Here is a 114,864-nt window from a genome sequence, read left to right as displayed (position 1 = left end):
TTTTGTTGACATATTATAAGAATGTCTAATCTGTAATTTGATGCCTTTTGGAGATTTTTCCATCTTTCCTTGGCTTCTTTATGCACATTAATACAAATTTTTAGCTGGGGTGCCCAAACTTTCGATCCCCACTGTATATGATCCCTTTCTGTCACTAGCCACCAGTGACTTTTAATTAAACCTGGATGCAAGTCTTTTATGTTGGTGGAACCACTAGCCACCAGGGAACCTATGAATGACACCTGGATGTACCTTTCTATGCTGATGTGAGTTCCTTGTTTGTTTTTTTTACTATGAATAAACATACTTCACCATTGATACCTTCTTGCCTCCTGGCTCGTTTATAATGAGCTTTGTAAGGTGGTGAACTGGAACAAGGAGCCACTGGATGCCTGGACAACGTTGGACCCACTGGCCTTGATGTCCTAACATGACCAGATGCTGCTCATGCCGCTGACCAGACCATGATGTCCTGTTGCTGATTTACATACAATGCTTGTATTGTATGTATCTGTGGTAAGCGCATAACCGCACTATATACATTTTCCGTTCTGTCAAGTTGGATTGGGGACACCATAGGATCTTATCCATCTGCCCTCCGGATATACTTTATGAACAATATATGCTTGATATTTCTGTGACTATATATGATGACACTCTGTTTGTTTGGCATTTATTTTTAGCGCTACATACCCCATTATATATTTTACGTTTTAGGTACTGAGGATTACCCTGTATGTTAGCTGCTTGCCCTGTCTGTTTGCGCTCACTTACCTTACCCTATATATATAAGTAGAAAAATAGAGTACAGGTGTACCACGGTTTACCAATTTAATGCGTTTTCCGGGATGTTTCGTATTGCAAAACATTTGTAAACCGAACGTGGTTTCCCATAGGAATGCACTGAAAACCAATTAATCCATTTCAGAAGTCAGAAAAAAGTAAAAAAAAAAAGTCGCTGTCACTGTCAGTGCCGGTTTTTAAATGTAATGACCGGCTTTTTTTTTTCTTCACTATAGCTCAGAGAATCAGCTGTCACTTTCCCCCCAGCTAAAAGAAAGAAAGTTTCCTTTTAGTTTATTTCCCTGAGTTAAAAGAAACAAAGTATCCTTTAGCTGGGGGGAAAGTGACAGCTCATTCTGTGAGCTATAGTGAAGAAAAAAAAAAAGCCAGCAATTGCATTTACCTTACACATTAGCCGTGCGTGGGGAGCTGTGTCAAACCCTTTTGCAAAATCCAAGTATACCACGTCATCACCAACCCTCTGTCCAAGTATACCACGTCCACCGCCACCCCTCTGTCCAAGTATACCACGTCCACCGCCACCCCTCTGTCCAAGTATACCACGTCCACCACCACTCCTCTGTCCAAGTATACCACGTCCACAGCCACCCCTCTGTCCAAGTATACCACATCCACAGCCACCCCTCTGTCCAAGTATACCACGTCCACAGCCACCCCTCTGTCCAAGTATACCACGTCCACAGCCACCCCTCTATCCAAGTATACCACACCCACCGCCACCCCTCTGTCCAAGTATACCACGTCCACCGCCACCTCTCTGTCCAAGTATACCACATCCACCCTTCTGTCCAAGTATACCACATCCACTGTCAACCCTCTGTCCAAGTATACCACACCCACCGCCACCCCTCTGTCCAAGTATACCACGTCCACTGTCAACCCTCTGTCAAAGTATACCACCCCTCTGTCCAAGTATACCACACCCACCGCCACCCCCCTGTCCAAGTATACCACGTCCACCGCCACCTCTCTGTCCAAGTATACCACATCCACTGCCACCCTTCTGTCCAAGTATACCACATCCACTGTCAACCCTCTGTCCAAGTATACCACATCCACCGCCACCACTCTGTCCAAGTATACCACGTCTACTGCCACCCCTCTGTCCAAGTATACCACGTCCACAGCCACCCCTCTGTCCAAGTATACCACGTCCACCGCCACCTCTCTGTCCAAGTATACCACATCCACTGCCACCCTTCTGTCCAAGTATACCACATCCACTGTCAACCCTCTGTCCAAGTATACCACACCCACCGCCACCCCTCTGTCCAAGTATACCACACCTACCGCCACCCCTCTGTCCAAGTATACCACATCCACTGTCAATCCTCTGTCCAAGTATACCACAACCACCGCCACCCCTCTGTCCAAGTATACCACATCCACCGCCACCCCTCTGTCCAAGTATACCACACCCACCGCCACCCCTCTGTCCAAGTATACCACATCCACCGCCACCACTCTGTCCAAGTATACCACGTCTACTGCCACCCCTCTGTCCAAGTATACCACGTCCACCGCCACCCCTCTGTCCAAGTATACCACGTCCACCGCCACCCCTCTGTCCAAGTATACCACGTCCACCGCCACCCCTCTGTCCAAGTATACCACGTCCACCGCCACCCCTCTGTCCAAGTATACCACGTCCACCGCCACCCCTCTGTCCAAGTATACCACGCCCACTGTCAACCCTCTGTCAAAGTATACCACCCCTCTGTCCAAGTATACCACACCCACCGCCACCCTTCTGTCCAAGTATACCACACCCACCGCCACCCCTCTGTCCAAGTATACCACGTCCACCACCACCCCTCTGTCCAAGTATACCACGTTCACAGCCACCCCTCTGTCCAAGTATACCATGTCCACCGCCACCCCTCTGTCCAAGTATACCACGTCCACAGCCACCCCTCTGTCCAAGTATACCACGTCCACCGCCACCCCTCTGTCCAAGTATACCACGTCCACCGCCACCCCTCTGTCCAAGTATACCATGTCCACCGCCACCCCTCTGTCCAAGTATACCACGTCCACAGCCACCCCTCTGTCCAAGTATATCACGTCCACCGCCACACCTCTGTCCAAGTATACTACATCCACCGCCACCCCTCTGTCCAAGTATACCACGTCCACAGCCACCCCTCTGTCCAATTATACCATGTCCACCGCCACCCCTCTGTCCAAGTATACCACGTCCACCGCCACCCCTCTGTCCAAGTATACCACGTCCACCACCACCCCTCTGTCCAAGTATACCACGTTCACAGCCACCCCTCTGTCCAAGTATACCATGTCCACCGCCACCCTTCTGTCCAAGTATACCACGTCCACCGCCACCCTTCTGTCCAAGTATACCACATCCACTGTCAACCCTCTGTCCAAGTATACCACACCCACCGCCACCCCTCTGTCCAAGTATACCACGTCCACAGCCACCGCTCTGTCCAAGTATACCACGTCCACAGCCACCCCTCTGTCCAAGTATACCACGTCCACAGCAACCCCTCTGTCCAAGTATACCACATCCACGGTCACCCCTCTGTCCAAGTATACCACGTCCACAGCCACCCCTCTGTCCAAGTATACCACGTCCACAGCCACCCCTCTGTCCAAGTATACCACGTCCACAGCAACCCCTCTGTCCAAGTATACCACATCCACTGTCAACCCTCTGTCCAAGTATACCACACCCATCGCCACCCCTCTGTCCAAGTATACCACGTCCACCGCCACCCCTCTGTCCAAGTATACTACACCCACCGCCACCCCTCTGTCCAAGTATATCACGTCCACCGCCACACCTCTGTCCAAGTATACTACATCCACCACCACCCCTCTGTCCAAGTATACCTTGTCCACCGCCACCCCTCTGTCCAAGTATACCTTTTCCACCGCCACCCCTCTGTCCAAGTATCTGTCCAAGTATACCACGTCCACCACCACCCCTCTGTCCAAGTATACCACGTTCACAGCCACCCCTCTGTCCAAGTATACCACGTCCACCGCCACCCTTCTGTCCAAGTATACCACATCCACTGTCAACCCTCTGTCCAAGTATACCACACCCACCGCCACCCCTCTGTCCAAGTATACCACGTCCACCGCCACCCCTCTGTCCAATTATACCACGTCCACCACCACCCCTCTGTCCAAGCATACCACATCCACTGCCACCCCTCTGTCCAAGTATACCATGTCCATCGCCATCCCTCTGTCCAAGTATACCACGTTCACAGCCACCCCTCTGTCCAAGTATACCACGTCTACTGTCAACCCTCTTTCAAAGTATACCACGTCCACCGCCACCCCTCTGTCCAAGTATACCACGTCCACCACCACCCCTCTGTCCAAGTATACCACGTCCACTGCCACCCTTCTGTCTAAGGTTTTGCTCACCTCCTCATAACAAGAAATCAGATTTGTTTGACAACTTCTGTCTTTCATGAATCCATGCTGTCTGTTGCTTAAAATATTTTTTTCCAGCAAGAACTCATCTAGGTGGTCTTTTATTAAACTCTCTAGTATCTTCCCATCTATACAGTGTCAGTGCTTTTTATTAGCACTGATCACTGTATTGGTGTCACTGGGGATGTCAGTGACACCAAGTCATTCCCCCCCCAGTGTCAGAATGCCCGCAGCAGTCCCGCAATCAGTCGCTGATCGCCGCCATTACTAGTAAAAAAAAAAGAAAGCTCTATTCGTGGGGAAAAAAAGGACGGAAATTTAATTTGGGTGCAGCATTACATGACTGCGCAATTGTCAGTTAAAGTAACGCAGATCCGTATCACAAAAGATGTCCTGGTAAGGAAGGGGGGTAAATCCTCTGGAGCAGTGGTCTCCAAACTGCGGCCCAGGGGCCAGATGTGGCCATTTGCTTGTCCTTATCTGGCCCTTGGGGCGCATTCCACCAACTGACACCAATGATGGGGCACCATTCCCCCTAATGGCACAATCAATGGGGTACTATTCTTTTCTTCAAAATCAACAATGGGGTACTATTCCTCCCATTAATATCAATGATGGTGCACTGATACCAGAAAGTTTTGGAGACCCCCCGCTCCGGAGGGCAAGCTTGTATATGCTTTAAAATAAATAAATAAAACAGAACCGTAATGGCCTTTTGCAGTTTGCTTTTACCCCAGTAGATGGCAGCAGCATCGTGCATCAAACCTGACTGCTGGCTTCAGTGAGTTCAGTAGGCCGCATATGCTATCCGCACACAGCTCAGACCTGAGGTCAGTCCACCGCGCCGGACCATTTCATTGAGCCCGGGTTCACACTGATGCGGTGCGGAATTGGCAGCGTTTTCTGTGCGAATTCCGCACCGCATCAGAATTGCACCCTGTTGATGCAAAGCTCTGCGGGTGTGTATGTTAACAACACCCCAAAATCGGTCCGCAGTGCGATGAGCAGAATTGGATCGCATAGGTGTGAATACTCATGCGATCCGATTCTAGTGCGGATCAAAAAAAAGGGTCCTGCATCTTTTTTGGTGCGGGTGCGATTAGAGCCAGACAAAATGTACAGCTCCAATCGCACCGCACACAAATCACATGTGAATTGCACAGGAATGCGGTGAGGTTCCTGTACGAATCACATGCGATATACCGCACCGCATGCATGTGAACAGGCTGAAGAGTGTATTTAATCTCAGGATGTGGCTCTCGTTACAGCTTGTCATTCACACATTAATCTTTGCATGAAATAGTTATGAAATCCTCCATTTTTGTTTTGCATTCATTGTATCATGTACCTTATCTCCTGCCACAAATATCTACAGTCGGTGCGGCAAAGTCCTCTGATCCAACCTACGACCGACATCTTCAGGGAATTACAAAGGGGAGTTGGGTAGTAGAAAGTAACAAAACATACAATGTGAAGTAAATGATGTAGCGCTACCTAAATGAATATAAATGAACAATAAACACAAATACCTGAACAAGATCAAAACAATGCAAACATTAGTGTTGAACACACAAATAAATAATTCAAGTGACACCAAATCAAGTGTGTAAAGTGAACCGATCCACTAGGGATCCAATGTGAGCAAAGTGAACCGATCCACTACGGGATCCAATGTGAGCAAAGTGAACCGATCCACTACGGGATCCAAGGTGAGCAAAGTGAACCGATCCACTACGGGATCCAATGTGAGCAAAGTGAACTGATCCACTACGGGATCCAATGTGAGCAAAGTGAACCGATCCACTACGGGATCCAATGTGAACAAAGTGAACTGATCCACTACGGGATCCAATGTGAACAAAGTGAACTGATCCACTACGGGATCCAATGTGAACAAAGTGAACCGATTCACTACGGGATCCAATGTGAGCAAAGTGAACCGATCCACTACGGGATCCAATGTGAGCAAAGTGAACCGATCCACTACGGGATCCAATGTGAGCAAAGTGAACCGATCCACTACGGGATCCAATGTGAGCAAAGTGAACCGATCCACTACGGGATCCAATGTGAGCAAAGTGAACCGATCCACTACGGGATCCAATGTGAACAAAGTGAACTGATCCACTACGGGATCCAATGTGAACAAAGTGAACCGATCCACTACGGGATCCAATGTGATCACAATAACTTGTTGTGTACAAACAAAAAAATCAATAAACAATTAAAAAGACAGTGTAAACGTGAACTGATCCACTCAGGGATCCAGTGTGATAACCAGAAAGTGACAATTTCAACCAATACTGTGTTGAAATTATTAATAGCCAAAATGGGACAGTGTTCATCTTTTATGCAGGCCATAGACGGGTCAAAAATCGGTCGATTTTTGCACCATTAGTGGGTTAATTGGTCAGCTGTTTTTAGGGGTTTTGGCACATTTTTTTATCAGTCAAGTTGGAAAATTTGTGGCCGATTTTCCCGGCAATGATGGGCAAATCGGCCGATCGTTTTACCGATAAAAAATCTGCACATGAGCCGTGACCTGCAAGAAGAAGAGAAAAAGAAGAAAAGAATAGGAAAAAGAAGAAGAAAAAGAAGAAGAAGAAGAAAAAGAAGAATAATAAAAAGAAGCAGAAAAAGAAGAAAAAGAAGAAGAAAAGAAGAAGAGAAAAAGAAGAAAAAGAAGAAGAAGAAAAGAAGAAGAGAAAAAGAAGAAAAAAAAGAGAAAGAAAAAGAAGAAGAAGAGGAAAAAGAAGAAGAAAAAAAAAAGAATTCCAGTCCGCTATTATATTTTATATGAAAAATCTTGCGATTGCCACAATGTATCTATTTGTATCCGAAGAAAAACATCTGTATCCGAAATAGATACATTGTTGCAACCGCAATACTTTTTCATGTCAAATATAATAGCGGAGCTCTCTGCAGGGACATTAAATGCCGGCCTTAGACGGAACGCAAATCGTACAATTTTTTTTACCGTTGATGGTAACATCGGCCGATTGAACGACCGATTTTTCTTTTTTTTATAAAAAAATGACCAGTTTTCGACCCATCTATGGCCTACATTAGTCTAATTTGGACTAATAATAATTTCAACACAGTATTGGTTGAAATTGTCACTTTCTGGTTATCACATTGGATCCCTGAGTGGATCAGTTCACGTTTTCACTGTCTTTTTAATTGTTTATTGATTCTTTTGTTTGTACACAAGTTATTGTTATCAGATTGGATCCCTAGTGGATCGGTTCACTTTGTTCACATTGGATTCCTAGTGGATCGGTTCGCTTTGTTAACATTGGATCCCGTAGTGGATCGGTTCACATTGGATCCCTAGTGGAACGGTTCGCTTTGTTAACATTGGATCCCGTAGTGGATCGGTTCGCTTTGTTCACATTGGATCCCGTAGTGGATCGGTTCACTTTGTTCACATTGGATCCCGTAGTGGATCGGTTCGCTTTGTTCACATTGGATCCCGTAGTGGATCGGTTCACTTTGTTCACATTGGATCCCGTAGTGGATCGGTTCACTTTGTTCACATTGGATCCCGTAGTGGATCGGTTCGCTTTGTTCACATTGGATCGGTTCACTTTGTTCACATTGGATCCCGTAGTGGATCGGTTCACTTTGTTCACATTGGATCCCGTAGTGGATCGGTTCACTTTGTTCACATTGGATCCCGTAGTGGATCGGTTCGCTTTGTTCACATTGGATCGCTAGTGGATCGGTTCGCTTTGTTAACATTGGATCCTGTAGTGGATCGGTTCGCTTTGTTCACATTGGATCCCGTAGTGGATCGGTTCACTTTGTTCACATTGGATCCTGTAGTGGATCGGTTCACTTTGTTCACATTGGATCCCGTAGTGGATCGGTTCGCTTTGTTAACATTGGATCCCTAGTGGATCGGTTCACTTTGTTCACATTGGATCCCGTAGTGGATCGGTTCACTTTGTTCACATTGGATCCCGTAGTGGATCGGTTCACTTTGTTCACATTGGATCCCTAGTGGATCGGTTCACTTTGTTCACATTGGATCCCTAGTGGATCGGTTCACTTTATACACTTGATTTAGTTTCACTTGAATTATATGTGTGTTCAACACTTATGTTTGCATTGTTTTGATCTTGTTCACATATTTGTATTTATTGTTCATTTATAATAATTTAGGTAGCGCTACATCATTTACTTCGGGTTATTTATCTGTCATACGGTATATGATTGGATGTTAGCAGCTTCCTTTAGTTAGGAGTTTTATTCACTATTGAATTTATTTATTAGTATTTACACATAACTGAGTTAGGAGCGCAGGAGGTTCACACCATTATTAACAAAACATACAAACCTCCTCTGCTTTATATGGGTGTCGGTAGTTCAGGGCAGAGAGCTGCACGCAATGCCAATTCTCCTGCGCTCGAGCGTGGGTCCAGAGAAGACACATCCTTGCTGGCTTGGATGGCTCCCTCCTTGCTGCCCTCATATGACTGGGAAGGCCTAGGAACGCTGCAACCAGAACACAAAAGAAAGGGTGCACCGGCCTAGTGCACGGCTCTGAGGAAGAGGCTAGTCCTCGAAACGCATTTGCCCTGTTGGGTGATGCAATGAATTGTGGATTGGACTGTTCTGTTTCTGTATGATGAGCTTGAGAAATTTGCTGTTTTGTGTGTATAATTTATTTATTTATTTCAGGTACTTATATAGCGCCGACAATTTACGCAGCACTTTCCATATATATTGTACATTCACATCAGTCCCTAACCCTCAAGGGGCGTACAATCTAAGGTCCCTAACCCTCAAGGGGCGTACAATCTAAGGTCCCTAACCCTCAAGGGGCGTACAATCTAAGGTCCCTAACCCTCAAGGGGCGTACAATCTAAGGTCCCTAACCCTCAAGGGGCGTACAATCTAAGGTCCCCAACCCTCAAGGGGCGTACAATCTAAGGTCCCTAACCCTCAAGGGGCGTACAATCTAAGGTCCCTAACCCTCAAGGGGTGTACAATCTAAGGTCCCTAACCCTCAAGGGGCGTACAATCTAAGGTCCCTAACCCTCAAGGGGCGTACAATCTAAGGTCCCCAACCCTCAAGGGGCGTGCAATCTAAGGTCCCTAACCCTCAAGGGACGTACAATCTAAGGTCCCTAACCCTCAAGGGGCGTACAATCTAAGGTCCCTAACCCTCAAGGGGCGTACAATCTAAGGTCCCTAACCCTCAAGGGGCGTACAATCTAAGGTCCCTAACCCTCAAGGGGCGTACAATCTAAGGTCCCTAACCCTCAAGGGGCGTACAATCTAAGGTCCCTAACCCTCAAGGGGCGTACAATCTAAGGTCCCTAACCCTCAAGGGGCGTACAATCTAAGGTCCCTAACCCTCAAGGGGCGTACAATCTAAGGTCCCTAACCCTCAAGGGGCGTACAATCTAAGGTCCCTAACCCTCAAGGGGCGTACAATCTAAGGTCCCTAACCCTCAAGGGGTGTACAATCTAAGGTCCCTAACCCTCAAGGGGTGTACAATCTAAGGTCCCTAACTCACATTCATACATACACATACTAGGGCCAATGTAGACAGGAGACAATTCACCTACCAGCATGTCTTTGGAGTGTGGGAGGAACCGGAGTATCTGGAGGAAACCCACACAGGCACAGGGAGAACATGCAAACTCCAGGCAGTTGGTGCCGTGGTTGGGATTCAAACCAATGACCCCAGTACTGTCAGGCGGAAGAGCTACCCACTTAGCCACTGTGCTGCCACTATCACACTTTTGATATAATTTCTTGTCAAAATTGCAAAGCAGTAGAATGGTGGTTTAAAGTGATATTAAAGGCAATTAAAAAAATAACTAAATATTATACTTACCCAGGGGCGGACTGACCATTTGGAAACTCGGGCACTGCCCAAGGGCCTGGGGTCAGTAGAGGGTGCAATGAGATGCCCTTGGTACCTTTTTCATAGGCTTTTTTGAGTTTGGGCAAGGACACAGGGGCCCCATGATCCCCTATTGCCCGGGGGCCCCATGAGTTGTCAGTCCACCCCTGCACTTACCTGCTCTGTGTAATGGTTTTGCACAGAGCAGCCCCAATCCTCCTCTTCTCGGGTCCCCAGCCAGCGTTCCTGGCCCCTTCCTCCTGCCATAGCTTGCTATGGGGGCACCCAAACAGGCTCACTCCCGAGCCAATTATCTGTGTTCACACACAGAGCCATGTCTTTGGAGTATGGGAGGAAACCAGAGTACCTGGAGGAAACCCATGCAGTTACAGGGAGAACATGCAAACTCCAGGCAGGTGGTGCTGTGGTTGGGATTTGAACCAACGACCCTAGTACTGCCAGGTGGAAGTGCTAACCATTCAGCCACTATGCTGCCCACTTACTACTTTTCAACAATACATGTTTTAACTGCTTCTCAGTCGCTCTGTAGCGGAATTACTGCTACAGGCCTGCGTAAAATCACATATATATACGTGATTCTGGATTGCTGGGTAGGGGGCGCACATGCGTTGCTCTACCCACGCCACCATTGGTGGCTACAGCTGTTGATCACCGGGTCCTGGATGGAGATTCCCCACTGGCACCCGGCAATCGATGAGGAACAGTAACAGGGGAGAGGTCTGTGAATAGACAACACTGATCTCTCCCCTGTCGCCAGGAACAGGATGCTTTGTATTGCTCTGCACAGCATGTCTCCCTAGTAGAACAGCACACAGTTAACCCTTTGATCGCCCCAGATGTTAACCCCCTCCTGCCCAGTGCCATTAGTACAGTGTCAGTGCTTTTTATTAGCACTGGTCACTGTATTGGTGTCACTGGGGATGCCAGTGGCAGTTAGTCAGTCCCCCCCCCTCCAGTGGCAGAATACCCACAGCAGTCCCCCTATAAGTCGCTGATCGCCGCCATTAATAGTGACATTTTTTTTTAAAATCCAGTATATATCCCGCCATTTGTCAACGCTATAACTTTCACTTAAACCAATGAATTTACACGTACTGGGATTTTTTTTTAGCAAAGACATGGAGTAGAATACATTTTGGCCTAAATTTATGATGAAATTTTATTTTTTACATTTTTTTTACTGGACATGTTTTATAGCAAAAAGTCAAAAATATTGTTTTTTTTTCAAAAATATCAGTCTCCCCATTAACGTAGCGTATGTACTCTCCAGCGCCTCAGGATATGCACAGCCAAAAGGGAAGCCAAGGGTACCAGGACAGCGACAACCAAAAGGAAATGTTCCAGGGGTGCAGCCCTCCTCAGACGGGGAAATCAGCCACTGGATAGAGAGAGAAAACAGGTGGCGCACACACCTAGTGCATTATCCAAGGTTTATTGTAGGAATTAAATCATAAAAACATACTCACAGACAAAGCATGTATCTAAAAAGCATAGAAAAATGACAATGGCCACAACGGCGGGCAAGGTGTTCTCACAGTCAGTGCGGTCAAATTGCTGACGCGTTTCGGGGACGAATCCCTTTCCTCAGAGCTGATGACCAACCATATTGGAAGCAGCCTCTGAGACACCACTTGATAGGGGAAGTTACCTCTATCAAGTGGTGTCTCAGAGGCTGCTTCCAATATGGTTGGTCATCAGCTCTGAGGAAAGGGATTCGTCCCCGAAACGCGTCAGCCATTTGACCGCACTGACTGTGAGAACACCTTGCCCGCCGTTGTGGCCATTGTCATTTTTCTATGCTTTTTAGATACATGCTTCGTCTGTGAGTATGTTTTTATGATTTAATTCCTACAATAAACCTTGGATAATGCACTAGGTGTGTGCACCACCTGTGTTTTCTCTCTCCCCATTAACGTAGACTAACACAAAGGGATCCTAGTTTGCTGGATCTAGATTAGAAGGATCAAGATTAGATGGATCTAGATTTGCTGGGTCTAGAGTAGATGGATCTAGATTTGCTGGGTCTAGAGTAGATGGATCAAGATTAGATGGATATAGATTTGCTGGGTCTAGAGTAGATGGATCTATATTTGCTGAGTCTAGATGAGATGGATCAAGATTAGATAGATCTAGATTTGCTGGGTCTAGATTAGATAGGTCAAGATTTGCTGGGTTTAGATGAGATGTATCTAGGTTAGATGGATCTAGATTTGTTGGATCTAAATTATATGTATATAGATTAGATGGATCTAGAATAACATGATCTAGATTAGATGTAGCTAGAATAAACTGATCTAGATTATATTAATCTAGATTCGATGGACCTAGATTAGATAGGTCTAAATTTGCTGAATCTAGATATGATGGATGTAGATTATATGGGTCTAGACTTGTTGGATCCAAATTCGATGTATATAGATTAGATGGATCTAGAATAAACCAAACCAGATTAGATGGATCTAGAATAACATGATCTAGATACAATGGATCTAGATTTGATGGATCTAGAATAAACTGATCTAGGTTAGATTAATTAGATAGATCTAGATTTGCTGGATCTTGATATGATGGATGTAGATTATATGGGTCTAGATTAGCTTGATCTAGAATAAACTGACCTAGATTAGATGGATAAAGAATAAACCGAACTAGATTAGATGGATCCAGAATAAATTGATCTTAATTAGATGGATCTAGAATAACATGATCTAGATTACATGCATCTAGATATGATGGATCTAGAATAAACTGAACTAGATTAGATGAGTCTAGGTCTGATGGATCCAGATATGACAGATCTAGATTTGCTGTATATAGATTTGAGGGATCTAAATATAATGGATGTAGATGGATCTAGATTAGATGGATCTAGAATAAACCAAGCTAGGCTAGATGGATCAAGAATAAACCAATTATAAAACAAAACAAACCCACCAACGGCTCCGTTCCCGATGTTTAGTAATGACACTCTACGGATATTTCTAGAGAATCGCTACCTCTTTTGTTTTTGGATCTCTTATTTTTCTTTTCCTCCCATTTTTATTTTTCTTCTCATTTTGACTCAGGGCAGATGAATTTATCTCCTTTTCCTTTCCAGACCTTTGCCTGGAACTCCAGGTCTTCCTCCTGGAAGATGTGACAGGGATTTCCCAGGATGCATCTGTGAGGCCCTGGTTGCATCACCAGCGCTCCACTCCACCAGGAAGTAAAAAAACAATCATTTGTAAGAAAAAGCAAAAAAAAAAATGTTTACTTAAGGCGGCCTTCACAGGGGTGAACAGGGGCGGTAAAAACTGGCAGTTGAGCTGCGTTTTCACTGCCCTCCTCCCTCAATCACCTACCTAAGCTAACTATATGGACAGAGGGCGCTGATCACATGCCTCCAATGCTGGCAGATTCATCCCGGCATGTCCAGAGTGAGGGTGGCACACATTCACTTCAATGAGGCTCCGCTGTAACTGCAAGGTTTTGTAAACTTTTTTTTTAAACAAAATTGAAGTCTGCGGTCCTGAGAACTGACCACATGTCACACCGTGTGTATGTACTAACATTTCCAGGGGTGAGAGAGGAGAGGAGATAGAAGAGACTCTGCAGCAGCTGTGGTCTATGGATGGAAGATGTTCTGCAGCAGCTGTGGTCTATGGATGGAAGTTCTGCAGCAGCTGTGGTCTATGGATGGAAGAGGTTCCGCAGAAGCTGTGGTCTATGGATGGAAGAGGTTCCGCAGCAGCTGTGGTCTATGGATGGAAGAGGCTCTGCAGCAGCTGTGGTCTATGGATGGAAGATGTTCTGCAGCAGCTGTGGTCTATGGATGGAAGTTCTGCAGCAGCTGTGGTCTATGGATGGAGGAGGTTCCGCAGCAGCTGTGGTCTATGGATGGAGGAGGTTCCGCAGCAGCTGTGGTCTATGGATGGAAGATGTTCTGCAGCAGCTGTGGTCTATGGATGGAGGAGGTTCCGCAGCAGCTGTGGTCTATGGATGGAGGAGGTTCCGCAGCAGCTGTGGTCTATGGATGGAAGAGGTTCCGCAGCAGCTGTGGTCTGAGGATGGAAGAGGCTCTGCAGCAGCTGTGGTCTTTGGATGGAAGGGGTTCCGCAGCAGCTGTGGTCTGAGGATGGAAGATGTTCTGCAGCAGCTGTGGTCTATGGATGGAAGTTCTGCAGCAGCTGTGGTCTATGGATGGAAGAGGTTCCGCAGCAGCTGTGGTCTATGGATGGAAGAGGTTCCGCAGCAGCTGTGGTCTATGGATGGAAGAGGTTCCGCAGCAGCTGTGGTCTATGGACGGAAGAGGTTCCGCAGCAGCTGTGGTCTGAGGATGGAAGAGGCTCTGCAGCAGCTGTGGTCTGAGGATGGAAGATGTTCTGCAGCAGCTGTGGTCTATGGATGGAAGTTCTGCAGCAGCTGTGGTCTATGGATGGAAGTTCTGCAGCAGCTGTGGTCTATGGATGGAAGAGGTTCCGCAGCAGCTGTGGTCTGAGGATGGAAGAGGCTCCGCAGCAGCTGTGGTCTTTGGATGGAAGAGGTTCCGCAGCAGCTGTGGTCTATGGATGGAAGAGGTTCCGCAGCAGCTGTGGTCTATGGATGGAAGATGTTCCGCAGCAGCTGTGGTCTATGGATGGAAGATGTTCTGCAGCAGCTGTGGTCTATGGATGGAAGATGTTCTGCAGCAGCTGTGGTCTATGGATGGAAGTTCTGCAGCAGCTGTGGTCTATGGATGGAAGTTCTGCAGCAGCTGTGGTCTATGGATGGAAGTTCTGCAGCAGCTGTGGTCTATGGATGGAAGAGGCTCCGCAGCAGCTGTGGTCTTTGGATGGAAGAGGTTCCGCAGCAGCTGTGGTCTATGGATGGAAGAGGTTCCGCAGCAGCTGTGGTCTATGGATGGAAGATGTTCTGCAGCAGCTGTGGAAGCTATGATTGACAGCTGAGGTATAGGCGGGCCTGCAGCAGCCGTTGCCACTCCCCCAACATGTGACTGACAGGAGGTTCTGCAGCAGCTGAAGCGGGAAGGGGCGGAGAGCGCATCCGGAACAGGGACGCAGGGGGCGCGGCGCTATGGGGGACGGGGCACAGAGACGTCACAGTCACTACTGGGCGGTGGTGTAATAGGGCGGAGCCTGTTGACCTCACCCTCCTTCCTCCATTCAGGGAACAGCAGATGGGCAGGGGGCGGGGTCAGGTTGTCTCAGGGCCGTTGAGGGCGGAGTCGGAACCCGTATGACGTCACGGCCGGGGCCGGTGGGAGGACAGGCAGAGCGGAGGGAGGCGGGGCCCGGGACGTCACGGCCGGGGATCGTGGGAGGGGCGGCACAGTGGGGGTTGCTGCATTGCAGCCTTCATCTGAAATCTCATATATAACAATGGCGACTTCCAACCCCGGACACAGCGGAGGCGGAGCGGGGCCCGGGGCCCCTGGGCAGCACAGCGCCATCAGCAGCATGCAGGGTGAGACTCCCATCCCTCTCTGTATACAAATTCTCCATATACACCCCTCTGTATACTTCTCTGTATACAGATCCTCCATATACACCCCCCTCTGTATACAGATCCTCCTCTGTATATACCCTCCATATACCCCACCTCTATATACTCCCCTGTATACAGATCCTCCATATACACCCCTCTGTATACTTCTCTGTATATACACCCCCCTCTGTATACAGATCCTCCATATACACCCCCTCTGTATATATACACACACCCTCTGTATACAGATCCTCCTCTGTATATACCTTCCATATACCCCACCTCTATATACTCCCCTGTATACAGATCTTATATACTCCTCTGTATTTACCCCACCTCTGTATACTTCTCTGTATACAGATCCTCCATATACACCCCCCTCTGTATATACACCCCCCTCTGTATACAGATCCTCCATATACACCCCCCTCTGTATACAGATCCTCCTCTGTATATACCCTTCATATACCCCACCTCTATATACTCCCCTGTATACAGATCCTCCATATACACCCCTCTGTATACTTCTCTGTATATACACACCCTCTGTATACAGATCCTCCTCTGTATATACCTTCCATATACCCCACCTCTATATACTCCCCTGTATACAGATCTTATATACTCCTCTGTATTTACCCCACCTCTGTATACTTCTCTGTATACAGGTCCTCCATATACACTCCCCTCTTTATATACACCCCCCTCTGTATACGTCTCTGTATGTGTGTGTGTGTATATATATACACACACGCACCCTCTGTATACAGATCCCCAATATACTACTCTGTATATATCCTCCATATACCCCACCTCTATATACTCCCCTGTATACAGATCTTACATATACTCCTGTATATACACCATCTCTGTATACAGCTCCTCCATATACCCCTCTGTATATACCCTCTTCCCCTGTATACAGATCCTCCATATATACCCCCCTCTGTATACAGATCCTCCATATATACCCCCCTCTGTATATACCCCCTGTATACTCTATATTCCTAGCTGGTATGGAAGGTCACACACTGATTGGTCTCCTTGTATACTCTCCTTTTATACTTCTACTATATACCTTTCTAAATATAGCCTCTATATACCCTGCACTACTCTTTACCCCCCCCCCCCCCCCGTGTTACTGTATCCCTGTCTATATCCCCTCATTACTATATACCGTACTGTGCCCCCCCCTTCTCACTGTCCCTGTGTACTGTGCCCCCCCTTCTCACTGTCCCTGTGTACTGTGCCCCCCCCTTCTCACTGTCCCTGTGTACTGTGCCCCCCTTCCCCCTCCTCCTCACTGTCCCTGTGTACTGTGCCCCCCTCCCCCCTCCTCCTCACTGTCCCTGTGTACTGTGCCCTCCATCCCTGTGTACTGTGCCCCGTCTATGACCCCCCTTCCTCATTCCTGTGCTTTGTTCCCATCCATCCCCCCCATGTACCTCTCTATTGCTCCTCTCTGTGTAGTGACCCCTGTGTATTCTTTCTATCCTGTGTCCCCAGCACTGCAGAGTCACAGAGCTGATATCTCTATATTTCATTCGGCTCATTTTATGGTCCAGATCCTCCGGATTCAGCAGTGACCCCGAATTCCTGCATGGCTCCCCCACTCTGCCTACTCATCCTTGACTCTCCCCAATCTCCTGTACCCCTGACTGCCTGATCCTGGCTCTGTTCTGATACCCCATTACTTCTGTCCTCCTAGATCCCTGTGTGTCCCCCATTTATTGTCCCCTCAATATTCTGTATGTGCACCCCATTACTTCTGTTCCCTCTATGTCCATATATGTACTCCCAATCTTTTTTGTACCCTATATGTTCCTGTGTGTACCCCATTATGCCTGTTCTCTGTTAACCCCCTATGTGCAACCCTGTTACCTTCTATATCACCCATGTGTACCCCATTACTTCTGTTCCCTGTTAACCCCCTATGTGTACCCCAATTATGTCTGTCCCTCTATACTCTCCATGGGTACCCCATTTTCTTCCCTTTGTGTACCCCATGACGCCGGTCCCCTTTATGTCCCCATGTGTACCCCATGATGCCTGTCCCCCTGTGTACCCCATTACCTTTGTCCCCTCTATGTCCTTGTGTGTACCTCATTACGTCTGTCCCTTCAACAGCCCAGTGTGCACCACCTGACTTTTTGTCCCCTTTATATCCCTATCTGTACCCCATTACTTCTATCCCTGTGTGTACCCCTATTAACTCTGTCCCTCTGTACCCCCCTTACCCCTATGAGATTCCCCCCCCCCCATCCCTTACCCCCAGTTTCCTGTATCTTTCTATGACTCCTCATTGATCGTCTGCTTGCTCTGTGCCCCGATGATATCTGTTGTCAGGTGTTCGGTAGGTGATATGTGCCCCACTTATGTCCCTGACACCATGCACCACATGGTGTCATTCCACACATTATACTCCCCTCTCCTCTACACAGAATTCTCCTCTATTTCCTCCATATTTGCTTCTTCTGCTCACCTGTAGGGGTCCCCCATAACTTGCCCCCTCCCCCCCCCCCTCCCTTTTTACCGCATCTGATCAGCAGTCCTGTAACCCATTGCAGCCAATCGGATTCCACCTTCCATCGATCCCTATGAAAGGTGCCCTCTGATTGGTTCTTATCATATATGTCTCTCTATGTTGCTGCATATGTTTTTGTTGAAAAACAAATGATGAGTTGAACATGTCCCCTACCTGTCATACTGCAGACCCCCCCATCCCCCCATCCTTGTCTGTCATGGTCTATGCAGTGTGCATGTGATACTCCGGGAGGATGGGAGTGCGGTCTGTCACCACCATGCAGCGGGCAGAGACGCAGCGCAGCCACAGCCGCAGCTTGCAGCACTCAACCCCCCCCCTCCCCCTGATGAATGCAGACAGGCTTCCAGGACAGATCAGGCCTTGTCACCGGCATCAGCAGCCACTGTCTCCCCTCCCCTGGATCAATGTCAGCGCCTGTTAAAGACCCCCTGCCATCAGCTGCCAGGTTACTTCACCCCCCCAAATCCCATCCCCTCCAACTGCATTATGTGTGTCAGAGGTCAGCTGGGACCATGCCGGGATCTCAGCAGTCTGTGAATCGGGGAGGGGGGCCCGTGTCCAATCGCTGGCTGGGATCTAATCCTTTATTATTCTTCCCCAATATTGACGACCTCCCCTGTGGAGCAAAACTGCAGTCAGGTTTTATTTTTAAGTTTCTAGTGGGAATGGGTTACAACCTCTGTTGGGTTATCAGTCCTATCTGTGTCCCCACTGGGGGGAATCCCCCTACACCCACCCCAAAATGAAGAAATAACATTTGTCTGTGGATGTCCTGCGACCGATCGATGTTCTAAATCCTCCCTAAATATCCCTCCCTTCTCTTGATTTGAGATATGGTTGCTGTGTGGGGGCACACTGGTTGCCGTGGGCTGCAGCTGGTGGCACCCTGGTTGCCAGCGGCCGCCACCAATTTTTATCCCTTCTCCTGACCTGAGATATGGTTGCCGGTGGATGCTGCCAAAATGTATTTCTCCATTCTCTTACTTTGAGATATGGCTGCCGTGCAGGGCACCCTGGTTGCCATTGTCTGCCACCAATATTTCTCCCTTCTCTTGATTTGAGATATGGTTGCTGTGTGGGGGCACTCTGGTTGCCATGGGCTTCCTAGTTGCCATGGGCTTCCTAGTTGCCATGGGCTTCCTAGTTGCCATGGGCACCCTGGTTGCCAGGGGATGCCGCCAATATATTTCCCTTCTCATGACTTGGGATATGGCTGCTGTGCAGGGCACCCTGGTTGCCGGGAGCCACCAATTTTTATCCCTTCTCTTGACTTGAGATATGGTTACTGGGAACCACAGCCGGGGGCACCCTGGTTGCCAGGGGCTGCTGCCAAAATGTATTTCTCCAGTCTCTTTACCTTGAGATATGTGACTGCTGTGCAGGGCACCCTGGTTGCCGTGGGCCACCGCTGGGGACACCCTGGTTGCCATTGTCTGCCATTAATATTTCTCCCTTCTCTTGATTTGAGATATGGTTGCTGTGTGGGGGCACTCTGGTTGCCATGGGCTGCAGCTGGTGGCTTCCTGGTTGCCATGGGCACCCTGGTTGCCAGGGGCTGCCGCCAATATATTTCCCTTCTCATGACTTGAAATATGGTTGCTGTGCAGGGCACCCTGGTTGCCGGGGGCCACCACCAATATTTCTCCCTGCTCTTGGGATATGGCTGCTGTGCAGGGCACCCTGGTTGCCAGGGGCCACCACCAATATTTTTCCCTTCTCTTGACTTGGGATATGGCTGCTGTGCAGGGCACCCTGGTTGCCAGGGGCCGCCACCAATTTTTATCCCTTCTCTTGACTTGAGATATGGTTACTGGGAACCACAGCCGGGGGCACCCTGGTTGCCAGGGGCTGCTGCCAAAATGTATTTCTCCAGTCTCTTTACCTTGAGATATGTGACTGCTGTGCAGGGCACCCTGGTTGCCGTGGGCCACCGCTGGGGGCACCCTGGTTGCCATTGTCTGCCACCAATATTTCTCCCTTCTCTTGATTTGAGATATGGTTGCTGTGTGGGGGCACTCTGGTTGCCGTGGGCTGCAGCTGGTGGCGTTCTGGTTGCTAGGAGCATCCTAGTGGCCATGGGCTGGTCTGCCACCAATATATTTTTCCAGCTCATGATTTGCAATATGGTTGGTTTGCAGGGTACCCTGGTTGCCAGGGGCCGCCTCCAATATTTCTCCCTTCTCTTGACTTGTGATATGGTTGCGGGGGTCCGCAGCTGGGTGCACCCTGATTTCTGGGGTCCGCTACCAAAATTTCTCCATTCTCTTGACTTGAGATATGGCTGCTGTGTAGGGCACCCTGGTTGCCATGGGCCACTGCTGCAGGCACCTGGTTGCCATTGTCTGCCACCAATATTTCTCCCTTCTCTTGATTTGAGATATGGTTGCTGTGGGCTGCAGCTGGTGGCATCCTGGTTGCCAGGGGCTGCCGCTGATATATTTCCCTTTTCATGCCTTGAAATATGGTTGATTTGCAGGGTACCCTGGTTGCCAGGGGCCACCTACAATATTTCTCCCTTCTCTTGACTTTGGATATGGCTGCTGTGCAGGGCACCCTGGTTGCTGTGGGCCACTGCTGTGGGCACCCTGATTTCCATTGTCTGCCGCCAATATTTCTCCCTTCTCTTGACTTGAGATATGGTTGCAGGGACTGCAGTCGGGGGCACCTTGGTTGCCAGGGGCCGCCACCAATATTTCTCCCTTCTCTTAACATGAGATATGGCTGCTGTGCAGGGCACCCTGGTTGCCATGGGCCACCGCTGGGGGCACCCTGCTTTCCTTTGTTTGCCGCCAATATTTCTCCCTTCTCTTGACTTGAGATATGGTTGCTGTGTGGGGGCATTCTGGTTGCTGTGGGCTAAAGCTGGTGGCATCCTGGTTGCCAGTGGCATCCTAGTTTCCATGGGTACCCTGGTTGCCAGGGGCTGCTACCAATATTTCTCCATTCTCTTGACTTGAGATATGGTTGCCTAGGGCTACAGCTGGGGGCACCCTGGTTGCTGTGGGCCGCTGCTAAAATTTCTCCCTTCTGTTGACTTGAGATATGGCTGCTGTGCAGGGCACCCTGGTTGCCGTGGGCCACCGCTGGGAGCACCCTGGTTGCCATTGTCTGATGCCAATATTTCTCCCTTCTTGAGATAGGGTTGCCGTGGGCTTCTGCCCTCATTAAACAACCCTCCGTGTGTAGGGGCCCCAAAGTTGCACTAGTTAGGAGCTGATCTATAAATGAAGGATTGTTTGGATCTTTGTGTTGCACTCTGATAGGTGAAGAGGAAAAGCCGGACGCCATACTTAGTTTTTCCTTCTGGACACTCTTGGCTTTAGTGCCTGACGTGATATCTGCGCCAAAAGGGATTGTACGCTGCGGTCTTCAGGGTGACCTTTTGACCTTTGACTCAAAATCGCATCAGGAAGCGTTGCCATTGGCCGGCAGCCCTGTCATAAGGCTCCGTATTAACCGTTTTTTAGTAGCGTCATGGCAGACTAGTTGTCCTTAACAGTTTTTGTCCCGCAGAGACCACCTGTGTCCGCAGTATGGCGGCAGCATACAGACCTGTCCACCCGCCTCCCATCCATTCTGTTTAGGTGTGAAGAAACATGCTGGAATAGGAACGGGCTGCTGTCACCCATAGCAACCACTGCCTACTCCTTGACAGGTGGTTGCCATGGCAACAATTGGCTCTGTGTGTGTGTGTGTGTGTGTGTGTGTGTGTGTGTGTGTGTGTGTCGGTAATATAAACAAAAAAAAATTATATATACAGTCATGGCCGAAATTGTTGGCACCCTTGATATTTCTCCAGGAAATCATGTATTTCTCACGAAACGTATTGCATTAACACATGTTTTGCTATACACATGTTTATTCCCTTTGTGTGTATTGGGATAAAACAAAAAAAGGGAGGAAAGAAAGCAAATTCGACATAATGTCACACAAACCTCCAAAAATGGGCTGGACAAAAGTATTGGCACCCTTTCACAACTGCGGATAAATAAGAATGTTACAAGCATGTGATGCTCCTGTAAACTCACCTGGGGCAAGTAACAGGTGTGGGCAATATAGAAATCACACCTGAAAGCAGATAAAAAGGAGAGACGTTCACTTAACCTTTGCATTGTGTGTCTGTCTGTGCCACACTAAGCATGGACAACAGAAAGAGGAGACGAGAACTGTCTGAGGACCTGAGAACCAAAATTGTGGCAAAATATCAACAATCTCAAGGTTACAAGTCCATCTCCAGAGAACTAGATTTGCCTTTGTCCACAGTGCGCAACATTATCAAGAAGTTTGCAACCCATGGCACTGTAGCTAATCTCCCTGGTCGTGGACGGATGAGGAAAATTGATGAAAGATTGCAACGCAGAATAGTCCGGATGGTGGATAAGCAGCCCCAAACATGTTCCAAAGACATTCAAGCTGTCCTGCAGGCTCAGGGAGCATCAGTGTCAGCGCGAACTATCCGTCGACATTTAAATGAAATGAAACGCTATGGCAGGAGACCCAGGAGGACCCCACTGCTGACACAGAGACATAAAAAAGCAAGACTACAGTTTGCCAAAATGTACTTGAGTAAGCCAAAAGCCTTCTGGGAAAACGTCTTGTGGACAGATGAGACCAAGATAGAGCTTTTCGGTAAAGCACATCATTCTACTGTTTACCGAAAACGGAATGAGGCCTACAAAGAACAAAACACAGTACCTACGGTAAAATATGGTGGAGGTTCAATGATGTTTTGGGGTTGTTTTGCTGCCTCTGGCACTGGGTGCCTTGACTGTGTGCAAGGCATCATGAAATCTGAGGATTACCAAAGGATTTTGGGTCGCACTGTAGGGCCCAGTGTCAGAAAGCTGGGTTTGCGTCCAAGATCCTGGGTCTTCCAGCAGGACAATGACCCCAAACATACGTCAAAAAGCACTCAGAAATGGATGGCAAAGAAGCGCTGGAGAGTTCTGAAGTGGCCAGCAATGAGCCCAGATCTAAATCCCATTGAACACCTGTGGAGAGATCTTAAAATTGCTGTTGGGAAAAGGTGTCCTTCCAATAAGAGAGACCTGGAGCTGTTTGCAAAGGAAGAGTGGTCCAAAATTCTGGGTGAGAGGTGTCAGAAGCTTATTGATGGTTATAGGAAGCGACTGATTTCAGTTATGTTTTCCAAAGGGTGTGCAACCAAATATTAAGTTAAGGGTGCCAATACTTTTGTCCAGCCCATTTTTGGGGTTTTGTGTGACATTATGTCATATTTGCTTTTCTGCCTCTGTTTTATATTTGTTCCAATACATACAAAGGGAATAAACATGTGTATAGCAAAACATGTGTTAATGCAATACCTTTTTTGTGTGAAATACTTGATTTTCAGGAAAAATATCAAGGGTGCCAACAATTTCGGCCATGACTGTATATATTTTTTTTATCATTTTCCCGGCAGCAAGTGACCTGTAACCTCTCCATAACTCCCACCACTGTGTCCCTTTCCTTTCCTGGGGCCCTGATGAGCACACAGAGCCCCCTCCTCTCCTGTGATGTGTAGGGGCCCCAGTCCGGTGACACCTGACACTCTGCACACCTAAGCATGAATGCCGCTGTTTGGGTTTCAGAGGGTTAATTGACTTCTGTTACAGGAACCGCACACGTGAATGACTTTAATTCACTTATTTAACCCTTCAAACACTGGCATTGCATTGGCATAATCCGAGCACAAAACAGGAAAACAAAAAAAAAAAAAGGGAAAATAAAAATAGTCCCATATATGAGACGTAGTATTTGGATCCAGGTCAACTTTAGTATTTACTGGGATTAAATGGTTTCAAAGAGCACCTGTCACGAGAGAGAGGAATGATTTATTATTATTATTATTATTATTATTATTATTGTTAATAATAAAAATGTAAATGATAGAATAAAAAAAAAAAAAAATATATATATATATATATATATATATATATATATACACACTTTTTGTTTTTTTTTATATACTGTATTCTTGATTTAAGAGCTTTACGTCTAGTTGATGGCCAACCATCTCCATCTGTGCAAGCCAGTCCACACTCCGTTTGCTGATTGGCTGCGAGATTGTATCGGATCTGTAGGGATAATTAGTTGTGCACCGGCTAGCAGACTGGCGATAGTCAGTGATGGGTCGCAGTATTGCTTTTTTGGATTAATTCAGTAAATGGCGCTATCGGCAAAGCGCTAAATGCAACAGCAGCCAATCAGAATTCACTTTACTGCAGTCCAAATGCTGAAAAGTGAATTTAGTGTTGAACAGGCTTGTTTATGTTGGGCAGTAAAAGTCACTCCATTGCATTCCATTTTATCTCATTTCCTGTTCTGATGACTACACAGGAAGTGAGAGGTGTCTTTCCTATCAGGGACACCATCAATAAAAACTTTTCTGTTTCATCTGTAAACACTGAAAGTAAAGTCAGCTCCTTACTATGTAGTTTGACAAGCAAACCACTTGACCTATAGGATTTTAAAGGATTTGTAATTCTGTTCAGCCATCCTTGTGATTTGTCCATCTTTAGAAAGGTGACACCACTATTTCCTGGTTCAGCTGTACAGTTTCTGGTGTCACCTCTCCTCTTCTAGACTGTTCATTGGAGAAACACTTGTGTGCAGTGATCAGCCAGGTGACTGAAGAGGTTGTACAGCTGAATCGGGAAATAAAAACTGGGTGAGATCATTCACTGTGGATCACAAAGCTGGCTGACCAGAACTGAAAATCCTCTGGACTACTCTTAAAGGGGAACTTCATCCTACGTCGTCATGTTTTGCCCTGCCTCTTCCCCTCCCGCCAATTAATTTATTTAAAAAAAAAATAAAATAATAATTTCACCTTTCTCACCTAGGTAAGAAGTTTTTCCTGTGCATGCGCAAATGTTCAGCAGGGCTCAGGTCTTGGGAGAGCCCTGCAGCCCCTCTATGCATTTGCTGGTTTCACCAGGCAACTGCACATGTGCTTTCCCACGCACACGCTAAGACTGCTCGTAGGGAGGTCCAAAAATGTTCCGGTCTCCACGCAGAGCCTAAGGGCACATCTGCGCAAGAACCGTAATGGTGGTGCCCGTAGAGGTGAGGCAAACTGTTAAAGTTTTGCTTTAACTCCAGGCAAACAGCTGAAGTACAAATATGGAGGTTTTTGGGTGGTTTTTTAATTTTTTTTTTACTTTTTTGTTTGTTACACAGTTAGTCTGGCTGAGAAAAGACAAAAGTTCATCCAGTTCAACCATTTAAAAAAAAAAAAAAAGTTATAATCCTGTACACACAGTTGATCCAGAGGAAGGCAAAAAACCCAGCAAAGCATGAAGCAATTTGCTCCTGAAGGGGGAAAAAACTCCTTCCTGATCCCCAAGAGGCAATCGGATATTCCCTGGATCAACTTTACCTATAAATGTTATATTCTGTGTATCCAAGAAAGAATCCAGGACTTTTTATTTGTGTCCATTCAGTGATATATATATATATATATATAATATATTTTTTTAACACAGCATTGTCAGACCGTACAGCCAGGCATGTGACCCAAGCAAAAAAATCTAGGTCACCTCCCCGCCCCCATTCTGTAACAGGACGGTGAATCGGCAGCACTTCACCCATCAATTCACTCCACTATCTCCTCCTTTCGTCATGCCCTTGTCTCACCACACTTGGATGCGACAAACCTGACCGGCTCCCAGTCTGAGCTCTCCTGTACAGAGAATTGGAGGCTGAATACCTAGGCATACCTGTCTCTTTGTGTGCAGACACTTATTAATGTGTCAGTTGGCAACCTTGGGAGGAACTTGGATTTACTTACTAAAGAAACTTCCATACCTGCTCAGTTAATTGAGTCACTTTCTTGTTGTGCAATTCAGATTATCCAAAATATTATTATTATTATTATACAGTATTTATAAAGCGCCAATGGTTCACTCAGCGCTGTACATTACAAAGGGGGACAGAACATGCGACAGAACAATACCAATACAATGCAAAACATGAGGGGATTGAGGGCCCTGCTCTTTCGAGTTTACAATCTAGGAAATATGCACATAATTTAGACAGATTTATTGGTATCGCAGAGAATCCCCTTAATTCTACTCTGGCCATTAGTCTGTTCCCAAGTGTCCAATCATAAATTCAAGACCATATCCCCAACTCAGTTCGTGAAAATGGCTGAAGAGTAAGTGGGTACTGGAGCAACCACCAGCCGGAGACCGGAAGGCCTTCAAGACAAGAAATAGGTCACCAGCACTCCAAGGAACTCCATAGAAATGTCCAACGCTTTGATCACAGCAGAAGATAGTGATGTTCTGGATCCATGCAGGACCCCTTCAGCAGCATGTGTCCTTTGCCTGATGAAGGCATCCTATTGAGGCACTGAAATGTCAATATCTTGCGATGTGATCAACCAATAAAGTGGTGGACCATTCTATGAGTTCCTTGGTGCGCTGGTGACCTATTTCTTGTCTTGAAGGCCTTCTGGTCTCCAGCTGGTGGTTGCTCCAGTACCTACTCACTCTCCAGTCATTTTCAGGAAAATCCGTGTTGGGGATATTGTCTTGAAATTATGATTGGACACCTGGGAACAAATTCATGGTTTTCTTTTAATTCCCACTATATGTTCATATTTGCATCTTCCAGAGGTGGAAGACCAGTTCTTCATCTCTACAACCACCAGATTTCGGGCAGAACGGATCACATGACAATTGTGATTGGCTGCCATGGTGGTCACATGATCGGGAACCAACGGGGCATGCTCCTGATCATTACTAGAGACCAGAAGCTCTCTGTGATTGGTCAGTGAGTAGGCATGGTGGTGTCACACATTTCACAGGGCTTTCCTTCTGAATTAGAGGTACTGAGAGAAGGTGGAGTCGGTGCAGGAATCACTGCCCTCAGACAGCAAGGTACCATGGGAAATGTAGTCCTTAGAAATTTAAAGTAAATAAAAGGAATGAGCAGAAAATAAACCCCAAATGCATGCAGTTTATTACCTGCTTAACTGGGTCCTTCACATTCCAATGCACCAGGGGTCTCCATACTCTCTAAACAAAGGGCCAGTTTACTTTAGAAGGGGTGCCACACTGTGGCCAGTGTAAGTAGGAAACGCCCCAGAGTCAGTGGGATTAAAAAATGCTCCATTTGGGTTTTAGTGGGAGGAATAGTGCCCCATAGATGGCATCAGTGGGAGGTATGGAGACCATTCATTGGTGGCGGTGGGAGGAATGGAGCCCTGTCGTCGGCAGTGGGAGCAATGAAGCCTCAAGGGCTGAATAATAGCAAGCAAAGGGCCACATCTGGCTTGCAGGCCTTAGTTTGGAGACCACTGCCATAGCCCAGGGGTCTCTAAACATTCTTGGCAAAGGGCAAGTTTACTGTCCTCCAAGCTTTAAGGGAGGCCAGATTTTGACCAGCGGGAGTAGAAGATTCCTTGGCATCACATCTTTGCTTTTAACAGGAGGAATAGTGTCCCATTGATGGAGTCAGTTGGTGGAATAGTGTCTCATCAAATCAGTGTCAGCAAATGGCCAGTTTGGAGATCACTGCTATAGATCATAGGTGTGATAGGATACACTTTACACTGAGATAGATGGATATATGGCACTGATCTCAGACTTGGTCACAAATGTATCCTTCATAAATGTACAGCTAAACTACATCATAATTTCTCCCAAAGGGCCTATCCCTCCAAAAAGGATCGGTTCTTGGTCAGGAATCAGGCCTCTCCTGATTGCCCCAGAGTAAAGGGGATCACCAGCAGGTTGGATAAATAGTAACATGGCTGCTTGTCCTTTGCCATGACATGTAGTTGCCTTTTAGTAAATAATGGAGTCACTCTGGCATCTGGGTGGGATGTCAAAATCAACGTATGTTGGCAAATGGGTAAATTGTATGTATTTTTAATGGTGTATTTAGCTGTTTGCCTGGAGTTCTGTGGCTCATGGTTGTCGCTGAAATGCTTAGATGGAACATGTATGATAGCGGCCAGCACACGGTCAAGGACTGTGCAAAATAACGCGTTTCAGCTGTAAAGGGCCTTTGTCATAATATGTTGCTATGATTAAGGCCTCGTGCAGTTGAAACGCAAAGCGCTGTTATTAAATATAGAATTTTTTTTTTTTTCCCCTATCTTCAGTAAAGGTTTTTTTTTTTGTACAGTCCCTGACCGAGTTCCAGCTGCTATCCTACACCGATTAGATTTGGCTTCCAGGAGTCTAATCAATTGGGGTGAACGCGGTGAGTCTTCTTTTTCTTTTTTTTTTTTTGTTGTTGAAGGAACATGTACTGTTCAACACAAACTTACACACCTGTTCAGTTACAAATGCTGGAGAGCCAGAACTAAGGAAATGGATATAAAGGGTGCCCACTTATCAAACTTGTGCAAACAAGCGGCATATCTCCCAATTCCTTTGCTAATGCGTTGGCGTTGCATTCTGAGTTTGTTTAATGTAACATTGACCTACCTTTTTATTACTGTTAAAGCCTGTGTACTGTACATGCCCAGACCCCATACTTTGCTCTGGCAGAAGATGACTACGATGTCCATCTTACCATTGTGTCCTCTTGTCCCTTCAACGTCTGGCGGCTTGTACCTGGCCTGGTGTGGTTCATTGTGGGAAGCACAGCTCGATTTGTCATCTACTACATGGAAGCTGTATGTTCGTATAATCTGTATTTCCTAGAAAAGCGTTGCATAAAGCCATGTTGTCTCCAGTGGTGTACATTGGTCATATTGCATTCACACAACCGATGCCTCTTTATCTGGGTGAATTTTGGTTTTGATGTTCTAAAAATTCTGTTATGTGGGTGAAAAATGCATATTTCCTTTGGGGGGGGTTGTTAATGGCAAAAGTTTGCTAACTTTTTTTTTTTTTTTTTTGTTAATGTCAGTATTGTTTTATATTTTACTTTGACAAATATAATATGTATTTTATTTGTATTTTGTCTATGTTTGGCTAATGCTATAATGTGAACCAGAATTTGTGTTTTCTACTTCAGGCCTTCAGATAAACTTCTGTGACAATGCCCAAAGTAAGCTGAATTCCTTCTAGCACTGTGCTCAGTCCTTTCACCTCCATCTTGGTATTGGGAATGTATCCACTGTCACTCCCACTAACCGCTCTTTAAAGTGGACCTGTCACATTGATATCTCTTACAACAACCTGATCTGTCTGGGATTTTTTTTTTTTTTTTTTTTAATTTTACAAAAACAAATGTGCACCAAGTCTCTTGTCTCTACAGCGTTGAACCCCATCTGAGGCTCACTGTTTGAAGCTAAGGAATGTTGGCTTTATTGTATAAATTAAAACTCAGATTCTATCTATTTCCCTGCACTGGAAAAAAAATGTTGGTGTTATTTTAAGACAATTTGCATAAAAAAATGTCATCTAAATTGGCGAAGCTTCTGCCCATAGAATTTAGACTGGTTCCACTCATGTCTTTGTGAGCTTTCTTAATTGGCCTTCATATATATCTTTCAGAAACAAACACGGTTTTATTAGTCTGAAGAAAATCATAGCAACCAGTTCTCTTCAGTCTCTTAGAGCATTGTGGGAAAAGTAGTATTTAGTTGGACAACGGAAATGCTTGTGATGAGTGTAGAGGCCTACAATGAGACTTGAGCCAGTGGTGAGCCTACAAAAAGTTCCTTTTGTCCATGTCCTGGTTCCACTTCATGGTGTTTATCTTTGATGGGGGTTGTATAAAGTGCCAAGGTGACCGAGTCCCATGGGCAGCTGACATGACTGAGTCGATTTTGACTTTTCCCACTTCTGCCAGAACACCTCAGTGGAGAGCAGGCTCTGGTTACAGAAGATGGTCTACGTTCTACTGATAAGGTGGCATGGTGTTGCATTTTGACCGAGTTTGATAACTATGAAAGGTGTTTCTCACAAGGGGTGTCCACTTTTATTAGTCCTTCTACCCAATCTATCAACCAATATTAGGCCTGCCTTATGATGACATCTTGTTCCACCCCAGCGTGAAATCTAAAAGCTTTTACAAAATACAACCCTGCAGGTGGACTTATCTTGAAATTCATCCATGCTGATATAGCAGAGCTTCTTCCGGTCTAATCATCAATTTGACTTCTGTATAGGCTATTTGTTCTATCCTTGAAGCTTTAATTTGAAATCCAGATTGTCAAAATGGAGCTGTTAAATGTAGATGAACTACTAGAGAGTGATAACTTATTACTAATTTGTTGGTCCATTAATGTGAACTTTGTACATTTCAGAATCGAAAGAATATCTGTCTTGGTCACTAGAGATTAAGATGACTTCTCCACTCCATGAGATAGGAGGGAGCTTGAAAGCTGATCACATTATACCAAATAAAAGTGTATGTTCCGTACATTTTTAAGTTTTAAAAGTTCTTCAGGTTGTATGGTTAACCTTTAAAGAGGCATGTCACGTCTTAAGAAGTATTCAGATGTTAGTCGTTTTTAAAAGCTTGAAAGAATCCGGTCCGATGAGTGAGTAGACCTTGTTGGTGCTCTGTCATATGTACATGGATGACTTGTAGAATTTCCACCTAGAGGGGAACATAATGGTTGTTCCATATTGGGTTTATGAGTCTTACATTTTGTTGAAGTGGACAACCCCTTTTATTTTTCTTTGGTGACGGGAGTCTTAAATTTGTTGCCCAAATCAAAACGGCAGGAGGAGCCTGTTTCTGTCTTGGCCAACTTTTGCAATGCTTTAATCCTTTCTCCTCCTGCTTCTGCACTGTATGAGATTATTCTTTTCCATGAATGAAAAAGTCTTCTGGGTAGCTTTGAATGAGAATGTGTTGATGGGTCCACTTTAAAGAGGCTCACCATAAAAATGAATGTGCATTGGATTTGTCTTCTGCAAGTTTGAAACTGAAATCCAGTAAGGTGCTTCTCCAGGAAATATCACTAGATGATAACAAGGATGATTATCATCTACAGGAGTTGGGTATTCTGCCATAAATTTCAAGACCTGGCTGGACAACTGGCCAACTGCAGCCTCCAGGGCTTCCTGTGGTGGCCTCCAACATTGCTGTACATTTAAGAGAAAACTCTGGGAAAACTATTTATTTTATTTTTTTTTATTTTATTTAATAAAAAGTATCTACACTATGTACACCTTGTTGTTATCTGTTAAATGTCAATTCCCAGCATGTCTTTCGAAAAAAATTGTAGAGGACATAAAAAAATGGTTTGGGTCACTGAATGGGCACCTTCTTGTCCAGCCTTGTCTTAAAATTTTCTGACATTGAAATCATTGCCATTGTACTTTTTAATTTTTCACGTTTTTCTGTTTTTTGTTTTTTTTTTTGTTTTTTTTTATGGTGAGAGACCTTGAACTTGTCTTAAGCAGCAATCCTCCTTTCAGACGATCGCCAATACACATTGACACCGTAAACCTTTCCAAAATGGCTGTCCTGCCATTTTGTTTTGGTGAACTTGAGAGAACTTGGCTCTAAATCTTTAATGGATCAACCCAACAATGGTGATTGGCGGTGTGCTGTGTGGATTGCTGCTTTTTCAGATTTTTTTTATTTTAATTTTTGCTTCCATAGTTATGATTTGCTAAATTTCACTTTTTTCGTTGAAAAGGTGTGGTGTTTAGTTTTTTTTTTTTCTCTATTGGTGAGGCCTCATCTAAAGCTTGTAAGAGATTAACAGAGGGTTGCTCATGAATTGCTCCAACAAATTTTTGCCGAGAAATTTGTATAGCTGCTATAATGTACATATGAGTTAAATGTCTTTTTTATCCTTAGGAACTTTGTATAGTGTCATCAATTTTATGCAGCGCTTTACATATACTTTACATTCACATCAGTCCCTAATCCCCAAGGAGCTTACAATCTAAGGTCACTAACTCACATTCATTCATACACATACTAGGGACAATTTACACAGGAACCGATTGACCAACCAACATGTCTTTGGAGTGTGGGAGGAAAACCCACAGAGGCACAGGGAGAGCATGCAAACTCCAGGCAGGTAGTGCTGTGGTTGAGTTTGGAACCAATGACTCTAATAGAGCTAGGCGGAAGTGCTAACCACTTAGCCACTGTGTTGCTTGAATATGTGAATTGTATATATCCCACAGCTTCAAATTATAGACCAAAGCACAAGGAATTGTAAGGATAAAGCTCCTGTGAGGGTCTCTGTAAATCTCCCCCCACTAGCATTGAATGTTGGCCACTCTTGTCTGTCTTCCTTTCTTTTGCCGGTGAGAAATGTTCAAATATGGCAGTTGTAAAACATGGTTTCTGAGAATTGTTAGTCAGCTCATAACTTGGGTACCAACTTGTAATACCCCTTCATTACTTGGCCATTTTTAGTTCTCAATGCCCTGATGGTTTGACTGACAATTGATCTGTCATGCAAAACTGTACCCATATGATTTATTTATTTTTTTTGTAATGTAGTTTTATTTTTTAAATATTTAAAGGAAAGAGACCCAAGAAAAGACATTTTAAGAAAAAACCCCAACATTTTTTACTTTTTTGAGGCCTTAAAATGCCCCCAAATTGTGTGTACTTTTTTTTTTTTTTTTTCTGGTAACCCCATATTGTTTAGTTCACAGCAAAGCATATACTGGACAAAAGTCAACACTTTGTAAATCATAGAACAGCTTGGTGGTCACTGTGGCCCCCTTTCGTTTGTGGTCATTGAGAGCGGTTTTACGTCTTCCTTTCTTTCCTTCCTCCTTTCCTTCCTTCTTTCCTTCTTTCCTTCTTTCTTTCCTTCCTTCTTTCCTTCTTTCCTTCCTTCCTTCTTTCCTTCCTTCCTTCCTTCTTTCCTTCTTTCCTTTCTTTCCTTCCTTCTTTCTTTCCTTCTTTCCTTCTTTCCTTCTTTCCTTCTTTCTTTCCTTCCTTCTTTCCTTCCTTCTTTCCTTCCTTCTTTCCTTCTTTCCTTCCTTCTTTCCTTCCTTCTTTCCTTCCTTCCTTCCTTCTTTCCTTCTTTCCTTTCTTTCCTTCCTTCTTTCTTTCCTTCTTTCTTGCTTTCTTGCTTTCTTGCTTTCTTGCTTTCTTGCTTTCTTTCTTGCTTTCTTTCTTTCTTGCTTTCTTGCTTTCTTGCTTTCTTGCTTTCTTTCTTGCTTTCTTGCTTTCTTTCTTGCTTTCTTGCTTTCTTGCTTTCTTTCTTGCTTTCTTTCTTTCTTTCTTTCTTTCTTTCTTTCTTTCCTTCCTTCCTTCTTTCCTTCCCCCTTTCCCCCCTGTCAGTTTACACGGAAAACCTATTTTGTAGTGTTTTATTTAAAAAAAAAAAAAAAAAATCCACACGCAAAATATAGAAAAAGGCTACAAAAATAAAATTGGTGCATAAAAGCTCAGATTGATATAGATATAGATATATATATATATATATATATATATATATATATATATATATATATATATATATATATATATATATATATATATATATATATATATATATATATTTTTTTTTTTTTTAAATCAATCTGAGCTTTTATGCACTAATTTATTTTTGTAGCCTTTTTCTATATTTTGTGTGAATTTTTTATTTTCGTAGTTTAAATACACTCAAGGTCATTGCGGTCTCTGTAGCGCAAGTTGAATGAACACACACAGAAAACAATGGAGCAGGTTTTTGCGGTGACCCTCTTAGACACCCCCCCCTTCCTTTTTTAGAGAGCAATCTATTTTTATATGCCTATAATGCAGACTTGCAGCAGTGATCTGGTGATGTCTTGTGTGGTCCCCTCACCCACCGGGCTGCGGCACCAGCTGCGTACACCTTCCCCCCCCTCCCCCGGCCCTGCTCTGCTTGCAGTCAATCAATAATGCATGGTGCGTGTCCCTGTGTAGGAGAGGCAGCATTTCTGGGAATAACATTGAATAATTATCAGCTCGCAGCTCAGGTGACTCACTGATTAAATCTGTCATTTCCCAAATTATCCCGCCTTTCACCGCATGTGGCGCGGGATGAGGGCCAGGAGGTATGACCATTGCCGGGAAGCTGGTTAATATGGCCGCACTAACACTACAAATGACCGTAATGGGGCCGTCTTTACACTGGAATTAAGATCTACAGACAGGCTGGGTGACATCTGCTCCCTGGACTTTCTCTGGTCTCCAGGGGGGAAATAAAATCGATACTGGACTTGTGTCGGGGTATTTTTTTTTTTTATTTCTTAGTCCATTTTATTTTTAGTTGAATTGATAAAAATGTATTGGACTTGATTCAACAACCATAATGCATGAAATATTTTCATTTTATTTGTTTTTTGTGTTTTTTTGTTTTTTTTCTTTATTTAAAAAAATGTATAATTGAAAATAGATATTACACACAAATTGTACTTTCACTTTAAAAAATAAATACAATTAGAATAAAAAAAGCGAACATTTTTCTTGCAAAGAGCATTTCAGAAGAGACGTGCTAAAGGCAGGAGTCCTCCAGCAGTGCAGAGTATTTCAGGAGAGGAGTTATAGAGGAAGGAGTGGAGTTCTCCAGCAGTGCAGAGTATTTCAGGAGAGGAGAGTTACAGAGGAAGGAGCGGAGTCCTCCGGCAGTGCAGAGTATTTCAGGAGAGGAGAATTATAGAGGAAGGAGCAGAGTATTTAGGGTGCTGCTCTGGAATGCTGATCCAGTTAATGAATGGCCTGTGTCCTGTATTCCTGCATGTACATAGGTTGTCTTCCAGGGGTTGTTTTGTGGGTAATTTCTGTTTTTTTGTCTTCCCAGGTAAACGGAAAGCACTGAAGTTAAATTTTGCCAATCCGGCCTTCAAAACCACAGCAAAGTTCACTCTGAACCCCACCATCCAACCTGCACACCTGTGAGTACTGAGGACTCGGGGATGGAAGAACCCCCCCCCCCCCCCTTCTTTACCCCAGCATCTGCCTCTGCTCCTGGCTTTGCATTGGTGCTCCCGGGTGCGGTGGCAGAAGTTGATGAGGATAAACCCTTCCTGTGTCTCTGTGATTGAGGTCAGTTCAGTGCTTTAGCCTCACCACTTTCTACTGGAGATTGGTGGTGCTTTTTTTTTTTTTTTTTTTTTTTGGGCATCGCTACTTAAAGGACTCCAGTATAATGGAGAAGCGGGAGGTTTATTAATTATGAGGAGTTGCTGAAATCATTCAATACAGCCAGCTATGCTTAGTTATGCCCGGGTTCAACCCTTCCCTGTTCTGTCACCTGTTCACAGAGCAACGTTGAAGTTTCTTTTTATCTTCGCTCCTTAGCCGACTAGAGAGCCCACACACAACTCCTGTTTCAGATCCTTTAGTCCACGGGTGTCAAACTGGTGGCCCTCCAGCTGTTTCCAAACTACAAATCCCATGAGGCATTGCAAGATGGACAGTTACAAGCATGGCTCCCAAAGGCAGAGGCATGATGGGACTTGTAGTTTGGCAACAGCTGGAGGGTCGCCAGTTTGACACCCCTGCTCTAGACTGTGATTTATATTGGTAAGGGTTTTTTTTTTTCTTCTCAAACTTGCTTAAACCCAAAGTGGTCACTAGGTCATCAGTCCTACATGAAGATCAACTGCTCACCCCACCTCGGTACACTTATTCAAGTTGCCCCTCTTTCCTAAAATGTTGCATAGAAGTACCCGTGTTGAAAGAAAACCTATGCGCTTCAGGACTGTGCTTATACCACGGCAGGGCGTCCCAACTGGGCCAAATCATGAATATGTATGTGATTTGGTATTTCTGAGTAGGGAGCACGTGCTTGACGCCCCAGCAGTGCTGTCATTCTCTACAGCACAAGCCAGGCAGCAGGTCGTGACCAGTGATTATGGCCAGGACCCGCTGAGCGAATGACGGGAGAGTCCTGTGTTTTTAGGTAAACAGTTAACCCTTTGATTGCCCCTAAATGTTAACCCCTTCTCAGCCAGTGACCGTGTAAATTATTAACACTGATTACTTTTATTAATGTCCTATTGCCCACTGCACTATCACAGTCCCAATATAAGTCGCTTATATCACCGCCATTCCTAGTATAAAAAAAAAATAAAAATATATATATATATATATATATATATATATATATATATATATATATATACACATAGTGGGGATCGAAAGTTTGGGCACCCCAGCTAAAAATTTGTATTAATGTGCATAAAGAAGCCAAGGAAAGATGGAAAATCTCCAAAAGGCATCAAATTACAGATTAGACATTCTTATAATATGTCAACAAAAGTTAGATTTTATTTCCATCATTTACACTTTCAAAATAACAGAAAACAAAAAAATGGCGTCTGCAAAAGTTTGGGCACCCTGCAGAATTTATAGCATGCACTGCCCCCTTTGCAAAGCTGAGACCTGCCAGTGTCATGGATTGTTCTCAATCATCGTCTCGGAAGACAAGGTTATGTCAATCTCAAAGGTTTTAAATGCCCAGACTCATCTGACCTTGCCCCAACAATCAGCACCATGGGTTCTTCTAAGTAGTTGTCTAGAAAACTGAAACTGAAAATAGTTGACGCTCACAAAGCTGGAGAAGGCTATAAGAAGATAGCAAAGCGTTTTCAGATGTCAATATCCTCTGTTCGGAATGTAATTAAGAAATGGCAGTCATCGGGAACAGTGGAAGTTAAAGCAAGATCTGGAAGACCAAGAAAAATATCAGACAGAACAGCTCGCAGGATTGTGAGAAAAACAATTCAAAACCCACGTTTTGACTGCACGATCCCTCCAGAAAGATCTGGCAGACACTGGAGTTGTGGTACACTATTCCACTATAAAGAGATACTTGTACAAATATGGTCTTCATGGAAGAGTCATCAGAAGAAAACCTCTTCTACGTCCTCACCACAAAAATCATCGTTTGAACTTTGCAAATGAACATATAGACAAGCCTGATGCATTTTGGAAACAAGTTCTGTGGACCGATGAGGTTAAAATAGAACTTTTTGGCTGGAATGAGCAAAGGTGTGTGTGTGTGTGTGTGTGTGTGTATATATGTATGTATATGTGTGTGTGTGTGTGTATATATATATATATATATATATATATATATATGTATATGTATGTGTATGTATATTTTTATTATAATTTTTTTTTTTTTTGCACTTATCACGAAGAAGAAACCCGCTGGTGACCAAATACGACCAACAGAAAGCTCTGTGTGGGAAACAAATTATATAAATTCCTTTTGTGTACATTATTGCATGACAGCTCAATTACCAGTTAAAATAGCGCAGTGAAAAATAGCAAAATATGGCCTGGTCATGAAGGGGGTAACATCTTCCAAAGCGGATATCATATATGCCTTTCCCCAATTTCCTCCAATGGCACCTAGGCAAGGGTGACATCCTCCTGCTTCTTCTAGGCAAGTTTTTTTTGAAGAATTTAGAGCAGGCCAAATCTCATGAGAAGATGATCCAGCACTGAGCTGCCACATCTTGATATTTGGGCTGCTCCTCAATAACTTATTGGCAACAGGAAAACCTTTTCTCTAAAACCTCTTCCCCTTTTTTTTTTTTTTTTGTTTCGTTTTTGCATAATAAAGAATATTCTTTTTATTTTTTTTTTTCCCCTTTTTGGGCCTTCTATTGTTTCGTTTTTGGACATTGCATTGCTGGCAATTACTGTTTTTAATAACTAATTTTATTGTTCATGAAATCTAAACCATATAGCAGCAGATGTTATTGGGCAGCCCATTTATCACCATCCTTGGCAAATGCATTACTTTCCTAGGAATGAGTTTCCGTTGTCTGGTTCTATTTCAACATCATAAACCATATAGAAGTTCATTGGCTTAGATAGAACATGTCCAAACCCAAGAAAAGGAATTTTGATCAAGTCTTCTGCAATGTCAGTCGTGGATTTCCTCCATACACTTGGCATGTTTTTCTTTAAATTTTATAACCTAAATGCAGTATATAGCTTTTGAAAGATATCCCTTTTAATGGGAAATATTGGCTGTATATTCCCTTATTAAAGTGGAACTTTACCCATAACAACTTGATTAAAAAAAATTATGTTCTTTATTAAGGAACATACCGTATTTTTCGCTCCATTAGACTCACCTGATCATAAGACGCACCTAGGTTTTAGAGGAGGAAAACAAGAAAAAAAATATTCGGAACCAATGGACTGCAGACATAGTATAGGAGATGACCAGAGACTGCAGACATAGTACAGGAGATGACCAGAGACTGCAGACATAGTACAGGAGATGACCAGAGACTACAGACATAGTACAGGAGATGACCAGAGACTGCGGACACGGTACAGGAGATGACCAGAGACTGCAGACACAGTACAGGAGATGACCAGAGACTGCGGACACGGTACAGGAGATGACCAGAGATTGCAGACATAGTACAGGAGATGATCAGAGACTGCGGACACGGTACAGGGGATGATCAGAGACTGCGGACACGGTACAGGGGATGATCAGAGACTGCGGACACGGTACAGGGGATGACCCGAGACTGCGGACACGGTACAGGGGATGACCCGAGACTGCGGACACGGTACAGGGGATGACCCGAGACTGCGGACACGGTACAGGGGATGACCCGAGACTGTGGACATTATTATTTATTATTACTATACAGGATTTATATGGCGCCAACAGTTTGCTCAGCACTTTACAATATAACGGGAGACCATACAGCAACAATACAGTTCAATACAAGAGGGATAGGAGGGCCCTGATCCTGGGAGCTTACAATCTAAGAGAACATAGTACAGGTGACGACCAGAGACTGCGGACCTTTGGGGAGCAGAGGGGGGGAAGCGGGTACCCGAATTTGACAGGTATCCGCTCCCACTTCCGCTGAGTTGTCCTTCCTCCCAGTCTTTTGGGACACATGACAGGTCCCAGAAGACTGCTGGACCATTCACAAAGCGCAGCACTTCTCGCACATGCGCAGTGGGCACTCAGCTATGAAGGCACAAGCTCACACAGCTGTGTGCCCACAGTAAAGATGCCGACACCATGGAGAAAAGGCAGTGAGGACAGCGCTGGACCGAGGAACAGGTAGGACCGAGGAGCACAGAAGAGCCAAGCGGCCGGCCCGGTATTCTAAAACGGCGGTGGAAATACTGGGCCGGCCACTCCATATTCACTCCATAAGACGCACAGACATTTCCCCCCCATTTTTTTTTTTTTTTGGGGGGGGGAGTGCATCTTATGGAGCGAAAAATACAGTAAATTTCATTTTCATAGTTTGGCTACCAAAATTAGTGTGTGCTGTAAGTTTACTCCTGTTTCTTCTTGCCGGAGGAGGTTTTGCCAGAGCCCCTGAGCAGCAGTAGATCTTTAGGCTGTCAGCAGATCAGCCTCTACATTTTAGGTACAGTTCTAAAAAATAGCATGGGCAGAGCAGGGTGAGACTGGATTTTTAAGCAGTATAGGCACTTGTTTTTACTTAGCTATACCTTAATTTTCTGACTAAAGGTCTACTTTAATATCATGGCAAGAGATATTACACTAAACTGATGAGAAACTTCAGTAATTGGAAGCAAATCCTCAGAATGGCAGACGGCATGCCTTGTACCATCATTGGGTCCAATCGCACCCACTGACATTGTGGGATATTGTTGGAAATCTGCTTTTAAGTCTAATACTCTAGATGGCACAGGACTGATTTCCTTGCAGCAGTCTATTCAGGAAAAAATTATTTCTGAATAAATTCTACATATCTATATAAAAGCCTCAATGTGATTCTCTACTTCTGATTGTAACATTGAACCTGCATATTAGCGGTTTGCTGCTAACCAGCAGTTCTGATTCCCAATTGTTCACGGTTTAAAGTGGAACTAAACCCTTCTCTCCGTTACAGCCATGGAAGCTGCCATCTTGGACCCTGTTTGATCTCTCGTTGCCATTGTGCTGCACATATGAGCAGCAGTGACGTTGGCCATTTGTTGGCTGGACAGTTCAGATGAGAGGTGGCATAAGCCCACTGGCAACAATGACCATTATCATTGGCAAACCTTCAATGTCAATTGGTGGGTTTAGTTCCACTTTAATGGAACTGCACTGTGTGTAATGGCCACTTTTGTAGCTTAGAAACACACATTTACATGAACGTGCAAAACGTTTGCATATTGTACATCCATTTCTGGAGTGTTCAAAGTGGAATCATAAGTGTGTGACCACATCAAGACCAGTTGGATTCCCATATTTCAATCTCACCTTCTGACAGTCTGTTACAGAGGAATAAATAGAAGCCTAAAGTATAACTAGTTGGTTACATTCGGCTGAACAATGTGTAATGTTAAGAAGCCACTTCCTCGGGGAAGATACCCCAATATTTATATCCACATGGGTAGCACAGATGCCTTTATTCAATCACCATGCATGTGTCAAAGCAGATGTTGATTGCCCAAGAACAAGAAGGGGGGTGTGAGGTTTAGGAACCTCTGCTTTAGTTACATCAGTGGTCTCCAAACTGTGGCCTAGGGGCCAGGCACAGTTCTTTGCTTCTATCTGAAACCAACAATGGGAAAGAATTCCTCCCGGTGACACCAATGATGGGGTCCCCTGACATCGATGGAGAAAAATTCCTCCCACCGATACCAAAGATGGGGCATTGTTGTTTTTTTTTTCTTCTCCTTTGATGGGACATTTTCTGCTCCCAACGGCCATGGTCTGGCCACCTTGACCCTAGTTTCACATCTGTGCGGGTGGTGCTGCTGTGGATTCGCATGAAAATCCGTACATCTGCACCACCCGCACAGAGAATTGCGGACCCACGGGCGGGTGCCATTAGTTCTAATGGCACGCCGCCCGCACTGGAAAATGCAACTGTGCTGGGAACCGAGTTTCCCGTGCGGGCTGTGTTTTCAAAAGAAGTGCAGGGACTTCTTCCCTGCGTGTCACGGGCAAAACGTGGCCCGCACGGCTGCATATATGTGAACCGGGGGTAAAGTGATTTGGAGACCCTTGAGTTGCATAATACCATATGAATGTCTGCATAGGTGTTAATCGTTTGATTCAAATGGCTAAAGGTGAGGATTCCTGTGAAATCTTGCTGTAGGGAATTAAAACTCTGATTCAGGTGAATTTTCTGCAGTTGTAGTATTTACAGGGTAGCAGTTTGTTGGGAGCATCGCCTGCACTGGTCCATTACATTGCTGGTATATAACCTATCTAGGGGCGGACTGACCATTTGGAAACTCGGGCACTGCCCGAGGGCCCGGGGTCAGTAGGGGGCCCCATGAGATGCCCCTGGTACTTTTTTTTTTTTTTTTTTTTTTTTTTTTTTTTTTTCTTTCATAGGCTTTTTTGAGTTTGGGCAAGGACACGGGCCCCATGATCCCCTATTGCCCGGGGGCCCCATGAGTTGTCAGTCCACCCCTGAACCTACCTTTTCATTTTACTGATTGGTGAATTTCCCTGCATGTTGCATTTTAATTTCATCATTTTAAAAAAAATTTATTGTGCCACCCACTCCCCAAAATTTGTGCATTCTTGGTAATATGTGAATAACTATAAATACGCATGCCCCACGTGGTTGTGGTGTGTGGGGTTTTTTTTTTTAATTTTATTTTTAATTTAATATGTCGTCACCCATAAACTGACCCCCTTCCTTTTTGTGTCTCCTCTTGCCTACGAAGGATGCAGAAACCAGGTGCCGTTAGGAACCTCGAGACGTCCTACCAAAAACAGGAAGTGCGGTTCGCTGGTGGGAGGTCGTACAGCTCCAGCGAGCAGGCTACAAAAAGCAGACTGTAAGTTTTCCTTGTCTTTCTATGATGGCTGACCTGTCAAGGTGCACCTGTCCCCCACCCCTAACAGGAATACAGCCGACCATTATCATTGGCAAATACTGAATTTCTTACTCTTGACTCCTACCAGGAACCAGACAAAGCTGTATTTTTTTTGAGGGGATGGAAATGACAATTCCTACTAAAATTTAAACAAAAAAAAATAATTTTTTTTATAAAGCCTTTGGGATACAGAGTACAAATAAATATCAATATACTGTTTAAAATAATCATACAAATATATATTTGTGATTGTGTGAGGTTATGTTTATTTTTTTTTTTTTTTAGCAGTAACATGGTGTGGACAGATTTCTGCCAGTCGCAGGATGTCACACCCTTCCAGACCAGGGGTGTCAAACTGGCGACCCTCCAGCTCTTGCGAAACTACAAGTCCCATCAGGCCTCTGCCTTTTGCTTGTAAGTGTCAGTCTTGCAATGCCTCATGGGACTTGTAGTTTGGTAACAGCTGGAGGGCCACCGGTTTGACACCCGTGTTCTAGACTGTGTCTTAGAATAGCAGGGAGGTGAAGCCTCCATCAGTCAAGATGTAGTATCCCATAACTATTGTGTTTAGTTGGTTTAGTGAGCATGTAGGAGGAGAAAGGAGTGGGCTGTCATTTTCAGCTGTGTATACACACACATGGTGTGACTCTATAGTCACATGGCCGGCTCAGATGTGATGGGGAGGAAATGCTCGGCATAGTAACTCACTGAAAACTGAGCATGTGCAGTAGCTGCCAACACTGCTCTGCAAAATCCCAAACTGCAGCGGGGATATGAACAGGAGGGGGAGCTAGAGAACAGCAGGATCAACCAGGTTGCAGAATACAGAAAACGAATCCCATAGTGAATGAGTGAGCCTGAACAGCATGTAATACGCCATTTGATAGCTTTTAATGATGTTGGTCTAGTGACACTTTAACTAAACCATGAGCTGTGTTACCAAGCCATTTTACTTTAAAGATATGCTAAATGGTCAAAGGATTTGAGTTTGACACCTGTCTGTTACACCTATATGAGCTTACATAGTTAGTCTGGCTGAAAAAAGGCAAAAATCCATCCAGTTCTACCATTAAAAGAAAAAAGTTATAATCCTACACCCACAGTTGATCCAGAGGAAGGCAAAAAAAAAACAACCCAGCAAAGCATGATCCAATTTGCACCTGCTGGGAAAAAAAATCCTTTCCTGATCCCCCGAGAGGCAATCGGATATTCCCTGGATCAACTTTACCTATAAATGTTAGTATCCGGTTCTATTCTGTGTATCTTGTTGGAAATCCAAAACCTTGACAATTAATATGGACTTGCCCCCTCCTACTTTTTGCAGTTATAACATCCTCCACTCTTCTGAGAAGGTGTTCCACAAGATTTTGGGGGAGTGTCTGTAGGAATACATATTTGTGAGGCCAGGGACTGATGTTGGATGAAAAGATCTGGTCCTGAAGAAGTTCAGCAGGGTTGAGGTCAGGGCTCTGGTCAGGACTCAAGTTCCTTCACACCACACTGGTCAAACCATGTCTTTATGGAGCTGGCTCTGTTCAGAGGTACAGTCATGGTGGAACAGAGAATGACCTTCACCATATTTCCCTCAAGGTTAGCAGAGCACAATTGTCTATAATGTCTTTGTATGCTGTCGTATAACCGTACCCATCACTGAAACCACCGGAACCCAGTCATTTGGATGGGGGGGCATCACCTAAATTTGGCCATGTGTTTTTTTTTTTTCTATTTTGTTTTTTTCCTCTTGTGTAGGCTGCAGGATCTTAACATCGCCAAGGATGTCTGCTGTATTTCCGGAAATACTTTGCCCAGCTCTCGCCTAGTTTTGTGTGATGCCGTTTACTGCCTTTGTTTGTGTGGAAAGCTGCAATAAATTTGATCAGCTCAGATTTACTATACGGGACTCGGCAGGGCCCGGAATTACATTAGGGGAATGTTATTCATTGCCTCTTGGATCGTTTATCACTAACTGCAAAGACACTCTGGGGAATATCCGCAACTAATGACTGCCGATTGGTTAAAAGAATTTACCCAATTAGCCGTTTAACCATTTTAGTATCAGATTTGTGTAAATTGGAAGGCAGAATTGACACAACAGCTGATTCATTCATGGAATGCTGAAAAATGATCCATTTATCACCACCTATATTTAATGCAGTGGAAGGTAAAAAGCCAACCAATCAGCTGTTATATAACCCAAGCAGGGAAAACACATTTCTTTTTTGGGCCCCATCAGTCGCAGTCAAATAATTGTAGATGCAGATAGCTTTTCTCATAGGATAGAAGTCCCCTGTCCTCTTAGTAACTTATTATTGGCTATCATCACAGTCTTTGGTGAATAATATTAATAATTATTAAGAGCCCCTGTCTATGCTATTGTCAAGATGGTTCCTCCAAGGCAAAGGCTCATTCGGACCAATTTTTTTTTTCACAGAATCCAAGATAAGACATGGTATATACAGGCTAGGCCTTGTCATACATTTTGGTCCAGAGATTAGGCTAAATGTGTAATTCTCTACTGCAGGGGTCTCCAAATTACAGCCTGCAAGCTGGATGTGGCCCTTTGCTTGCCTTTATCCGGCCCTTGGGGCACCACTCGTCCCCCGGGATTCCGGCGGTGGGGCACCACTCGTCCCCCGGGATTCCGGCGGTGGGGCACCACTCGTCCCCCGGGATTCCGGCGGTGGGGCACCATTCGTCCCACTAAAGCCAGTGAGGAGGCATATTTTACTCCTGCTGACCAGTCTGGACCCCTCTAAAGCCTGAAGGACAGTTAGCTGGCTCTTTTATTTAGAAAGTTTGGCGATATTAAGAGGTCCAAAGTCCTGTGGAAGAAATGGGGTGGAGGTAGGGGGGAAATATGGAAAAAGATGTTTAGTGAGAGATGGGATCTTAGTAGAGAAAGGGAGTTTGGGGGTGTTACAAAGGATATGAGGGAGGGTGTCCAACCGAGGAGGACCTGTATTACGATGATAGAACCACAATAGACTAGGCGATTAATCGCAGTTCTTACATTGACCTTGGACTGGATAGTGATCAGTGTCTGCAGAACAGACTGTAATAGTTGGAAAATAATGTTTATGGTCTGTTTATGTGTCCATTCTAATTAGCAGTATGAATTGCCACCTTCCACTGTGACTCTTTTAGGGGGATTCGCAGATAATTCAAAATGGCAGACTACATTTACAGTGACTGGCAGGAACCATACTGTATCTAGATAAACCTTGAAAGAAAGTCTTCAGAATCCTCCGTTCTTCCAGAGAAAGGCAACGCTTTCTTTAAATGGCAGTGTGCATTTTATACATATATACAGGTGTACCTCGGTTTATGAATTTAATGTGTTCTCCGGGACGTTTCGTATTTCGAAAAATTCGCAATGCGGTTTCCCATAGGAATACATTGAAAACCAATTAATCCGTTCTGGAGGTCAGGAAAAAAGTTTTTTTTTTTTTTTTTTTTTTTTTTTTTTTTTAAAAGTCGCTGTCACTATAGGTCAGTGCTGATTTTTTTTATTTTTTATTTTGCATTCATCAATTCTTCTTAGGTGTGTGAGAAATTCCTTTTACAGTGGATGATGATCTGTGTGTTCCACTCAGCTATAAAAATAAATGGCTGATTTCATACCCAGGTGACATTACTGAGTTCTGTGGGAAAACTCTCCTGGAGGATGTTTTTTAGACTGCTGTTTTTAACCTTCTTGGAAAATGCTGGCTGCCTGGCAATCCATCCTATACAACTTTTAAGACCCTGACCTGAACAAGTATGGAGCCATGAATTGGGGACAGCCAGGCAACCAGCATTTACAGTGGCAGCCCCATATGATTCCCATAGCAGGTTTCCTTTTCTATAAGAGTGAGCATGGACAGGAGAATATTCTGGATGTCCAGTTTAGAACATTGTGTAAGTAGCAGCCCATTTCTGTTGTGTGTGTATATATGGGGAGGGAACTGTGCACAAGTTATATTTGGTGCTCTAGACAGCTTTTTGTCCTTTTCTTATGCTTTTTGTTTAGAGTCGGAGTTCTGTTTTAACTCTGCTTCCCCTTTAATCCGGACAGAGAGCGCTTACGAACACACAGTATCGAATCTTCTGGAAAATTAAAGCTTTCCCCGGAGCAGCATTGGGACTTCACGGCGGAGGACCTGAAGGACCTTGGCGAGATTGGGAGAGGAGCGTATGGATCGGTCAATAAAATGATTCACAATCCGAGTGGACAGATAATGGCCGTCAAGGTGAGCTGCACTTCCTACCTGAAAATACAGTGGAGCCATTTTTATAAACGTTCAATTTGCATAATATATCTCTGCTGTGAGATTCCCATTGTTACTTGAATGATAGAAAATAATTTGGCAGTTTGGAAAAAAAGAAATGGTGCGCAGAGAGAGGATCACTGACCGAAACCAGGACAAGGTGCTAAGAAAAATGTTTTGTTGACTTTTAAAGAGACCAAAAAAAAAGCTGCTGAAAGATCCCCACAAAAGAGAAAAGGTCTTTTTATGAGTCCAGTTGCTGAGGAACACATTCCTTTATACACGCCCCTCCCTGCTGACCACTGGGTGCTGCAGATTTTAGCTGTGTAATCTGCTGATCAGTTGCTTGCTCGGGTCAGCAGATTGCACAACTAAAGTGTGTACCACCCAGGAGCATGCACATCTAAAGAGATGCCAGGGATATGTTCTATCTCCTAGATTGTAAGCTCCCAGGATCAGGGCCCTCCTATCCCTCTTGTATTGAACTGTATTGTTGCTGTATTGTCTCCCATTATATTGTAAAGCGCTGAGCAAACTGTTGGCTCCATATAAATCCTGTATAATAATAATATAGTGCTTACGGACAGCAGTACAGTGACTGACACCAGCTCTAGAGATCATGCCCACACGTAACAAGTGAATGACGCTTTTGAAGTGCAGGAAAGGAACTGTCACTTTTTGCTCTGAAATAGTAAAGTGACTGCCCTTTTTTTTTTTATTTACTAGAATATCAAACTACAGCCTGAACTGTCACTTCAAAATGTCTGACCCTGTTCAATCCTTCCTTCCTGCAGAGGATCCGCTCAACTGTAGACGAGAAGGAACAGAAGCAGCTGTTGATGGATCTCGATGTGGTGATGCGAAGCAGTGACTGTCCTTACATTGTTCAGTTTTATGGGGCGTTATTCAGAGAGGTGAGTCTTCTGCCATATTCATGGCTGAAATGACTGAGCCGTGGTGAGGTGGTCTCTTGCAGATTTATGAATGGCTGACAGAAAATGGCAGATAAAAGCACATGGGCACATATTATACTTCAAGTGCCTGTGCAGACATCAGGAACAAGGTAACCGCGATAGTTCACTATCCTTGGTCAGTAAGCTGTTCAGTCCATTTTAAAAAAAAGTTTTAATATTTACAAGTAAAATTGCTAACCTACCACCTCCTCTCTGTTCCAGGGTGACTGTTGGATCTGTATGGAGCTTATGGCTACCTCGTTTGACAAATTTTACAAATATGTATATAGTTCATTAGATGACGTTATTCCAGAGGAGATCCTAGGCAAAATCACTTTAGCTGTGAGTAAATTATTTGGTTAATGGCGTATATAGTATATTTTATATATAATCCATATCCCTAGGCATTGATATACTGTATATTTGGACCAGTGTAACTACTGCAACAAACACCTAATACATTTTTAACTATTTTTCTTAATTCTACCGCAGTGCTGTACAGTGAGTCAGTCACATCAGTCTCTGCACCAGAGGAGCTTACACTCTAATGTCCTGTTACAGTCACACACTGTCGTTATTATGTATCTAGCTCTGGTATTCGCCAGTGCTGTACAGAGAAGACCCTGAACCATTTACATTAGTCTCTGTAACAGAGGAGCTTACGCTTTAATACCCCACCCGTGGGTCACTTGATATTTATTATGATTCCTCCTTTACTGTATATAGCGGACATGTTCCACAGTGCTGCACAGAGAACAATGAGCCATTTCATCATTCTTACACTCTAATGGCCAGATCAGATCTAAGATCAGATTTTTTAAAAATGGCTGCATGCATGGGATCAATGTTTAATCGCTTCTTAGTCTGAGGGGGTTACTAAAAAAGTGCAGCGCTAAAAATACAAAAATACCTCCAATCTGTAAACCAGCTGAACAAATGAAAAAAATTAAAATCACAATATGTGTGAAATGGTGACAGTCTGTGATAGGTGATGGTTACAGAAGATGTAAGTGACTTCAGCGTTCCAGGTGGCGAGGTGATAAAATAGCTAAAATACGCACTCACCAGATGCGTATTTTAATATACGCATATCAATAACCAGAGGTCCCCCTCAGGGATTGGATGGATGAGCTGAACCGTTATCAACGGACTCTCCCCCTTTTGGTATTGGCCTGTTCAGTAGTCGTCTCTCTTGGGAAAGCCCCGAGTACCACCTTGGAAACCTCTCAGGTATGGAGTCGGGTGGATCGCCCTGGACCTGGCGTTCTCCTCAAGTAGTGGTAGGCTGGTGTCAGCAATATAGGGATATCTCCTGTGCCATGGAGTGTGGGCTCTAGGGATGGATTGTTGGCTCACGGGGGAGTCAACAAGAATAATAGCCCATAGTGTAGTAATTTGATAAAAATAAATTTATTAATCCACGTGGGTGAATAGTAAATGATAAAATCAACATATGTGAATGCAAAAAGTACACTGACCATACAAAATAATAATAAAGGAGGCCACCGGACCTATAACCTAGTCTGAGGGGGTGTTTTAGGTGATGGTCGGATTTGCTGAGATACATCATAAAGATAATAATAGTAAAATATGATTTGGTTCTGTTTGTTTTTCCCGGCAAAAAAAAAAGCAGTTTTTTGTGCTGAAGTAAGCTATTTTTTGTTTAATTATATGTCTTTTATTTATTCTGTATATATGTAAATATGTGATATATTATTTTTTTTTTTTTTTATGTTTGTAAGATTTTAATAAACATTTACACTCTAATGGCCCACCACAGTTACCTAATATTATCCATTTCTATGACTTCAACATATACTGTAGTGCTGCCCAGAGAACACGGAGTCAGTCAGACACACCAGTCATCACACCAGAAGAGCTTACACTCTAATGTCCCAGCACAATCGCACTATATAGTTACATATTTCTTAATGCTGTTCAGGGAAATTGAACCAGTCACATCAGTCTCTGCTCCAGAGGAGCTTACGCTCTCTCTCAACGTTCAATTCTGTCCACAGTAGAATTGACCTTTGCTGCTGTTATACTACAGTATTTCCCGGAAGTGAGTCCCCCCCCTCACATTTTTGCAAATATTTGATTCTCTTTTCATGTGACAACAAACACTGAAGAAATGACACTTTGCTACAATGTGACGTAGTCAGTGTACAGCTTGTATAACATGGAAATATGCTGTCCCCTCAAAATAAATCAACGCCATTAATGTCTAAACTGCTGGCAACAAACGTAAGTCCACCCCTAAGGGCTCGTTCACATTTGGCTGTTTTACCAACGCTTGCCAAACGCGCCTTTTAGCGTTTGGCAAGCGTTGGTCCGGCGTTTGCAGAGCGGTTTTTAACACTCCGCAAACGCTGCATGCGCGGTTTAACGGCGGTTGCTAGGCGTTTGCCGAGCGTTAATGCCCCACAAACGCCTATAATGCAGTTTGAATGGTGTTACTGCTCCGCAAACGCCCTGCAACCGCGTCGCAAACGCCGGCTTGGCGTTTGCGAAGCGGCACCATAGACTAGAATAGGAGGCTTCAATGCCTCCTGACTCGACCAGAGGCGTCTGTTTTGCCGCGACGCAGCGCGACGCAAACGCTCCTGTAAGAACGGCACCATGTGCTGTAATGTGCAGAATTGGCAGAGGCGTTTGGGAAGCGGTAAAAACGCTTCCCAAACGCCTCTCTGCCGCCTGCACACAACGCTAGTGTGAACGTAGCCTAAGTGACAAGGTCCAAATTGGGCCCAATTAGCCATTTTCCCTCCCCGGTGTCATGTGACTTGGTGGTCTCAGGTGTGAATGGGGAGCGGGTGTGCTATATTTGGTGTCATCACTCTCACATGTCTAAGCTCAAAATCTCAAGTGTTCGACTACCTAAAACAAGAAAAAGTGTTAAAATACTATATAAAATGTATCAACAAAACTGTAACTGATTAATTCTTGCTATTTTGGTTAAAGTGATCTCGGCTGATTTCTTACTTCTTTCTCTGGCAGACTGTGAAAGCATTGAACCACTTAAAAGAAAACTTGAAAATTATTCACAGAGGTGAGTCAATGTTTGAAATATTGTCACTTTTTTTTTTTTTTTGCTAGGAAAGGTTTATTTTTGCTGCTTTTTATATGTTTATACGATAATACAAGGACCATACAAACCCAGGTAAACGCTGAATGGGAATGGAGAGCAGTGCTTGTGCAAGAAAAGTGCTCTGCTTGAAGGATAGTTGCCCTTTAAAGTGGTTGGAAACCTCAGACATGAATAAAGCATATCATCTATAGTGTGTATTTGGCTTAATCCAGAGCACTAAGGGCTAGTTCACACTAGATGCAGTTCATTGCGTGTTTTTTTTTTTTTCTGAATCAAAAATGTATGCACAGTGTTTTCCATGTGATCCAATGGCCCTGGTGCACACTCGTGCAGTCAGTTTCCGATGCAGAAAAAAAAATAGAACATACTGCTTTTTTTTTTTTTTTTTTTTTTCCTGCACAGAACCATACTGGAACATGGCAAACTGCACCGGAAATGCATGTGGTGTGAACTGGCCCTAAGTTTTATTTCTGTTTGCTGCTTCCTTCCTCTGCTATCAGCATAATTTTACTTCTGACAAGTTTTCTTGACACCAGGAGGAAAATGGTGGCAAGGAAGGGATCTCCAGCTGATTGACAGCCTCAGCTCTGTTCCTGTGTGGAGGGGAGTGTGTCTCTTCCCTCCAATCAGCTGTCAGAGCTCTCATCACTGAGCTCTGAAGAGTGTAACATCAGCTCTCCGCTTTTTTTTTTTTTTTTTTTTCTCAACTCGCAGACAAGCTTTAAAATTCTACACTTTGAAGGAATGTAAAGAGAGGGCCGCAGATAAACATGTACATTGTGTGTAAATTCTGCACTTTGGATGTAGAGAAAAGACGGCAGATAAACAGGTACAACTTATATAGGAGGATTTGTTTCATCTGCCAGTCACTTCACTGGGTATATGGAAGGGTTTACAACCACTTTTTGATACAGTGCAATAATTATTTTGGCAATTTCCATTAATTTAACAACTCCTGGGCCCCCCACCCTCCTTCACAGATGCATACTTGCCTTGGTCTGGTGTTTGTTTACATCCAGTACCGCAAGTCTCACCGGGCTGCGCCTCCATGTTACAGCCCCATAGTCTTTCTGGTTGTGCCCTGAGCCTGGAGACAACAATCCTATAGAAGTATATGGGGATGCAAAGGTTGGGTGCAACCAGGACCGTAAGACTCCCAGCGTTGCATGTAAACAAACGCCAGAGGCTGCGCCCGCTAGATCAGCGTAAGTATGCAACTATGGAGGAAAGGGGGCGGGGGGGCTCAGTATGTCAGGGCACACGGGGGTAAAAGGATAAGTGCACTATTAAAACAAAATCTTTACCTGGTGTTATAACGGGCAGTAAAGTGATGAGTGAATGTCTCCTAGCCATACCTGTGAGTGATGCAACCTTGCCGTGTGGAATGCATTGCCTGTGCGGAACAGCTCCCCGACAACAGGGTACAGGGCCAAGAAATACTCCGTTTCCACGCATCACTCTATCAATGGTGACATTGCGGCATTTCCTTCAGAGAGGGTGACTTGACCCATCCTGGCAGTGACAGATCGATGCATGGACGCAGTATTTTCTTTGCACTCCTTAGCGATACCACTGACTGGGTAGTCGGTACACCGAGGGTCCGCAGTGCAAGACCGTCAGCTATGATCTGATCTTTCTGCTGTAACGAGGTACATCACAAAAAAGATTCTTTGTTTTCTGTGCACTTTAACCGCCTCCCACCCGCCATATAGTAAAATGACGGACGCAAGGTGGTTCTCTCCTTCTGGGAGGACGCCATATGACGTCCTCCCATTCTAACCGCGCATGCTTGGCTCACGGATTTGCGGTGCGCTGTGTCCCTCGGACACTGCGGATCGCTGATCCACGGAAAAAGAGGCGACGATGTTGGCTCGGTCCTGTGATCAGCTGTGTCCAATCACAGCTGATCACATGTAAACAGGGAAATGCCGGTTATCGGCATTTCTCTCCTCACGAGCTGTCACGCTGACAGAGGAGAGGAAAGCCGGAAATCGGCAATCCTCGGAGGGGACATGTACACAGATCATCAGAGCACTGGTGATCAGTGTGTCCTGATGATCTGTGTAGCCCCACCTGTCAGTGTCCATCAGTGCCAGCTCTCAGTGCTCATCCATGCCACCTGCCAGTGCCACATCATTGCCACATATCAGTGCCCATCTGAGCTGCCTTTTAGTGTCACCTATCAATGCCAGTCAGTGCCACCTATCAGTGCCCATCAGGGATGCCTGTCAATGCTCATCAGTGCCACCTACCAGTACCTCCTCATCAGTGCCACCTATCAGTGCAGCCTCATTAGCGCACATCAGTGAAGGAGAAAAATCACTTATTTTACAAAATTTTATAACAAAAACTCAGAAGAAACGGTTTTTGTTTTTTTTAATTTTCAGTGGTTTTTGGCTTAAGAAAAAATAAAAAAAAGCCTGGGCAGGAAGGAGGTATAAGTGCCCTGTAGGCGAGGGGTTAAAGCAGAACTTCAGACATTCTGCTGGGGAAGGTGTGTCCTGTGGGGTCTTATTGTAGAAAGAGTCATATGAAACATTGGGACGCCTGAACGCATTTACAGTGGCAGCCAGATGACGTGGTTCCTCCTCGCCCTCAATTTCTCGCTCTTTGACATACCGATGACAAAAGTATTTGTTGGCAGCAATGCCCTGCTCCCCCTCTTCGGGATACCTAGATGATGTATGTGCTAGGAAACCTGATGCACCTAAACGCGTGTCAACACTAGGCACGTTTGGTGCTTGAGCATTCCGTTCAATAGCCAGAATAAATTAGTGTTACTAAACCCAGGGCCCTGCATTGAATACATCCGCTCTCCCACAGTACACAGAACATGGAAATGCAATCATTTTAGTACATATAAACTGCTAAATACCTTTTCCCATTAGCAGTTAGAGCAGTCTTGTGACTTCTATCAGTGTCCAGCAGAGCACTGGTTAAAGCTTGTAAGAGGAGTTTTCATTCTCCCCTGATTGTCCTATGAGGCTTCATAACCTAGGTGCTGATTGGCCCGGTGCTTATCCCATGCACTCTCCCAAGAAGGGGGAGAAAAAAAAGCAATACACACCAAACTGAGCATGTGCAGAGTGACTCCACACGATATGTCTTATCTGAAGATCAGAAGGGGACACTGGAAGAAGGGTAGGATCAGAGGGGAACACTGGAAGGAGGAGAGGATCAAAGAAGTCGGGATCAAAGCACCTTTTTACACAATGCAGATGATTAACCCCTTAGGTTCCACAGTGAGTATAACAAGCATGCTTTACTGCATCTACAGACTGATTGTACTGTGGGGGGTTTAGTAACCCTTTACCGTCCAAGCGCTTGATGCACCTAAACGCATTACAGACATTTACAAGTGTGTTTTTTTTTTTTTTTTTTTTTTTTTTTTTGTGTGTGTGTGTGTGTGTGTGTTTTTGCAAAAAAAAAAAAAACACAAAAAAAACAAACACACTTGTAAATGTCTGTAACACGTTTACTGTCCAAGCGCTTGATGCACCTAAAGTGTTACTAAACCCCCCACAGTACAATCAGTCTGTAGATGCAGTAAAGCATGCTTGTTATACTCACTGTGGAACCTAAGGGGTTAATCCTCCGCATTGTGTAAAAAGGCTGTTTGATCCTGAATAATCTGATCCTCTCCTTCCAGTGTTCCCCTCTGATCCTACCCTTCTTCCAGTGTCCCCCTCTTATCTCCTGATAAGACATATCGTGTGGAGTCACTCTGCACATGCTCAGTTTGGTGTGTATTGCTTTTTTTTTTTTTTTTTTTTTTTTAATTTCTTTTGCCAAAATTCTGCTGCCAGAAGGAAAGGTATCAAGGAGAGATGGCCAAAGTGTCCCAGTTTGCAGGAGGCCTTACAATGTAATATTTCTGTTCCTTCTCATGTACTTTATCCTGCTGGTAAGACTTCTGAGCAGGTTTATTACAGTTGCTCTGATCTGCACCTTTTGGAAAATGATTCAGTTTCCCCGCCGAGAAGTTGTTAAATCAATGGGGGCTCAGTACGTAATGATGGATAATATTGTCCCAGATGTTGGGTCGGCTACCTATGAGCAACAAATGGGCGGCACAGTGGCTTAGTGGTTAGCACTTCCACCTGGCAGTACTCGGGTCGTTGGTTTGAATACCAACCATGGCACCACCTGCCTGGAGTTTGCATGTTCTCCCTGTGCCTGCGTGGGTTTCCTCCGGGTACTCCGGTTTCCTCCCACACTCCAAATATATGCTGGCAGGTGAATTGGCTCCTGTCTAAATTGTCCCTAGTATGTGTATGTATGAATGTGGGTTAGGGACCTTAGATTGTACACCCCTTGAGGGTTAGGGACCTTAGATTGTACGCCCCTTGAGGGTTAGGGACCTTAGATTGTACGCCCCTTGAGGGTTAGGGACTGATGTGAATGTACAATATATATGTAAAGCGCGGAGTACAATGACGGCGATATATAAGTACCTGAAATAATAATAATGGTAAACTGGTATTTTGTTGTCCTATTGCAGACATCAAACCTTCAAATATCCTTCTGGACAGAAATGGAAATATTAAGCTGTGTGACTTTGGCATCAGCGGGCAGCTTGTGGACTCCATTGCCAAGACGAGGGATGCCGGCTGCCGGCCGTACATGGCGGTGAGTACGAGAGTCTCGGCTGTGATGTGATTTGTCTGATGAAGCATCTCAGTGTAACCAGCGGCCTGGCGGTCCGTTTGCACAAATGGGTCTGTTCATGTGTTCGTATTTGCTTCTGTTGTCTTCAGTGGAGGTTAAGATTTGTGACTTTACTTGCTGCATGCTTGTCAATGACCCAAAATATTGAAGCCAGGAAAGTAGCCATTTCAAGGTGAGATTTCAGCAGTGGCAGTCCTGAGTTTCTTTAATGACAGGTTCACTTTATACTCCTGCCGGTGGTGACTCCTGGGCTGATCGTTGTGGTGTTGGTACTCACCGTTACTGCGCTCAGTGCTGAATGCACATGGGTTGCTGCGTGGGGGAATGAAGGTGCCCTGTGCTCCTGGCCTCTGTTTTCCATGTAAAGTTGCTGTGTTCTGTGCGCACCTATTTCACGCAGCGCATCAGGGAGCGCAAAACCGGAAAAGCACTTGGACAGCAGGAATAGTCACTATACACAACATATGTTAGTATTGTATAGAGAAGGGGTTTCCATACTAAAAACATGTGGACCAGATCCAGCCCGCTACAAGTGTTTGAGGCCCACAGGTGGGCCAGTGGATATTGTCAATATGCACAGATTGAGGATTCGGGTCGGCAGAGGTTGTCTGTGGTCTTTGCTTCTACCTTGATGTAAGGGGGGGACTCTGATGAGAACTCTGATTGGGATCCTGTTATGTAAGGGGCGCTGTGATTGGGGGCCCTGGTATAAGGAGGCACTGTGATTGGGGGCCCTGGTATAAGGAGGCTCTCTGATGGGGGCCCTGGTATAAGGAGGCGCTGTGATTGGGGGGCCCTGGTATAAGGAGGCGCTGTGATGGGAGGGCCCTGGTATAAGGAGGCGCTGTGATGGGAGGGCCCTGGTATAAGGAGGCGCTGTGATGGGGGGGCCCTGGTATAAGGAGGCGCTGTGATGGGGGGGCCCTGGTATAAGGAGGCGCTGTGATTGGGGGGCCCTGGTATAAGGAGGCGCTGTGATTGGGGGGCCCTGGTATAAGGAGGCGCTGTGATGGGGGGGCCCTGGTATAAGGAGGCGCTGTGATGGGGGGGCCCTGGTATAAGGAGGCGCTGTGATGGGGGGGCCCTGGTATAAGGAGGCGCTGTGATGGGGGGGCCCTGGTATAAGGAGGCGCTGTGATGGGGGGGCCCTGGTATAAGGAGGCGCTGTGTTGGGTGGGCCCTGGTATAAGGAGGCGCTGTGATGGGGGGGCCCTGGTATAAGGAGGCACTGTGATGGGGGGCCCTGGTATAAGGAGGCGCTGTGATGGGGGGCCCTGGTATAAGGAGGCGCTGTGATGGGGGGGCCCTGGTATAAGGAGGCGCTGTGATGTGGGCTCTAATTTGTAATTAAATTTTTTATTTTTTTTGCCTGGGAATATTTTTAAAATATACTATGTGGCCCTTGTATTGAACAGTTTGAAGACCCCTGGTATGGAGATTAAAATGTGTGCTTCCTTATGAAACTGCCTCCCTGTCATTGGGCCTGTAGCTAACCGGTGCTCTCTGGCTGTGTTGGAGCACTTCCCATTCATACGAATGGAAAAGTATGTTGGCACCGACACAGGCCGGGTTGTCAGAGTGTACTATGAGACAGAACATTGCAGGGGGGTTTAAGATTAAATTTCCTCGGTTTTTACATTTTCTTTTTTTTATTTTTCTTTTCTCCTTGGTGATTGGTTCCTAGGTCTTACATGTTGGTGAGCCTTGGTGCTGTTCTCCAACCTTTATACAGAACCATTGCTGTGCTATGTAAAATACGTTGTGTTTGGAGGCAGAATGGATTCTTCTTCCTTTTTTTTTTTTTTTTTTTTTTTTTTCCTCGTATTCGTTTTATTTTGAAGGGTTTAGTTGAACTATATAATGGTGCTCTTAACCTCTTCCCTACTGTGCTATAGCCGAACAGCTACAGTGCAGTTGTCTAGTTCTGAGAGGACTTCCATGGACGTCATTCCAGAACACGCCCCCAGCTGCTCGCACCTGGCGCCACCCGTGATCACTTTGTCCTACGGACACAACTGATCACATGATGATATGGTAAACGGCCAATCACAGCGGCCTTTTAACACGTGATCAGCTGTGACCATTGGCACAGCAGATCACCAGGTAAATACAGTTGCCGGTTATCGTCTGCACTTTCTTCATGCTGTCACAGAGTGAGGAAAGTACTGCCGATAACCAGCAATTGTCAGAAGTGATCGGCACTGATGATCTGTGCTGCCCAGCAGTGCCCTCAGTGCCTCCTATCAGTGCAGCCTCATCAATGCATCAGCAAAGGAGAAAAATTACCTGCTTGCAAAATTTTATAATAGGAACGTAAAAAAACTTTTTTTTTTTTTTTTTTTTTTGATTTACAGCATAAAAAATAAAACGCAGCGACGATTAAATACCACCAAAATCTCTATTTGTGTGAAAAAAATTATAAAAATTTCATATGAGTACAGTGTTGCATGACCGCACAATTGTCATTCAAACTGTGACAGCGCTGAAAATTGGCCTGGGCAGGAAGGGGGTATAAGTGCCCGGTAGACAAATGGTTAAGGTATGATGTTGATGGGCATTCTTGTCAAACGCAGTCATTTTTTTGCAGCTCAAAGATCAAATGCACCTCAGTGGGACCTCCTACATCCACAGCCTAATGCTCAGTGCACACTATTGCGGCTCTGCGAGTCACATTTTGCTCGGGTATGGCAACCCATTCATTTGAATGGCCTACAGTATAACGTTCCTGCACCACGTTTAAACTGCAGTGGTTCCCATACCTGCAATTGCACTGCATTTTTGGAGGGCGAGAGTAGAGTGGAGATACTGGAATAGATTTCAACTTTTTTTTTTTTACTCTTTTTAACCACCTCCCGTCCAGCCATTGTACATAAATGGCCGGACGGTGGCAGTGCAGGGTCAGGTGGCCGTTTATAAACGGTCTCCCCGCCCCCTGCTTGTGCACGCTCCCTGGGAGCACGCAGCACCGCGATCCGGTGCCCGCGGTGTCCTCCTGACACAGCGGTACACCAATCGCCGTATGGGACCTTGCAGCGAGGTCCCGATCATGTGATCACTGATTGGCCACATGCAGAGTAGTAAGCAAGATGTCACTTCTGACATTGCTTACTACGTGTGAAATCTGTGAATGATCACAGAGGTCACATGGTACAAGGCTATTCACAGTAGCCTTGTACCATATTGACAAGCTGTGACCAATCACAGCTCACACAGTAGTTCTCAATGGCCCAGCCTTTATGGGTGTAAAAGCAATCCGTGTAATAAAAAAAAAAAAAAAAAATCTTCCTCACCCCCCACAAGTAGTACAGTGACGCCATGGTGACACTGTACTGCTAGGGTGACCGTATGTAGAATAAAAAAATATATAAAAAAAGTTTAAAAATTATAATTTTTGATTTATAAACTTTTTTTTTTTTTTACTAAAAAGATAACGGAATACATTTTGGCCAAGATTTATGATGAAATATTAATTTGCAAAATTTTATAAGAAAAACACTTTTTTTTTTTCAAAATGTTTGGATAGTTTTCATTTACATAGCAAAAAAAATTAAAAATCCCAGCGGTGAATAAATACCACCAAAATTAAAGCTTTATCTGTCTAAAAAAAGAAAATGCTAAAAAATTCATATGGGTACAGTGTTGCATGACCGCGCAATTGTCATTCAAAGTGTGATGGCGCTGAAAGCTGAAAATTGGCCTGGACTGGAAGGGGGTGAAAGTGTCGGGACTGGAAGGGGGGGGAAAGTGTCGGGACTGGAAGGGGGGGGGGAAAGTGTCGGGACTGGAAGGGGGGGGGAAAGTGTCGGGACTGGAAGGGGGGGGGAAAGTGTTGGGACTGGAAGGGGGGGGGAAAGTGTTGGGACTGGAAGGGGGGGGGAAAGTGTTGGGACTGGAAGGGGGGGGGAAAGTGTTGGGACTGGAAGGGGGGGGGGGAAGTGTCGGGACTGGAAGGGGGGGGGGGGGGAAAGTGTCGGGACTGGAAGGGGGGGGGGGAAAGTGTTGGGACTGGAAGGGGGGGGGAAAGTGTTGGGACTGGAAGGGGGGGGGGAAGTGTCGGGACTGGAAGGGGGGGGGGGGGGAAAGTGTCGGGACTGGAAGGGGGGGGGGGAAAGTGTCGGGACTGGAAGGGGGGGGGGGAAAGTGTCGGGACTGGAAGGGGGGGGGGGGAAGTGTCGGGACTGGAAGGGGGGGGGGGAAAAGTGTCGGGACTGGAAGGGGGGGGGGGAAAAGTGTCGGGACTGGAAGGGGGGGGGGGAAAAGTGTCGGGACTGGAAGGGGGGGGGGGAAAAGTGTCGGGACTGGAAGGGGGGGGGGGGAAAAGTGTCGGGACTGGAAGGGGGGGGGGGAAAAGTGTCGGGACTGGAAGGGGGGGGGGGAAAAGTGTCGGGACTGGAAGGGGGGGGGGGAAAAGTGTCGGGACTGGAAGGGGGGGGGGGGAAAAGTGTCGGGACTGGAAGGGGGGGGGGGAAAAGTGTCGGGACTGGAAGGGGGGGGGGGAAAGTGTCGGGACTGGAAGGGGGGGGGGGAAAGTGTCGGGACTGGAAGGGGGGGGGGGAAAGTGTCGGGACTGGAAGGGGGGGGGGGAAAGTGTCGGGACTGGAAGGGGGGGGGGGAAAGTGTCGGGACTGGAAGGGGGGGGGGGAAAGTGTCGGGACTGGAAGGGGGGGGGGGAAAGTGTCGGGACTGGAAGGGGGGGGGGGAAAGTGTCGGGACTGGAAGGGGGGGGGGGGAAAGTGTCGGGACTGGAAGGGGGGGGGGGGGAAAGTGTCGGGACTGGAAGGGGGGGGGGGGAAAGTGTCGGGACTGGAAGGGGGGGGGGGGAAAGTGTCGGGACTGGAAGGGGGGGGGGGGGAAAGTGTCGGGACTGGAAGGGGGGGGGGGGAAAGTGTCGGGACTGGAAGGGGGGGGGGGGAAAGTGTCGGGACTGGAAGGGGGGGGGGAAAGTGTCGGGACTGGAAGGGGGGGGGGGGGGAAAGTGTCGGGACTGGAAGGGGGGGGGGGGGGAAAGTGTCGGGACTGGAAGGGGGGGGGGGGAAAGTGTCCGGACATGAAGTGGTTAAAAAGAGGAACTCTGGGCAGACTTTGTATTCCCCCATACAGTGGGGCTGTGTCTGCTCAGCATGGGTTACCAGTTTGGCCTGGACAGGAAGGGGGTGGAAGTGTCCGGACTTGAAGTGGTTATACTAGTGTCACTTTTATTTGCACTCCAGCCCACCCCCAGTGCTACAGCTCACAATATACATATGTCTGTCCTCTGGTTTGTGGTGATAAATGTCACAGGACTTGTTTTTCGGTGGCATGTTGACAGCCCATTTCTTCCTGAACACGACACGCCTGTCCCCCTTCAGTTGTGTTATGAAGGATCATTCTTGACCATTGTGTGGTTTTCCTGCAGGGCTCTGGCCGTATGTGGACTGGGGTGGATGCCATCCTTCGATTTCTGTCCACTCTTTGGACATACATGGTGATCCAATTGCTCACAACCTACTGGCCCTTTAAGGCATTTATTTTTGCGTTCCATCTGAGGTCACTAGTATCTGGTATCTCTCAGTTTCCGAGCCAAGTTTGGCAGTTAAGTGAAGGCAGCGGGGACCCGGCAGGCCTCCACGTCACTGGGAACATGTTGGGTCATTCCCAGAGTGAGCTCAGCACAGAGGAATGCTCAGTCCGCGAGGCCAGGACTTCCTATCCGAATAAAAATAGAGGTGACGTCGGATTCTGGCAACAGATGGTTCACTCTTCACTAGCGTGATGAGTCAGTCCGCTCTGCTATTACATAATAAACGGCCTATTTATCAACATCAGCAAAGAGGCGACTCTGCCCACAGCTGGAGCATGACTGCTGGTTTTAGTTCTTTATTTAAAGGACCACCCCACCCGAAATCAAACTGCCGTAGTATGTGATGGAGATGATGATGATGGGTAGCACAGTGGCTAAATGGTTAGCACTTCCGCCTGGCAGTACGAGGGTCGTTGGTTCGAATCCCAACCATGACACCACCTGCCTGGGGTTTGCATGTTCTCCCTGTGCCTGTGTGGGTTTCCTCTGGGTAATAAAATGGCAGTGCAGAGCTAAAACAATATTTTATGGTCATAAAATTAATAAAAATGCTGTATAAAAAGTTCATTAAAAATAAAGTGACTCTTAAGGTGCTTTCAATTCTGATACGTCTGTGCTTGTGCAGTGATATGAGGTGAATTGCGCACTCACCAGACGTGTAATTAATATGCGCCAATAAGATAATTTCCTGGAGTCAAGGTAGGTATGGTATTAAGGTGACTTCCCTCTGAAGGGCAGGGTGGTGGGATGATCAAATCCTGGGACTTTAAATACTGACCCAACACAGCCAGAGCTCCCCTTTAGGGGTAAGTGGATGCTGCTTCCTGGATAGGCAGGAGGATCCCTCTGGGTACTGGGATGGATCAATCTCACACACCGGGTACTCCGGTTTCCTCCCACACTCCAAAGACATGCTGGTAGGTGAATTGGATCCTGTCTAAATTGGAGAGAAGAAGAAGCGCCTCTAAGTGCAGCAGACCAATTTATCATATCATAAAAGTAGGAACACTCACTTAGTGGTAGAGTAATACAATCATTTTGGGTATTGTGGTGTAGAACGGCTGTCACTGGTGCCTGTAACGTCCACGTCTCAATGGTGGGGAGCGTGGTTGCAGGAGGGAGACAGATGTGGAGCCGGCTGGCATGCACATACTCCTCAAGATGGCGGCTGGAACGCACGCTGAACAGCAACGTAGGCGTGATGACGTCAGTGACCAGAATGCAATGTGACGCGTTTCGGAGAATGCGCTGTCCTCTAGTGGCGGAAGCGTGCTCCTTTTCTCAAGCAGTCCCCAGGTCACCCGGACTATCACTACTAGACTTTTCGGACTTGGTCCAGTATTTGAATCCTAACCCTGGCACCACCTGCCTGGAGTTTGCATGTTCTCCCTGTGTCTGTGTGGGTTTCCTACGGGTACTCCGGTTTCCTCCCACGCTCCAAAGACATGCTGGTAGGTTAATTGGCTCCTGTCTAAATTGTGCCTAGTATGTGTATGTATGAATGTGAGTTAGGGACCTTAGATTGTATGCCCCTTGAGGGTTAGGGACCTTAGATTGTACACCCCTTGAGGGTTAGGGACCTTAGATTGTACACCCCTTGAGGGTTAGGGACCTTAGATTGTACACCCCTTGAGGGTTAGGGACCTTAGATTGTACGCCCCTTGAGGGTTAGGGACCTTAGATTGTACGCCCCTTGAGGGTTAGGGACCTTAGATTGTACACCCCTTGAGGGTCAGGGACCTTAGATTGTACACCCCTTGAGGGTTAGGGACCTTAGATTGTACGCCCCTTGAGGGTTAGGGACCTTAGATTGTACGCCCCTTGAGGGTTAGGGACCTTAGATTGTACGCCCCTTGAGGGTTAGGGACTGATGTGAATGTACAATATATATGTAAAGCACTGCATAAGTTGATGGTGCTATATAAGTACCTCAAATAAATAAATAAATTTGTGCTTTATTATCATTTCCTTTTTTCACTTTTCCTTCCTATCTAAATTGTCCCTAGTATGTGTATGTATGAATGTGAGTTGGGGACCTTAGATTGTACACCCCTTGAGGGTTAGGGACTGATGTGAATGTACAATATATATGTAAACTGCGGCACTATACAAGTACCTGTAGTAATAATAATAATGTTCAGAGCTGTACATAGAAAGCCCCATCCATTGTACAACCATGTCAATAATTGATGGTTATTGGGAGCTCAGCCTGGGGCCTTTGGTGTCCAAAGATGGCTATTTGACAAGCTGGAAAATCTGTTTTTGTGAGAAAAAGTAACAAAACTGCCATCGGTGTCTCCCATTGGATGTACCGGGACCTATCTGTGCGCTGCGGAAAATTGGGAGCAGGATCAGGCATTAAGGTTATTGATCAAGACATTGGGAGATGGTTATCAAGCAAATTGATAAGAGACAAATCAGGCTGCCTCTCCCATATGCAAAGTCTCTGCGACAGGTTTACGCGGTATTTGCGACCCACGCACCTGAATTCCTGGGCAGCCAACTGCGACAGATCTATTTTTGGAGGAGACAGATCTGCTCTCTGAGCAGACCCGTAATTAGGATATGGGGTCAGAGTTCATATGGTGACAGTATGTGTGTGATTTTAGAGCAGCCTAAGGGCCCGTTCACATGACGTTCCATGCATGATGCAATCGTGTTTTTGTGCCCTGATGGGTTTTTTTTTTTGTATTTTTTTAAATAACTGCTTCACCTTGTGCTGAAATTTTTCATGTGTTCTGCAATAGGTTTGTTTGTGTGTGTGTGTGTGTTTTTTTTTTTTTTTTTTTTTTTTTTATTTTTCCCAGAATTGCGTTGTCTTAACTTGCAGCCTTTTTATTTTTTATTTTTTTTGCACCGTAATGCAACTCAATGGTGTGGACTACTCTAATTTCTAAGGGTAAAAGCTGTATAGAGAACTTGAAAACCTTCTCTATACAGCAGTGCCATACTTCTACTTACCTGAGCCCAATCTCGATTTCAGCGCTGTGCACGAGAACTGAAACAACAAATAAAGGAGCTCCCCCACCCTGTGGAAGTCAATAGTCACAAACCCAGGAACAGATCAAATCAAAATTCACTTTAATGTTTGCTTAAAAAGCATGACATGTAGGAATGCCCAGGTTGATACATCACCAAATGAGGAAAGTTGGCTCTGAGGAAGAGGCAAGTCCTCGAAATGCGTCAGCCTATTGGATGTCTAAACTCCCTATTGCAGACTGTTACTCAGCGCGGTGCTGACCCAGCTGTTCTTTTATGACGTGCCTTGACTTTATTGTTGTTTGTGAGTACAACACCTACTTTATTTCTTATTAAACATTTTTCATGGTAATGCACTAGGCCTGTGCGCCCTCTTTGTTCTGTCCCCATTCAGTATATTTGGATTCCCCCCGGTCTATTTGAGGGCAGCAAGGTGTGCATGTTCCAGGACATTCTTAATGTGGTTGTAGCCTGCATTGAGTCCATCCCCAAGCGCAGGAGCATTTGTGTTTGTTGGTTCTTTGATACATCACCAAGCCAGTGGAGAGGAGAAACACATATTCCCATAAGCTGGAGGATGACACATGATCCTGGACCCAACAGTGGGTTGCTCAGCCATGGAGCCTAAGGACAGTGTGGATGGCAGCCTCCAGGATCGCTAAGATGGCGCCTCTACTGGAAGTCATGTGCCCCAGATCTGGTTGTAGTGTCATAAGCCTGGTGAGAGACTTCCCGAACAAGGGCCGGTGAGAGCAAACTGGAAGCCTAGGAAGCACTCATGTCAAACCAAAGGAGAGAAGCCGGTCATCAGAACAAGTTTCAGGGATTGCTCCTTCTGTCCAGCGGAAGTGGCCACACGTGTATCAAAATACGGCTGAAGTGTCCAAATTTGGGTCCAACTATGGCTAGCTTAAGCGTGTAGAAACACATACAGATCCATAGCTCCGCTCAAAACTGGCCTCTCCTGCACATGGACAACCTGGGTGCCGGCAACTCAAGACTAGCCTTCTTTTGACACATTTCACTACTCTCGCAAGGATTGGGGAGCAAGTCTGGAGTGGTGAATCAAAGAAAACCTGTTTTGAGTTGGAGACATCACTGTATGCAGTCAACACACCGGTTGTTAAAAATACTGCAAGAATAGCTAATTGGAGTGCGTCCCTTTTTTTGGTTTTATTTCCCGCTTAATGTGGAACATTAGGCTTCGCAATGAAAATGGGTGGACAGGCTGGATTTTTATTGCAGAAGAGACCACTAGCCAGAGGAAAATTCAAAACTGAGAGTAATTCATGCTGGGAACAAACTTCAGGCAGCAAGCCGTTCAGCAGTCAGTGAATTAAAACTTGCTCTGGGCAAACCTCCTATACTTCACTGTTGTCAGCTGAAGAGGAGACCTATTGCAACCCATCTGACTTCTGATCAGGGGCGGACTGACCATTTGGGAACTTGGGCACTGCCCGAGGGCCCGGGGTCAGTAGGGGGCCCCATGAGATGCCCCTGGTACCTTTTTTTTTCATAGGCTTTTTAGGGTGTGGTTTGAGTGTGGGCGAGGACACAGGTCCCATGATCCCCTATTGCTCTGGGGGCCCCATGAGTTGTCAGTCCGCCCCTGCTTCTGATTGGCCTCGTTATCCGAAACGCAGAACTTTTATATAAAGGAGTCATTGAGCAAATTGGCCACGTGAAGTGAAAAATACATTGCAAGAAACTTGCAATAGATCCTGAGCACTGAATGCACTGATGACCCCTTCATAGCTATGCATGTTTTAGCGTGTTCTATTCTGCATTGCCATGTGTTTACATCATGTAGTCTGAACGGCACCCCAGCGTATTACATTCTAACAATGTTAAATCCCTTTGGCAATAGAAACAGAAGTAGCGTGCCATTCAACGAAACAAAGACTTTGGGGTTTATTCACTAAAGAGTGGAGAGTGCAAAATTAGACTCCCTGCATAGCCATTTAAAAACCAATGGTGCGGTAAGAGGGTACTTTCAAGTAACAGTATAGCTAGAACACCAGTCCACTCTCACATATGTTAAGGTTCCAAAATACCTTTTTCAATACCAATATTATACATATGAATATATTGAGGGTAACCCTGTTGAATATTTGAAGGCTAGTACAGTCAAATATATACACTACATTGCCAAAAGTATTGGGATACCCCTCCAAATCATTGGATTCCGGTGTATACAATCAAGCCCCTAGGCATGCAGACTGCTTCTACAAACATTGGTGAAAGAATGGGTCGCTCTCAGGAGCTCAGTGACTCCAAGCGTGGTCTCATGATAGGTTGTCACCTGTGCAATAAGTCCATCCGTGACATTTCCTGGCTACTAAATATTCCAAAGCCAACTGTTTGTGGCTGAGTAGCTGCTGTTCTCAGTTCCTTCCACTTTGTTATAATACTACTAAGTGGTAGGCCATGTAAAATGACAGTTGCGGTTGCAGCACATGCCGAAGTGCACAGTGCGCCGAAGTCACCAACTGTCTGCAGTCAATAGCTAAAGACCTCCAAACTTGGTGTGGCCTTCAGATGAGCCCAACAACAGTGCATAGAGAGCTTCATGAAATGGGTTTCCATGGCCGAGCAGCTGCATCCAAGCCTTACATCGCCAAGTGCAATGCAAAGCGTTGGATGCCGTGGCGTAAAGCATGCTGCCACTGGACTCTAGACTACTTAGCAGCCTAAGCAGGAAAATTATAAATTGTTAGAAATGAATACACCAACATCCTGAGAATCGGACACGTGGGTGAGATGGATTAGGATGTGGCATCTCCATTTTTAAGTGGAGAGTAGTGTTGTGATTAAGGAGAGTTTCCTACAGGTGGATCACGCACGTTCCCAAAGTCTTAAACATGCCAACCATAGTCATGTGCCTAGCCATATTGAATGTTGGTAAACCGAATACTTGAGTCTGCAGCAACGGCACCTGACAGTGGTGTGGGGGGGGTCTAGGTGGGGCATCCAGCGGTGAGAGTCTGTGAAGTGGAAGGATCAGAGGGTTCCCTCCAGAGAAGCTGTTGACCACAAAAGTGTTTAGCCACCACTCTATGAACTTGACTGGGGACCTTCCTTTTGCACATTTTGGCCTCTGATGATACGCACATTGTCCTGAGTCTGTTTTCCATGTCCTCCATCCTGGTAACCTGTTGGGATGTTTTTGGGGAAGTAAACCTAATGTCCTGTTGTATGGAGGCCAATTTATTCTCTAAAGGAGGACACTTTATCGTCCATGGCAGTTGTGCAATGTTTTATTTTTGATTGTCGTGCCAAATGAGTAGTACATTGATCATCTTGACTCTATCAAGGTTTTGAGTTGTAACCAATAAAAAGATCTCACGAGAGACTGCTGACGTAATGTCCACAAGGGTCAACTCAGGAATAATTGAGGCAGAACGCATGAGGAAGGATCCTTGAAAGAATATCTCAGTGCCAGGATAGGCAAAGGTACTCGCTGCGGTCTCCGGAATAGTGCTGGCTACATCTGGTACCCTGGAGTCCAGCAAGGATTCCAGCTCCCATTCCGTTACCTACTGATGAACTGGGATCCTGAATGGTAATTTTGGACAGTGGATCTTTCACAAGCGTTCTGTTAAGAGATCCAAGAGTGCTGCAGCGTCTCACCCTCCCTTCTTCCCTGTTCTAGGAGGAAGCATGGACTCCATCTTGGGATATCCGGTCCACATATGAGTTCTCCTCCTAGGATTCCACCCAATAGTGTAGGAACTCCTGAGGCTTGCTGTAGTGGCTGGAGCAAGACTTGTCGTGTATCTGGTCATGTAGATGTGTTAGCCATAATAGCATTATTTTTAAATGCAAGCAGTGTGAGAACCTGAATTTTGTTTGGGTCTTGCCCTCCTTGCAGTTCCTGTACAGCAGAGCTTAGACTATGGCGAAGGTGAAGAAGCACAAAGTACCAAGCAGTTCATGTGCAGATAAAGGGCATACTCATAGGAAGGAGAGAGCAGAGGTGAGCTCATCACTGTGCTTCTTCTCCTTTCACTGTCCAGTCAGGCTGGAAGAAGATCTATGACAGGCTTGGCTCAGAGGAAGTTGGTCGAATGATGTTCGCTATCATTAACTCAGACTGAAAACCTCCAGAAAAGTTCTGCAGGTAAAATCCCCAGTTTTTAGCTGAGGTTTTAGGTGTAAAAGTTGCTTTTATTTTTTAATGGGCTGTTCATTGTTATATTTTTGAGTGGGCAGGGTTACCAGCACTGGGATTTCAGTTTGGCCGAGACAGTTGTTGGCTCGCTGCATGTAGTTAGGAGCTCACTGGATTTCTAGCAGATCGATGTGCATTCGTCTATATTTTCAGTATTTATTTTTTTGTTTATAAATGTTTTTATTGAGAGACAAAAATCGCACAACTTCATGATGTATAACATACATCAAGAAAAAGGCACATAGGTAATGAACAATAATATAAAACACATTCATAGAAAAATAAAGCTCAAGTACGTGAAAGAGGTAGGCAGCAAGATAGGCAGAACAACCACACAACCAACAAGGATTCAACACAAGTCAGTCTATGATAGACCATCAGTCGAACAGTAAGTGTCGGTGTTTTCCAACCATCCCATTTTTCGTTGAATAAATGCATCCTATCCAACAATGTATTTTGACTACGTTCCATGAGCATGACCATATCGACTCTCCGCAAAACCGAGGCCAAAGGGACCACTGGTAACGTCCAATGAAGGGCAATGGCCCATAGGGTAGAGATACAGCATGAATTAGCCTCATTAGGTTGGCTGGGATCCCCGAAATGGAAGCACCCAATAAACAAATTTGCAGAGCTAAATCCACTGGAGAACCCACCAAGGCAGAGGCCACTTTCAGAAATCCTACGCCAGATCAAGGAAAGGCCAGGACAAGCCCAAAACATATGCACAAGGGTACTAGTAAGGCCACAACCCCTAAAACAGAGGTGCAACGTTCCTGGAAGCATGACATGTAGTCTAGAGGGGGTATAATACCAACGAGTTAAAACTTTAAAGGCCGTCTCATGGACCCGAGAGAGATCTAGAGCCCCTACTTATTATCCATCATGGAATCCCAGTCCTCATCTGAAAATGTAATACAAAATCAACCTCCCCATTTCTGTCTATACAAGGGAGGTAAGGGAAATATGGAAAAGGAGTGATATAAATCCGAGATGTGACCCCTACCCCTGGATGAGTCAAGGCTGATGCGTTCAAAATAAGTAATTGGGGACGAGGGCGTTGTGATGGGAGTCACTTTGGGTGGGGGGCCTGTGAGGAACTGTCCCTGTGTGATAACACTTTGCCCTTTCTGTTCTGGTTTTATCCCCTTTGTACAGCTGGACATGTTTCACAGACATTCTACACTGTTTAGGGTAGGCATGTCCAAAGTCCGGCCCGCGGGCCATTTACGGCCCGAGGGTCGGTTTAATACGGCCCTCCATGTCAGTGTGTCTTATGGAGCGGCCGGTCCGGTATTTCCACCGTGGCCGTGTCAGAATACCGGGCCGGCCGCTCAGCTCTGCAGCGGGACCTTACCCGTTCCTCTATCCAGCGGCGCGCTGTCTTCCCGGCTTCTGTAGTGTGGGCGCTGGGCATGACAGCCGAGTGCCAAGTGCGCATGCGCAAGAAGCGGTGCTTTTTGTGAATGGTAAGGCGGTACCTGGGACACATGACAGATCCCAGAAGCCGCCGGACCAATCACAAAGCGCAAGTGCTTCTCGCTCATGCGCACTGGGCACCCGGCTGTCATGCCGAGCGCCATTACAGAAGCCGGGAAGACAGCGCGCGGCTGGATCGAGGAACAGGTAAGATCAAAGAACAACTGCGGAAGTAAGAGCGGGTACCTGTCAAATTCAGGTACCCACTCCCCACCTCCCCAAAGGTCAGCAGTCATCCCTGTGCTGTCCGCAGTCTCTGGTCATCCCTGTGCTGTCCGCAGTCTCTGGTCATCTCCTGTACTGTCTGCAGTCTCTGGTCATCTCCTGTACTGTGTCTGCAGTCCATTAGTTCAGAATTTTTTTTTCCTGTTTTCTGCCTCTAAAACCTAGGTGCGTCTTATGGTCAGGTGCGTCTTATACGGCGAAAAATACGGTAACTTGGCATAAAATAATTTATTTGCATTTAATTGTAATGGTTCAAAGAATGTTTGGAAAAATGTTCGGCCCTCCACCATGTTCACTTCATCCAATCTGGCCCTCTTTGAAAAAAGTTTGGACACCCCTGGTTTAGGGTAATGTGACCTTGTGTAGTCTTTCACTTCTAATAGAGTTCCTACTGTATTGTTGTGTTGTAGGGTTTTGTTGTGGGTGGGGAAAACCCGGTGCCAGGCTGTCTGGTGGAGGTGAAGCTGTATATACGGAGCTGTTTTTAATAAAGAGTCATTCATTTCACCCTACACGAAGTTCCGACTTCGTGGTTCGGGATACTGGTGAAGGATTGCCTTTGAGCTCTAATACCTGCCTTGGCAGAGTGCTGGAAGACTTGCTGGAAAAGGGGACCATTGGGTGTGACGTATCGCTCCGCACGAGGAATTCCAGACGGAACGGTTCCGCCACAGGGCCCATGGAACCCAGCTCACTTTGGAGAGGTGGGGAGACCCCTGTCTCAGCTCCCCATATCCCTCTTATGTGTAAGTCACCCTGTGCCTGTAAGGGGTACAGGGTGATCTGTCCTAATATTGTGTAGACATGTCTAGGAGATGGGTGGGGGTTGTGGATTGTTTGGTGTTATGTGGTTGCATCCCATTGTTCTATTGTGTGTCTTGCTTGGGAGCAAACTATTATGGGATGTATGTGTTTATGTGTATTAGCTTAGTGGGGGGTTGTCTCCAGCAGCCCTCCCTCCTGATGGGACTGTCTGCTGGAGTGAAGTTTGAATACCTGTGTGTCTCTTGTTACTAAATGTAGATTGCCCCACCCTGTGTCATTCTGCAGGAAGGGGGATTGTCCCCCTGAGTGTATATATCTTGTATCTGTGTTCAAATAAACTAGTCTACTTTCTGGCTTACTTCAAATCTGCAGTGTCTGTTGCCAATGTTTGGACGGGGAAGCGGTATTCTAATGGAAGTACTCAGTGCAGGCTGGGCCGGTTCCGTTACAAGCGTCAATCCAAAATAAGAACGAAAGTGTTTTATTTGCCGATAACGTTAATGTTTGCGAAGTGAGATCAAAAAATGTCCGTAACATATCGAAGGATATAAAAGTCCCACCTCTCTGAGAATCCGATAATCTTGCAAGGGCTCGATCATACTGCAGTATTTTTTAAAAAGAGGAACTCTGGTCAGACTTTGTATTCCCCCATGCAGAGGGCTGTGTCTACTCTGCATGGGTTACCAGTTTGTTTTTTTTGTCTAGGGGTGAGGAGTGGAGATATACTTGCCTAATTCCCGATCCTCCGAGCTCAAGACTGATCCCCGCCGCCCCTGCATGGCCCCACTGCATGGGAAAATAAACATTTTGCCCGGACTGATGCTTTCAAGAAGACAAAACAATGAAGAAAATTTGCAATAATTTTTTTTTTTTTTTTTTTGCCAAGACATACACTTTAAATGGTTTACTACCTTTCTTTCAAAGCAGAGTTCCCCTTTAAGCAGCGGTAGTATTTGTGTGTTTACCTGGCTCGGGAGACACTCGCGGGGTTACTTAAGTGTAGACATGAGCTAAGCCCGGGAAGGCAAGCTGTTTAGCATGGGCAAAGGACCAAGTGATGTAATGTGCTATTTATAGCTCTGAAGTCCCTCCGTATTATAACATCACTGCGATTTTTCCACCTCCCCTTCTGCTTCCGATGAGTAAGCCGAGGTATTTTCTCAGTTGAAACCACTGAAGAATTTGGTGAGGGCATTGGCATGCCTTTGATGGATGCAGCTTAGTCAGAGGCTCAGCATTTCATGAATTATTCTGCAAGGAGCTGATGTCACAGGCCTGGCACCTCGCCACCATCCCCGAGCCGCGTCTGCACATCCCAGGCCGGCCTTACAAGTATTCCTCCGACGCGCCAGAATAGGCTGAGCGCCACCTCCTGATACAGCTCTGCACCGACCCTTATAAGCTGATCGACTAAATGGGGTTTATTTCCTGCGATCGTCTGGAAAACCAATGCAATGACCTCACCTCTCTGGATAGATTACTTTACAGGAGTGACATCACCACTCTCTGGATATAAGGTATAACATAACTGGAGAGTGGTGATGTCACTCCTGTATAATATATCTTATATCTGGAGGGCGGTGATGTCACTCCTGTATAATATATCTTATATCTGGAGAACTGTGATGTCACTCCTGTATAATATATCTTATATCTGGAGAGCGGTGATGTCACTCCTGTATAATATATCTTATATCTGGAGGGCGGTGATGTCACTCCTGTATAATATATCTTATATCTGGAGAGCGGTGATGTCACTCCCGTATAATATATCTTATATCTGGAGAACTGTGATGTCACTCCTGTATAATATATCTTATATCTGGAGGGCGGTGATGTCACTCCTGTATAATATATCTTATATCTGGAGAGCGGTGATGTCACTCCTGTATAAATATATCTTATAGCTGGAGGGCGGTGATGTCACTCCCGTATAATATATCTTATATCTGGAGAGCGGTGATGTCACTCCCGTATAATATATCTTATATCTGGAGACCGGTGATGTCACTCCCGTGTAATATATCTTATATCTGGAGGGCGGTGATGTCACTCCCGTGTAATATATCTTATATCTGGAGGGCGGTGATGTCACTCCCGTATAATATATCTTATATCTGGAGGGCGGTGATGTCACTCCCGTATAATATATCTTATATCTGGAGAGCGGTGATGTCACTCCCGTATAATATATCTTATATCTGGAGAGCGGTGATGTCACTCCCGTATAATATATCTTATATCTGGAGAGCGGTGATGTCACTCCCGTATAATATATCTTATATCTGGAGAGCGGTGATGTCACTCCCGTATAATATATCTTATATCTGGAGAGCGGTGATGTCACTCCCGTATAATATATCTTATATCTGGAGAGCGGTGATGTCACTCCCGTATAATATATCTTATAGCTGGAGAGCGGTGATGTCACTCCTGTATAATATATCTTATATCTGGAGGGCGGTGATGTCACTCCTGTATAATATATCTTATATCTGGAGAGCGGTGATGTCACTCCTGTATAATATATCTTATATCTGGAGAACTGTGATGTCACTCCTGTATAATATATCTTATATCTGGAGAGCGGTGATGTCACTCCTGTATAATATATCTTATATCTGGAGGGCGGTGATGTCACTCCTGTATAATATATCTTATATCTGGAGAGCGGTGATGTCACTCCTGTATAATATATCTTATATCTGGAGGGCGGTGATGTCACTCCTGTATAATATATCTTATATCTGGAGAGCGGTGATGTCACTCCTGTATAAATATATCTTATAGCTGGAGAGCGGTGATGTCACTCCCGTATAATATATCTTGTATCTGGAGAACTGTGATGTCACTCCTGTATAATATATCTTGTATCTGGAGGGCGGTGATGTCACTCCCGTATAATATATCTTATATCTGGAGAGCGGTGATGTCACTCCCGTATAATATATCTTATATCTGGAGACCGGTGATGTCACTCCCGTGTAATATATCTTATATCTGGAGGGCGGTGATGTCACTCCCGTATAATATATCTTATATCTGGAGGGCGGTGATGTCACTCCCGTATAATATATCTTATATCTGGAGAGCGGTGATGTCACTCCCGTATAATATATCTTATATCTGGAGAGCGGTGATGTCACTCCCGTATAATATATCTTATATCTGGAGAGCGGTGATGTCACTCCCGTATAATATATCTTATATCTGGAGAGCGGTGATGTCACTCCCGTATAATATATCTTATATCTGGAGAGCGGTGATGTCACTCCCGTATAATATATCTTATATCTGGAGAGCGGTGATGTCACTCCCGTATAATATATCTTATATCTGGAGAGCGGTGATGTCACTCCCGTATAATATCTTATAGCTGGAGAGCGGTGATGTCACTCCTGTATAATATATATAACTTCTATGTGGGAATTCAGTAAAGAGAGACTGTTTATTTAACTTTTCAGCAGTCAACAGAAATCTGAACTGGGTGCTGGGTGGAGTGCCCCTTTAAGCGGCAGGCTATAGTCCCAGTCTGCGGTGTGCTATCATCCTGCGGCTCTCATAGCTCGGTCACACTGGCACACATACTTGTAGTGTTTTCCGCCCGGTCGGTGGACTGGAAGCAGCGTGGAGGAATTCTGTGGTTGGTGTTGGGCTCCAGCCAAGCTCTGCGCGGAGTATGTCATTGGCCGGCTGCTTGGAGGGTGATGTCATTACTACACTACCGCTGCTTATATCATGCCTGGAATCCATCCTACTGCTTTCCCGGCCGCGCTGTTGCTCGGGTTCCCCATACTTGGATGTGATTGGCCCTTCGTATTTGGCATTTTACTTCCATTGGTCCAACCATCAAAGTAGCAGCACTTAGAGCTGTCACCCCATAGCCTTTAGTAGAATCTACTGAAACAAATGGCAGTTGGAATCTGCAATATATGTATATGTGGGTAATGGATTCTTCTGACACTTCTGTGCTCCACCCTTAAGGCTCTGTTCACACTTATGTGACTCCATAGTTGCACTACTTCCAGTGCGACTTTGGAGTGTGACTTTTAAAGCGACTGATGCGACTTGAGTACCAGAGAGTGTAAAGTTGCATCAAAGTAGTGCAGGAACCTTCTCAAAGTCGCTGAAATACCATTGAAAACAGTGGGCTTTGACTTTTCTGCAACTCTGTATCCAAAGTCACATGACAAGCCACATACGTGTGAATGGAGCCTAACTGACACTGTTAGGAGTACGCAGTTTAGAATGACGAAGCATGTTAGGCTTTGTTCACACTTGTGCAGCTTGCCATGCGACTTTGGACACCAAGTCGCATGACAAGTCACAGCCCATTGTTTTCAATGGTATCTCAGCAACTTTGAAAAGGCTCCTGCACTACTTTTTGATGCACCTTGAGTGACCGTGTAAAGTCGCAACAAAGTTGCACTGGAAATCGTGCAACTTTGGAGTGTGAACAGAGCGTTAGTGTGGGTGCATGTGTGCCTGCTTTTCTCATTGGAGATCTTTAGCACCTTCTGTCCTGACCTTTATATCTCTAAAGAGGTCTCCAGAAGGAGGTTCTGATTCCCCTGTATGAGGTGGTATCAAAAAGTCTTGAGACTAGTTTTGTGACATGCCAACAGATGGCAGCACAAGGCTGCACACACAGTCACAGGGAGCACCGACCTTCATAAATCAGTGTGCCTAAAGACATGGACTTGCGTATGTCAGGAGCTGTGCAACTGGTGGTGTTCTGACCACGTGCATTACCACATCTGGTATTTCATTATGGTCAGCAAGTTGGAACAAAGATCAAATGTAAAATTCTGTGTGGAACTGGGCAAATCTACCCCAGAGAGGTTTGACATGATTTGGCAAGTTAACAGCGATTCTGCAATGCATCACTCAAGGTGTCTTTAGTGACATGCGTGCTTCAGGAGTGGAAGAACATTACTGGAGGACGAGATCCAAAAGACCTTCAGCGAGTTCAACCCCTGAAAATGCCTTCTTCCTGAAGTTCCAGCTCAAAGGTAGCCGTTTTTTTTTACAACATTGCAGGGATCCAGTGATTTGCCCAGTATTTCACATTTGCTATTGATTCTAACTTGCTGTCCATGATGAAATGTCAGACATGGTAATGCACATGGTGAGAATAGCACCAGTTGCACAGCTCCCAATGTACACAAGTCGATGTCTTTTGGCACACTGACTTATAAAGGTCGGTGCTCCTTGTGACTGTGCATGTGGCCTTGTGCTGCCATCTCTTGGCATGTTCTAAAACTAGTCTTGAAACTTTTTGATACCACCTTGTATAGATCTTTATATCACTAGAGGGGTCACCAGGAGGAGGAAGGAGGTCCTGATACCTTTATATAGATCTTTATATCACTAGAGGGGTCACCAGCAGGAGGAAGGAGGTCCTGATTCTTCTATATAGATCTTTATATCACTAGAGGGGTCACCAGCAGGAGGAAGGAGGTCCTGATTCCTCTATATAGATCTTTAGATCACTAGAGGGGTCACCAGCAGGAGGAAGGAGGTCCTGATTCTTCTATATAGATCTTTATATCACTAGAGGGGTCACCAGCAGGAGGAAGGAGGTCCTGATTCCTCTATATAGATCTTTAGATCACTAGAGGGGTCACCAGCAGGAGGAAGGAGGTCCTGATTCCTCTATATAGATCTTTAGATCACTAGAGGGGTCACCAGCAGGAGGAAGGAGGTCCTGATTCCTTTATATAGATCTTTATATCACTAGAGGGGTCACCAGCAGGAGGAAGGAGGTCCTGATTCCTCTATATAGATCTTTATATCACTAGAGGGGTCACCAGAGGGAGGAAGGAGGTCCTGATTCCTCTATATAGGTCTTCATATCACTAGAGGGGTCACCAGCAGGAGGAAGGAGGTCCTGATTCCTCTATATAGATCTTTATATCACTAGAGGGGTCACCAGCAGGAGGAAGGAGGTCCCAATTCCTTTATAGATACCTTTTTTAGTTATCACTATAGGGCAACCTTGCTCAATCGGGGTTCCTCCAGAGGTTTCAAGGAGTTCCTTTTAGGACATTTTGGGCAATTTCTGCCTCTTCGATAAGTAACCTCTGACCCCAATTAACAAACTTTTTTTTTTTTAAGCTAAGGATTATTCTTTTCAGTGACCATTTACACTTTTGTACCACGATCTGTAGATAGTCCTCATTAGCAGGGGTTTTTTTTTCTTTCAGCAGTGGGAGGAAGGAGGTCCAGTGAATGTAAACGCATGCTTGTTACAAACCTAAATCAATACTTTGACAAAGGTTGGAGAAAAAAACTTTTTAAAGGGTAGATCTGATGGACCATTTTTTTTTTTTTTTTTTTCCCCCATCATACATCTGTTTGACCTCCTAAAATCTCATATCTCGTTTCCTTCCACAGCCGGAGAGGATAGACCCGAGCGCATCCAGACAAGGGTACGATGTACGCTCAGATGTGTGGAGTCTTGGCATCACATTGGTGAGAAATGATTCTGAATTGTATATGTGTGTGTGTGTGTGTGTGTGTGTGTGTATATGTATGTATGTATATATATATATATATATATATATATATATATATATATATATATATATATATATATATATATATATATATATATATATATATATAATAATTTTTTATTTTTTTTTTAAATAAAACCCATGTATAAAGTGAAATCCTTATACGGTATATGTACTTGGCGGTAGATAGTCTTTGATTGGCTGACACACAAAACCCTCCCTTGGTGGCTCAGGAGTATAAAGAAACGTTCTGAGAGGTGGGGACTATCTTACAAATTTTGGACACCAGTTCCCATCTCCCCATGCAGATACTTTCTTTCCTGGTTCTTCCAGGTAGGCGGGGACATGTAGCTTCTCCATGTGATTGCTCTGGGCCAATAGGCACTGTCACAGGGGGACTGAATGACATGATCACCACCTATACAGTGCCAACCTGTGGGTTTCTTTCTGTAACAGAACTTTTTATACAGAGACCCAAATGTCCCATCATGATCTCCTGTGCAGTCAGTTCCTCAGGCACTGTTAGTAGGCAATAGGGGGTGATTTGTGTCCTTGGGCCCATAGGGTGCCATTGTTGTTGGCAGGTGATGTGTGGTCCTGGGTATGAAGATTCTGACCATGTTCTTCTCCCTCCGCAGTATGAGCTGGCAACCGGGAGGTTCCCGTACCCCAAATGGAATAGTGTGTTCGACCAGTTGACGCAGGTGGTGAAGGGCGATCCTCCGCAGCTGAGCAACTCCGAAGAGCGTGAATTCTCCTCCAGCTTCATCAACTTTGTCAACTTGTGGTGAGCAGTTTCTGTTCTGTGTCAGATCCAGCCAGTGCTCAGTAGGGGCCATAACCAAGTGGTGGGAGATGGTTGCAGCCACTCTTCTAATTAGTTTCACACGCTTTTGGAATTTTAGGCACATTTGTTGGAACCTATCTATTCCTTGAATGGATGGACCACACCATCTCTTGTAGCCCAAAAGTGTTGTCAGGCTCCTCCCCCTTGGATCCCTGTGTGAAGCAGAACTGTTGCAAAAGTTTATGTAGGAGTAGGGCGGAGGTGGATCCTCTGGTTGTCCTATCCAATCAGTAGCTTCTGTGGGAAACTGTTCCCTGTGTCAATGTAACACTCAAGCTGAGGGGCCTCACCTGGAAGGGTAATTCATGATGGGACATGGACTTCAGAGACCTAAACTGTGTCAAAGCCAAATGATGCTTGGAACAAGGAGGAACCACCGCTGGACTTTAAATCGAGTATGGGTGGGGGGGTCCTGGGGGGACTTTCTTATATCAAACCTTTTAATGAACATACAATTCCATTGTTTTATGCAGGCTGTGATATTGGATTGGGTAGATCTAGAAAAGTATGGCGTTCGGCTTTAAGAGATCAATGGACACATGGGCAACCAATCAGAAATTTTTGAAACGTCACTTCTGTGTATTTGCATCTAATCTGTTAAATATGATTGGGTTGGTATTGATTACAATAACATATAAAGCCATTTATAACTCTGCCCTAAATTACATCACCAACCCTGTCTCCAAATATCACCCAAACCGTCCTTTCCGCTCCTCCCACGACCTCCTGCTCTCTAGCCTTGTCTCCTCCTCCTATGCTCATCTCCAGGACTTCTCCAGAGCCTTCCCATCTTCTGAAACTCTCTACCCCAATTTATCAGACTTTCTCCTACTCTGCTCACTTTTAGGCGATCTCTGAAAACCGATCTCTTCAGGGAAGCCTATCCTGCCCTCAGCTAATAACGGGATCTTCTATTCCTCCTACCAGTCCATCCCCCACAGTTATTACCTTTTTGTACCACTAGCCTCTCCCTCTTAGATTGTAAGCTCCCAGGATCAGGGCCCTCCTTTCCCTCTTGTATTGAACTGTATTGTTGCTGTATTGTCTGTTGGCGCCGTAAGTCCTGCATAATAATAATAATGAAGAGCCTTTTCGCACTGACCTTTGTTCTGACGTGTTGGCTGAGTCTTTGTGTATTTGCTGCCACCTATTGGGAGGCTGAATATTCTGCAGCCTGTGACTTGTGAAAGGAAATCTGACTGCATTGCTACCCCTGCTGGAGTATTGTAGTTAGTGAATTTTTTTTTTATTGCTGCATGAATTGTAGTTGTAAAGATTTAAGTTTTTTTTTTTTCTTTTTTTTTTACCTTCGCATTCTATGCATGAAGGTTAAAAACCTTCCGTGTTCTGCTCCCCCTCTCCCCCATAATACTCACTCACCTGAGCCCCCTCTTGACCCAGTGCTGTGCATGGGAGCCTCAGCTGTCCTGGGTCGGTCTGTCTCCTCATTGGCTGCAACACAGCAGCGGGAGCCATTGGCTCCCACTGCTTTCAATCACAGCCAGTGAGCCAATGAGGAGAGAGAAGAGGGAGTGGCCAAGCTGCGGCTCTGTCTTATAATAATAATAATTATTCAGGATTTATATAGCGCCAACAGTTTGCTCAGCGCTTTACAATATACTGGGAGACAATACAGTAACAATACAGTTCAATACAAGAGGGATAGGAGGGCCTGATCCTGGGAGCTTACAATCTAGGAGGGAGGGGCTAGTGGTACAAAAGGTAGTAACTGTGGGGGATGGACTGGTAGGAAGAGTAGAAGATTCCAGTATTCGCTGAGGGCAGGATAGGCTTCCCTGAAGAGAGAGGTTTTCAGAGATCTCCTAAAAGTGAGCAGAGTAGGCGATAGTCTGATAAATTGGGGTAGAGAGTTCCAGAGGATGGGGGAAGCTCTGGAGACTTGCATGGGAGGAGGAGACAAGGGAGGTAGAGTACGGTTTGGGTGATATTTAGAGACAAGATTGGTGATGTAATTTTGGGGCAGAGTTATAAATGGCTTTATATGTTGTTAATGTTTTGAATTTTATCCGTTGGGCAACGGGAAGCCAGTGGAGGGATTGGCAGAGAGGGATGGAGGACACTGAGTGGAGGCCAGTGGAGGGATTGGCAGAGAGGGGTGGAGGACACTGAATGGAAGCCAGTGGAGGGATTGGCAGAGAGGGGTGGAGGACACTGAATGGAAGCCAGTGGAGGGATTGGCAGAGAGGGGTGGAGGACACTGAATGGAAGCCAGTGGAGGGATTGGCAGAGAGGGATGGAGGACACTGAATGGAAGCCAGTGGAGGGATTGGCAGAGAGGAGTGGAGGACACTGAATGGAAGCCAGTGGAGGGATTGGCAGAGAGGGATGGAGGACATTGAATGGAAGCCAGTGGAGGGATTGGCAGAGAGGGGTGGATGACACTGAATGGAGGCCAGGGGAGGGATTGGCAGATATGGAACGGTTAGTAAGGTGGATGATTCTGGCAGCAGCATTCATGATAGACTGAAGAGGGGATAGCCTGTGATGAGGTAGGCCAATGAGGAGGGAGTTACAATAGTCAAGACGCATAGAGAGAGGCTTGGGAGCAAGCACACGCCAGTGCCCCCATAGCAAGTGGCTTGCTATTGGAGGCATAGGGGGAGGAGCCAGAAAAGCCAGCGGGTGACCCAAAGATTGGAGCTGCTCTGTGCAAAACACAGAGCAGGTAAGTATGACTTTGTGGTGGCAGCATTCACATAGTAGGTCACTGTGGAGCCCCTTCGTAGTCGCCGCAATGTGCGTGTTCCACCTCCTGGGAGTACATGTCAGTGAGATGTGTTGTCTCGCTGCGTGTGAGGCAGCACTGCACATGCATCGTAACCAAAGCATCATGGGACATGTAGTCCTGCCAAAGGATGCAGAGGAGAGAGGATGTGCATGCTTCCTGAATGGAAGGTAGGGAAGTGTTGCACCTTTAAGAACAAAGGGAAAACTAATATCAGCTTTGTTTTTTTTTTTGTTAAATAATAATAGTGAAACAAAAATGTAGCCTGGTGTCCAGGTCCACACAACGGCCGCTGAACTGACCTTTCTGATATACTGGGAGGATTGTAGTGGTTCTCACATTTTTCTTTTCTCTTTCCTTGCAGCCTTACAAAGGACGAATCTAAGAGGCCAAAGTACAGAGAGCTTCTGGTAAGTGTGTGCTTCCTCAGCTCTGCTATGTGGATTGTGTACAGAGCGATTATCCCGGCCAATCAGATTTCCATTTCAGGTGGATTCGTTGCGATAAGCGATCTGCAGTGTTGTGTCGGATGCCTCAGTAAATGTCTCAGACTGGCAGTTATTTTTCTTACTGCTGTTAGGCTGATATCCTTATGCAGGCCATACATGGATCGAATTCCGAACAATTTTTCGTCCGAAAATTGAAAACGTCATTCGCTCGGTAATCCGATGGTGCCATCAATGATTTTGAAATTCGGCCGACCAAGTCATAAAGTTCACGCCATATAACCAGCAAAACTTCTGTTCCTTCCAGGTCACGGCTCATGCGCATATTCTTTTCGGAATAACGATCGTACAATTTGACCATCATTGAGTCGAAAATCGGTTGTTTTTCAAGAATTTTCCAACATGCTCGATCACCGAAAAGGGGAGGAGCCACAAAAATCGGCCGGTGTCGTTGACCCACTAACAGAGTGAAAATCGGCCGATTGTTCTTGGGTCCGATTTTCGGACAATAAATCAGTCGAATTTCGACCCATGTATGGCTGGCCTTACTCTGATTCTGTAAATTGCTGACCAAAAAACATGGTGACAGCATCGGACTGTCCTGACCTGTGTACTTTTTACAGGAAATCGTAAACCTGTGGCAGCCAGACAAAGCAGGCATGGACATGGTTATGTATAGCATTCACTTTCCTATGAGCATTCGCAGAGTTCTTGGTATTAGTCCTCGCCCCTATACTGCCAGGATCTGAAATTTTTGAAATGTACTTTTATGGTTCTTAAAATGAACCCCATAGGACATAGAATTTGTGAGGTGTGTGTCGTGTTTTTTTTTTTCTGCACAGTTCTGATGTACAGTCCACATCAACATGCTAATGAGATGTTTAAATATTTCCATTAAATACCTTATTTCAGACCCAATACTATCCTCACTTGGGTCTCTGTGCTCCTATGTGCAATGCAGGCAGATCACGGCTGGTGGGAGTGGTTGGCAGGGTGCTATTCATAGCTTCTTGAAAACGTCATTGCAACCTGCTCTGGACACCTCAAGAGTCCTTAGCCCTGATGTAAGCAGGTATCTGGCTCTTCGTTCTGAAAATGTCAAAATGCCTTGATGGGTGGTTTTCAGTCTGTAGGATTGGGCATTCCAAGGCAGGCTGTATTTGCATGCAGGCTACTCAAGGTAACGTCCACCGGTGATGCTAAGCCTCCATGTTTGAGAGGACAGTGATTGAAATAATTGAAAGCCAATAAATAGAAGGAAATAGTTAACTGCTAGATGATGCTGGACGTCCTCCAGCCAGAAAATGGGGTGGAGCTCTACTTGACTTGCTGCAGCTTCTAAGGAACGTTGAGAAGCTCACACTGTGCAGTGGGGTCACAGCACATTTCACATTTGAGTCCTGCTTGGGTTGGTTCCCTTACAGACTTATAGCTAATCCATAATCTAGCAGTGGGATCCTGGTGGCACTCTGGTGGTGGGATCCTGGGAAGGGTGGAGGCTCTGATGGTGGGAACCCCAGAGGGAGTGGAGGCTCTGGTGGTGGGGATCCTTGGGAAGGGGTGGCGGCTCTGGTGGTGGGGATCCTGGGGAAGGGGTGGCGGCTCTGGTGGCGGGGATCCTGGGGAAGGGGTGGCGGCTCTGGTGGCGGGGATCCTGGGGAAGGGGTGGCGGCTCTGGTGGCGGGGATCCTGGGGAAGGGGTGACGTCTCTGGTGGCGGGGATCCTGGGGAAGGGGTGGCGTCTCTGGTGGCGGGGATCCTGGGGAAGGGGTGGCGTCTCTGGTGGCGGGGATCCTGGGGAAGGGGTGGCGTCTCTGGTGGCGGGGATCCTGGGGAAGGGGTGGCGGCTCTGGTGGCGGGGATCCTGGGGAAGGGGTGACGTCTCTGGTGGTGGGGATCCTGGGGAAGGGGTGGCGGCTCTGGTGGTGGTGGGGATCCTGGGGGCACTCTGGTGGTGGTGGGGATCCTGGGGGCACTCTGGTGGTGGTGGGGATCCTGGGGGCACTCTGGTGGTGGTGGGGATCCTGGGGGCACTCTGGTGGTGGGGGGATCCTGGGGGCACTCTGGTGCTGGGGGGATCCTGGAAAGGGGTGCAAGCTCTGGTCATGGGGATCCTGGAAAGGGGTGCTTGCTCTTGTGGTGGGGATCCTGGGGAAGGAGTGGCTTTTTATAGGGCAGATCTTACCATTGGAGTCCCAAAGAAAAATAGGATGTATGTGACTAAAATGAACAGTAGTCACTGACAACTGACATTTCTCCACCCAAAGCAGATATTTCAAAGTTTTTAAAAGGTTAATTTATCCACATTGTAAATACAGTGGATATAAAAAGTCTACACACCCCTGTTAAAATGTCAGTTTTCTGTAATGTAAAAAAATGAGACAAAGAAAATAATTTCAGAACTTTTTCCACCTTTTTAATGTGACGTATAAACTGTGCAACTCGATTGAAAAACAAGCTGAAATCTTTTAGGGCGGGGGAAGCAAATATAAAAAAAATAAAATAATGTGGTTGCATAAGTGTGCACACCCTCTTATAACTGGGGATATAGCTGTGTTCATAATCAAGCAATCCCATTCAAAATAATGTTAAGTAGCAGTCAGTACACACCTGCCATCATTTTAAAGTGCCTCTGATTAACCCCAAATAAAGTTCAGCTGTTCTAGTAGGTATTTCCTGACAATTTTTTTAGTCGCATCCTACAGCAAAAGCCATGGTTTGCAGAGAGCTTCCAAAGCATCAGAGAGATCTCATTTATTAAAAGGTATCAGTCAGGAGAAGGGTACAAAGAATTTCCAAGGCATTAGATATACCATGGAACACAGTGAAGACAGTCATCATCAAGTGGAGAAAATATGACGCAACAGAGACATCACCAAGAACTGGATGTCCCTTAAAATGAATGAAAAGACGAGAAAAAAACTGGTCTGGGAGGCGGCCAAGAGGCCTATAGTATTATTAAGGAGCTGCAGGAATATCTGGCAAGTACTGGCTGTGTGGTACAAAAATCTCCCGTATTCTTCATATGTCTGGGCTATGGGGTAGAATGGTAAGACAGAAGCTTTTTCTTACAAAGAAAAGCATCCAAGCCGTGCGAAATTTTGCAAAAACACTTCTGAAGTCTCCCAGAAACATGCGGGAAAATGTGTTCTAGTCTGAGGAAACCAAGGTTAAACTTTTTGGCCATAATTCCAAAAAGATATATATGTTTGGCGCAAGAACAATACTACACATCACCAAAAGAACACCATACCCACCGTGAAGCATAGTGGTGGCAGCATAATGCTTTGGGGCTGTTTTTCTTCAGCTGGAACTGGGGCCTTAGTCAAGGTAGAGGAAATTATGAACCGTTCCAAATACCAGTCCATATTGGTGCAATACCTTCGGGCCTCAGAAAGCAGAACATGAAGAGGAACTTCATCTTTTCGCATGACAACGACCCAAAGCATACATCCAAATCAACAAAGGAATGGCTAAACCAGAAGAAGATGAAAGTTTTTTGGAGTGGCCCAGCAAGAGCCCAGACCTGAATCCGATGGAAAATCTGTGGGGTGATCTGAAGAGGGCTGTGCACAGGAGATGACCTCGCAATCTGACAGATTTGGAGTGTTTTTGCGAGGAAGAGCGGGCAAATATTGCCAAGTCAGGATGTGCCGTGCTGATAGACTCCTCCCCAAAAAGACTGAGTGCTGGAATCACATCAAAAGGGGCTTCAACAAAGGATTAGTTTAAGGGTGTGCACACTTATGCAACCATTTTATTTTAGTTTTTTATTTTTTCTTCCCTCCACCTAAAAAAAAATTTCAGTTTGTTGTTCAAGTTGTACAGTTTGTAGGTTACATTAAAGGTGTGTAGACTTTTCATATCCACTGTATGTAATTTCGATATGGGTTTAATCCAGAGATGACTTTTTAACCCTTTTTGTTTTTGTTCTTGCAGAAACACCCTTTCATCATGATGTACGAAGAGCGACACGTAGATGTTGCCGGATATGTCAGTAAAATCCTGGATCAAATGCCAGCCACCCCCAGCTCCCCGATGTACGTCGATTGACCCCGCCTCCACCCAAAACTCTAGCAAATGGCAACGTAAACGGAAGGGCTGGGGGGGCAAACCAGACGGAGTGAGACGCCACAGCACGAACCCGACGTGACTTTACCTCTCCGGCTCCAGTGCTACGTGCAATAAGATCAGTGTTTTTGTTTCCTATCTTTCCATTGTGTCTGTACGCTAAAGTCATATGTAAAAAAAAAAAAGAAAAAAAAAAAAAACGCATCCCTTTAAAACCGCCAGTCACTCGGTGCTCGGCTGGCGGACAGGCGAATGCCCGCGTTCCGTGCTAACCCGCTCAATGGAACTCAAGTGAGACTGGAATAAACCGATATCTCTGCTATGACCTCTTCCACCTGAAACCAACGTAAAATGGACGCCGACCGCCCCCAGAGGAGCGAGACCAGGCATCGTACGACCTAACCCCCCCTGCTCTGCGGAGGCGGGAAGAGGCGAAAAAGAATATGAATTATATAAATATATATATTTTTATTATTTTTAAATAAAAAAAACAAAAAAAATTCTTCACAAAGTGCAATAGGTTAACCAATTCTTTGTCAGGTGGTCCTGCCACGAATCAGGACTTTTATTATTTTTATTTTTTTTTGCCCTTCTGGCAGAGAATGGGGTTAATAAATATGAAATTTCTGTTCCACTATAGTTTTATTTTATGTTCTCAGAGTGTCAGTTGACTTTATTTTCCTTTTTTGTTTTGTTTTTTTTTTTTTGTTTTATTTTCTAAGAATCAAAACTATAGTAAATATCTCTACCAAAAAAAAAACACAAAAATTATGTTGCATTGAAAAAAAAAATCTAACATTAAAATATTAAGAGATGGAGTATAACTTTGGTTGGAATTATTGTTTTTTTGGGGGACATTTTACATGCCAATATAAGGGCAACTTTGTGGATACCTGAGCATCACACCTATTTGAGCTTACTGGACATCCCATTCAAAAACCATGATTATTATATTGGAGTTGCTCCCTGTCCCCTTTGTGTCTATAAAAGGTTTTACTCTTCTATGAAGGCTCTCCACCAGCTTTCAGAGGATGTTTGGGGCAATGTGTGCCCATTTGTGAGGTCAGGTACTGATGTTTGATGAGAAGATCCAGCATCACCACTGACATTCCAATTCCTTCCAGAGATGTTCAGTAGGGTTGAAGTCAGGGACTGATGTTGGATGAGAAAACCTGGTTAACCACCAACCTTCCAATTCTTCCCAAAGGTGTTCAGTGAGGTTGAGCTCAGGGCTTTGCAGGACACTTTAGTTCCTCCACACCAAACTGGTCACACCATGTCTTCATGCCCCTGTACGCAGAGCCAGCTGCATTATCCTGCAGCAACAGAAAAAGGCCTTCACCAAGCTTTTAAACCCAAGGTTGGAAGTGTACAATTGTCTAACGTCTTTTTGCTGTAGTTTCTTTTACATTCATTGGTGGACACAGCACTTCTGATTCTTCAACATGGGCTTTCTTATTGACTTGTTTGGGAGCTTGCTGGGAAAGTGCATAGGCGGCCAAATTAAGGTCCTATGGTTAAGAATCAGAAAAGCTGTGTCCTTCAATGAACTAGATTTTTCGGTGAGTAACACAAATCTTGTTAATAAAAATATCCCTCTCTAAATGCACTCATTTCGAGGGGCCTCCATATACATTTGTTCATATAGGAAGTGTGATTTGTCGGGTAGTCAAATTTAATTTTTTTTTTTTCTTTGGTAAGTGAGGATCTGTTTCAAATGTGAATTTAGAATGTGAAGATTGAGAGAAAGGGGAGTTGTGTTCACAAGTCTGCAGTGAAAATGGAAAATTTCCCTTTTGGCTGTCCCGATTGAAGTGCTAGGCTGATACATGTTGATGACAAATCTGGCATGATCGGTCTTTGCTCCATTGTTAATTTCCTTTTCAACTGAATTAAGTGGTTCCTTCCTAAGATGTCAGAGATGCATTATTACACATTTTATGAAAACCGGTTAAAACACTCCGTCTGTTTTCAAAGTGCAGTTTTTGTAGGGACAGTGATTGGTTTCCTTCAATAAGGCATCACAACCTCCACATAGGAAGGCTTTGTAGCACCAATGATCAGTTATCTGCCCATGTCAATCTGGTCAGCAACCTTTGTCCTGTTACTAGATTTTCAGGTGTCTCTTTCCTTCTTAAAACCTTTTCTGATCATTAAGCCTAGATGGCCAAAACGTGTTTGTATTGTAAAATGGTTTTTAATAAATACCCAGATTTTTTTTTTTTCTTCTGGACATTGTCAAAAAAAAAACTCTAGACCACCCCCCCCAGGATATTCCCTCCTCCTACCAGCATATTTTTAAATTTATTTTAATGCTGCTACAAGTTTTCCCTCTGATTGGCAGCTGCCTGACTTTTGGACCACATCACATCCCTGCTGTGCTCTACTGGACATTGCGGGGCTAGCCTGAAACGAACTTCAAGTACTGAGTTCCACGTGGGATGCGTTCCACACTCTGGGTAAGAGGTAGTTGTGGAGCACTTTCCAGGTCGAGAGCTGCTGGTCCAGGCATGCTTTCCAGGTCCAGAACCGCAGAATCAATTTTGCGTTTACCCTTTTTTTGAAGAGCCACTTGGTGAGTAGGCTGGTTGGGTTTAGTAGCGGGCGTTCCCTCATTTATGCTGGCTGCCAGTACTCCCTTTTTTCAGTTGGCTCTGCTGTAGAAGAATTTAAGGCTATGGGGAACAAGAGCTGCTGTCATCTACTGAACCAGGGAACATCTCCCTGCTGTTGCTCCTATTGCACAGAGCTAAAGTGGCTTTGGTCACCTCTGGTCATCCAAAACCCTGCCGGCTACCAGCTGACTGGGTTTTGTGAGTAGTTTTAGTCTCGTCCCTTACGATGAGCTGGTTTGTTGCCTATCTGCTTTGTAGAGCTCCCAGCTCTTGTAATAGGTCATGAACTGCTAAAGCACGTCCATTGAAGTTTCTGATGTGGGGTTGTGTTGTGTTCTGCTCTCAATATGTCTGGCCATCATAGTCCTCTTTGGCTCTGTCAGGTGTAGCTGGGTCCTCTGTCATCGCAGCCATTCTTGAGGTTTTATTTCAACCCATTGACTAAAGTCCAAGATTAAGCAAATGCCCAGTTAGGTTTTGGAACAGAGTCTTCACTTCAGGCCCACAAATTCCGTATGGAGTCTGGCAGATCTTTCCATTGACCCCCTTCAGGGATAATTTCTGACTTTTGCGGATATCAAATATTCTTACATGTCCCCATATTTCCATCATACCAGTGCTTTCTGAGGTATACTGTAGGATAACTGCACTACCAGTTTGTGGCCCTGTCGTCAGCACCTCAGGTGTTCAACAGGATGTTAGCTCCAGTCTTGTCCCTGTTGTGCCCTTGTGGAATCCTCATTGTGGGATGCTTCTGCTGAGAGAACAGTCATCAAGGTATCTGGAACATATCTGACTGTGCAGACAGTACAGCTTCTCAGGTGCAGTTGAACTTTCAGAAATCATTACTTGAACCACCTCATCGCTTGAAGTATGGGGGTCTTCTCTAAGTGATGCTAAAGACCAGGCTATCCCTGTCTTGCTGCCTCAGGAATCTGGCTCTGGATTCAGAAGCTCTCTCTTGAGGCATCTCCTCTTCCATTGAACATCTGGGAACTTTGGGCAATTTGTCTGTCTGACTCTTCAGCACTGGGTCAACCTTTTGGAGGGCCAGCCAATGTGGATTCAATCAGACAATCTCATGGTGGTATCAGCCATCAGGGAAGAACTTAAAATCTCGCTGCAGTAAGAGCAAGAAGATCCTGTGAACTTTGTTACAGCCTTGCAGCCATGTACATTCCAGATATGGACAACTTTGAGGTGTTCCAGGACTGTCACAGGTGGCAGATGTGGACTCCAGGTTCAGTATCAAACTGCAAAGGTTTGTATCCAGCTGCAGGGATCCTCTGGTGAATGTAATGGAATTCAATTATTTGAACTATGGGGTCCTTTTGGAGGATTCAATGGATGTTCTGGTGGTTCTATGGGATCTATAAACCCCGATCTTTGCTTTTTCCTCCCCTTAAACGTCTTCACGATCTGGTGATGCTCATTGATCCATATTGGTGAAGGCAGATGTGGTATTCTGACCTGGCAAGACTCCTAGCAGTCCAATCAAGGGCCCTGTAAGACCTTCAGGTCCAAGGGCTCATTTTACATCCTTCTAGGTTGTTAGCTTTAACAGCGTGGCCATTAAAGCCCAGGTTTTGAGACCGGCATCTTGAAGTCTGTCATTCTGATGATGCTTATAATTCCAGGAAGTTTCCATCAAGGTTTTTAATTGGATATAGAAGGCTTACTTCACTTAATGTGATTCTAGGGACTTTAACCCCAGAAGCTAAAATGGGGGAAAATTCTGACGGCAGTTCTGAGACCAGCATGTGGCTTGCAGAACTATGTAGGGTTCAGACTTTGCTCTTTTTATTCTCTTTTAGAGACTGTTGGCATTCTACTCTTTAAGACCTTTGTGCAGGGAATCTCACATTTGGCTCCATTTTGTTTGCAAAGGTTCCTTCAGAATTTCTAGTACACACTGCTATATACCCTAGTAGCTCCCCCCACTTTGTCCGTTTTTCCATATATTGGCATTGTGTCCACAGTAGCATTTTGCTTAGGCAGAGCGGAGTAGGACTGGCCATAGAGGGATTACTCCAGTTGCCCAGATTAAACATGTATTGCAATATGTGTGAACTAAATATCCCTATTTTGTATTGCAAAGCTTTCTGGAAAGGGTATATAGCAGTGTGCAGAGGGTTCCTTCCGAATTTCTAGTGGTTTAATATGTGGCTTCACCCCTTTAGCACCTGATGGATAAATGCATGTACAAGCTATTGGGATTGGAGCACAAGTATGTCTTGTTTGTTCCATTTTGTTTGTTTCGTCTAACTCTGTGGAGTCTGAATCTGGTTCTTTGTTCACTTCAGAGTCCATAAGAGACTTTCCCCTCTACTCTCACCCATAAGGTGGCTTTCCTTGTAGCCATCAGCTCTGTGAGGGAAGTGTCTGAACTGGAGGTCTTACCTTGCACATAACTTTTTTTTTTTTTGTCTTGCACAGGGGCAAGGTGGTGTTGAGGCCTTGGATTACTTTCTTGCCTAAGGTAGTCTCTGCTTTTCATTTTACCCAGGACTTCGTTGTCCTGTCCCTTTTTCTTTTTCAGGAAGTCTGATTCTCTTTTGTCATTCAGGGTGGACTTCTGAAGGTTTTCCTGGTGAGTCTTGTTCCATCATCCCTACGTGGCTTAGACACATCTTCATTCAAGCTTAAGGACCAGATGCCTCCCTTTCCTATTGAAGCTCACACTACTAGGGTTGTGACCACTTTTGGGGCTTTTTGGTATTAGGCAATTCTTTTTTCTTTTAAACCAGATATGTTGTGAGGGCATCACCTGGCTTTCTGTTCAAGTTCTGCTAGGTCAGTGGTCGGCAAGCCGCGGCTCGTGAGCCACATGCGGCTCTTTACACGCTTTAATGCGGCTCTTGTGTGCCGGGCGCCCGCTCCCCTCCCTCCTCTCGGGCGGCAGGGACTCTGCAGCGTGATCCAAAAAAAAAAAACAGCCAGGGCAGCGCGCTCAAATGCAATGATTGGCCAGTCTCGCTGCCACTCACATCCTGATAGCCAGTGATTGGCTGTCAGGCTGTGTGTAGGCGGGGCAGCGTGACGTACGTGAGAGGAGCTAGGCTCCTCTCACAGTCAGCCCTGAAGACCGGAACGGCGCGGGAACACGGCGAGAGGAATGCGCGGAGCAAAGGTAAGTGAATTGACACAGGGGGGACTTGGCTTACTACTTGCTACTTACTTACTACTACTATATGAGGGATGAATTACTATAGGGGGGATGAATTACTATAGGGGGGATGAATTACTATGGGGGATGAATTACTATATGGGGGATGAATTACTATAGGGGATGAATTACTATATGAGGGATGAATTAATATGGGGGATGAATTACTATAGGGGGGATGAATTACTATAGGGGGGATGAATTACTATACGGGGGATGAATTACTATGGGGGATGAATTACTATATGGGGGATGAATTACTATAGGGGGGATGAATTACTATATGAGGGATGAATTAATATGGGGGATGAATTAATATGGGGGATGAATTACTATAGGGGGGATGAATTACTATAGGGGGGATGAATTACTATACGGGGGATGAATTACTATAGGGGGGATGAATTACTATAAAAACTTATTGAAACTAAAAACAGTGTACCATCCTATGTATTTTCAGTTTTAAAAATGTGGCTCTCAAAATAAATTTCAATCGTGGTTTTGGTGAGATTTGGCTCAGTTGAAAAAAAAAGGTTTCCCACCACTGTGCTAGGTGAACATTTTCTCTCTCATCTGCTGCCAGGTTTGGGTGCTGCCAGCGTTAAGGTTTTGCAGGCAACTCTTAAAACTAAAGACTGATCCATGAACTGATTTCTAACATCGCTATAATGGTTACTGATGTTACAGTTGCTGAGTTGCTCATATTTCAATTGGACTGCTATTGGATGTTCTGGAGGTTAAAAATGTCCTGTGTTTTCTCAATGGTCGTGAAAGAGAAGGTGTGTTTTTTTTTTTTGTTTTTGTTTTTTTTTTTAAATCCATGTGGGAACCTGGTCCCATCCCTTTGTTTGACCATGTTCTCGGTACTGCTTTGCTACAATGCTGAGCCATGGAACTAAGTAAAAAGTGCAGCGCTAGAAAAAAAAAAAAAAATTAAAATAAAATTAAAATAAAAAGAAAATAAGTAGTCAATGTGCTTAAAAGGTACTCCAAAGTCAATATAAAGTCCCAAAAAAACGGAATAATGTGTATACTGTGGTAAAGATGCAGTTGAAGTTGGGTAGATGTGATCCCCGGATCAATGAAGATCCCCAGGTCTAAGAAGCATACGTTCCCGAGATAAATAAGGAAGCAGTCACAGCTACACCAGAGAGAACCACCACTCCTTCACTTTGCATCCACGGTATCTAAGAGGAGAAACTCCTCACAAAGAGAAATGCCCATAGTAAGGTATAATATAAAACATTTATTTATAGTAAAAGACAGGATGCATCCAGATTGAATAAAACACCGCCAACAAATATTAGTATCAGCAGCCAAAGCAAACAGGACTAACCGTCCTGTCAGATGTAGTGGCCGCCGGAGCTCCCCAGTGCTCCGACGGCGTGGCGTCAAGGCGTGCGTAGGTTCCTCTATAGGAGGAACCTACGCACGCCTTGACGCCACGCCGTCGGAGCACTGGGGAGCTCCGGCGGCCACTACATCTGACAGGACGGTTAGTCCTGTTTGCTTTGGCTGCTGATACTAATATTTGTTGGCGGTGTTTTATTCAATCTGGATGCATCCTGTCTTTTACTATAAATAAATGTTTTATATTATACCTTACTATGGGCATTTCTCTTTGTGAGGAGTTTCTCCTCTTAGATACCGTGGATGCAAAGTGAAGGAGTGGTGGTTCTCTCTGGTGTAGCTGTGACTGCTTCCTTATTTATCTCGGGAACGTATGCTTCTTAGACCTGGGGATCTTCATTGATCCGGGGATCACATCTACCCAACTTCAACTGCATCTTTACCACAGTATACACATTATTCCGTTTTTTTGGGACTTTATATTGACTTTGGAGTACCTTTTAAGCACATTGACTACTTATTTTCTTTTTATTTTAATTTTATTTTAATTTTTTTTTTTTTTCTAGCGCTGCACTTTTTACTTAGTTCTATGTGAGGATTTTTTTTGGTTGTCCTGTGTGTTCTAGCTGCTCGTTTTTAGAAAGCGCTCACTTTTATCCATTGTTTCAAATGCTGAGCCATACTTGTGGTAGGGGTTATCATGGCTAGCCGCATTTGGGGGTGTGCAATCATCCTTGATGTGGCAGTAATAATCTGAAGGCTAAAGCCTCCCTGTGCCACTCAATGGCATCCAAGGTGTTTAGAGCACAAAATATGATATTTTCCATTTAGGCCACTTTCACACTTGCAACTAGGGGCCGACTACGAAGTCCTGCAGGGGACTCAGCGGGGTTTGTGTGAATAGCTGCGGATGGGAAGGCCTATCCATAATACGTCTGACAACACCTGAAGTCATTTATGGCTGTTTGCATGTAATCGGCTGCAATGACCTGCAGATGATTGGCTCTCAATGCAACAGTTTGTGTCACGGGCCCATCATGCTGGTAATTCCTGTATGTTGGAATGCATGTGGATGGCGTCCTGGCTGCAGCTGTTGACATATGCGCTTTTGAGTTTTCTGCAAGACTTTGTAGTCTTACATAGTAACAGTGTGAATGGGACCTTAATGGGCACTCATTGTTGTCATTGTTATCTTGGAATTAGTTTGAAGCAAGTCTGTGAAAGCAAGCATGCAGCTAGTGAAGGGCAAAATGCTGTCCTGTATACTTGTTCCAGAGCACCAGTGTATGGCGAAGTAGAGTTGGAATCCATTTTCCGTGGAGCTTCCACCTTAGAAACTAGTTGATGGTTCCATATTTTTTTTGTGGTTTTGTTTTTGTGGGTTTTGTTGTGATTTGTTTGTTGCTTTTTTTTTGGGGGGGGGGGGGGGGCTCTTTTTTGTGGGTTTTGTTTGTGGTGTTTGTTGTGTTTTTGTTTTTGGTGGGGGCTTTTTTTGTGGGTTCTTTTTTGTGGGTATTGTTTTTTTTGTGGGGGGGGTTGTGTTTTTTTGGGGGTCCTTTTGTGGGTTTTGTTGTGGTTTGTTTTGTGTTTTTTTTTTTTTTTTTTTTTTTTTTTTTTTTTTTTGTGGGGGGGGGGGGTAGGTTTGTGGGTTTTTTTTTTTGTGGGGGTTTTTTGTTGTTTTTTTGTGTTTGTGGGTTTTGTTTGTGGCGCTTGTTGTGGTTTTTTGTGGTGTTTTTTTTTTTTTTTTTTTTTTCCTTGTGGGGTTTTTTTTTTTTTGTTTTGTTTTTTTTGTTTGTTTTTTTTGTTTGGTTTGTGGGTTCTTTTTTGTGGGTTTTTTTGTGTTTTTATTTTTGTGGTGTGTTTGCTTTTTTGTTTGTTTTCTCTTTAGGGGAAACTACATAGAGAGTGCATTGCTATGTGCCTTGAAAATGCTAGTTTATTGGTCTGTTTGAATTTGGCACTTTCAAAGAACTACTGAAGACTTTTGCATGACAATCTCTAAGGGCTCATGTACACTGCAGCTGATAAACTGATGTTCAGCAGCTTTTCTACGACTTTTTTTTTCAGCAGCCCCTGAACTCTCCCTAATGTTTTCCTATGTGTCCATGTACACATCGTCGTTGAGTTTACAGTTGTTTTTTTTAACGCACCAAACGTGCGTTCAGGAGAAGATTTTATCAGCGTCTCAAACGCTTGTAAATGCGGCTAACCGCGTTTATAAGCGTTTGCGTTTATAAGAGTTTTTTAACTGTTCCATGCCCAGATGCTGTCCAGAGCCTTTTTTCATCATCAGAAATGAATACAAAGTGTTTTCCATGTATTCAAATGGACCCGGTACACCAGCGCAGTCAGTTCCAGGTTTCGCGTGAAGGAAACAATGGCAGAACGCGCCGCATTATGCTCATGATGGGATCCATAGTGAATACAACCAGAAAAGACAGGTCATCTCAATACATACTGCTCTCTCTGCTTCTACTCTCTCTATTTCTCTCAAAATGTCTCAAATAGTTAATTTTTTTTTTTTACTGTTGCTCAGTGCATTCTGTGCATTTTGGAAGGTCTCCTGATGTTATCTTTAAAAAACGCTTCTAAATGCAAATGCGTATAAACTCAGTATGCAAACGCGGCTAAACAGAATTTTTTAACCTACGTTTTCCAGCAGTCAGTTTCCATCGTTCAGAAGTGTTTTCCAAACGTCCCGTGTATAAGGAGCCTAACCCAGTACCGAATCCAGTTACTATGTGATATTCAAGCCTCATAAAGTAAACAAAAATCTCCCCTGACTAGGCAAATCCTCCTTCATTTGAGCCTCACGCGCTCCCCATCCTGAGACCCTGCAGCCCCCAGTAGGCAGGTTTCAGAAACGGCCAGTGCTGTTAATCCAGCAAGCAGTGGACAGGAATAAAATACAAAAATCCCCCTGCGCTCCACAGAACCTAGTGAGTAAGCTGCTATCACCTGTTCTTTATACCGCCAGATGTGTGAAATCAAATCATATAAGTGGTGAAGCGCTCAACTAATTCCCTAGTGAAATACACAAATCATACCTCTCAAGTAATACAAATAGTAAAAATAAATATTATATAGAACTAGTGCAATATCTTCATATACATAAAGAATATATATCCCTGGTGATATAGTGAAAACTTAAATCTCTTAAACTGTGCAGAAAGTGAAATACAATAATTAAAATATATGGTGATGCCACACTGTGAAAAATAATGGCAAAGTGTTCAAAATAATGTCACTCCATGCTGCAATAGTGCTCTTCGTGAAAATCTTGACGTGACTCCCCTCAATAGCAGAAATGCCCCCTCACCTTCCACATTCGACCCTTGCGGGTCACAGAGCTTTTTTATATATATCTCTCTGTTAGATGTCCTCCACTGCCTCCACCGACCATGATCCACCTCCAGGCAGTAAGTACCTCTCCAATTACTCCCCTCATACACCGAACTTTTGCCAGGTAAACCTCTCCTCCACTGCCACCTCCGACCACGATCCTCCTCCAGGCAGTAAATAATATCCAATACCCCTCACACAATGGACTCAGGCTCAGAACGATTCATAAAACGACAAAACAGACCTCCATAGTGCAACACCGTTTTATTACACTAATCCAATGCAGTGGAACATTAAACTCACATGTCCTCACGATTTGACAAGCAGTTTCCCATATGCTATGGGTGTATACAGGAGTCCCAAGATGGCGTCCGAACCCGGAACCGGAAGTACGTCACCCCTACGTCGACGCGTTGCGCCACTGTCACGTGGCTTCTTCAGGATCCTGAAGAAGCCACGTGACAGTGGCGCAACGCGTCGACGTAGGGGTGACGTACTTCCGGTTCCGGGTTCGGACGCCATCTTGGGACTCCTGTATACACCCATAGCATATGGGAAACTGCTTGTCAAATCGTGAGGACATGTGAGTTTAATGTTCCACTGCATTGGATTAGTGTAATAAAACGGTGTTGCACTATGGAGGTCTGTTTTTTGTCGTTTTATGAATCGTTCTGAGCCTGAGTCCATTGTGTGAGGGGTATTGGATATTATTTACTGCCTGGAGGAGGATCGTGGTCGGAGGTGGCAGTGGAGGACATCTAACAGAGAGATATATATAAAAAAGCTCTGTGACCCGCAAGGGTCGAATGTGGAAGGTGAGGGGGCATTTCTGCTATTGAGGGGAGTCACGTCAAGATTTTCACGAAGAGCACTATTGCAGCATGGAGTGACATTATTTTGAACACTTTGCCATTATTTTTCACAGTGTGGCATCACCATATATTTTAATTATTGTATTTCACTTTCTGCACAGTTTAAGAGATTTAAGTTTTCACTATATCACCAGGGATATATATTCTTTATGTATATGAAGATATTGCACTAGTTCTATATAATATTTATTTTTACTATTTGTATTACTTGAGAGGTATGATTTGTGTATTTCACTAGGGAATTAGTTGAGCGCTTCACCACTTATATGATTTGAGTGGACAGGAATAGGTGTGGTCAGGTGCTGCTTGATGAACTACAGTCTTGTGAATCAGCAGTGACAATGCTGACATCCATGCCCCCTGCTACATCTACTATGGTGGAATGAGGGTGGCAACTCTGCTGTGAGTTCAGCAGCAGTGCAGCATTGTTGCCACACCATCAGAGGAAGCTGCATTAGGTGAACATAAGTGACATTTGTGGGGCTTTGAGAGGGAACAAAAAAGACATTGGGGCAGAAAAGGGCAGATGTCCTTATTAGTTGTTGCATCACAGATTTTTTTTTTTTTTTTAAACATGATCACAGAGTTCTACTTTAAGGCTCTGACATGGAACAAGCATACAGCAACCAAGGAGTGATGTCAGAACAACTAATCTGTTGACCTACAGGTACTTTAGGTGGATTTATGACAGCCAGGGAACTAGTATTTTCTAAGAACTAATAATGCTATGAGATTGCGTTTGAAGGGCTCCACAGGGGAGCTGTAGTTGGATTTCAGATGTGGGGAGTTGGCTGCTCATGAGTCAAGTGGAGGTTTATATGAGGGATTTGGGGGATCACATGTTTGCTTTAAGAAAAAGGTTTGTACAAAAGTAAGTTTTACCGTAATAATTATACAATAAAACAAAAAAAAAAAAGAAGTGTAGGGAGATATAAGGAACTGCATTGTTGAGCACCTTGTGACAGTGCTAGGCTCTAGACCAGTGGTTCTTAACCTGGGTTCGATCGAACCCCAGGGGTTCGGTGAGTCAGTCTCGCGGGTTCGGTGGAGTTGAAGACCCACACCCGACTCATATGATTCGTGCAGTAAATATTCATTATTATGTTTTTGTTTTTGTGTGAAAATCATGTTTTAATGGTTTTGTTCTTTGTTCTTAACGGTTTTGTTCATTTTGTGCACCTATGTATAAATATATACCTAAATATATACATATGTTTTGAATTTTAAAAATCATATTTTATTTTTCCAATTAAGAAGGGTTCGGTGAATGCGCATATGAAACTGGTGGGGTTCAGTACCTCCAACAAGGTTAAGAACCACTGCTCTAGACTCACTGACTCTAAATAAACATGCAGTCGGTAAATTCCAAACTCTTCATCCCCATCGTTGATATGGGTTACTGGGCCAGGAAGTTTTGGCACCAGAGCCACCCAGGCGACTTCAATCTTTAGAAGCTTAGGCTGGCCATAAATTATACAATTGTTTTTAGATTTACCAAAAACCATATAATATGAGGTCAAACCTAAACAACACTTTCAATTGTATCCAATTAGGTGGGACCTTGCGCTACATAGTTGAAGTTAAATCTAAAAGAAATTGAGTAGAAATTGGACATAAAAATGTATAGTGTAAGGCCAGCCTTAGCAATATCGGTACACAACTGTGTATCGGCACAAAAACTTGATGGGATTCCAAAGACATGGAGCGTGGGCCTTTGGAACTGAATAATGGGCAGACATGCTTCATTTTATTCTTATACTTTATATATTTCATCAATATTCATGTGAAAATATCAATTTTTCTGCATTTCTTGACCTTGTGTAAGTATAATGCTACTAATTATACTAAAAAAAGATTGTCATAAGACAATGTTAATAATTATTTGAATGTTCTCGTTATGAAGACCAGCCCAGACTACGTTACTGGTTTCCTGAATCTAAAGCACCCATGAAGACCAGACCAGACCATACCATGCTACTGATTTCCTGAATCTAAAGCACCCATGAACACCAGACCAGACCATGCTACTGGTTTCCTGAATCTAAAGCATCCATGAAGACCAGTCCAGGCCATGCTACTGGTTTCCTGAATCTAAAGCACCCATGAACACCAGACCAGACCATGCTACTGGTTTCCTGAATTTAAAGCATCCATGAACACCAGACCAGACCATGGTACTGGTTTCCTGAATCTAAAGCACCCATGAAGACCAGACCAGACCATACCATGCTACTGATTTCCTGAATCTAAAGCACCCATGAAGACCAGACCAGGCTACTGGTTTCCTGAATCTAAAGCACCCATGAAGACCAGACCAGACCATACCATGCTACTGATTTCCTGAATCTAAAGCACCCATGAAGACCAGACCAGGCTACTGGTTTCCTGAATCTAAAGCACCCATGAACACCAGACCAGACCATGGTACTGGTTTCCTGAATCTAAAGCATCCATGAAGACCAGTCCAGGCCATGCTACTGGTTTCCTGAATCTAAAGCACCCATGAACACCAGACCAGACCATGCTACTGGTTTCCTGAATTTAAAGCATCCATGAACACCAGACCAGACCATGGTACTGGTTTCCTGAATCTAAAGCATCCATGAAGACCAGTCCAGACCATGTTACGGGTTTCCCTAATCTAAAGCACCCATGAAGACCAGTCCAGACCATGTTATGGGTTTCCCTAATCTAAAGCACCCATAAAGACCAGACCATGCTACTGGTTTCCTGAATCTAAAGCATCCATGAATACCAGTCCAGACCATGTTACGGGTTTCCCTAATCTAAAGCACCCATTTACACTGTAAAAGGAGGAGCTGACCAAGATATGTCCCCACTTTAGAAGAAATTGAACTTTGGAATTTGTTTTGGAGCCTCGGGTAGTAAGGGATGGCCTCCATGCTCCTATAATGACGGTCATGGAAATCAAAAGTTTACCTGCCTACATGCATAAAATATTTGTTTGACTTGGTAGTTAATGGTTTGATTAGGTGGTCTTTCTGTTGGCCCTCCCCAGCAGGGGATGTTTGGTTAACATACTACCTCAAAATAAGCCAGTGTCCCAAGTTCCATAGGCCAGGAACGCACTTTGCTGATGTAGCCTGATCATTCATGCACTGCCAGCCACCAACTGAAGTTTGTAGGCACCGTAATGTGAACCTTTGCTTTGTTGATGCTTGTTAAACAAGTTGACCTAAATGTTCCCCTTCCGCACCTTCACTTTGCTCCCCACCAATCAATTTAACTGCCAGGAGGAAAAAAAAAAGGCAAGTTGGTTTTCCAACTGGAGCTTGGACTCTCCCGGACCCCATGTGACAATACTAAACTAACCACCAGTCCTGACACATGAAGCAGGTCACATGTTTCGTATACCCAGAAGGTCTGCATTATTTCTTTGGGCCTTAGCAGAGCAGTGGGTGAGCAAAGGAATGGTAAGAATGAGCTGCAGGAGAGGGGGCTTGAGCAAGAACAGGTTACTACCTGTGGCGTCCTCAAGAGCCTGCTCAGTTTATTGTCAGATCCCCAAGAATTGGGTTATGAAAATTTACTTCTATGGTCAATTCCTGGCTCACCTCCTGCACTTTCGATTGACCAATGAAACCAGCCATACTGTTTAATAGTCAATAGGAAAGCATGAAGCTGGCAGAGGGTTGGGCAGGCATTGATCACAATCATTATTTAGCTGCATTCCAATACCCTCTTAAATCTTGTAGACTTCACCTCCGCAACATCTCCAAGATACACCCGTTCCTAACCTCGGAAAACTACTAAACAACTTATTCACTCCCTTGTTATCTCTCACCTTGACTATTGTAACTCCCTCCTCATTGGCCGACCTCATCGCAGGCTATCCTCCCTTCAGTCTATCATGAATGCTGCTGCCAGACTCATCCACCTTACTAACCGTTCTGTATCTGCCACCCCTCTCTGCCAATCCCTCCACTGGCCTCCACTCAGTGTCTTCCACCCCTCTCTGCCAATCCCTCCACTGGCCTGCACTCAGTGTCCTCCATCCCTCTCTGCCAATCCCTCCACTGGCCTCCACTCAGTGTCTTCCACCCCTCTCTCCCAATCCCTCCACTGGCCTCCACTCAGTGTCCTCCACCCCTCTCCGCCAATCCCTCCACTGGCCTCCACTCAGTGTCCTCCACCCCTCTCCGCCAATCCCTCCACTGGCTTCCCATTGTCCAACGGACAAAATTCAAAACATTAACAATAACATATAAAGCCATTTCTAACTCTGCCCCGAATTACATCACCAATCTTATCTCCAAATATCACCCAAACCGTACTCTCCGCTCCTCGCACGACCTCCTGCTCTCTAGCTCCCTTGTCTCCTCCTCCCATGCTTGTCTCCAGGACTTCTCCAGAGCTTCCCCCATCCTCTGGAACTCTCTACCCCAATTTATCAAACTATCACCTACTCTGCTCACTCTCTGAAAACCTATCTCTTCAGGGAAGCCTATCCTGCCTTCAGCTAATAATGGAATCTTCTATTCCTCCTACCAGTCCATCCCCCACAGTTATTACCTTTTGTACCACTAGCCCCTCCCTCTTAGATTGTAAGCTCCAAGAAGCAGGGCCCTCCTAACCAGGGGCGGACTGACTATTCGAGCACTCGGGCACTGCCCGAGGGCCTGGGGTCAGTAGGTGCCCCATGAAATGCCCCTGGTACCTTTTTCTAGGCTTTTTTGGGTGTACGTTGAGTGTGGACAAGGACACAGTGGCCCCATGATCCCCTATTGCCCGGGGGCCCCATGAGTTATCAGTCTGCCCCTGCTCCTAACTCTCTTGTATTGAACTGTATTGTTGCTGTATTGTCTCCCTTTATATTGTAAAGCGCTGAGCAAACTGCTGGCGCTATATAAATCCTGTATAATAATAATTAGTTACAGAGCCTTTGCTTCCTGCTTCCTCAGTGGCTGCACTTTAGGCATCCCATAGATGACTCAGTTTTCTCTCCTACAATCTGCCTGCCCATACATAGATAGATTCCTGGCTGGTCCCTGGTGAACTGACCGAATTTCAATCCACGTATGGCCGACTTCACTGCTCCCATTATCTCAATGCAAGTCTAGTGATTGAGCTTGGTCAATAATTTCACTGAATGTAATCTGCATTTTAAGTGGCCTATGCTGTAGTTGACTACCTGAATGACATACAGATCTCCTACATTTTTTTTAACAATAGATATGGTGTGAATGAGGCCTTACATGCTATAAATGAGCATAAAAACTTACGAAAAAAAATGTGCACATTCAACTTCCATAGAATATTTTGGGCCTGTTCACACCATGTGCGTTTTTCCATCCGAGGTCTCTGCAAGGACATAGAGAAAACAATTGCTTTCTAGATAGCCTGTTCACACCACATGGTTGGTGGCTGTTTTTTTTTATGCTCAGAAAAATGCATACACCTTGCATACTTCTGCACAGAAAAAATACACACATAACATTATTAATGGGGTGCGAAAAGGGTACATAGAAAACAATTGTTTCCTTTGTGCCACTGCAGGGACAGGTGTTGGAATACATAGGTCTCTGCCCATGGTGTGAACAAAGCCTAAGAGGCTGAAAAGCAGGTATAAGACATTATATTTTAAAATACATCAAAACAAGTATTACAATGACCCTTCCTTCTGTGTTTCTGAGCCTCGTTGAGCTTCTCCAAACTTTTCAATCAAAGGGCCAATTTACTGTACTTCAGACTTTAGGGGGCCCGGATTGTGGCCAGTGGGGATAGAAAATGCCTCAGGCCCAATATCAGTGAGAATAAACATGGCCTCAGGGTTGGTGGTCACTAAGAGGATGAGTAGTGCCCTATCATTGGTATTAGTGGAAGGAATAGTACCCCACCATTGGGATCAGTGGAAGAAAAAGTGCCCCATCAGCGGTGTCAGTGGAAATAAAAGTGACCCATTATTGGTGTCAATGGTAGGAATAATTCCCCAAGGGCCAGATGAAGGCTAGCAGAGGGCCGCATCCAGCCCTCCAGCTGCAGTTTGGAGAACTCTGAGATAAAGAAGATGTTCAAAGAATATCTAGAACAAAGAGCTTATGATTTTCACCCATCCATTTCCATGATAAACCGTGTCCTCACATACGCTGAATGCGGCACGAATCGGCTCTGTGAAGGTGGTGGTGAAAGTGTACAAGTGTATCATTGGGTTCCTCTTCTCGTAAAAGGCCAGTTGGCCAGCCTCAAAGTCCAGATGTATTCTCAACCTGTTGCATGAACTTTTCTGAGGCAATGGTGTTACCCTGCTGTCGTGAACTACGCAGTATACATTATTAGACCTGTACAAACACCAGGACTTCTTGTTGTTTCCAATCCACGAGGATATTCCCCTCCTGTCTATACTGGGGTAACACACCCCGACCATCCACCACCCTGCTGAGCTCACCTCCACTTCCCAGTAATGTCTCCCTGAGGACAGGTTCTTGACACTCATCACCTGGCTACACTCAAATCTTTCCAGAGTTTGGAGGTACTCTTGGTTTTGTGAATAGCAAGCCATTTTCATATCATCTGCTATATCAACGTTATTTCCAGCAGTGTTAATATCCAGTAATATGTCGGAGGGTTCCTGCATGGAGAACCATATGTCTGAGCCCAATAAAATACCAGACAGGTCTGTGAATAAGGTCTGTAGGATCACACCATCATCCAGGTCTTTCACAGCATTGTCCTCGTCACAAGCTCCCTCTCTTTCCTTATCTGTCTCCTTGCAAATGTCACCTCTGTCTACATCCCGTAGGAAAGACAATGGATCAGTCATGTCACATAGCTTCTGTATCTGACACATCTTCTGGACCATCTTGTTCTTCTCTATTTCTAGCTGCCAGATGATGTTGGATACTGACTTTGAGATTTGCTCTTCCTGCTTGGAGATCTCACTCAGCACCTTATTTTCTAATTCATCCAGCTGCCTTCTGATTCCACTGATCAAGGTGACAACTTTCACAATTACGGAGGCTGTTTTGTCTTCTACATGCCGTTTGTGGTCCTTTAGACTCTGGGCTCTTTTCTCAGCCTCCTGTATCTCGGAGGTCACTTTCTCCAAAATGTCTCTCAGTTTCTCCTTCTTTTTTCTAGACGCCTCATCCAGTGGCTCCACCGGGTGTCCGATGTGTTCTCCAGCCAGGTGGCAGGTGGCACAGATACAGGTGGAGTCCTGAGTGCAATAGTAACCCAAGGTCTTCTTGTGCACAGGGCATACAGCCTTCCCCAAAGATGCAATGGGTGCTGCTAACATGTGCTCCACGGGTTTGGCATGTTTCCTCAGATGATCATAACACATGGAGATCTCACACGTGAGGCAGGACTTCACAGCAGGGACAGGAGAGTGGCAATGGGTACAGAAGACCTCAGTCTCTTCCTGTTCTCTCAAAGCCTCTGCTATATTATGTAGCCTGGGGTTTCTTTTCAGTTCCGGCCTCCTCTGATATGTTTTCATACATTCAGGGCATTTATGTGTCCGTATGTGCTCCTGATGGTCCCATGTCTGTGTAATACAGTCTCGGCAGAAGCTGTGTCCACACGGCAGGGTCACCGGGTCCGTGTAGATCTCCATACAGATGGAACAAAGGAGTTCAGCTTTCAGATCGGCAGACGCCATTGTCTAACCCAGGAAGTAACTCCACACGCTTCCTCCACTTGAGAACAACTTACATTGGCAGTTCAGTGATGCAAGAAAAACTGTTAACCCTCCAACCTCCTGTGCCGAGGTCTGTGAGAAACTGACATTCCTTCCTACAGTATGAAGAGTTCCAGGAGATTACAAACACTCAAATATTTGTTTTTTTAAATGAAAAAAAAAAACACGTTTTTAATTTTAGAGTATACTTAAAGGCAACCCCCCCTTTTTTTTTATTTTTTTTAGTTTTGGGTGAAGTGCAGAGGGATTACAACACTTGTCAGTTTTTACTGCTGTCTGTTTCCCCCGTAAGGGAGATTCCCCCTCTCTCTATTTTTCCTATTTACCATTATTATTGAAAGTGAAAGTAAAAGAAAATCCCACATTTTGGGTTGTCCCTAGAAAGGGAATAGTGGGGAAATCTTCCAATGGGGACACTAGTTCTGGTGACCTGGGGGCTCCCCAAAGAATTTCCCTTGGACACAGATGACGAAAAAAAACAATCTGACGGGTTATAACCTTCCCTTACTCTATACAAATATATAAAAAAAAAGTTCTACTTTAAATCTTTATTCATTTCAAAGATGGAATTAACAAAATGGTTATCGTGTTGTAAAGACTGAAGGTTTTATTTACCTTTTATGCCTTTTCTGCAGGAAGGTAAAAAACCTTCAGTGTTCAGCTCCCCCGCAGCCCACCCTGAGCCCTCATGCACACGGGACGTTTGTAGTCCTCATGCACACGGGACGTTTTCAGTCCTCATGCACACGGGACGTTTGTAGTCCTCATGCACACGGGACGTTTGTAGTCCTCATGCACACGGGACGTTTTCAGTCCTCATGCACACGGGACGTTTTCAGTCCTCATGCACACGGGACGTTTTCAGTCCTCATGCACACGGGACGTTTTCAGTCCTCATGCACACGGGACATTATTAGTCCTCATGCACACGGGACGTTATTAGTCCTCATGCACACGGGACATTTTTAGACCTCATGCACACGGGACGTTTTTAGTCCTCATGCACATGGGATGTTATTAGTCCTCATGCACACGGGACGTTTGTAGTCCTCATGCACACGGGACGTTTTCAGTCCTCATGCACACGGGACGTTATTAGTCCTCATGCACACGGGACATTATTAGTCCTCATGCACACGGGACGTTTTTAGTCCTCGTGCACATGGGATGTTATTAGTCCTCATGCACACAGGACGTTTTTAGACCTCGTGCACACGGGACGTTTTCAGTCCTCGTGCACACGGGACGTTTTCAGTCCTCATGCACACGGGACATTATTAGTCCTCATGCACACGGGACGTTTTTAGTCCTCGTGCACATGGGATGTTATTAGTCCTCATGCACACGGGACGTTTGTAGTCCTCATGCACACGGGACGTTTTCAGTCCTCATGCACACGGGACGTTTTCAGTCCTCATGCACACGGGACGTTATTAGTCCTCATGCACACGGGACATTATTAGTCCTCGTGCACACGGGACGTTTTTAGTCCTCGTGCACATGGGATGTTATTAGTCCTCATGCACACAGGACGTTTTTAGACCTCGTGCACACGGGACGTTTTCAGTCCTTGTGCACACGGGACGTTTTCAGTCCTCGTGCACACGGGACGTTTTCAGTCCTCGTGCACACGGGACGTATGTAGTCCTCGTGCACACGGGACGTTTGTAGTCCTCGTGCACACGGGACGTTTGTAGTCCTCGTGCACACGGGACGTTTTTAGTCCTCGTGCACACGGGACGTTTTCAGTCCTCATGCACACGGTACGTTTTCAGCCCTTAGTCCTCATGCACGCGGGACGTTTTGATAATGCTGGTAACATTAGCTGTGTAAAGTCATGGTCAGGGGCGGACTGACAACTCATGGGGCCCCCGGGCAATAGGGGATCATGGGGCCCCTGTGTCCTTGCCCAAACTCAAAAAAGCCTATGAAAAAGTTACCAGGGGCATCTCATGGGGCCCCCTACTGACCCTGGGCCCTCGGGCAGTGCCCTAGTTTCCAAATGGTCAGTCCGCCCCTGATCACGGTAAAGAATGGAGCTTTTCAGCTTTTTTTCTAGAATTTTTGCATTACCATTTAGTGGCATTTTACCGCGATTTGCGTTGTTTTCCCGTGTTTTTCCACGTTTGCGTTTTTAGTGTTTTTTTTCACCAAAAAAATATTTTTGGGGGGTAAAAAAAAAGTCCAAAAATGCCGGTTTGCGGCGTTTTACTGCTTTTTGCTGTGTTTTTCAGCATTAGAACGTTTTTACAGCTAATAAACTCCTCTAGAAACCCACTAGTTCTGGGTTCTTTTTTTCTAGCCAAAAAACATTGATTCCAGTCTCTATGTGTGCATGGACACATAGGATAACATGCGGGGGGTGCGCAGGAGGTGACACCGAACGCACGGGGGTGACACCAAACCTGCTCCACGAAAAGGTAAGTTGTAAAGCAAGCCGACGATCCCCGCAGGATGGGGGACCATAATGGATTGGAATCTGATCCATTATGCTCAATCTGCAGATTCGTACCATCCTGCGGGGATCGTCGGCATGCAACCTACATGGGGTGACACCGGACCTGCTCCACGAAAAGGTAAGTTGTAAAGAAAGCCGACGATCCCCGCAGGATGGATCGGATCTGCAGATTGGGGAGCATAATGGATCGGAATCTGATCCATTATGCTCAATCTGCAGATCCGATCCATCCTACGGGGATCGTTGGAGGGGGTGTCACTAAGTGTTAACGCACCGGGTGACACCAACCCTAGGGACGCCCCTGGCTGGGGGGTTTACTGGCTGTAGAAAAAAGCCAAAAACAGCCGCTGTAAAAAAGTCAAGTGTGCACGAGGGCTAATACTTACCTGAGTCTAATTCTGAGAGAGCCAAAGTGCTCCCGGGTCTCTCTCTCCTCATTGGCTGAGACACAGCCGGAGAGGTGGGAGTGGGGGGCAGGACACACAGAAGTAGCTTGCTCTGGGGGCACTCAGCAAGGGGAAGGGGCCAGAAGTGCCAGCGGGGGACCTAAGAAGAGGAGGATCCAGGCTGCGGTGTGCACAGAGCGGGTAAGTATGACATGTTTGCTATTTAAAAGAAAAAAACAAACCCCCCCCCCAAGCCTTTATAACCTCTTTAATGAAGAACGCTGATAAAGTACTGTAAGTGTAAACCCTAATTTAATGTCATTTCGTTTTTTGCATTGTGTATCACAGAAATTGCCTTTTCTTTTCTAATTAAAATCCTCATTTTCCGTCCTCCTTTGTTGCATATCAGTGCTGCTGATCTCCTGCATCCTCTTTGCATGAACTTCAGGTCTGTATGCACTAACCAAGGCTAGTGCTGGCATAAGGCTGCTTAGGCAGCTGTCTAAGGCTACGTTCACATTAGCTTTGTCAGCAGGCATCAGACAGGCGTTTGGGAAGCGTTTTTAACACTTCTCAAACACCTATGAAAATTCTGCATTTGATTCAGTATTTGGTTGCCTCTGCGGTTTTTATTTTTTGCGCTAAAAAGAAATTTTGAGAACAAAAAAAAAATATTTTTGACTTTGCTATTAACCTCCCTGGCGGTATGATTCTTTCCGATTTTTGGTGCTGAAAGCGGTACCATTATTTTGCATGGAAATATGTATTTTTTTTTATTGTAGGCTGTAATTCTTAGGAATAACTCACTGAAATCTGTCCGAACAAGAGTCTAGTAAACATCCCGGGGAGGATAACATTTGAAAAACGTAATCATAAATTATAATTTAATAAATAATCATAAAAAATAATAATATAATAATAATACATTTATTCAATAATATAATCAAACCAAAAACACTGAAATGTGAAATATAGCGCCAAGTTCGCACATCGCTGAGCAAAGTCGCAGAATAGTTTTCAGTGTCTGATGATGAATTTCCCCCACGAATCATTATCACTCAATTCTGCAAGTGGTTCTGATTTACTATCGCTGTTCTCTAGCCGGTCTAAAACCGATTTTGACCTAAAGGGACGCTTTTTGGACGCCATGGACGTTTCTCAGTTTCCAGGCAGAAAGAACAGTAAAAATGCAGGCAGGGCGCCGGACAAAGCACTCGGGACAAAATGTATGTGAAATGGGTTGAAACAGCAATGTTTTACTATGGAAAAGGTAAAAAGAAAAAAAGGACATTTTTTTAAAAATTTTTAAATTTCCCGCCGCCAGCGGCGCCCGTACGTCCCGACGTCACAGGGACAGGACACAGAAGCCGGATGCCGGCATCGGCCGGAGGAGATGGCCGGGGACGCTGCAGGGGACACATCGCGGGAGCGCAGGGTAAGTGAAGAACAAATGCCGGAGCAGTGCCGCATGGTATTCCCGAGTGTAGCTCGGGGTTACCGTTTGTGGTACTGAAATGTTACCCCGAGCTACACTCGGGAATACCGCCAAGGAGGTTAAACATGTCCAGTAAAAATTTAAAAAAAAAAAATCAATGCAGGGTGCATTCTGACACTGGGGGGAACTGACTTGGCTTCACTGACATCCCAGTGACACCAATACAGTGATCAGTGCTAATAAAAAGCACTGACACTGTAATAATGGCACTGGGTAGGAAGGGGTTACCATCTGGGCGATCAAAGGGTTAACTGTGTGCTATTTTACCATGTCTGCTGTGTGTGTGCATCACTGAAAGCACACTGCTTTGTATGGTTGTGCTATGCAGAGCTATACAAAGCAGTGTGCAGGATCTGACAGGGGAGAGATCTGTATTGTTTATACACAGGTCTCTCTCCCCGTCAGTAATACTTGGTGATCACCGGGGGCCCGTGAGTAATCACCAGCTGGGACCCGGTGATTGACAGCTGAGGACACGAAGGGCAGCGTGGGTAGAGCATGCGCACCCCCTACCCGGAATGGGAAAATCACGTATATATACATGATTTTGCGCACCCATGCCCGCCCTGAAGCAGTATTTCTGCTACAGAGCAGACAGGAAGCGGTTAAAAAAGCCAATATGAATGGGAGGTTGGAAGAGCGCCCCCCTACATCAGAGCTGGAGGTGCCGTATATGAAAGATGTGGTCTCAGGGGACGTAGAGGGTCCAGAGACAACTAACCTTTTCTCAAAGCTACATTGTAGGCAGAAAATAAAATACAAAAAATGAAAGCAGCTCTGTAAGAATTAATATATTATTAAATATATTTTTACATGCAAGCAGTGTAAGTAACTGAATATGACCCGCTATCAGCCTCCAGCAGTCCATCTACAGCAGAGCTCAGACTGAGAGAAAGAAGCTACACAAAGGCTTGGTCATCAGACCGAGGACATCTAGTGTGAGACCTCATCTGGAATAAGCAGTTCAGTTTTGGGCACCAATTCATAAAAAGAACATTGGGGAAGTGGAGAAAGTATAGAGAAGGGCAACCAAACTGATAAGAGGCATAGAGGAGATCAGCTATGAGGAAAGATTAGAGGAACTGAATTTATTCTTTTTTGAGAAGAGGAGATTAAGGGGGGATATGATCTCCATGTATAATACATAAGGGGGGATATGATCTCCATGTATAATACATAAGGGGGGGATATGATCTCCATGTATAATACATAAGGGGGGATATGATCTCCATGTATAATACATAAGGGGGGATATGATCTCCATGTATAATACATAAGGGGGGATATGATCTCCATGTATAATACATAAGGGGGGATATGATCTCCATGTATAATACATAAGGGGGATATGATCACCATGTATAATACATAAGGGGGGATATGATCTCCATGTATAATACATAAGGGGGGATATGATCTCCATGTATAATACATAAGGGGGGATATGATCTCCATGTATAATACATAAGGGGGGGATATGATCACCATGTATAATACATAAGGGTGGATATGATCTCCATGTATAATACATAAGGGGGGATATGATCTCCATGTATAATACATAAGGGGGGATATGATCTCCGTGTATAATACATAAGGGGGGATATGATCTCCGTGTATGATACATAAGGGGGGATATGATCTCCGTGTATGATACATAAGGGGGATATGATCTCCGTGTATAATACATAAGGGGGATATGATCACCGTGTATAATACATGAGGGGGGATATGATCTCCGTGTATAATACATGAGGGGGGATATGATCTCTATGTATAATACATAAGGGGGGATATGATCTCCGTGTATAATACATAAGGGGGATATGATCTCCATGTATAATGCATAAGGGGGGATATGATCTCCATGTATGATACATAAGGGGGATATGATCTCCATGTATAATACATAAGGGGGATATGATCACCGTGTATAATACATGAGGGGGGATATGATCTCCGTGTATAATACATGAGGGGGGATATGATCACCGTGTATAATACATTAGGGGGGATATGATCTCCGTGTATAATACATAAGGGGGGATATGATCTCCGTGTATAATACATAAGGGGGGGATATGATCTCCGTGTATAATACATAAGGGGGGATATGATCACCGTGTACAATACATAAGGGGGGATATGATCTCCATGTACAATACATAAGGGGGGATATGATCTCCATGTACAATACATAAGGGGGGATATGATCTCCATGTACAATACATAAGGGGGGATATGATCACCATGTACAATACATAAGGGGGGATATGATCTCCATGTACAATACATAAGGGGGATATGATCTCCATGTACAATACATAAGGGGGGATATGATCTCCATGTACAATTCATAAGGGGGGATATGATCACCATGTACAATACATAAGGGGGGATATGATCACCATGTACAATACATAAGGGGGGATATGATCTCCATGTACAATACATAAGGGGGGATATGATCACCATGTACAATACATAAGGGGGGATATGATCTCCATGTACAATACATAAGGGGGGATATGATCTCCATGTACAATACATAAGGGGGATATGATCACCATGTACAATACATAAGGGGGGATATGATCTCCATGTACAATACATAAGGGGGGATATGATCTCCATGTACAATACATAAGGGGGATATGATCTCCATGTACAATACATAAGGGGGGATATGATCTCCATGTACAATACATAAGGGGGATATGATCACCATGTACAATACATAAGGGGGGATATGATCTCCATGTACAATTCATAAGGGGGGATATGATCACCATGTACAATACATAAGGGGGGATATGATCTCCATGTACAATACATAAGGGGGGATATGATCACCATGTACAATACATAAGGGGGGATATGATCTCCATGTACAATACATAAGGGGGACATGATCTCCATGTACAATACATAAGGGGGACACGATCTCCATGTACAATACATAAGGGGGGACACGATCTCCATGTACAATACATAAGGGGGGACACGATCTCCATGTACAATACATAAGGGGGGACACGATCTCCATGTACAATACATAAGGGGGGACACGATCTCCATGTACAATACATAAGGGGGGATACGATCTCCATGTACAATACATAAGGGGGGATACGATCTCCATGTACAATACATAAGGGGGGGATACGATCTCCATGTATAATACATAAGGGGGGATACGATCTCCATGTATAATACATAAGGGGGGATACGATCTCCATGTATAATACATAAGGGGGGATACGATCGCCATGTATAATACATAAGGGGGGATACGATCTCCATGTATAATACACAAGGGGGGATATGATCTCTATGTATAATACATAAGGGGGGATACGATCTCCAGGTATAATACATAAGGGGGGATACGATCTCCAGGTATAATACATAAGGGGGGATACGATCTCCATGTATAATACATAAGGGGGGGATACGATCTCCATGTATAATACATAAGGGGGGGATATGATCCCCATGTATAATACATAAGGGGGGATATGATCACCATGTATAATACATAAGGGGGGGATATGATCACCATGTATAATACATAAGGGGGGATATGATATCCATGTATAATACATAAGGGGGGGATATGATCACCATGTATAATACATAAGGGGGGATATGATCACCATGTATAATACATAAGGGGGGGGATATGATCACCATGTATAATACATAAGGGGGGGATATGATCTCCATGTATAATACATAAGAGGGATATGATCTCCATGTATAAATACATCAGTGGTTCATATAGTGAACTCGGTGTAGTTATTCCCCCTGAGGTCATCACAGAGGACAAGGGGGCGCTCTTTACGTCTGGAGGAAAAGAAATGTAATCTCCAAACACGGAAATTTTTCTTCACAGTAAGAGCTGTGAAAATGTGGAATAGACTCCCTCAAGAGTTTGTTGTGGCCAGCTCAGTGGATTGCTGTAGGAAAGTCCTGGATTCTTTCTTGGATACACAGAATATAACTGGATATAACATTTATAGATAAAGTTGATCCAGGGAATATCCGATTGCCTCTCGGGGGATCAGGAAGGAGTTTTTCCCCTGCAGGAGCAAATTGGGTCGTGCTTTGCTGGGTTTTTTTTTGCCTTCCTCTGGATCAACTGTGGGTGTAGGATTATAACTTTTTTTTTTAAGGGTTGAACTGGATGGACTTTTGTCTTTTTTCAGCCACACTAAGTATGTAACTATGAGAGGAACAGTACTGCAGGTGAAACCTGTGGATTGAAGGTGAATATTGCTGCAAAAGCTGATTTTGGTAATTTATATTACTTATTTATTTTTGTCTTGTTATCTTTGGATGGACTTCTGCTTTAATCAATGGCTTCAACAGCTGGTTGAGAAATGGGAGATTTCTATTGATATTTGCTACACTGGAGAAATTTCCCCAGCACTTCCTGGCCCGATGACCTGTCTAACCCTCCCCCACTCACCCCAGAGCTACATATTAAAAAAAAGTTCTGGCTGTGGATGGGCTTTAATGTCCTCTGGAATAGCCCGAAACAGTCTGACCATGGAGAGGAAGTTTGAGATCTGGACCAGGACTGGGCTTAAAATGGCCAGCAGAACCTGACGGTGTCACAGTGGGTGCAGTTTATGGAGAAAAGTCTTATCCAGAAGAGGTTCTAGGGTCACATGGCCAGCCTGCCCCCCCCCCCTTTCCCCACTCCCTCCATGTACTTTATGCACTCTCCATGCAAATAACTATTCTAGCTGTACTGATCATAAGTACAACAGTGACATCTTCTGGTTACTTTTGATTATAGCAGCATAGTGCAGAAATGCTGCCCCATCATGTTGTGCCAACACTTGGGGGGCCACACTGACAACAACCGCAGACTGGGTGGGGGACAAAACTGGGAATCCTAAATCTTCTGGGGGCAGTAGCAGATCTGACTTTACTCTAGCAGCCAATTAGCCCTTTTACAGCAGTTTGGCTCCTTAGATTTCAGTAGCAGCACTTTTTCAGTAATCTCTTTTATTTCTGGAGTTTCGGGATTTTTTTTGTGTTAATTCCAGCAGAGATTTATTCGTGTTTCATCAGTTTTGTCTCTTAAGTTTTTTCTTAGCACTTCACTTCAGCAGAGAAATAGTTTTATTTCAGCAGCTTAGTTTTTTTTTTCGGACTGAATTCAGGAGACCGTTAGTTTTGTTTCAGCAGCTTGGTCTCTTAGTGTGCTTTAGTACTCATTGTTTTTAGTGCTTCTTGTAGTAGCCAATTATTTCAGCAGCCTGTTTTTCAGAACATTTTTTTAACTATAAATGGCACTAAAAGCGCAATGCATGTCTGCAGCGTGTTTGCAGCAAAATGCGCATTTCCTTTGTGTTTTGTTAAGCCTGGGGTCAGCAACCTTAATCTTGGCCAGGTGACTGCAGGGGCGGACTGACAACTCATGGGGCCCCCAGGCAATAGGGGATCATGGGGCCCCTGTGTCCTTGCCCAAACTCAAAAAAGCCTATGAAAAAGGTACCGGGGCATCTCATGGGGCCCCCTACTGACCCCGGACCCTCGGGCAGTGCCCGAGTTTCCAAATGGTCAGTCAGCCCCTGGGGGAGGGGGAGGGGGAGGGGGAGGGGGAGGGGGAGGAGGAGGCCTTTTAGTAGTCTCTATGTGCAAACTTATTTACACAAATATTAAGTGACATAAATAATATGTCACTTAAAATTATATGTGACAAAAAATAAACAAATTATATATGTGTGCCAACACAACACCGTAAAAAAATTTGCTCCAATCGTGTATTACCAAAGGTAACAACTTTAATAAGCCAAAATATTGCACTTACAACATTCCAAAAATAGCTAAGCTTTATTTATAATCGCCTTTCATACAGATATCGCATGGAGCTCTCACCACCTCCGGATCTGTCAGCCAGAACGCCGTCTCGTCACTTCCGGTTGCGTATCTGCGTTACTTCTGGTCCACCGCACCGTCACACCCTATGCTGTATAGATAGCCCCACCCCTTTTCCCAGTAAGGCATTTCAGCTTCAAGCCTCATGTCATGAAGCAGATCACATTATGATCTTTGGACCTATCAGATGTTCATTGTTGTAAGATTCTCTCAGTTTATGGAATAAACTTCACAAGATCTACAAGGTGTCATCTGATCGAGTCATTGCCTGATATTCAACTAAGATTGGAGTTATCACTATCTCATCACAACTGTAAGTTACAGAGATCACACCTTCAATGCTTAGATTGGAGAGACAGAACATTGCCCCCGAAACACATTGGATATTGTTTATATGACTTTTATTTTTTACCAGTGTAGCGCACCCCCTAAGGAACCGCTGGTGAGTTTGGTTGTATTTCCCCATTTGGAGCTCACAGAACCAGGAACACCGCATTTTCTTTTTAGGGTTTTTATTGGGAATGATAGAGATAGGGAGCATGGGACACCCTCACGGAACTGCAAACAACTTAAAGGCTCCTCAATGCATTGCTGCACTGTACAAATCTGCTGGCTGCAGTGTACAACGTGAATGTCCCACAGGGTTCCCAATGCTGCTGGTGACTTGTACTCCCTCTAGAGTTAAAACTTCACGCAGTCACTTTCCTCCAGCATTGAGGTTCATCTACTTGCTTAACTACAGGATCATTGGTTGCCTCCTGCCAATATCCACCAGGCTCTTTCTGGTCAAGGACATGTAGACTCACACCGCCATAGAACAGCTTTGCTATTTACCGCCAACTTCCTCCTGAACCATCTTTATCCCTGGACACAGGTCCCCCAGCTAAGCGTAGGCGGACGTTGGTGTCTTCCCTAAGACTTCCTCTCAGATCCTGAACAAGGGGGCAGAGCCCCTGCACAGGGGTCTCAGACTTAAATTCTCGAGACAGTAAACAGTCCTTGAGCTTGGTTTTAGGTTTTATTTGGGGTATTTGAACTTGGATGGGGTCAAGGGATGTATGGGATGCCCAAGGAAACTGCAACTGAGGACAATTCCTTAGCAATTATGTAC

The 114,864-nt window shown here is 45.0% G+C and overlaps 2 protein-coding genes across 5 annotated transcripts; one reads left to right on the top strand and one right to left on the bottom strand.

Moving 5' to 3' along the window:
* The first annotated feature begins 15,374 nt into the window (after nt 1–15,374).
* On the top strand, nt 15,375–85,341 carry MAP2K4 (mitogen-activated protein kinase kinase 4). 4 transcript variants are annotated; one of them, XM_089689594.1, is made up of 14 exons: nt 15,375–15,533; nt 28,237–28,314; nt 29,077–29,109; nt 34,763–34,856; nt 41,602–41,715; nt 45,809–45,983; nt 46,796–46,915; nt 47,177–47,296; nt 49,952–50,003; nt 54,544–54,671; nt 76,286–76,363; nt 77,046–77,194; nt 80,365–80,410; nt 84,386–85,341. In XM_089689594.1, the coding sequence occupies exons 1-14, from the start codon at nt 15,449–15,451 to the stop codon at nt 84,497–84,499; spliced, it is 1,386 nt and encodes a 461-aa protein (XP_089545720.1). In that variant the 5' UTR covers nt 15,375–15,448; the 3' UTR covers nt 84,500–85,341. The 4 variants fall into 4 exon arrangements, with proteins under 4 accessions (XP_089545720.1, XP_089545722.1, XP_089545721.1 ...); XM_089689596.1 differs by lacking the exon at nt 28,237–28,314; XM_089689595.1 differs by lacking the exon at nt 29,077–29,109.
* A 12,262-nt stretch (nt 85,342–97,603) lies between these two features.
* On the bottom strand, nt 97,604–103,497 carry LOC149452219 (E3 ubiquitin/ISG15 ligase TRIM25-like). The gene has a single exon (XM_089689593.1). It carries the CDS (start codon nt 103,481–103,483, stop codon nt 101,906–101,908), a length of 1,578 nt encoding a protein of 525 aa, XP_089545719.1. The 5' UTR covers nt 103,484–103,497; the 3' UTR covers nt 97,604–101,905.
* Between the last annotated feature and the right edge of the window lie 11,367 nt (nt 103,498–114,864).

This window comes from Staurois parvus, unplaced genomic scaffold (assembly GCF_062004578.1).
Source record: "Staurois parvus isolate SC_StPar_1 unplaced genomic scaffold, SC_StPar_1.0 ptg000487l, whole genome shotgun sequence".
In the NCBI taxonomy this organism is placed as follows: Eukaryota; Metazoa; Chordata; class Amphibia; order Anura; family Ranidae; genus Staurois; species Staurois parvus.
This window is presented reverse-complemented; position numbering and strand designations above follow the sequence as displayed.

What these genes read in the sequence shown, in the direction of transcription:
- LOC149452219 (XM_089689593.1), bottom strand. Translation starts at nt 103,483, where the DNA reads ATGGCGTCTGCCGATCTGAAAGCTGAACTCCTTTGTTCCATCTGTATG.
- MAP2K4 (XM_089689594.1), top strand. Translation starts at nt 15,449, where the DNA reads ATGGCGACTTCCAACCCCGGACACAGCGGAGGCGGAGCGGGGCCCGGG. An exon ending in CGCCATCAGCAGCATGCAGG is followed by an intron (nt 15,534 to 28,236) that starts GTGAGACTCCCA and finishes TTTTTTGTACAG; the next exon opens with TCCCTGACCGAGTTCCAGCT. An exon ending in ATCAACTTTGTCAACTTGTG is followed by an intron (nt 77,195 to 80,364) that starts GTGAGCAGTTTC and finishes CTTTCCTTGCAG; the next exon opens with CCTTACAAAGGACGAATCTA.